The sequence below is a fragment of the Stegodyphus dumicola genome, chromosome X2, assembly GCF_044657685.1.
Source record: "Stegodyphus dumicola isolate Sdum_Otavi_A_Nest chromosome X2, ASM4465768v1".
NCBI classification, from domain to species: domain Eukaryota; kingdom Metazoa; phylum Arthropoda; class Arachnida; order Araneae; family Eresidae; genus Stegodyphus; species Stegodyphus dumicola.
The window spans coordinates 81,535,179-81,679,357 of NC_140781.1; the positions used below are offsets into that span (position 1 = coordinate 81,535,179).

The 144,179-nt window shown below is 33.6% G+C and overlaps 1 protein-coding gene across 5 annotated transcripts; it reads right to left on the minus strand.

Annotated features, from left to right (window-relative positions):
• Window positions 1-4,704: 4,704 nt before the first annotated feature.
• On the minus strand, window positions 4,705-104,520 carry LOC118181659 (hormone receptor 4-like). 5 transcript variants are annotated; one of them, XM_085809592.1, is made up of 8 exons: window positions 104,413-104,520; window positions 104,180-104,285; window positions 27,853-29,107; window positions 20,095-20,243; window positions 12,457-12,518; window positions 11,093-11,566; window positions 8,955-9,324; window positions 4,705-5,251 (listed from the first exon to the last, which is right to left on the minus strand). In XM_085809592.1, the coding sequence occupies exons 3-8, from the start codon at window positions 29,100-29,102 to the stop codon at window positions 5,040-5,042; spliced, it is 2,517 nt and encodes an 838-aa protein (XP_085665718.1). In that variant the 5' UTR covers window positions 29,103-29,107; window positions 104,180-104,285; window positions 104,413-104,520; the 3' UTR covers window positions 4,705-5,039. The 5 variants fall into 5 exon arrangements, with proteins under 5 accessions (XP_085665718.1, XP_035206726.2, XP_035206725.2 ...); XM_035350835.2 differs by lacking the exons at window positions 104,180-104,285; window positions 104,413-104,520 and adding exons at window positions 33,361-33,418; window positions 58,093-58,424; XM_035350834.2 differs by lacking the exons at window positions 104,180-104,285; window positions 104,413-104,520 and adding exons at window positions 43,667-43,841; window positions 58,093-58,424.
• Between the last annotated feature and the right edge of the window lie 39,659 nt (window positions 104,521-144,179).

Below are 144,179 nucleotides of genomic sequence, written 5' to 3' on the forward strand. Positions count from 1 at the left end.
CCATTTCTATTACTCCTTTTAAAAGTATCATTTATGACAATTTTTTATAACAATGGCTAAAAGAATATTTGTGAAAATAAAAATTTATTACTTTGCTAAAGTCTATGAGCGGCTGTTGACCTTGAACAAAGCGCAGATCTCATAAATTTACGAGTACTAGCGAAAAAACTTAAACAGAATGTTGCGGGTACTTAATTTTTGAAATTCATGTTAAAAATACTTTGTTCCTTTGCGTACCACCGGTTGAGAATTGCTTTTCTAGAGTTTTTAACTGAGTAGTAACACTTCAAATTCTAATTCCGTTTACATTGTGAAACATGGCGCAACAGAAGGTGCAAATTTATTTTTGATATTTTTGTTTTTCAAAATACGAGTATTCAAAATAAGATGCTTTTCAGAAGTGTTCAAAAATAAGATTATTAATCTGTATAAATAAACTTTTATTGAAAAGAAAGGAATATATGAAGAGAAGGCATTTAAGAAAGATTTCGTTTCTTTGGAGTAATACTGAAATCATTTTCATGCAAATTACCTGGTTTCTATCGATGTTTCATTCAAATGTAGAAAAAGCATACGATGATTCTTCGGGCATGCCTTACGACATGAATGTTAGAAATGACAGACTTATCAATTCAGTTAGCTCAGACATTGCTGTATAAGAACTTATTTTTAGTCCAAAAGGGACATTAGTCTTGAAACATGATTTTGAATTATTTCACTTTTCATTCGAGTTTGTTGCCATTTGGCAAAATGTTATTGAGTAACAAAGTTCTTTAAAAAGCAACAGATGCAGTTCTCAAAAATATTATTTTTACTTTTTAATCTGATTAAATTAAATAAAAATGCATTTAATTCATGATATATCTAATTAAAAACATTAAATATTTTTATAGAAATAGTATCAATTTTCGTTACATATTTTTTCACTTTTCAAACATACAGAAGGTATATAACTATTTCATGTTAGTCTAAATGTGTGTTCCTCTAGCGTCCTATAAGATGTTTTACAATTCCACCTGGCACATTTCTATTAATAATCCTTACGGATAAGCATATTAAACATTAAGAACTCTTTTGGGCAACCGTTAAAATGTGAATCATTTAAGAATTGTTTTAGTTAATTTAAGTAAGCAAGACAAATAAAAGTACTCCGAAAAATACACATTTTTTTTTTTTTTTCTTCAATTTCTGCTTTTTTTTTTATCTGCGTTTCATTGCAAAATAAACAGCTAAAGATGCAGGTGAATTCCTTTGTGGAGACTTTCTAAGTTAGCAGGTATTCATATTGTAGTGGGAAAAACTATTAAAACCTCGTGTAGTAACAGAAATTAGAACATCATTCTAAATACCACTGTCCAACGATCTTATCCACTCAGCCAATTGGTTGGCCTGTATATACAGGAAATGTTCTAAGCTCGTGAACGACCGAGTAGCCACATTTGGAAAGTAATGGATCTTAACTGCAATTGAAAACAGTTTTATACCAGCAAAATCATCTTGTGCAGTGAAATGAAATGCCCTGTCTTTGTTAAGAATTAAAATTGAGTTTCTCTAAAATGCTGCAACTGACTGCTGAAATGAGATGCCCTGTCTTTGTTAAGAATTAAAATTGAGTTTCTCTAAAATGCTGCAACTGACTGCTGTTACTTTGATAGGGATAAAATCTCATTACGGGTACTGATGATTTGATTTGTGAGTCAGATATCTATTCAATTTTTTGCACTGAATTTTCATGCATTTCCTGAAAATTTTTTATTTAAATGAATAAGACAAAGCACGTGAGGAGAAATTTTGATTCGCGCAGTTGGACTATAGGAGGATCACCCATTTAGATCATGGGGTAGATTTAATTATTGTTGCTTGCGTACGGGTTCGTAATAGACTGAATGCACACAGAACCGATGATAGCTTGTTAAAATTTATTTTACCAAAAGGAAACACTTTACATTTCTGGAACTTTGCACAAAAATACTCGTTCACAGAATACAATCAGTAGTTACACTTCAAACTGCTAAGAACGCTAAATATAACGCAATGCAAAGCACATCCCAAGAGCAAAGCTCACACGGAGATGTCTCAATATTGCGAATTCATCTCTGAATTAAAAAACTGAGAATTGATACTCTCTCCGGTCTTATATAGTTTTCCCCAGCCGCCGAGAATTTTCTAGTACCTTGCATTTCTCGAAATTACTGGAAGACATTATACGATTAAAGTTACATATAAGGGCTAGATATGGTTACATTTACACTAGGAATCACAGTTATTCGATTACACTTATACAGGGATCGAACCAAAATGTCGCCAAATGGTCGTGACATTCCTCATGGAGACCGTGCTGAAATGTCTTTCCTCCGAAGCCTGTCTGATATACCTGCATGACATCTTCATCTTCGGGAAGAGTTTTGAAAAGCATTTAGAAAGTATTAGGAAGTTACTTCGGAGATGAAATAAAGCAAGCCTGAACGTTGTGAAATGTAAATTGTTCAGACAGGAAGTGACTTACTTCGGACATGTCATCTCTGCCGAAGGTGTGTGTGTGTAAGGATCCAGATAAAGTGTAGGCAGTTAAAAACTGGAGAAGCCCCGAAAATATGCATCAGCTTAAAAGTTTCCTGGGACTTTGCACCGAATATAGGAGATTTGTGAAGGACTTTTCTTCCATCGAAAGACCAGTTCACAAACAAACAGAAAGCAAGCAAAACAGAAAGAACAAAAGAATGCGAGAATGCATATAACAAACTGAAGGAGGCTTTAACATCTGGAAAATTTTGACATATCCTCAGGTCGACAAACCATTTATACTTAACCTGGATGCGAGCAACGAGTCTATTGGTGCTGTTTTGTTACTTGTCGTAACATACTGGAGCAAGTGTTTATTTAAACCGGATAGGAATTATTGTGCCACTGTTAATTACCTTTGAAAATTTTAATTGCTTTTGAAAGTTTCTCATTAATTTTGGCAACAAAAATTAGTCGCCAAAATCCTCATTACTTTTGTAGTATCTCGCCAATTTAGCCAAATAGCCGTTTACCTCAATGTTAAATAGTAGATTTAGCCCAGTAATCGTATTTTTCCGACAGAACTTTGTCTCTTCTGATTTTTAATGTTACACTACATAAAAGATACCACAATTTTAAACATAACGTCACTAAAACTATTTACATATCTACAAAAATTCGTAATATTATAGTGCGAAGGGGTTATGTTTAAAATGTCTATATATTATAAAAGTTGATGTGAGCTATTAAGAGCTCAGTGTGATTTAAATAAATATCGAAAATACTATGTCTTTACTTGATATCTTAAATACTTTCCTTTATCCAAAAATTATCTATGCGCAAGTGTTTTTAACTATTTACTTTCAAAAGACAGCCATAATTTTAACTATAACACACTGAGATCAGGAAGTCTTCAAGAAATGCTTCCCACAACTGTAATGATTGGAGTGAAGTGGCTTAATGTGTACAAGGGAAATGTAGTAAAAGCATATTTATTAAAGAACTGAAAAATATTAATTCATACAACGGTGAATTTTTTTGAATTAGTTTATGAAAATTTACATAACAGCCTGCTATATTTTAAGCAGAATTCGATATGAGATTTAAATATATATGTATGTACGTGTACATACGTATAAAAGGCGCGGCTTTCACTTATACGCAAAGCCGGCAATACGCATTTTGCCGCCTGGTGCAATCTCTAAGATTTCTAAATTCTACTGCCCTGTGCCTCCTTAAATTCTAAATATTTCGTAGTTATTAAATTCTGCTAAAGTGCTTACCCTGGATTTTATAACAGTTACCATCCCTAAATTTTGTTGCTTGATGCATCTCCAAGTTCTAACACTTTTACTGCCCTAAATTCTGCCGCCGGTTATAGTGGTCAGCCCTGCAGCAGTTATAGTGAAATATACAACAATGTGAAATGTGTATAGCATACGAGATCTAAGTGCGTGTATCATAGTTTGTTTACGGGGAGCAGACCATTTACCTGACCACAACTGGCTCTATGGCTTAATTAGGCTTTTCCAATGTATATCATATATCATAGCGCGAAATGATCTGTAAACTACGTATGCTTCACTGTATTTGTGAGCATGTATTTTGGTGTATCTCAATTAAATGAATATTATCCCAGCCATTTAGTTACATTCGGATTCGAGTGCATTTATAGACAAAGGACGTAAAACAGGGTATCGATAAATACTACATAAGAATGTTTCCTAAACTGTAGCTCAAAAGACAATTTTTGATGGGCCGCGAAACGTATTAAAGTATTTTCTTTTTTTATATAATCATATATGATATTTCATTTATAATTATTAAATAAGTAGTGATTACTAATTAACTGTTAGTAATTATAAGTATTTATTTATTATCCCCTCATTATTACGTTATGTCCTCACAGAACTTTCTTCTTATTCTGTTTTCTCAAAGCAATTATATGCATGTGACTCACAAGAACTGTAGGCATGAGTAAGAAAACGTTTAGGAAATACTGAACTAACATGCAAAAATGAGCAGATATTTTCTCTTCTTTATCAGTTTGTTAATCATATTTTCTCTCCTTCGCCTTCATATTATAAAAATACTGTGTTAACGACAAGCTGTTATCAGTCCTTAACAACCGTGCTGTTTAAAGATTGTCTGTGTGTACACTTTAATTCGACAGCTGTGTATTACAAAAATAGAAAGAAACTATTTCAGACAAAACAAAAATTGCTTTAATAAGTCAATAGCAAGAATGTACCCTTGGAGGATGTAAGATTTTCTACAATGCTTAAAAACGAAAAAAAAATCTTACAAATCTTGTATATCTGTACACAACGTTCTTAAATCGGTCTATTGCACATCATGGTTTCTTTCCTTTATAATTAGTCACCAATACCACTCGTCCGGACGCCTTTCCTTGATAGTCTGACTAGTCGAACATTGCAGTCGCCCAATCTGTAATGGCATCCCCATAATCTAGTCATCATTTAGTTAATTCCAGGAGGTGAATGTTGCAAACAGATAAAAGTGTTTGTTATTCCATGCTATCTAGCACAATTCACATTCAAGAACAAGGGAACAAAAAACATCTTCGAACGCAGCAAAAGCTCACCGGCGGATTGTATTTCAGATAAACAAGCAAGTAGCTCTCTTAGTCTGCTGGCTTGTTGTGGGAACCGATTCTGTACAAAAACCGTCAAAGCTGTCAAGTACCTATCCTGGATCTTTTCAATATCTTGTTGTCCTTGGTAGCTCTCTGAAATAATTAAGCACAATATGTAAAATTAACCACTAATTAACTTATATGCTTTGAAAGAGTACGTTGATACATTAATCAGTTTGAATACATTAATCCTAAATGTTGGATTTAATAAATCGAAATTTAATAAAAATAAATCCAGCATGCAATATAATCATTATGGGAAAAGTAAGAACTCATTTTCATTTTTTTAACTACAGAATTATGAATAAAATAAAATGAAAAGTCTTTTTTGCTTCTTTAGGGATTTCTGAAGGACAAAAACTACATAAGATTATTAAATATTGTGAAACTTTACAAAGTTCAGTATTTAAAAAAAAAAAAAAAGAAAGAAAGAAAGAGAGATAAGTCTTCTATGTAAAATCTTATAATGCTTAACTTAGAAATAAATTTCTTTGATAAATGGAAAATAACCTTAAAGGCATTATTTAAGAAACTCGGAAAATTACGGTAAAAATCAGGTAGCTCTGCATTTTATCTAGCAAGTCTTATTGTTCAAATATTCATAAGGCACCTAGATAAATAAAATTTAGTTCAACAAAAATTAGTTCGGATTTAGAAAGAACAATTCTATAATATATCAGGTCCTAAAAGTCACTAGTACGTTACAAATTCCTTAACTAGAAAATGAGTTGTGGAGCCCTATGCATCTTTGTTTTCGAAAACGCAACCGACAAAGTGTGGACCGAAGCCATCACGTACAGTCGTACTCACTTGTTTTGGTCTCAAGCATTCATTAAACTATAATGCACAAGTACTAGAAGAATAGGAAATTTAAAGTAAACGTCGAAGATTCTAGTTCTGATCGATAATAAATTAGAATGGTGCCCTTTAGGACCAAAGTTCTTAAATAACACTGTTAATTATTTCCTTCATTGATAATTAAACCTAATACATGATGATTCGGTCTGCATAAAAGTCTGTAGTGAAGATATTATCACAATGAGGCAGCAGTTTTAAAGAAAATTTCTCAGAAGCGTAGTAAATGCTCCGCGACTTACACGGAAACAGTAACATGAAGCAAGAATTCACGTTCAAAAATGAAAATTTTAATCAGTTAAGACTCCACGCCCTTTCGATTATAAGTTTAAATATCCATGCACATTCTTTTTACAGCAGCGATTGGTAATATCTCCCCAGCCCTGTCGAACACATTTTCACTTACGTTTATATTTCGCCTCTGTTAACCGGATGCGAGAAAATAAACATTTGGTTAACAGAGGAAAACTGCTGTATTAGGCGACATAAAATTACATATCACTTTTATATATGGAAATTCCGTGGGTTAAAAGGGAACTAAAGCCAAGGCTCTTCATAAAGATACTATATAATTAAATAATTAAATTAATATTTCGAGAAGTAGTTTATTCCCAATTGCGTAAGCAAAAGACTCAATACCTGAATTGTAACAAATCAGTCAAATTCTTTCTTCAGCAGTAGAACCAATCTCTGATCCTCTAGCACATTTTTTTCCATCAGAAAACCACTGCCTGCAAACCCAGCTTAGAGAAGTTCTCAGGAATATTATCATGCTTAAAAGCTAGGCACTTTTTGTACGATTAAATCAAAAGAACAAAGTTTAAGGTGAACAAGTTCACAGACGTGGCGGCTGAGCTGACGGTGTAGATAGCCGACTTGGATTTGGTGCAACCTCTTACCTAGATTCGAACTTTGGCTGAGGTACCTATATTGTTATCTCTTATTAAATTCCAGTAATTATTATTTTCTCATTAAAGTCAAAAATTTAAACCAAACTTTGGTATGTGACTAAAACGACAGGCATATATTTTGTGGCTCTGCCTGTACTTTTTTTTATCTACATCTATCTGTAAGTAAACCTTTTCTACTCTGAAAAACGTAAAAAACTGTAAAATGGGTTAGCCAGTTCAATGTTTACAAATTCAAGAGATATATTACATGATTATGTTATTAACTTTAAATTGCCAAATCACCCAAAGTAACCATAATTGACTGTCAGACAACTTTTCGTCACTTTAACTTTTAATTAAAGGGCAAAATAATTAAGATAAAAAACACGCCGAACAAGTATTAATTTAGAATTCAAACAACAAAATTCAGCATTATATTTGCAAATTTTCACAGGACTAGTTTCGATGCTACCAAAGCGCAAATATCTCGCTATATCTTATTTCGATCTCATCACTATTTCTTATCTCGTTCATTTGCGCTTTGGCAGCTGACGATGATGGTTCCGTTAAAACCATCGAAACTAGTCCTGTGGAAATTTGCAAATATAACGCTGGTTTTTGTTGTTTGAATTCTAAATTAATAAATGGCAAAAGTTGAAAAACTATTTAACAACAAGTCGATATAACGCTTATACAAGCTGTAAACGTTAACAGGAATCGCGAAGTTTCCCGACTTGTAGGTAAACAAAACACACGTTCAAACTGATTCAAAAGCAAAGTATAAAATTTACAATCCTAGCCCTAAACCATGACTCACTCCTGACAAAGCGCTCGCGAAAATATCGGTAGGATAAACATCGGCCGGCAAGCTGAATTTCAACATCAAAAAACCAAAACACTGACAGCTTCCCTATGCTACTAAAGCGTTTTCTGAAAAACTTAGCAACTCGAAGCTTATTTATAATCTAATTGCATTCTGGTGGAGGCTGACGAGAGTAAAATTTGTAGTAAAGCCAAAAAAAAAAAAAAAAAATAGATAACCCGGTTAATTAAAATTAAACCTTACAGCGTGAGAAATGTGAACTGTAAGAGTCGATAAGATTTAACATTTCTTTGGCATTAACAAACACGAAAGATTCAATGTCAGTCTGAAGTCTTAATATTTCGAGAAAAACAACTTATTCAGTTGTAGAGTTGCGCGCCTCCAACTTGCACGCAACCAAGAGGTGACTGTTGAAACTGGAAAAATGACAGAGTCTTGCTAAGGGTTTAAGTCCCTTTTTATTCAACTTAAGAAGTTACAATTGCGTGCTCTTGACGCTCACAAACTACGCCGACCCGGCGGTAAAATAAAAATAAGAACCTGAAAAGAAATAATAACAAGACTCTAACTACGAGGCTCTCTAAAAGTAACTAACTTCACCGCGTTTTACAATACCGCTGCTAATTCAGCAAACTTTGAATATCACGTTGAACGATTAACAATTCTCCGAGGCAAGCACACAGGCCGAAACGCGGGGTTCTTCAATTTCTGGCTAACTACCTCCGCGCTCGTGAAGTAAGAACAGCACACTTCGAACTCGTTTCCTTTCTATTTAACAGAATACTTCCGCTGATAATTTGAATCCTTGCGCGTTCTACTAAAATTTACATACTCTGGCATTGGCAGTTCCAGGAGAAAGTAAGGCTTGACAGGAAAGATAGTTTAAACTTAAAATAAATGTTAGTTAAAATAAATATAAACCCTACACAGTATTTGTTTAAGAGCGAATGCTATTCGGCATTTGTTCAAAACGAATTCAAATCAAAGCTATAATTTCTGGAACGTTGCATCAAATTGAGGCGGTTATTTTCACTTCGGGTAAAATTCAACTTTTATTCGGCATTTATTCAAAATGAACGCCAAACTTCACATCATGCCAACTGAAAATCGACAGTTACAAATTATTATAATATAAAATCGTTAATATATAAACGTTTAGGAACTCGACTGAATGTTATTGCAAAAATTATTTACTAACAAGCATGCAAGATGTGTAAAAACTAATTACCTTGACTCAGCATAGCCACTACTTTTAAGCAAACATATTCCTCCAAGCAAAGCTGTAATTTTCGGAACGTTGCAGTGAGTTGAGTAAGCTGCTCTACAAGTTCTCCAGCTTCCATTCTTAGTTGCTCCAAGGAAATAGCCCCATCCACCAGTGCTCCTAATACAGAATGGAGAGCGCTCAAACCTATTCCAACTTCATGCTGGAGTTCATCCTCAGAACATCGGGATCCGCTTCCGTTAATCGTAACACTGTTGTAGCCGCTTGAACTGGGGCCGTTGTTGTTGTTGTTGTTATTGTTGTTGTTAGAACGAATAGCGACATATGCTGATGTTGTCAAAACCAGTAACTCATGCCACTTGTGCGATAACAGCTAAATTTTAGGATAATTTCAGAGACATAGAAAAGTAAATGTGCATATGAATCATACATAGTTATTTTAAAATAAATTGAACTTTACAAAAAAAGAAAGAAAGAAAAGAAAAAAGGATCAATTATAGTTTATAGCAACATTACAAGCAGATATTAAAGCAATAATCTTACTTTTAGGATGAGTTTTATTTTTAAATATAATTTTCTTCTAAATTTATACCTAATAAAAGCTTAAACAAAACGAAAGTACTAGGCTGAAACTTAAGAAATTTTAATTTTAGAATTAAAACTAATTTTATTTTATTATGCTGCTTATACGGACGTTTGTTCATTGAATCCAGCAAAACACAAAAGGGCTGTCTGTCTAAAGAGAATGATGCCTTCAAGGAAGAGTACCTAGAGGAATATGACTCGTATTTTAGGTATACATCAGAAAAACTACGAAAATACCCGTGTTACGTAAAAACACAGTCACATTTAAATACGATATATAAATATCCTCAAGAACATATCTCTTTAGACTCGCGGGAGTTCTTGTATATTCAACTCCTATGGGACGAAGTTTATAACGAACAAAGCTCGCAGTCCCACAGGCTAAATACTTACAGTAGCTAAATAATTTGAATCCGATGAAGTTTTGTCTAGATTCAAATTTTGATTAATGAAAATGAAATGTATATAAAACAGTTTTTATAAGCCCAGCCGGTCACTGGTGGCCTTCGTTTGTTGTTAGATAGGCTGATCTAATTAGTAATATAGCCGGATGAAAACCGGCTAGGTGGGCTGGGACTTTGTTTCTTGTCATCACAAGTGTTGCATATTTTATACTGGCATCATTTTTTGCATGGAGGGTTAAAAATATTTTCGGAAATCATTGTAATTTAGCACCAACAAATAAATGAAATCTGTTTTCTTCAACAAGTTAATCTAGTCGTAATTCAGTTTAAGATATTTAAATATATTACAAAGAGCACTTTGATTAGCTGTCTGGTCAAATGATCTCCTCAGCTTAAAAAGGCATCGAAAAATTTCCTGAAATCATTAATGAAAAAGTAACGAAAACTTATAAAGTATTTCTCCCACCTTCTTGGCATGCCTTCGTGGTGTGGTGGTCTGCACGCTGGGTGCGTATTCCAGATGTCCGCGGTTCGATTCCTGGCAAAGGCGTTGCTAATTTTTCATCTCTTTTGGCTCCAAGAAAAATCCTAATGTCCCTACAGTGACGCACGAACTAAAAGGGTGTTCGATGATGATTCTCCACACCCAGGATTCTGCTTCCAAAAAAAATTCCTAATGTCTCTACAAACTTGCTGCCCGTTTTCTTCAAAATGCTATCAGTGTGGTAAACATTTCATTCGATCGTTTTCAAGATATTGATAATGCTTTTTGATGAAATGAAATATCCATAAGATTGAAGCTTGATATTAAGATAGTATATTTATAAAATTCAATGCGGTTAAGCACACAAGGACTATCTGCTTAAAGGGACGATGACTTCTTGAACGACTTTTAAAGAAAAATGGTCGTGTATATTGATATTAACCAAAAAAACTCTTAGGGAGGTAGAAATATAAATTTCAAAAATATTCACTCTTTACAAACAGTTAATAAATTAAGTCAATTGTAACACAACTAAAAAAACAATATTCTAAACATAAAACTATATTTTTGCTCGTAATCCAATTTAAACGAAGATAGTCGACGCTAAAATAATTTCTATTTGATACTCACAAATTACACAATCAGAATAAATAGAGTCTATTACTGACCTGAGTGTGTACTGTGACTGGCAATTCAAAATAAAATGGCAGACGTTTCGTCCATTGAACTAATTTGTACACAATCGTATCTCCGATTTGACAAAGTTTGTCACTGAGTTCTGCTTTAGCTTCTTTAAGTTCGTCCAAATTCCTTACAATTGCGATGTCCTCAAAATCGTCGCACTTAATTAGCTGACTAATAAGAGCCATTGCACGATCCGGATTCATTTTCCTGCTTTGAGAGGATATAATCCAAGTTTCTAAATTATGCCTCAGCTGCACGATGTCACAAGGGCTGGTAAGAGCCGCTTTCAATATCTGGCCGTTCGTCCACTCAGGAGTAGGAGTAGGAGTAGGCACAGCGACATGATGATTGCTGTTGTGATTGTGATTGTGATTAGCAGTAGTGGTGTTATGAATCTTTGTTTCCATATGTTTGAAATGGTTGTTCTTTGAACCTTTTTTGTGCTTCTTGTATTTCACCTGTAAAGGGAGACAACTGTCAAGACAGCAGACCATGACAGCTTCGGTAACTTACAAATAAGCAAAGAAAAATATACATGTTTGGTAATTTGTAAACAGGCAAATTTCGTTGCCATATTAGTTTATTTCTAGCTAAAGATGTATGTGATAATCATAATGCTACAAATAAATAACAAATAACATTGCTTAAAATTTTAAACCAGATACAATATGACTGTTTAATCTCTCATTTTGTGAATTCCGAATAAATCTAAACGTATTAAATTCTCCTACTTCTAACCAATTTATACTACCTCTGAAAACTTCTCATTCACTTCCGAATGTTATAAAACAATAAATAACCCTTCGTTTCGATTATTTTAAGTAAACTATGCGCAATATAATAGTAAACAATTAAAGAAATTTAATGTGTACGTTAGCACAGATAAGCAAGAAATTTATTGCTTCAGTTTTTCTCCTATTTCTACTGCAAATGTTCGCCGTAACAATATCGCTGTGATAAAGATGGGCTGAGTTTCAACAATACTGTAGGAAACAATAATATTTCTCTCTTATTTCCGCCAGTATTCTCACTGAGACTCTTCACTGATTTCTAAATTAAATTTAACCTCTAACTTTTTATAAATTATGTTAAATAAGCAAGATTATGTATTTTCAAGTGCAATATATAAGCGAACAGTAACTCATCTCGTCCATGTACATACAGATGAGCTACCAAAAAAATAAATAAATAAACTAAGAGTTTCACCTAAAATGTTTTCTAGTTTTGACATTTATGATGCTTAAAAATTGAAAAATTGAAATAAAACAACGTGCGTACGTACTTACTTGCTGGCTAGATGTATGAGTATATATAGGATCTCCCAGAATGTAAAATAAAAGGTACTTACTTTGTATAGGTTGTACACTGCGCCCGAGTTTCTGCCTCCAGGCATGCGGTCCTCCCGTACAGCTACAAAGAGGAAAACCGCAAAAATCTTATTGCCTTCGCCATCTAAATTAAATGTGTGACTAACTGTCACGAAACATTTAAATAAAAAATATTTTTAATGTAACAATGTAAGTACAGCATTTTAATTAAAGAGAAAATAAATTCCATGTATCGATGTTTCGCAGCCTACAGTATCTCTTTAGTCGTACTACTGAATTTGAGCAGAAAGTATAAAACATTTTATAACATTTTTAATACATATTACTACCAAGGTCTCGAAACCTATCACAGATCTGTTCTTCAGACAGGAAATAAACAATGCCAAAAACATCGTTTTCTCCTGTTGCAGTGCAATGCAAAGATCAGAATGATTACGTAGTTTCATTCTTTAAAAAAAATTGAAAATAAACAAGAAAACTGCTTTCGATGTGGGTGAAATTCCGTATGCAGATACTCCAGAATTAATATGCAAATGATTTAAAAAGCAAGATCAGCAACCATATAGTAGCCTTTTACAAGAAGAGAAGCAGAAAAGAGGCTCTCTCTTCTCTACTAGCAGAGAAGAGAAGATATCAAAATCTTCTCTTCGCATGGCATCGGAAATTATGCCTTAAGCAATCAGTACTTGTAAATAGACATAGAAGCGGTATGCTTCGTGATGACGCCCGACCAAATGCGGCAGTGACAGTAATACAATAATTCAATAATTTGAAATATAAAATTGTGAATCAAACTCCATACTCTCCTAGTTTTACTCAACAATTACCACTTCTCTCGGCACTTGAATAATGTTTTTTTTTTGGGGGGGGTTTCGTTTTTGGCTACGATGCATTAGCTTATCGGGCAATGGGGACATCCTCATTTTCAGCGACATCGACATTTAAAATGGGGTATAAATGACTTTGCCACAGTATTGATTCTGCTGTAAATTATTTTAATTTTACAGCATTTTAATTTATATATTTTTCTTTTTGGTTCCTCTTTTTTCAGTCGTCCTTAAAATAGGCCAATTCATTTGTAACAACGCAATATTTTAGCTTCTTCGGTGCTATTCCCTGTGAAGACCTAAAAATAATTACTGACTTTTACCAGTTTTGGGAATGTTGTTAGCTTCATTAAAAATATCTGTTTGAATTTTAAAAGAAGTAAGACTTCATCTAGTGATAGTTTTAGAGAAAACTTTTATAAATCTTCAATGAAATTACTTTCGGAAAAAATTTATTTCTTAACGTTTTTTAATTTGACAGATCTTTGAAATGAATAACTTAGTATTCCTTAAATGTTTTCTGTGTTTTAAGATGAATAATTTGCGGGGGTGTGTGTGTGTATATATATATATAGACAGGGAGACGGGGGGGAGAAGGAGAGAAAGAAATGTTTCAATACCTAAATATTAAATAGGAAAGTAAAAATCTTAAATTTAAAAAAATCTATCTCAATAGCTTATTTTAATATTAAAAGTTTCTTCAGTTACTAAAAATGATTCACTTTTGAATTGATGGACTGGTATTCTTTCACCTCGTTCTATCGTTGCTTGCAAAACTATCATGCTCTAGCAAAATGGGTGATGCTATATATTTCAGATACGCCTCAATTTTAAGAGAACCTTTCATTGCCTTATGCTAAACACCAAGTCCTCTAGTTAAAGTATTATTTTCAAGCTGATTGCCTTTATTCAGATCGAAACCACTTCTCCTCTTCGAACGGCAAGCGTTCGATTAAGTTTATGTCCAGATAATTTTGGGCCATTAATTATTTGGATAACGTTTAACATAATTTATCACTACGCCCAGAACTGTCTTAAGGGAGACTTCCCAAGACGATAGCCTGGACTGTCTCCGCTGGCCTCCGATATCAATGAGCAGCGTTCAACGGACGGTTAGATTCATATTCTGCGCACCTTTGGACTACTTTTGAAACAAACAACACACAAAATTCACGCGCACAAACACGTTAAAAATTCACAAGCTAGGCCAATTCAGAGATTACAATTTATATTTTATAAATCCATGCAATAAAAAGCAACATTTTCTATTCTAACAACTGACATACTGCTGACGGCAGAACTGGTTCTCGGGTTATGTATGCACTGCTACGTGACTGTTTGCCAATTAGTCACTCTCATTCTCCTGTGTGGGGCTAGCATTAATATAGTAGCTTTTCATATTAATGCTATAAACCATCAAATGAAAATCTGGAAACTAAGTAACAAATTCTAACTTAGTAGCGCTAGAAATTATCGTCAGCTTAGAGGTAGATGGCCGTCTCAGACATCACGTCAAAATACTAATATGTGATGTCATTCAAAGATTCATCTTCTCCCATCCATAAACGTATCATATTTTAATGTTGATACTTGACCCATAAAGCATTATCACTCCGTTATTCGGGCCTCAACGCGCACAAATATGCTCGGGTATTTTCTGAGATGCTTCAATTCTTGTAACCAATACCAAAGGCTCAACTGACTCTCCTATAAATATTGGGCAATAAACCGCATTTTTTGCATTTTCCATAAAGTATTTGTTCTAAATTATAAAGGAACATAACTGGAAGATTGGTTTAATCATTCAATCAAGTTTAAGTATACGAGGGCTTACTGATTAAGTAGAAGGATAAGTTCCTTAGATAAGTATGCTAAAAATAATTATTTTGTATTTAATTTACATTTTAGCATTGCTAATTACATTAACAATGTAAAATAAAATATTTTTCAGATCTATCAAAAGACTTTTAAATATTATTTTTAATTTTTATTAATGTCCTTTCCGTCTTTCCTTTAACTAAATTCAGAACGTGTAGCTAAAACATTCATTATATATCTGCTTTTCCTCTAAGGAACACTACAACTATCTATACTAAGGAAAACATTCAATTTGTAATATATTTTTGCATACACGTCTATAGCAGATGTCTGACGGAAATTGAAAAAATTCTGCACAGTTTGCAGTTTCAGAAAGGAAACAGAACCTAGGAAGAAACACTTGATTTCAGTGATTGTGTTTGGTTTTTAATTTTAAACAAGTTTTTAAAAGAAATCAATAAATCAACCGCGAAGTGAAATAACGAAATGAGGAGGTTTATCTTATTTGAAAGGTATTTTAAAACCACTACATATATATATATGTGACAGAGAGAGAGGGAAAAGGAAAAAACTTATTTTCACTAGCAATAAAATATATTCTTCTAGAAGCCCTTTGGCTACTGATAAATTTAGCTGTGCTTTACCAGCAGAGATGAAACATCAGTGATCTTGAGAAACAGTCCTAAACCAGTCTGTTTTTGAAGGAAAGAACCTTCTTAGGTACTATGTCCTTCACATCGCTGACCCTTAAATGTAGACGCCCTTTAAGAGGAAGGACATCAAAAGCGAGCAAAAGAAAAGTGCCTAAAATAACCGAGAAGGAAAATTACAACATTTTGCTGGACGTTGTCTATTTCTTTTAACTCCCAGCAACGATGAAAATCTTTTCCTCAACGCCCTAATTTTCAAGAAGGTTAAGAGGCCACGCGTAACATTGCTTTCTACGCTGCAGATGATACGAGGGATTGTTTTGTTGATTTACTCAAATTTCGATACGAATGAAATGGAAAAGATCCTGCACCAGTTTAAAAACTAAATTTTCGAGATGGCAATTTCTTTTCAGCCATTCTAGCGTAAAGCTTTTAAGTTTCCACTGAAATTATGACTTTGAACCTGAAGTGCGCTTTCAAAATCCATATAAGATACGCTCGGAATAATCAGCTTTAAAACAATAATCTTCCTTTTCGTCATTCTCTCATTGTAGCCAGTTATAAATATTACATTTAAAATTCTAAGACATAAACTAATTTAATCTTTCGCAAATGTCGTTTCTTCTTATACAACAAAACACCACACTGTTTATTAATAAAGCATTATATTCAATCATTGAAAGATATATTTATACAAAGGATTGTATATGACGGATAAATGATTGAAGATCTAAGTTTGCATTATTAACGACTGCAAATTCACTCTGAAAAGTCAACAAATGCTTAAACATAAATTCCTAGAAAAATCCTCCTTTAAGATAAATCCCTATAAAGAATAACTTGAGTTCCAATCTTAAACGTGAAATTTAAATCAGAAAGCAGTCAGCCCAGGGTAATAAACAAAAATTCTTTCAAGCAGCTAATAGAATTTAAAACGAAAAACTACTTCAAGTCTTTGTATTCCGTTATTTAGTAATTACTAATAATCTTACCTTTAAGGAATCCTGCAAGCTTATTTTAAATGCATAAAACTTAATTTAAACCAAAATTCGTTTAAAAACTAAATAAACTAACAAACCGTGTTAGTTTTAAATTTAATAAGAGCAACTTGCACAAAATAATCTTCTAAGTACACGATAAAAAAATATTTTTCAAAAGTCTTTGCTTGTCTAAAGCATCGTCAGCAAATATATTTTAATTTTGTATTTATGGTTCAAAAATTCGTTTAAAAATGATCCTCGGCTAGTTAAACAAGTTACAAACTATCCCCTTACCTTTAGTGTGGCTCCATGTAGGCTACCTTTGCTTAGGTTTTAACAGAGCCATGTTTAGTAAGTGAGGTGACTGGGCAAGACTGAGATTCTGATAAATATCACGTTTAGAAATTTGCATAATTCGAATGAAATTCAACTGAATAAGTACTTAAAAATACCCCTTCGAATAAATGTTTTTTTCTTTAGTATCTTTACAGTTTCTTTGCACGTAATTAAAACGATATTTGGCCGAAAATATAAAACCGCTACAGTTACTCCACTTCTAAAGACGGCTCTGGCAAGTCTAAAGATATTGCAAATAACACAAAACTAATTTAAACGTTTAGATAAAGTTAACATGCTTGTGTTTTCTCGAATACAACAAGTGATAAACAAGCATATATTGTATAATGATTATTTTAAGGAATTCAAAATGTTCACATCTAAACATAAACTTCCGCATACGCAAAATTTAAAGACAGGTCATAGAAAAATATTTATACAAAAATATTGCCGCTCATTAGTTGCTGTATCGTCAAAATGCTCATCATCAACTGTGCAACAACTCAGTCTAAATTCTTTCGGTTCTTCCTGTCTTCTAAACCACTATGTGACAATACAATTCTTTAATATCTAAAATCGATTGATTATTAAAGATTTCTAATGTAGAGCGTCAGAGTTTATAGCTAAAATAATGGCAGAAGAAGAGCTATAAATATCATATTGTTTAAAATTCTTTATAAAATTTAAATATTATGTAAATGCCATGTCTATAGTCACTGAGAAATAATATAATATAAATGCCTGAGCGCTGTTTTTAAATGCATAATTTGCGATTTAATTATATAGCTTCTAAATGCATTTGCATAAATTAAATAGAAAGTACCTGAAATGATACATTTTGATGCTACAGTAACCCAACGCGAAGTTTAATTTCGTAAGGCTGATTTCTTATAAAATAGAATTCAAAGTTTTCAGTATGGATCGAGAATGAATGGACAAAAATATTCTAAAGCATCTGGACGAACTCCCTCTACATTGTGTATCACATCGAATACGTATGTAATCATGGACTCAAAGTAATAATTTCCCTTCGTCAGCCACACTGCTGGCATTGCATGCATGATTTGGGTAACTCGGCATGGTGCATGTATTTAGTAATTACTAATAATTTTACCTTTAAGGAATCCTGGAAGTTTATTTTAAATGCATAAACCTTAATTTAAACCAAAATTCGTTTAAAAACTAAATAAACTAACAAACCGTGTTAGTTTTAAATCTAATAAGAGCAACTTGCACAAAATAATCTTCTAAGTACACGATAAAGAAAATATTTTTCAAAAGTCTTTGCTTGTCTAAAGCATCGTCAGCAAATATATTTTAATTTTGTATTTATAGTTCAAAAATTCGTTTAAAAATGATCCTCGGCTAGTTAAACTGAATATTCTTTCCGGAGTCTTCAAGCATCAGAAACTTGTTACGATGAGCTTTTTCATAAATACAGTTCCGCCAAAGAAGTGTTCATGTTTTATACTGGTATGTTTAAAATGTTCATTGGAAATACTTGTAAGTTATTTATGTTAATTAACCGGTTATTCTATACTGTCACTTCTCTATTTCCGTTTCCGGTCAAAATGCAAATTTAGTTCGCTTGTATTTTAATGGAGTTTTGAGATTGTGAGTCACAGTGTCTTCTGCTTGATGATTTCTCTCTTCTCGATGTCATCTCTAAATGTTTGGCATGCTGCATATTCTTGTTAGAAGCATCTCTGAGTCAGTTCCACAATCTCTTAATATCTCTTAGCCGAGTTATCAAAAACAAGCAGCACCAGATCAGCATATGTTGGCAGAAGGACGAGTAATGTTAACAGCATAAGGTGTGCATTCGACATGACAAGTGGAAAATCATCAAGAATATCTGTCCATTCATTTCTAACCTATAAAAAATTATTTAACTTCTAAAATAATAATTCTATTTCCAGCTTTAATATGAAAACTATAGTAGTTTTAAAATCTTAAAATAGTCCTTGATTAAAGGTGTTCAGTAAACAGTTGCGCAGCAATACTGATGCCGGAGAAGTTGCCATCATTAACCACACGAGCTTCTACGACCGTTGAGACGTTTTGGTTTCAAATTCGCCAAAATACTGTTGTACAGGCCGGTAGGAAAATTTAGAGAAAATAAAAATAACGCGCGCAGCACTTTGATTGAAATTGTGAAAGTACTGTTTCAGATTGCACTGAGGCACGTGAGGTTTCGATATAAAGATATATGTATTTCGAGATGTACGCATTTCAGGATATACGTATTCAAAAACGTGAAAGGATATCGCCTGGCATCTTTATACGCTAAGCAATAGGGACGTTTCTCAAGAAAGCCCGGACCAGACGGGAAAGTGGATTATGACTCTGACTGCCGTACCGAAGGAGGCATGGATGTAAATTGGCTGTATCTTCATGGGAGGCAACGATGGCCGCCTATTAGGTGCCTTCATAATAAAATGACCACCGCTTATGGTCTTGGTAGTGGCCAAAGCCTAAAATGGCTAGGGCCCGCCATATTAAAATAAACATTTTCTAAGGAAAATTCTACTCAATGATTATTAATAAACATAATTAGCACTCATATCCGTATAAAATTCATTGGGTAGGCCAATAAAAATTATACTGAATATTTTCGTTAAACTGACGCTTCACGGTGAGCTGCCGTGTAGCCCTTTAACAACGTGCATATGTGAATTTGCTGTCAACGCAAGTGGTTAACTGCAGTTCTTTTTATGACTGCTGTTGCATATTCTAGAAGAACTGCCTAGTTTGTCTCTCAACAGTTTTGAGTAATTTATCAAGATTTAAAAATTTAATTTCTAATTTTATTACTTCTGTATCATTCAACTAGAAATGTTTTTTCGAGACCCGTAATTAAAACCGGGGAAGGTCTTACTGCTTTTCTCTTAAAATTTTGTTGCGGGGTTGTATAGTGGGCTTGATACAGTTCATGATACAAGTACGCGAAATTTTATCATTTACTCTTAGCTCCATTAATTTGTTTAGCTAAACATTCATTAATAAAACTAATTTCAAACAAAATAATATAAACAATTCATACTTACCAGCCAGAACCATACCCTGACGTAAACACTTCTGAAATCGACAGTACTGACATCGATTTCGCTGAGCTTTTGTTATTTCACAGTTACCCTCAGATACGCAAGTATATACTCTCTTGTTTTGAACCGTCCGTTTGAAGAAACCTTTGCACCTGAAAGAATCAAAGACGTCACCGGATTTTCAGCATTAATATTTTTTAATCAGTTGTTGAATGGAAACTAAAATAAGAAATGTATGAACTTAGTGAATGTTTAAAACATGAACAATCCTCGTCAATCAGTAGTACATAGTTATATGCATCAATTAGAATGACTTCGGTATAAGAGAAAGAGTTCCATCTGCAATAAGGAAATTAGTTTTAATCAATAACCGACTACAAAAGCTGAATTCGAAATAATCGGAAATCTAAACTACCTGGGCTCGAAAACTTTCAACTTAGCTACACAGGCATGCACAAAAAAAGACTTCAAATTTGACCACAACGCATAACATGGTAACTCAAAAACATAAAAAATTATCCTAGCACCTATTAAATATCAAATTATAATGAATTTCCTCTTGCGCAACACGTCCTTTAAAAGCTAATTAGGGGGAAAAAAAGAAAGAAAGTAAAAACCTCTGCCTCGTCAAAAACCTTAAGTTTTGGTTTATTTAATTACAGCCAAAGCACTCGAGGGCTATCTGCCTAAGGGGACAATACCTTCGGGAAGTGGTTCTAAGGGAAATTGGCTTGTACCCATGTTACACAAGTTAAAACCCACGGAAACTCCCATGCAACCAAACCATTCGCTTGGAATCGCTTAGGTCGAACTACCACTGCTCGGCGAATTTATCGGTCGGTCGCTGTTCGATTCTCTAAAGACCATGACATCGAGGGAATACTCATTTGCGAATGAAGCTGGAACGTCTGTATATTGCATAGTTCCTCTTCCTAATGAGACTGGTTTGCCAGTAACTCAGCGGTAAAGTCGCTGGACACTGGCAATCAGTCTGGGGTTCAAATCCCGACGAACGGGCTGTCTGCATGGGCGTTTTTGTTGTCACACGAGCCACTTTCCTTAGAAAGTCCACCACGAAGTCTATTCCTCGTCTTAGGCAGATAACCCCGAGTTGCTTTGTCATAATCAAATAAACCAAACTCGAAGAAGCTTGCGTAGAGTGTTTACAAAACATTGCTTGAACGTATATACATGACTAAAATTTATGAAATAAATCAAATAAGGCAGCAAGTTCATATACGGGATTCGTCACGAGATAACTCTTTGTAAAAATTAACGAAACAAACTTTTATATGCAAGCTGTAGAACAAAATTCAATCAAAAAGAGCTTTCCGTAGCTGAATTAGTCATAGTAAAGTAAATACATATTTATGTGATTAAAAATAGCTATTTCAAAATAGCTTAAAAATAGCTGTTTGAAAGTTTTCTTTTTTGGTATTCTGGGAGAAGAAGTCTAAAGGCAAGTTATGATTGCTGTGTTAATTAAAGTATGAATTATGAGTGACGTGATAAATTCAGCATCTTCTTTCGAAATACTTGGTTTAAATTACCCATGTTTGAAAACTGGTTAGAGGGAATGAAAGACGAAAGTTTTTTGTCTATGTAATTGTGAACTTAAAGCACGTAAAAAATAAAATAACAAATTAAAACAATTAGTGCAAGAGTTTTAACAGCCCAAACGTGAGAATGCACATAACAGAAATGAGTAAATAAGCTAAAAAAATTATTAAACTAACTGAGAATTAATTAAAAGAAGACATGGAGATCTAAACAACGGAAAATCAGCACTAAGATTTTAAGATTTTCTTCGAAACTAACTTGCATAATAATACAACCAAGAACGGAATTACAGTCCGCACACAGAAGTTGAATTTGTGAGGATGTCAGATATCATGTGAGCTCACATACCTATGACGTTACAAAAAATCACAGTGTAACTGACGTCACATTTTAATTCTGCTGTTGCTAGTATAGTTAAAAATTTTCTGGCAAACTCTGTGCGGTTGCCGTTACCACTCTTAAGAAGAGTGTGACTGTCATTTTCCACAAAACTTGTTCCTTCAGTGTTTACTGTAAGAATGTAAAGTATAATTAGTTTAACGTTTTTTCCAAGTTCGGATTTTTTTAATAATTCCATACAACAGTATATTAACTCTGTAAGACTAAATGAAACCGCTTTTCTTAAAGCTTAAAATCTTACTGAAATGAAGCACTGAGAATGAAAAATGTTTTTTAAAAACATATTCGGACCTAATTGAAAAGATATTTAGCTTTTAATCTTCTCTTAAAAACAATAAATATTGAAAAACGTTAGCCATTGCCCTTCTTTAACCAATCGGGGCAGTAAATATAAAGGTAAAATTAAGAGCATTTAAACAAATTTCCATGCTGAATACATGCAATAAAGCTGCTTAGTAGAGAAATCAGTATTCAGACTTCAACAACAAAAATATCTGTAAAGCTTCACTACGGTGCAATGATAAAAGCATTGAATTTTAAATCGACCGAAAAATTATACACATTTCCTCACAAACGAAAAGCTACTATTTGGAGGCTACCATCGAACTATTGATTCCAAAATAGGAAAAAAGGCCTATATTAAATTAATAAATCTTCTAAATGAATACAGTGTTGCACTTGCTGATCATTAAAAAAGAACCACGTTTTACCTCGTATATTCCCGGTTGTTCAGGATGATTTTTTGAACTGTAATTTAAACTTTTTAACAAATTTCATATAAAAGAAACAACGATTCCTCAGTTTCTTTCAATGAAAAAAACGCATTCAACATAACCTAGTAATCATCTATATGCCTCAGATATATAAATAAATACAAGACACCGCCAAAAAATATCCGCTGCTATTTGGAAGGGAGGAGTATTATGTGATTATGTTGCCAAAACTATAATTCTGAATCAAAACTGGTTGGTTAGTCTTAGTAGCAGTTATGCCAAGATAAAAATAAATGAAATACAGGAGAAATGTCACAAGCGTACTTTCCAGTGTAAATCTGATACTACAGCAGTTTGCTTGCGCCATTAAAATCTGCTTCCATTTTTAAAGCGTTAACTGATTTACCTATTTCCTATGTCAATGTCTTCATAAAAAAATTAAGAGGTAAAAGAAAACATAATAAAACATGAAAGAAAAAGATGAATAAATGATAAAAAGGTACTGGGCCAACCATGATGGAACTTTTATTTAAAACAACCCGGTGTAAAAGCATTACCTGAGTGCAAAAAATGAGACGTAAATTGGTCGTATTTTCCAAAGTATCAGAGAGTGTTATGATGATTGGGATCGCTTGCGTGTATCACGTGATTTCATTAAATTTCTATATAACAGGTGTTTCCTTTTTGATTTATTTTAAGAATAATTTGGCACTTAGATATAACATCATATTTGAAGACCAGAAATACTCGTAACATAGTGAATACTAATTATGTTAACACCAGCATCAACCACATCAATGGAAAAATTTTTTCCTGAATTAAGAAAAAGAAATTAATAACTGATAAATATAATTGACTGACTGATTAATAAATTTATGCAGGTGTTACTCAAACTTGCTGTCTGAAAAACCGGACCAAATTAAACAAGAAATAACGGAAATAAATATTTATATCAATTGATTTTATATAGTTTATAAATACTTTCATATCAGAACTCAACCTTGGCAAATTAAAGACTTTTATTATATATATTTCAGAACATTATATATTCTACAATATTAACTATTATTGTGCAAGCATACCGAACTACTAGTACGTATAATGTTAATTCCCATTCATTAATGCAGACTTTTAAATATCTGATATTGAACAACATGCCTTTTATAATATGACACGGACTTTCGAATTGTTTATCCTAATATGCCCTATTCTTAATCGTATTTAGAACAGAAAGAGACGGAGTATGACAAACACAAATATGACATATGAACATACACGAATTTTGCATGAATATGACGACATGACAGAATATGATAGACATGATTATGACACGACAAATAAATACGTGTACAATATAGATACATATTTATGTATACATACATAATTATGCATTTATTCATGAGTATGTATGTACATAACACATTACATATATGAATGTGACACGACATATCAAAATATGTCAGCCACTATGATAGACGTTGCACTACAAAACACACATTTTTAGGTTACCTATAATCGATAATTACTGTATCGATTTTAAAAAAATCAAACTTTATCGATTGTAACACATGATCAGCTTCTTATATGGATCCTGTAAAAACCTGTGTTTAAAGGCCGCTAGCATAGTTTTGTAACTAGTGATGCTAAATACAAAGTTCCAAAGATTAAGTACAGCTCTCTGTAATTAGTCATTGCATTCTTGCACTGACTGAGAAGTCTAGACACCCTATACCTTTTTTAAAGTATGATTCGGGTATTGCTTCTGGTTACACCACAAATTCTTCGAGTTAGATCGATAGAGATATTATAAATGGAGAACGATTTATACATAGATCAGAGATTCTTAAAGTGTTTTTGCGTTACTGAGAAATTGAAGAGGTCTTGTTAGTATTGACATGAAAAATACAACACTTATTATACTGTTATGATCGTTATGTAGTGCACTATTATGCCGTATTTAAGCATTGTATTATTACTAATTTTTCTTCGATGTAACGTGTATCATATTCCCTTATCTGCGACACAAAATAATTCACGCAATGCATGAATAAATGCTTTTGTTAAGTGGGGGAAGCTTTGCTCAAGAATATGCTGAAGACTTTCTTTGACAAAACGGGAAGACTAGCCTGGAGTGTTTTTTAATTAAAGCTGTTTATGACCTGCCTTTAAAAATACATCGTAACTTTTTTAATCAGCCACGATGTAAAAGAGATTCATAGACCTTTAAATAGCAGTGCTTATAGACTTTTCATTCGCAAGATAGGTCTTTCAAACACTTTCTATCATTAAAATAAGATTCCAATAAAAGTTAACAACTGAATGCTTAAATGATTCAGAAAATTGCTTTTAGTTATAATTTTGAGAGTAAGAGGCGAGTTCAGAGAAGACTTCACATGCTTTGAGTGCATTGTTCTAGTTCCGACGGCTTTACAGAAAACGCTTACTTTTGTCATGTTTACAGAGTTGTCCGGCTCAAATCGGTACATCTGGTCACTTCAGATAAGTTAATTTTATTTTTTCAACAAGTACGATCACCTTAAAGCCCTTAAATAATTTTAAAATCGATTAGAGAGTACAGAGTACAGAGAGCGCATATACGGATGTTAGTTAATTTGTGATATTTTAACTTAATATTCTGGAGCTTAAGGAAGACTGCCAAGGTGGCTTTTGCAAAAGTTCTTGAGATGTTTTCTCTTTTTTTAGGACCATATGAAGAACATAATCTCTAAAACTGATTACAGTACCCTTAAGTAGATATATTTCTGATTCAAAAGCAATAAATTTTCTTAATCATATCAGTTCTTAATCTCAGATATGTTTCATCATCAAAATAAATAAATCAATAAATTCTGCTTGAATGGCTTATATTAAGTTTATCATTGAAAGAATTAAAACATTCACTTAGTAATGCGGATAAGCCAAAGCCTTCAAACACCTTACCTTTAATGCGTTTACGACAATTAATTTTGGCCTTCAAATTAAAAGAGGAGAAAAATAATTAAATAAAGGTTTTTACTGACAAATCTGATGGCATTGATGCACTCTGCTATATTAAATTGCTCACTAACTTCGCATTTTAATGAAACACTTTAGTACGAAAGAAGTAGCGAACACACAAAAAGAAATCTATGAAAATATCTTCAATGACTACTAAATTATAAGATGATTTACTTTTCGGGAAAAGATGCGATCTTAAATCAAGATATATGCGAATATAATATAACAGAGTAAGAAAGCATTAGCATTAGTTTCCTCCCAATTACCTCTAACTAGCAGTTTTAATCGAAACAATTGCATTTAGAAGATAGTCTAACGATAATGCTCATCAGTTAAAAACTGTAATTGGGTGTTATTTAAATCCACAGCTTGATCCTAGTTTACTTTCTCTCATGGCATACCAAGTCCCGAAACTACCCTACTCACGTCGCAGCACATTTTCTTTTCCACCTCAGCTCACAAACATTATGCGATATAACAATTCGAGACGAGGCCATTTTGAGGTTTCCCTTGAACTCAATCAAATGTTTCAAAATCGCTTTGAATGGCCTTCGGCTACTCAGAGATGCCATTGAATGCGTACATAAGCGCTTGTTTACGTGCGAGTATAAAAATAAAAAGCTACAAGCTAGATTCAGAAATTGAATGCCAAAATGATTGATAATGCTAAGGTTTTTCTCATCATAAAGGGTGAAAAATCTGCATCTTCGCCAGTTAAGCTATGCTTAGAAAAACACTTGGAGACTTTTTCTTCGTACTTCAATGAATTTTCTGGAGTATATGTAAAAACATTAATTAATTAATTAAACAAATAACAGCTTTTCTATCTATGCATATAAGATTAGAACAGCTTAACATCATTGAGAATAACATACATGATATTACACTTTAAGATTGTATATTTTATTACAAATTATCTTATAATAGTTTAAACTTATCTAGGAAATAAACTGCTAACTTACGAGGTAAGTGCTGTATTCTAGCCACCAAAATGAAGTTCAGCTAACATAAATAAAAAACATTAGAGTCGATAATTCCTCTTAGTGATGAACTCACTTTATTTTCCAGGTTTTCTCAGGTGCTTCTTATTTCATACCAAACGGAGTGTTCTAGCCACTAAAATTAAGCTTATAAATATGAAAATTAGAATCGATAATTCACCTAAGTTTTAAATGATAAGCTCATGTTATCTTCTAGGTCTTCTCAGATGTTTCTGATTTCACACCAAACGGAGTGTTATTGTTCTAACCGTTAAAATTCAGTTCAGGTACCATAAATATCAAAATTAGACTCGATATTCATATATACTAAACATCGCCGTTTTCTAACAAATCTAAACGAAGTTTAAACCAGTTTCGCGCGATTACAGTTCTGGAAATAATCACTTTTGACTGCTCATTTTCACAATTTGTCAGTCTTGCCATTTGATAAAAGCTGGTATTAAATGTCGCAGCTTTATTATTCAGCTCAAACATTATTATTCTCTGCTTTGATGCAAAAATTAAACTCTAAAATGTAATTTTTCAAAATTCTTAGTTCATGTCTTTAAATTTGAAGTCAAACACATTTAAAATATTTAATTTTGATTGTCTCGTAGCATTTCTGCTTTGTTACCGGAATCAACCATTTTTTTTTTTTTTTTTTTTTTTTTTTTTTTGTTTTGTTTTGTTTGTTTGTTTGTTTCTCTTTACATGCACCTAAAAATCTTGAGAAAATTAAAGGAATCTTGAGGATTAAAGTAAACTCTCCGAATTTTCCTAAATGGAGTCAGACATCAAAAGAAAAAATCTCTTTCTTTCCAAAAATAAGTTATCGAAGTAAAAGAAAGAACCAATAGAAATGTTTCCGAAAAACATTTAAAAAACCTCAGCATAGTATATGGCTAATTTTGATCCCAAATTCAACTGGAGTGAAACTCGATAACATTTATACCATATTCCTGAAAAATTCAATATTGTAAACACGATTATAGATATAAAACAAGTATTTATGATACAATCTCATTTATTCGGAACAAAACAAAACTGTTCTGCTCGAAATGCACTTCAAATAAATTTTGAGCTCCAGCCATGAAATAAGTACTCATTCTTACCCTTCGCAGGTGATGATACCGTAGTGTAGGCCCGTTGCTTTATCTTCACAAATCATGCACACCATAGGCGTTTCATCCTCTTCTTCATTACCGGTCCGAGTAACAGATGATGATGGAGCGGCTGATACTTCACTTTTTCTAATAACTGGCCCACTTACCGTAAGATTTAGAGCTTGTGAATCAGGCACATGCGTTGACGAAGACGGAGAGTTGATGGTTGTAAGGGTTTTAGAAGAATCTCCGTTTGTTAAACCATTGCTGTGCCAAAAGCGAGGGACACTATCATCTCGTCCGCTGAAAGAGGCTCGGCTAGTACTGGCAGCATAACACATTAAGTTATCTCTACTGGCGTTGTTACAAGAAGTATAAGAGGTCACAGCACGTACAAAAGTGGGTTTAGTTTGAGAAGTATTATAATGTGAAGTCGGAAATGCAGGAACCACTGCAGAGGTTACACATGCTGAGGGTGGCAATATGGTAACTTGTTGCGACAAAGGTGAAAGAGAAGAGCATATGTGGTTGCTCCCAGAAATAGGGGACAATTTTGTAGGTGAAGATGCGTTTTGCTTTGTATTCTCCACAACAAGAGGTGGCAAGAAATTTGTGCAATCATAACGATCGTTACTTGGCGTTGACCACACCATAGTCTTTCCTGGACCCGCACCGGGTATGTCTCCCATTAGAAGGGGAGGTTTGTATGCATTATTAACCAATCGTAAAACTGATGCATTAGACTCTTCGAATGATGATCTAGATGTGTTGTTGCCGTCTGATGTATCTCTTCTATTGCGACTTAGATCTAAACCTTCTGGACCATCACTTCTTTCACCTCCACCATCGAAGACACTATTTCTGCGCTCATGTTGCGGGCTTTCCACAATACCATTAACAATGTAATCATTGTCTCTCATTTCTCCTTTGCACTTCGTGTCCTGATCTGGGCGGGGACTAGTATCACGATCATTACGCGATACAGAAACTTCAGGGCACATTACTTCTAACTGCGGCGGAGATCCAGACGCAAGAGATACACCATCTTCTGAAAGGTATGTCTGGCTCGTAGAACCGCCAGATGCTGAACCGGCGTCTCCGTCCCTTGTAGGGTTTTCAGTTGTTATGCTCTCTGGTGATGATGTGTTAACATCAGCACTAATCTCACCGTCACTATTGCAGTGGGTGTCTACTTTACGACGTTTTAACTTAATGTCGTGGAATAAACTCATGGTACGCACCCACGCAGTCAGGAGCATAATTTCTGAAACAGAAAAAATACGTAAATTAATGGCAATCTTAAACAGAAAAAGACAATTAAATCTCACTGAGAAAAATTTCGAAACTTTAGAAATATCAATGGTAATCATATTATAAGTGGTTTAGAAACATTTCATTCATCTTCAATATTCTTTCATCTAAAATATTTACTGATATTTAATATAACATAAATAACATTTAGTGTTTGCTAACGCAATATTTTCTTCCCATAGCTGGCAGTTTTTTAAGTATTTTTAAGGTTAAATCTATAAATATTTGATGGGTAAAAATCGGAAGTATATTATGGACCAAACAGAAGTTCGACTTATTACTGATATGAAAATTTTTACCTTCTTCATGAATTACACAATTGACAGTAGTTCATAATTTCATGAAATGATCTGTTTCAAAATTTAAGGCAAAATAAAATGGCAGAAATTCTCTAAATTTTTAATAACATAAAATTTAATAATGTTACCTCAGAAGTTCAAATCATTGTACTGAATACCCTGTTTCAGCAATTTTACATCATCGTTATATTTTGCAAAACCGCGTTGAAGAATATCTTGCCGTTTTGTGTAGTATTTTTCAATTACCGAATAGTCACTACATCTCTCTAATTATTATATTTCGAGTATGGATGGCATTAAATAGATATTATGGTTGTTTTCTAAAAACAGGATGAAATATATTCAGTTTACAAAACGAAATTTACACTTTTGAGCATTGAATATATGTAGGACAGTAAAACTTAGTTATTAAACTTAGTTTAACAAAAAAAAAAAATTGTAAAACAAGCTCGGATTTAAGAATTAAAAAAATTTCTTATATTTAAAATGTATTAAATTAAATTATTATTAGGTCAATGAGTAAAATCATATTTTTTTATATTATTTTATTATTTTTACTGTTGAAAGGATAGATATTTTTTATTTTAACTTAGCGCTTGTCATACCAGCAGTATGAAACACTAAATTTCTTGCATCTAGCAACAACCTAAATTTCAAAAATAATTTTTGAATTGGGCAATATAGTAAATCTCAGAATGAGCAGGATTTTTACAGTTTGTTATAACGAATATTTTTATTTATGGGCGAAACTTTTCTGTACGGAATGTTCTCCTTTATTAATCAATGCTAATTTAATTTTCATGCATTGTTACTAGAATATCCGATAAACTTAAGAAATCGTTATTTTTTATCAGGGGTAGATGAAATTATTCGAAGTTTAGAAGTCTTTTCTACTTAAAGATAACTGATACTTTAAATGCATCATGCGGCGTCTACCAATTGCCTAATTTGAAAAGGAGTCTTATTAGAATTGACACTGCACACGGTTGAGGAAAAATACCAGATGTGCTCCCTTTCTTAAACAACAAAGGTAGTTTCTTTAGAAAAGAATGCTTAAAAAAACAACGAATTGCACTGGTTTGTGTTTTCTTTGCACGTTGCGCAGTTCCCAGGTTCCGTTTCTTCTAAGTGTTTGAATCACTAAACGATAACGTGGTTTTTGTATAAAGCCACCTATCTCTTTAAATGAAATATTAATTTGAGACTAGAAATCTCTGTTTTCGGTAAATGGATGTAATCAAGGAACTTATTTCGAAGCATACATAATTTTTTGCAATTTAGTTTTAATTTGTTTAAAATTATCGATTTTGGCATATGGTTTCAAGTTTATAAAATACTTTTGTAATGCAGTAAGCCCTCTCGTTGCAACTACCTTCATTTGTTTTCAGTCTTACCATTTTTCGCAAGGTTAGTGCATAAGTTACGCTGTGCTCCAATCCCAAAGTTATGTACTATCCAGGAGGTTTGGAGTGTTGCCGCTCTAACGACTTATAGATTGAATCTATTATCCACATTTCCTGATAACAAGGGGACAAAATATTGTTTTAATACCACTGTTAAAGTTAAAATTTCGATTTAACTTTAATTGAATAAAAAAAATTTATTTCCGCATTTACCATTAAGTCCATGCGTCCTTTACATAATATAATAATCATACTGCAGGGCTTGTTTTTGATATCATGCACATCAGTTATTATGTTACTGATTTTAGAACAGAAAAGGGAAATAACCAAATTAAAAAGGAGATTGAATGGGATGTAACATATTCAAGTCAATGTTTCATCTCACATATATAAATAAGGTGCCCCAAATCAGTAATTATAGAATCACAATATTTTTTTAAACATCGATCAATAACCGTTAAACAAGCAACAAGTTCATTTCATTATGTATTACTATATTTTTAAAAATTCCTTAGAAAGTTGAAGCTATATGGTACAGTGCCATATGGCGCTCGCATAGTGCAATACGACGCTTGTAGTCGCACTTATACGTAGTTCCTTCTAATAAGGAGAGAAGTGCTTGTATACAGATGTTGATCAGCATATCAAAAAAGGAAGTTTTAATACTTTCAAAATTGAGCACCTTCATCATATTTCGCAATGTGTTTTCTAAGCTTTGCCCTTTCACATCGTTGAATATATAGCAGAGCAGCCACTGCAGCGAACTTCATTGTGAATGAGACGCATACCCGTAAGTTCAGATCTGATGTAATCCTCCACGCTGCGAATTAGCTATTAAAATTATTTTATTTTATACATTATGTTTGATGTAATTTTTAATAAACAAAATAAGATGTTCTGTGGAGATTTTTCGGATGAATCACTTTCCGTTGAAACGCAAATTACCTCTAGAGAGGGGAGAAATCTGAGTGTGTGTGTGTTTTTCATAACGACACTTCCTCAGCTATTTTCAAATTGTGTGGGATTAATACACGTATATGTGTAATTTTTCAAATAATTTAGTTTCTGTATTTCTGCAAAAGCCACGGAAAACCTTTTCAGCTAAATCGACGCGACATCATAAAACTTTCAGCTTAATATTTCCGTACTTAAGCTATATGGAAGCTGCAAAATATTTTAGTATCACAATGACTTCACTTATTTCATTTCAAGCACTGCAATACTGATTTCAAGCGCTCATACCCATACAGCGAGACTGAACCGACCAATGAAAAATTTAAAGGCAAGTCAAGAACACGTTATTATTTTTGCATAAGGACAGTTAGTTGCCACAAATGCCGTCCAGGTGTTTGCCAGAATATGTATTTGCAGGATGAATAACTTTCATTCAAGGCACTGACCCGCGAGAAAGCGGCATTTTTAATCCATTCGTTGATAAATGCTTCGAACTTGCGATGATATAGTGCCGCCGATGGAATGAATTTTAAACCCCAAATGTAAGTTTAATAGACATGCTGTGCTACCTTGTTTGAAATTCCTCTATTTTCCATCATTCTTGTATCCCCAAAGTAGTCGCATGGCGTTTATGACTACACTCCCTTATGTAGCAATAGTCTGGATTTGGGTTCCTGACTTACCTTTAAAATTTGCCAAAAAGTTTTTGAATTACCCTCATTAAAGAAAAACTGCACAGAACTATACGCGCTATAATCTGCTGTATGGAAAACAACTTCATCATAACAGACCAAAAAGTTAGTAAAAGAGCGAAAATATACTAGTTCATATTACATGAGAATTTTGTTTTGGTGGAAGCACGTAAATGAGAGTCGACAGGTAAAATTACCATAAAAATATGAAGCAATTAAGGAAATCTGATAAACTGAAAAAAGTGGTACAAGCAAAAAATCTTCAAAAAAATAGATGAAAAAATCAGTAGAAATTTCTGTTCTATCGTGTGTCGTCTCATCGGAGGACGCGTATGCACGAAATACAATCAACAATTAATAGTCATGTTTCTGAGTATATCTCTCTTAAAACTTGGAAAATACAAAAATATTAATTAATAATTGTGAATTAAGAGTAAAAGCTGTGCAGTCCCTCTTATGTGACTTGTTGAATCTGTAAAAAATAAAGCAAGATTGATAAATGTGGATGAAAATTGTAAATAAAAAATTATAAAGTATAGCTTTAAATGCAAAAGTATTTTTTTTAAACAATTGTCAGACTACTACTTCATTTACTCGATTATATTATTCGCTATGCTAAAAGAGAATAGCTTCGATATTTACGAATTTATTGCATATTTATCACTCTTTTTTCTCAGTTTTTAAACATATAACTCTTTATGCATATTCATATCTATAATTTTTATCAAAAACTTTCATCCACATTTGTTCATCCAGTTACGTGTATTCACAGATTCTAATCTTATACTGACAATTATTAATTGATAGTTTTCTCATTGAACATTCAGAAAGTTGAGTTGTACATAAAGAAACAAGTACCTAAAAGGTTGACTGTATGTCACGTGTAGCCCGCTCCTTCCAGACGAGATGACGCCATCTGGAAGACAATTTGTATTATAAATTGATATTTTTAAGCTATTATTTCTTACTGTTTTTTCACGCACTTTTTTGGTTCACCGAATTTTCTCATTTGCTTTATATTACGATGATTATTTCACTGTCAGTCTACAGTTTGTGTTTCCAACGACACAAAAATCTCATGCAATAAGAATTACTGTTTTTCCTTCCTTACAGTTACTCACAGGCATATATGTATGTGTGTGTGTGTGTGAGTGTGTATGTAACATAAAAAAATGTGTAAATCAAAATTCTAACTGGAATTTGCAATAGTTCCTTAACAATTCATCTGAATTTGGCTATTTCCCTTTCTGTATTAAAAATAGTAACTGTTTATAATAAATACTTTTAAAAATTTCGTCATTCCCAAAATAATCACGTCATACGATCTTATATAACGCTGCTGATGACAGTACTTACATAAACCCTATAGCCGATCCCATACATGGAAATAGAAATTAATATTACAAACCGTAGTGATGAAGAATGGTAGGAGATCGCCCCCATAATGATGTGTGAATCAGAATATGCGTGGTAAGATTTGTTTTGTCCAGAAACAGAATATGATAAACACTCATGACGGCTGCATGTGACTGCAACTATGCAATTACGCTTTATGTGTACATATAAATAATTTAGGCGTGTCTTCTCTACATCTAAATTATAGATATATGCCTCACAGGCGGTATAGTGGATAGTGACCCTGACTGCCATAGCGATTGGCCCAGGTTTGAGTCCCGGAGAAGGCACGATTGTAACTTCATAGGAAGTAACGTTGGCCACCTATTAGGTGCTTCCATAATGAAATGGCCATTGTAATGGCGCCCTTGAAGTTCCGCAAGGCTAATGGCTGTTGAATAAAGCACCCGGTCCTTGCACCTAAGGTTTTTAATCGTGATTCGTGACTTAGCAATAACTGTTACCTAGCAGAGAGACTTTGCTGTTATGCAATTCGTGATACTTGTAACACAGTGATAAAGCAGCCTTAATGAAACAATGGAAAAACTGCTTCGAACGGACAGAGTAATTAGCTTCATTAATATGAAGTAAGAGTACCTGAGTACGAATGTTTCACAGCAATAAATGCATATAAGAATATCAATTGTTTTAAAAAAAATATTATTATAAAGCTGCAGTTTTTAAGAGATGAGTATGGGCATGGGAACAAAGATGAATCATATTCGTCCATTGAAATCTCCTACAAATATACGAAGGTTATCAAGCAGAATGTTAGGAGCGTGAAAACAAACGCGAATCTGATGAATGACGTGTAAGCTGAAAACTCAAAAATGCTCCGCAGGGAGTGCTGGTTGCATAGATACTCATGTTTGAAGCAGGTACTCATGTTTAATGTTAGAAAGGGAAGAAGAGAGTATTGGGTGTGTCTCAGCAGATGCATTTTAATAACTTGCTATGTTACGGCCCATTGTCACTTCACCTTGTGTGTCTTTAAGAACTTAAACAACGTACATTTTTTTTTTTTTTCTTCTAATTTTACCCGAAACTTCTGCAGCAAGAGTAGCTCATTTTGAGAACGTTACGTAATGCTTTCAAGCGAGACAAGTGGGGATTACGGTCTTGTACAAGAATCAAGCTGGGTTTGCCGGTAAATTCTTATTTATCACTATGGGTTGTGTTTCTGAAATGAAATTTCTACAGCAAGGGTAACTAACTCAGTTTAGTGAGCGTAATTAACACATTGCAGAACAGCAAGCAACTAGTCATCAGAAATTTCACAAACTGTCTGTCGTCGATAATGGTGATTTGGCACATGTAATAACATTCGTTTTGAATAAATTTTACTTCATAACAGTTAATATTGATATTTCTGATGGTTCGGCTAGCGGTGCAGTAGAAAACTTAATCCACGCTGAACAAACCGCTGATTTTATGATCAAATGAGAGACATTTCTGAATTGCCAATGTTTAAAGGCACATACTTGAGATCTGACGAATTCTGTTAAAAAAATCTAACATTTTATTGCTTCACGAACATTTTACTTATATCTAAAATCTAACATTTTATCTATTTCCGCAGGTCACATTATATACTGTAGTTACCGATTCAGCATACATGAGGGCACGACTGTATTACAGTAAGCTTATGGCGATATTATGCAAAAAGAATCAATCAATCTATTCCCTCAACTGAACCAGCGAGAAGTTACGTTGCAGTTACTTCGTCAGCAGACCCCACAAGTGCGCATGAGCGGAAGTAAAAAGGATCGCGTGGTCTGGAAGATCCCTCACAGCCGGCAGACAACAGTATGACGTCACGGAAAAGTTCAGTAACCCCCAACTCTACCGCTCTTTTTCTTTCTCTCGCTGTTTCTGTGATTCGGGAAAAGCTCAAATCTTCAGGGATCAGGTGGCGATTGAATGCCGAGAATACTGTTTAAGAGAGTTTCTTCCTGTTTGATCAAATCTTCAGATCTGAATACCGGATCGATGGATAGAACAATCGATTCCGCTTTGCCTTATTAATAATGAAAGCTAGAAAAATAACAGCGTCGAGGTGGATGCAAAAGCGAGGAGGATGAAAATAATATCAGGTGATACTATAACGGATAACGATCAATGAGGAGAAATGCAGTTCTCAAACGTGTATATATATATATATATATATATGAACAACTACTTTCTTTCTTACAAAGCTTTATAATTATTCTTCAATATTTTTACAGTTTCCGTAAAAACTAAAAAGTAGAACCTCTAGACCTTTGCCGAAGAAAGCTAAGATCTAATTCTACTTTTCAATATGCACATTTGTTAAGACCTATCCGTGAAAGGAGGCAAGGAAGGGGAAAACAGCAACCGCAAAGCGAGGAAAAAATTAGAAATTTTTCACCTGAAGGAAGAAATTTAAAGACGAATGAAAGAAAACCCGTAGGTGTCAGAAAGTGAATTGATTTCGGCTCCAAATTAATGTTTTGCTTGGTTTCATATTTAAAAATTGATCAAATCTAATGTAAAATCTATGTAAATTAGACTTATAACTTAAATTAGTAAAAACTCCTTTTAACTTGAGTATTTCCTCTCGCTATTCTAAAAAATAGTAATTGCTTATAACTTTCTCAGGACTGCATTATTTCGAGATTAATTCGTATCATATGACTTTTACATAACACTCTGACAAAAGTAACTTACATAAGCCTTCAGCAAATAATAATTTAACTCCCTCCTCTTCCACCCTTACCTGTCTTGAATTATATTCTCTGAAAACATCACAAATCATGGTGAAGTGGTTGGTGCTGCCCCCCCCCCATCTTTGGTACCTAGCCAGCAAGCCTGGTTGAACTCTAACCCTTGAGTGTGCCAGGAGCTCCCGAACTGCGCTCTCACGTATTGCCAGCGGTCATATTATGAGCCTCTCTTTCAAGGACGGCATGAAAATATTTGCCACATGCACCAAATGCTGAGAATATTAGGCGTCTGCCGAACACATTTTAAGCTGCTTGGGACTCTCTAGGGAGGATATTTACTCTAATCCCCTTCTTGTGCTCGACTTTCTTAGGGTCAACGGTTTATTGGACCTTGTCTGACTTCGTCAGAAACCGGAGGAAAAGCAACAACAACAACTCAGGTCTTGCTAACTGTTTCAAGAAGAGCCGTCTTGGAAAACTTGTTCATGTTTACGCTATACAATGGGGTAAACCAGGAAAAATCCTTGCAGACTCACCCTTTGCCTGAATTTCTCGGCTACAAACTGGCCGACATTTCAATGACGGTAACGGTAGATAACGACCTAACTTCCGCTAATTATTATAATATCAAACATAATTTCGAATTAGTCTATTCGTATTCATTTTTTCTTTTTTTATCGATGTCTCAGTTCAAACTCTGAAACAATCAACAATTTCAAGCATTCAAATTATTATAATAATTAGGAAAATTTCAGTTAAGGCGCGTCGGTGCATAATATATATATTTAAGAATGCGTCGTGGAATAACTAGTGCGAATTACTCCAAGATGGTAGTTAAATTTATTTCAAACTACCTTTGTTACCAGTATCACAAATAGAACAATACAAAGACCAAATGTAAGACTGCCCCCCCATAACAAATTCAAGTGTTATTTTGAATACGTTTTTCAATAAAATATTTATGTTCTTAAATTTTAAGACGTAAATTGTAATATAAATTCATAAGAACACTTTGGGCATTCATGCGATAAGTTTTTCATTCGCACGCAGTTATAGATAGGAATATACTTCTTTCCAACTACATATTATAAACAGATAAATGTTATGAATATATATATATATATATGAGGTATCCTTCTCTCTTACGATAATAACAAAATTTATTAATTTCACCCAGGATTTTTTTCCTTTAGCTGTTATTTACATGAAAGAAAGGCACACTTTGTAACGTCGAAGGTTTATCATTAATTGCTTTCATTGAATAATGAAAGCAGACTCTAATAATACTTCAAAAAATACGGAAATGAGGTAGGCACGGAATTATGGTACTATGTACGGAAATGAGGTAGGTACTGTACGTAATTATGCAGCCACCTTGGCGCAATCTCGCAATTTTTTACAGATGAAAAGGTAAAAAATACTTATAGAGTGCAAATTGGCGACTTTTGCGACTTTGTTTTTTTTTTAAATAGTCCTACAAAACGCATTTTCCGAGACATCCTTTTCTAATTTCTGTATATTGTTCTTCTTCCCATGTACTCAGCGATCATTTTCTCCTTAAAAAATCAGAGACTTATTGCGCACCGTACCTACCAGACTCATCTCATCATTGCTCCTTTTAGCAATTTCGCATCGTCACAGAATGACTTTGGGATTCCATTGTTGGCAAATTTCCCAATGTTTTTAATTTGACTTGAAGGCTAAAAATGCTACAATGTTTCTTTAGAAACCTTTGAAATAGAACAAAAAGAAAGCATATGAAAATGGCAACGCTGTTTAACTGAAGGATTGTTAGGAGCCTAATTTCCTGAAGAATGTTTGTACGGGTGTCGCCGATAACATCGCGGCAAAAACATCGCGGTCGAAAACGTCGCAGAGAAAACAACGCAAGGCGAAAACGTCGTGCTACAAAACATCGTGGGAGAAAAGATCGCTAAGAGAAAACATCGCAGTTCTAAAACATCGTGGTACAAAACATCGTCGTCGAATATAAAGCGGTTCAAAAACTTCGCAGTTTGAAAACAACGTCATCAAAAATATCGTGGTAAAAAATAAAGTATCTACAAATCATCGCGTGACTATAACATCGCAGACATGCTTTTTTCAGACTTTAATAACTATAAATAGATATTCCCAAAATGATTTGTGAGCGCAAGATAGAAAGAAAGATAATTTGTTTTTCATATTTTATATTAACTAATAAATTTTTGCTGAGAAAATAAGAAGGAAACTTAAGTATAGAAAATTAATGCAACTTATAACACTTAATAGAATTTTAAACCGACATAGTTAACTAACAAAGACCATTAATAAATCATTTTTCATAAAGTTTTTACTGGTCATTTTACATAAAAAGTATAATCTATAAGTTGCATTTAATTTTCTATGCTTAAGTTTCCTTCTTACTTTTTCAGCAAAAATTTATTAGTTAATAAAAAAATGTGAAAGTAAAAATTATCCTTCTTTACATCTTGCGCTCACAAATCATCATGGTAATATCTATTTACAGTTATTAAAGCCTGAATAAAGCATGTCTGCGATGTTATCGTCATGCGATGATTTGTAGATACTTTATTTTTTACCACGATATTTTCGACGACGATGTTTTCAAACTGCGAAGTTTTTGAACCGCTTTATTTTCGACGACGATGTTTTGTACCACGATGTTTTAGAACTGCGATGTTTTCTCCCACGATGTTTTGCAGCATGACGTTTTCGTTCGCGATGTTTTTGCCGCGATGTTTTCGGCTGTAACCGTTTGTACGCATGGTTGTCAGAGTTCGGCCCATTATGGAAATTTGGCGACTCCTACTAAGGTGGTTGCGATAATGGTTAAGTATCAGAAAGGATTCCAACGTAAGAATTAAAATTGGCTAAAATGAACAATATAAATCGCCAATTTATATAATTATAAATACAAAATTCTCAGTTATTGCAATAACAAATTATCCTTGATATCGAAACGAATTTATACTGTGATTTACTTTTTAATATTTTAGAAGTTTCCACAGGCATATGAATTAAATCAAATTCTTTGGTTCTTGTCTTTGGGTTCGAACTATGAACCTTAATTTCCCAATATTTATATCGAATATAATAAAATTAAGAAATCTGATTTTGGCAATTATGTTCCATATAAATATAAATGCATAATATTGTTTGTATTCAGTATAGCAACACTTATATTTCATTTTAACTCTATTTAAAACACATTTCTTAATAATATTTATTCTATATTCATATTTATGCTATGGCTGTTAGGTATATGTTTGTGAAAGTGTTTAGACGCCTTAATGTAGTTTAGTCTTTAATTTACTTTCTGAACTATAAATACTGCACAAATTTACTGCAAGTTAACATTTTCTCATCAACTTTCCGGAGAATTCGGAAGCATTTATTTTATAGCAAAGCCTCTGGGACTACCTAAAGGTTGTTATGTCTTCATGGAGGCCTTTTTCAGGCAAATTGATTCGTACTCATCTTACTCATAGGAAAAAGCATGGAAACCCGTTCGCTAGGATTTGATCCCCAATCTAATAACTAATATTCAGCGGCTTTACAATTTTGCCGCTGGTAGGCCCTTCCGGGGAAACATCACTTTTCATGTTCACGGACCAGCTAATTTTGCTAAAGTGAAACACTATTAAAAATTAGTTTACCTATAAAGCTGTAACCCATTTTTATGACCAAAACTTTTATTAGCTAATGGAATAGCTATAAAAAGAATTCCCTCCACGAATTTTCATGAAATTAACTATGAAAGAAAATACAGCCAGTTCTAAAAGTTTAAAGAAACACATCTCAGTTTAATATGTTTATTAACCAAAAGTATTAATCTTGAGATTTATATCGGACGTCAAACTTGACTGCTTTCGTTTATTTTTTACGGAAAAGCACTCGAGGGCTATTCTGCCTAAGGGATAAAATGCCTTCGTTAATGACTTTCTAAGAGAAACTGGCTCGTGCACACGTCACACACGCTGGAAACGACGAAAACGTCCATACAACCAGCCCATTCGCTGGGATTCGAATTCTGGACAGAACTACCACTATTCAGCGACTTTACCGCTCGGCCGCCGGCGGGCACAAACTCGATTAAGTGAGAAATAAAAATGTGCCTTTATTTTTCTCCTAAGATAAGGCCTTTTTTTTATTTCCCTTAATAATTCATGTTGCTGTGGGTTCAAAATTTATGCCGTATTAGTTTTCTCTAAAAATGACACTGTATAAACTTTCCTTTAAAATGCATTGCAAAAATTCCGCACTAAAGATGAAAATCATTATTCGATATGGAATTTTGGAAGTGTTATTTCAATAGAATTTGAATTTTAAACATCGCAATGAAAAGAGACGATTCTCGCCGAAGTTTGCCCTTCATGTAGCTTCAGTTATATCCTAGTACTTGCATAATTCTTCAGCTAGAGTTTGTTTCAACTTGACAGAATCGTTTTAGTAGGAAAACTCAAAATATTTGAAATTGGTCTTCCCCGATCCCTCAGTGAAAGTGTCTTGGAGGCAACGGAGTTCAACGCCCTCCTTCACGTGACGAGAGGATTAAGGTTCTCTTAAATGTGTGCCGGACGGACTGATGGCCAACGCGGAACGATCCAGAAACTAGGCCAACAGAGCAATGCCCTCCGGTTGTTGTTGGCAGCAAAGAGAAAGTTCAGGTGAATGACCACAGACTATTAAGCTTGGCCCAGAAGAATCGTGTATAGTCACGACCCTGCTCGCCGCAATTCATTATTTATTTATTTATTTATTATTTTCTCCTCGTTAGCTGAAAAAGGGGGTTGCCATTCGATTCTACTCCAGAGACTTGCTTTTACTCTATAATCGGTTTTTATTTATTTATTTAACTTTATTTTTTACCACCGTTGCTACGCATTAATATCTGCAGAAGAGCAAAGATTAATTTATTATGCTACACCGAACGTTTCCTGGATAGCAACACGTATACAAGATGTTACTAAGCGACTGGAAGACTTAAAGGTGCCTTGAACTGATCGTAGGCCCATAATTCCAGTTAAACAAATGAATCAGTTTACTAGTATTTAGACTGATATTAGTATATAATGAATAAATACAAAGTAAAAGGTAGTTCAAAACCTAATCCAGTTGCACACTCACAGCAGCAACAAATGGCGATAACAATGTAAAATAAATTAAATTTGAATATTTAAATCCATCCCATATTGAATTCGGAACAAACCATACGTAATAATAAAAACAAAAGTACAGCGACTTATTTCATGAAAGGAGCAAAAACTGTTAAAACTAAAAAGGAAAACAATAATAGAGAGAAGAAAAAGTAATTTACATTTTCCGTCGTTTCGTCATCACAGAGTTGATGATATAAATACATCAACTTGTTTCTGAACTGATAAAGTATAAATTAAGAGTTTAATACTTAAATTAATCTCAGAAAATTAATCACAGTAATTCATGCCTTTCGTGCCTTGTACATGGTTTCTTTCCTCTTATGATTTGAGGATGGGATGTTTTAATTTATTTTGCGCTATGTACCTAAAAGGTTCACAAGTCCTCTAAGACAAGAATTACGATTAGTAAGTTGTTCCTCGCTGTAACTTAAGATACTTAGAAATTAAAAATCGATTCATAATACGTAGAACGGACCCTAAAATAAATGTCAATAAATCAAACCACTTTTATGCGAAAAAAATATTGGTAACTCATTATAGATATTCTATAAACTATAATAATTGGTAACTTATTATAGGTTATAGAAAACCGAATTTCACTAAATTCAAAATTTTGAAACTATTTCTACAAATGGTAATTAGGAGCCGATATTTTCAAATTAAGAGTTTTCCGGCGACCAGGAATTTGTGTTAGAAAGCGTAAAGCTATTTTAAGCAACATCTATATTCGGTCTCCACAAATTTTAAGGAATCATATTAGTTAGTTGAATATGGCCAAAGCACACTAGAGTTAATTTTGATCGCATTAGAATACACACTTTTTTATTTGACTAATTTGTTTACAGAAATTAATTTACTTCACGCTATTTCTGTTTTCCTGCTGGGCTAATGTAAAATTTTAATTTCGCATATTTTACCGATAGTATATGTAATCCAATTTCTAACGGTACCTTGTTTAATTAATTTCTTAAAACCATCCATATTACAAGAAATTATTTAAGAGCAATTTAGCTTGCAGTCTTTGAGGCAGCCTATATGAATTCTCGGCATGTTCAGTCGTCATGACCAAAACAGTTTTGAGGAACAGCGACACACAGTTGAAGATTTTTGCAATAAGTAGAAAAAAAGTTAGTAACAATTTTTCAACTTGAGCCGCCCAATCGGTATAGTGGTCAGGGGGCGATGGTGGCCCACCTATTAGGTGCCTCCATAATAAAGAGACCACCACATCTAGCCTTGTATAGATTAATAGGCTGGGTTACATTTGTAATTGTTCACAATCTGCCATTGGGAAAAATTTTTTTTTTTTCAACTTGAAATCATTTAGTTTTTGATCATCTCGGTTGGAAGAAATTCCTTCGGATCATTTTCGCCTATCAGAGATCGCTAACATAAATTAAATGCAAATTGAATAATAAGGAATCAAAGACCGTCTTTCTCATACGCCAGTGTTCAATTTAATGTCAAATGCTGTTAGTTTCTCATGCCCTCTGAGAATATTTCCTAAGCACAATCAAAGGACAATAAATTTATTTTTATCTCACGCAGACTAGAGGGTGCTAATAATAAAAAAATGTGGATTACGTGTTTAAATAGAAGGTGCTAAATTCATCTTTACCATTTCCGGTGCATGTGAAAATATCCCCGTGTGTAGCCCCACACTTCAACAATATCATGCAAATGAAAAATTCAAGCATTTGCATTTTAGCAGGAGGAATCCACTCTTTACCGCATACTTTAATAAAAATTACCACACCATATTGCCTGCTTTTACACGAACAGTGACTAATATGTCTTTTCCGATAGAAAGGTTAAAAATAAATAATGCTCAAATATTTAATTCTTCTAGCAATAACACTTCTAAACATAATTGCAAACAGGTAAAGACTCAAAAATCAAACATTCGAAGTGTGATTTCATTACTTTCAGATTCCGTAGCAAACCACAAAAACGCCCATGCAGATAGTCCGTTCGCTTGGATTCGATCAGAGGATGAACTATCAGTGTTTAGAGACTTTACCGCTCGGCCGTTTGCTAAATACGGAAGGCTGCATAATGAAATGTGTTAGGACTGCTGAAAATCAAAGTAGAGTGCTAACTGGAAAAGAAATGAACATAAAAAAGGGAATAGGTTAGAAAAGACTATTGGTAACTTAAAAATAAAATTTAAATGAAGAAATATATTTAGGATATATATTTAGCCAAACATTTTAGACTTCGTCAGTTAGAAATACATTTAGGATATATATTTAGCTGAACATTTTAGACTTCGTCAGTTAATGTTCTAAGTAAGAAATAAGAGAGTTCTAAAAAAAAAAAACGCTTTTTTTTTTTTTTTTTTTTTCATTTAAAGGATTTAAATATATAAACAAGTAAGTAACGGAGAACACCAGTTAAGTATGAAACAATGCCATGAGACATAGCACTAATAAATGGCTCGCGTGGGGTCAAAAGGAATTTGAAAATAACATCAGAATATCCAACTACAGCGCTCTGTTTATGCAATGACATTGAGTTGAAGTGCCTAATCACGCTTTTGCATTTACAAAATTGATACAGAATTAAAGCCTGTGAATATTTCACTCTCACATGTAAAATAAATTTCTTGCTATGCAATAATCTCTGTTCTCTACTGCTCGCCTGTCCTGCAATTCACATTTCTACGAGAAAACTGTTCACACAAGATGTTTAACAATTGTTCTAAAAATGAACAAACCAGATTAAGATAATAACTAATAATTAAAAACATCTAAAACTTTTACTGATTATATTTTACTTTTACTGATGTTGAGACTTTTACTATATGTAATCAATATAATAAGCAAATGTTATGAAATAATAATTAATTATGAAAACTCAATCTCATTCACGATATTCTCATGATGCTGAGGATGTACAGCATAGTAGTTAATTATTAACTAAATTACTAGCAGTAATATTGTTTTAATACTTCTCGATTAAAACACTACCTCTGATTGAGCTCAATCTCATTAATCCTATTCATTTTACAAATAGCTGAGTTATGTAAAATACCAAACAGCTACATTTTCATAAAATAAATATATATTCTATGCGAAGTACATAAATATATGGCGTTAAAAACATATTTTATTAATTACAAACGATGGTGAATTGTTCATAAATATTTTCAGTTGAATATATTAATTACATCATAAAATGCCTTATAGATTATCGATTAAATATGTTATTACTAAATAAAGAGAAATTACTAAAAAATTGATTCTTTTCTTTAAAGCGTCAGTCTGTTAAGCAACTACAATCATAATATGAAAGTTAAAACCGCGTTAAACTGTAGTACTGTGGAAAGTGGCTAATTTTCCACTGACACGTGGAGGATAAATTAAAGATCTTATGATTTATGCAAGGGCACCACTTAACAGCTAATGTGGTTGATCAATATTCTGGTAAAGCAATGTAATGACCAAAAAAATGGAGGCTTTGTTATAGATGTTTCTAATATCAATAATTTAAAATTGTAAATATATTTACACTTCACAATGTTAATTAATCTCCCTCATATTCATTCAATTACACATGATACTTCAGAGTTATTTCGGAAACTTATTTATATAGGTTGGTCAGATAATAACTTGATCAACCAGCCGCGAGCTCGAGACTACAGACAGCAAGGAATCCGGTACAGCTTCTGTATGATAAATCGAAGTGTTTATTCTTATGCGATTGTATCCCTTCGGTCTTTTATTCAGATTCGCTCTCAGTCCGTACGGGCGGGCTTCTGCACGAATGGAGCTTTCTCCGCAGGTGGAAATTTTTCTTAGGGTGTATGACTGTGGTGTTTCTAAGGGTTTCTTCGTGTGAATATTCTCGAGGAATTTTAGCTAGTCACTACTTTGAAAATTTTGCGCTATTCTGAGAATAACGACTTAAAACATTGCATCTTTTTAAGCTTTCTAATGTGAACTTTTCATGTTTCATTTTATTGAATTATAATTTTGATGATGATTAATAATAATGATTTTTTTTTAGATCTCGCTTACATTCATTCAATTGTATCTATAGTTGCTAATGGTATAACTTAAATGATTTTTATTAAAGTTATTCAGAGGAAAATATTCAATATAAAACTAGTTCCTTTGTTATAATTTTCATATAAGTGTTTCACCATACATTCCTTCACTCTAGACTACTCAGTGCAGTGCATTAGTGAACGTACCACAAGGATGGACTAAAGGACCCACTTTCGCTCGATGTTAGGTTACTGAGCCAAGTCTTGTTGCTACTTCGAGGGCATTCGCGATAAGATTGCTTAACTGGAGCTTGTTTTGTGTCAGTATTACGTACGATCACCATTTGCCGCTATCGCAGTCTTTTACCTTTTGAACACTTTTCGCTTAGTTTCAGTAGACGTCTGCAAATATCTTATTATGGCAGCAATGCGAATATTTCCCTGACGAATTTGTCTGCCTCTAGGTTGACACTAACTGTTTAACTCATCACAGAGATACTTTGTTGGGTTTAGATCACAACATTAGACCTGTTAGTCGAGTTCCTTCAATCTTACTGTCACAAACTACTCAGTTATAGCTTCCGTTTTCTGGACGTTTATATTCAGTATGCCAGGAATGGTCATATTGAAAATAAGAGCCAGTTCCAGATTGTTTCTTAACTATGGGTTTAACAGAATACTGCATAATAGATTTCGCCATTCAGAATCCAAGACACAAAAACAACGGACCAAAACGAAACCAGAAAAAGTGGCCGATGTCATAATAGCCCTTGATCAACTTTCACAGTGGAAGCACTGAACCTTCGTAGGCAGCGCTTACCTGGCATCTTCCAAATCGAAATACGTGCATCATAATGCCGCAGCACATAATGTGTTTCGTCACCCCACCTAATAATCTTCTGCTGTTCTTCAATGTTACTGTGTTTTGCACTCCTTTAATCAGCGGCGGGGGTTCCCTTTAGCGATCATTCAACACAAGTTGCTGCTCAGCTTAGCCATGTAATCTAAATGCAAACACCTCTCTACGATTGGTACGTCATTTCTAAATGCCATTCGAACGTCTGTAACCACAGCTTCCACCTAAGCTTCCCGATTTAAATTCACCCTATATCCGACGTACCGAAGATGCGAAACTCTCGGTTTGTACTCTCCTGGTCATTATTTGGATTTTATAACCCAGTACTCAAGTTTCCAGTACACTGTTACATCATTCACTTCCATCTTCAGATGAAAGCAGTAAGGCAAGCAATGTTAATTCTACTTTCGTATTTCTCTTGACTTCAACTCCAGTGAAATGAGGTGGATGAGAAAAGCATGGCTTTGTTATAGCGTTACATCCCTAAATAGATAAAACGTGCATAACTTGTTAATTCTATGCTTAGTTGTGATAGAAGTTTTAGATATTTTGGGTTTTATGAGGCCACATTACAAGTTCCAAAAGTAAATCGTTTCAATTATTTTCAATAACTTTGGCAGACATAAAATGTAAGAATATTAATGAATGTGTATATTAAAACCCGGCATTAAAGATTAAAATACAAATCTTTTGTATAAGGTACTCTTGTACAACATCGAAGTTCCATACGTAAAAGCCCCTTTTTCTGCCACCTCGATTTAGAAATTGTAATTCTCGAAACTGTGACCTAAATATTACGGACTCGTTTTTCAAAGGGATATTTTAGAACATGAGAGTGGGAATGAAGGATGTACTCTGTTCTACAGTATTATTTATACATAACAAGGTGTTTTCCAAAGGGACAGACTGGAAAGCATCATGAAGGTTAGCGACGGGTTCAACAAACCTCACAGACGGAACAAAAGCCTATGCAGGCTAAATGGGAAATAATTCTTTTGTTCGTGACAGTTGAGAGGTTATTGCCTTTCGAAAAGGATTCACTCTCAAAGTGGCTTTACATTGGCAGTAGGTCGGACTTTCGCGACAAGCCAACTTCTACCGTTTGTTATGGCCACTAGGTCAGTAGATACGTGTCAGTGAAATGTTTAGAAACACGCCTCATACTCCTGATGAGTCTCGCTAAACCGGTTCCTGCACTTGGTTCATTTTTCCCACTGAAAGCGGCCGCGAACTCTCGGTTTCATCTGGCTGCGAGCGAAAAAGTGAAATTTTCCTAAATCAGATAGCAGTAATATTTGCATCTCCATTATTCAAATAAAGCACTATTCGGGTTCAATATTTCGGATTTCTGTTACAGCTCTTAAAACTACACATTTATTTAGATCAGAACTTAGGAAGGGAGAAACATTAAGTATTCTTTTAGAATTTCAAACTCCTTTCTATCCTTCCTGCAAAAGCATTTCACAATGTTTTATTCGTTTCGGCAGAAAGGGGAAAAAGTTGCTTTTAAAAGCTAAAAAGTTCATAATTATTCCGAATTTAAAAAAGTTGTATTCAGATATCAGAGTAAGAAAGCTTTTGGCTAACAAGTGCTTAATGTTGCGCAAACTGGAAATTATTTCTGTTTTTTCAAGAAAAATTTGAAAAATTAAACGTTTTCGTCACAAAATACAGCTTATTAGTTATTTTTCTTTGTTTGGGAGTTCATACTGCTTTTTAACAATGCGAAATTGTATCTCGTCCAGATACAGAGAAGAGAGGGGACGCAAAACAGACGGAAAAGAACAGCATCAACTAGGTCTCCAAAACTTCTTAATTTTATTTCGGTTAAACTCCTAGAATTTTAAATTGGTAAATTTTCATATTATTTAGCATTTTTCAAATCTTTGTCACTCATTTCACGACCAAAATGCATTTTATATTCTAAATATGCTAATTGAACAAAAATGGAACTTTTATGCAATTTAACAGTTTATCTTATTTTAAATCCTCAAGAGTTCTGAAAATACTGAGATGGCTTTTAAAATTTTAAAAATCTGAGTTTACCGACCATGAATCTTAAAATCAGAATTATTATATATGAAACATATATGTTGAAGTGATAATATTTTTCCATGTTTTATTTGAAATAAGTTTTCATATTTGCTAATTTTAACTAATGTTTTCATTTCAATGAAAAAGTTAATAGCAGATTGACAGCTAAATTACAACCTCAGTTTCTTATAACTTAGAATTCTTTTGACGGCTGTCGGAATTTCATGTTGAGTGCTGGTATAAGTAACAGTATCGGAGTTTAAAATCTTTATATTGCACTTTTAAAGCTGCACTTTTTTACAACATATTTTTATGAATTATATTATGTGAATGGCTTTCGATTATCCTTTAGGCTGCGATACATATTGCTGTTGTAATTTTTTCCCCATTGCTGATTTTACTATGGAATGCAACGTACAGTCGTAGAGAAAACGGAAAATTATATATAAAAAAAATCTATTCAACTCAGATTTTTTTAATTATTATTATTATTTTTATTGTCGATGATTTAGTTTAAATTTTTTTCCAAGTTTAAAGTAATTTTGCATTTTTTTCCTAATCGAATTATTGGACGAATTATAATTATTCTAATGATTTATTACATTCACTTAAAGTGATTTCACGTCTTGTACATTAATTTCCTTACGTTAAGCAAGATTTCCCTGTACTGTGTATTTATCACGAAGCCATAAGCTGTTTAACATGTCTAGTACTTAGTGAAACTTAAGCTTCGAAAATCGGACTTAAGCTAATTAACACTTTTTTATGGGAATAATGAAATTTACATAGATTAATGGAATGGTACATCTTTTTGCCTCTCAGCCAAAGGACAATATGTCGACAAACCCTATGAAACGTACCAACTTTATCCTGCATACTGATAGGATAGTGTTTAATATAATATTGATAATAATAATAATAATAATTCAAGGTTATTATGTCGCAAGGTTAAATGCATTTTCATTCGACAAAGTTTTAAAATTACTTATTTGAAATATGACACAAAAAATATATAAGCCATAATCTTTAGAAGAATAAAATCACATCTCAGAAGACTGAAGGGTTTGGAATTATACCTTATTTTGATTAGGAGGATAAATCTTTAAATGCGCCGAGTCACATTTTCCTTCAACTGAAAAATCACCTTTAGAAAGTAGTGCAATCAGCCAAGTTAGAAAAAGAGTTTATGCTTCTGGATGTTCCCCAGAAAACTAAAATAAATTCGAACATTTCTCACATTATTCTAAAGCAGGAATCCTACCAACGACAATTTCCTTCAAAATCCAATGACCTGTTAAAGAAGTAATATTTGAAATTCCCATTTTTTTGCTTATTTAAAAACAAATCTTTTGACTTTATTCTTTTACAACAGTGATATGTGCTCCCATTTCTTTACATATAGTTTTAAGTAGTTTTACATACTATATTAAACAAAAGCATAAGTTTAAACCATGCTACTCAAAATAATTGGAAAAAAAATCTAAAAATGAAAAGTGAAGTTTCTTTAGAAATCGAGAATCATTACCGAAAAAGGGAAGATTGGAGTTAATAACTAATTATCAAGAGTACTTTAATAATAATAATAATACTCACTCTCAGATTGATTTAATGTAAAATATTACATGAAATTATCATCTAGAGCGAAAGATATATTTATGTGTAAGTGATAATTTATATGCATGAATACAGTGTAAGATATATATAGATGTTGATGCATTCAGATAATAGCGGTAGTCGAGCCCCGTTTAACATTTGTTTTATTGTTGACCTCATATTTTTAATGCAGCCACAGATAACTTGGTGCAAAAAGCGGGCGTTTTCTTGAATAGCTACAACACTACTTTTACTCTTTTGGGAATATCAGGTGACGTAACATAAACGGAATCCACGTCTACCGTGTCCGGTTGGTTTAACCTTATATAATATCAGTCTACATTTCATGTATTCTTCACTTACTATAGGTTTGGTTTCTTTTGGGCCGCCCTGTATTTGAATAAAGAAAGAGCAGCAGCAGGCGCCTGCAAGCCATAGAAGTGAGAGAATAAATGCGACGTGTCTAAGACGAAACACAGGTTCAGAAAAAATAAGTTTTGATTCAGCTTACTTTTGATTGGCAGTTCGAATTTCGGTTCGCAAAATTTGACATTATTACTCGCTGAAGCGTTGTATAATAAACGTTATATTAGAATTAAGTGAGAAGAATTAATTTTGAAATGATGTAGTTTACAGGGATTTAATGCAAGCAGTTACTACTTTAGAATGGAAAGGCGAAATAATCAAATTAAAAAGAACGTTTAAGAAGCTACTAGAAGTCAAAATTAGTATTTTAGCTTAGCTATCTTTTTATCTTACATAGATACACCCATGAACAATATATATATATATAAGTAATTATGAGTAAATTAAAAAGCCTATAAGCTGCACTAAAGCTTCAAAGTAATAAACCTATAATTAGAAAACTAAGTTTTTAAAGCAATTAGAGATCTAGAAAATACTAATTAAAACACTGACTTGGAAAAAATCTTTTAATAATTCATGGTTTGAATTGAATTTCTGTTCCTTAAATATGGTACATAAAACGTTTTCTAATTATAAATTATTGGTTTTTATATATATATATATATGCAGTATTTGCCGATTTTAATATTCCTCTTTTTATTTTCGTTGGCAAACGTTATTGCTAACACAAATAAATTGGCGCAATAAGCCCCTCTTCTAAAATTTTTAGATTTCGAAGAGCAAAGCAACCGCAAATATAGTTAGCAAAAGAAGCAGAAAGCGAATGAGACGTGCTTAAGACTAAAATTGAGTTAAAAAACATTTGACTTATAGTTCACAAAATTTCCGATTGGCTATTTAAAGTTTCGCGCCGATATGCCCTTAGCAACCTATCCACTCAACCAATCGAGGTGAAATTTCAGATATTGTTAGTTGAAGGCATGTATTCAAGATTACGATGATTTTAAACAATATACCTCTAACGATTACTTACGAAGAAAAAGTTTCGAAATTTTCAAATGGCAACACCCACATTTTTTTTTCTGTGCAAATTGATCATCGCATTAAAAAAGCGTAAATGGCGTTGGAACTACACACGTAATGACAAAAAATGCCGGTATAAAACATTTGCAAAGAAGAGATAATCATCATTCCTTATCGGATATAGCAGGTGGCCGCTGCGGATATTATGGACGGATGAGGCGCATTTCTCTTAATTGCGAAAGTAACTCCAAGAACTACGTTCATTGGGCTGATGAAAGTACTAGCAATGTGGCACCAGCGTATTTACACGAAGAGACTGCGTGGTGCGGCATTGCGAGCACATTCATTCTCAGTCCGTACTTCTTCGAAGAGGCACTTCCACGGGTACTGAAACTTTCTCCATAACAAGTGCTCTGTATACAGCAATGTTGTGGAATTACGTAATTACAGAACTGCAACAGAGAATTGTCGTTAATGTCATTGTATGGATGCAAGATTGAGTTCCTACACGCGTAGCCACATGTATTCGGCAAGTGCTGCAACAGTACCTCCCGTAAGAGAATCAGAGTCGAGGGAGTAAGAGACTGCATGAGTCATTTCCGGTAACTTGGCAATTTTGTGGCACCGCGATCCCGGACATCACTCCAATGGATTTCTGGTTCTGGGGTTATATGAAGTCTTAGATGCACGCATCATATCCACGAAATTAGCCAGAAATCAAAGATGTTAAAAAACGCTAAATTATATAGATTACTACTGAGATGTTAGCTCATCGTTGCTGTTAAAGATCTCCCGCATGCAATGCTTTATCGTCCGAGAGAGTAAGCACGTTGGAAACTTGTAATTCCAATAAAAGTTTTCTTTTTCCCTCTTTCTTCTCCTGTGTTGTCATTGGTCATTTACAATGTTTTTCTTTGTAAATTCCAACAGCAAATTTCATCATACGTGTATCCTTCCAACGCCATTTATCGTTTTTCAATGCGCTGATCAATTTGTGCAGAAAAAAGTGGATGTTCCCATTCGAAAACATCGAAATATTTTCACTCTAACGGCAAATGTGAGAGCTCTGTTGTTTTAAATCATCATAACCTCGATCGAATACCTTCAATTAACAATATCTGAAATTTCATTTCGATTGGTTAAGCGGATAGGCCGCTAGGAGCTCATATATCGGGGAAGTCCACCCTGTATACAAGATTTTGTCAGATTTAGTTTTCCTCAGGAAGTCCTCCATGAAGACAATCTCTCAAAGGTAGATAACTTTTATGTTCTTTGCTTTAATCATTTAAACAATCAACCATTAAAATTCAAAATTTTATCAAGAAAAAGAAATAAATATTTTACTTACTTTACACGGCATTTTTACTTTACTTTTGTTCACTGGAATTAAGAACAAAATTTGAAAATCACAAAAAATGAAATACCAGCTTTATTTTTAAATTAATATGCTCCCATAATTAAAAGGGATTCCATCAATAAGCAACACTTTAAGAAAGATATTAGATTTCGTTCTTTCAAATTCAGTCATCATATTAGAGTTCCTTAGATGCTGATTAGACATACAGCAGGTAGGAGGGAGAGGATAATACAATTCAAAGAGATACCTGTCGGGTGCCTGGGCATAAGAGATTAAATCATTCTGTGAAAAGAAAACTGATAAATATCTAATAAAAAATGACATAACCAGCGCAGTGAACAGAGTCCAATGGAAGAAAAGTCCCTCCTCCTCCGAATGGAAGAGAAGGCTTTTCCCTTTTCTTTTCCTTCACCCTATAGATGAGTATTTCAGAATTTGAGGATTTTTAAGAAAGTGGCGTGATATGTGAAGCAGCGTGTGATCCAAATGAAGGCTTAGAACGTTTTTACGTTTTTTACACTAAATGCTACGCATTCCACATGCTTAACGCACGCTAGTGCTCGGAGGAACAAATCAAAGCCCAAAACCTACACACGTGACTCTGCATTCAGATTTTTGAACACGAACATTTCGCGCGATATTACGCATACGAATAAAAATAAAACTCATGTTAAACGGAAAAGGAAGAATAATTAAGATGCGACACATCTTTAATTCATGTGACTATAGAAGAGTATTCGAGGACAGAAGATACTTATTCCTCACAAAGGAACTCTGAAAATAAATTTCCCGTCTTAACTGCTAATCAATAAATGTTACCATTCGCTTACCTGACAGAGCAACCAGGAAGCACTCGAAGAGTGTAATGACCTTAGATTTCTGCGCTCTTCTCTCTTTATTATTTGGAAAGTAAAAACGTTTGTTGATGCCTATTTCAAGGCTAAGCGATATACATATGCCCAGGCGGCAGAATGCCAAAAACGAGATTGTTTTACTAGCTGTTCGGGTTCAAAGTGTTGAGGGAAATCTCAAAAGAAAGCGGCGAATGAACTTAGCAAATGTGAATGCTCGCTTCGGAAGCAACGAATGCTTTATCGCGACTTTTTATACAGTATCTAAGCGTTTGGAACTGCAGTGATAATTTTCGCGTTTTTTTAAACGGGAATTAAATCTGTCCCCTATTTAGCTTTTAAAAATACAATAATACGGTAGGATAGGTTCGTAGAAAATACACTGTTGTGTTATACGAGACTAACAACCAGTAGAAAATAGGAAGATGCATTCCGAAAACATTTAAAAACAAAATATTTGTTTAGTGGTTCTCTCGTTTAAATTTAGATTTTTTGCAACGTCAGGCGTTTTTTCTCCTTTCAACAAACGATTCAAAATTTATATTTTCATCTCGAAAAAAATTTATTTTAGAAATTATGTTCTTATTTTCGGATATAGTTTGGGACTGAAATATAATTTCGCAATAATTACTCCTGGAAACAACAAAGCTAATTAGTAACGCATACCCAAAATTTCTTTTAATTTTTTTTTCAAAATCACAATTACATAATTTATACATCTGCGTAAACGACAGGCATGACACAATTTCAAAAGAATTTCAATGCGAGAGAATAAGAGTTTTCCCGGGATTAATTGTATTTTGTCTGTATAAATATTGGTTTACATTGTGTGTTACAAAAGATGGCATGTTACGTAACTTAATTTTGTATATGTTTAGAATAAAAATTACGTTATCGAAATATGCACATACATTACGCATATTAATTAACCTGCTACCTGCTAGAATGAACCAGTGTTGCCGTGCTGTAACGAGGATTTCTACAATTTTCTTATCGTGTAAGAGCAAGACTGTGTTATAAGGAGGGATAACTGTAATTAAAATACTGTCTATGGATAAAAATGAATTTTGATATATGTTTGCCGTGCTTCTAAATGAAATATATCGGTAATATGATTTACATGGCTGGTATGTATAATTTGCTGGTATTTAAATTATATTCCATAGAATTGACAATTTTTTTCTGTCTAAAAAACTTTTCTTTACTTGTTTATCCGTTTTCCAACTGGAGGAGGGAGAATTATTTCAGTAAATTAACAGCATAAAAACGTAATAAAAATTTGAATGACAGCATTGTTTTAAAATATTAATTGAACTTCATTATTAATATTAACTCAAATAACACGTCAAAGAACAGAAGTAAAAGATACTGTAGCAAGAAAATCAGCTAACGAGTCTTTTTTATTATTATTATTTCCAATGGCGGGCAGTAGCCATCAGCTGAAGTAGAAGGTTCTGTTCAACCTTCGAAACTAGTCCTGCATATTTACGCAACTCAGCTGATTGTAGAGTATCATTAGCATTTCTTCCTCAATGTTAAAAAAAAAATCTGGAATTAAATCATTTGAATTTTTTATTTTTATCCCTGCAGATATTGAATGACGAATGATACACAGATACACATATAGGTCACAATTTCTCGGAGCTTTCAAGTGCAGGGGGAAAATGAGGTCAGTTATATTAAATTCACACACACACACACACAAATATATATATATATATATACGATGAAACCATCCAAGACATTATATATTCTCCGAATTCACATTGAAGGAGATTTATTTGCTCTAAGTTAATTTCGAGCACATTTCTTCATAATTTCGGCTAAGTTCGAATAATTCATTATTACAATTTGCACAATTTCCCACTTCACTCAAGTTCTCGTAAATAAAGAAAAAACAAATCCCAGGTACATTCATCTAGTAAGGCAATACAAACCGCGCAGGTGGGTATGCCGTTATTACATATGTCCCGATGCGTACTATCACATTGTCATTCCTATTTTAGTTTTAGCTAATTAGTAGAAAGTATAACCACTGATTATGAAAAACAGGGTTCAGGAAGGGACTACGAACAAGAAGTAACGTCTCTTGAATCATACTGGCAGTATTATCGCTTAAATCTTATATCTAAGGAAAACGAACGCAATTAAGTTAAAAAAAGGCGGAACATTTCTTTTTCTGAGATGTTTTCTTTCACATTTATTATGCTTTACCGATAAGTCAAAGGATTCGAACAATTAATAGAGAAATTTCGTAAAAATTCTTTAAAAAAATTTTATTTATATTTTACAAAACACTTAGGCCTCTTGGTTAAACCTGTTTATTTCCTTCTTATATCATATATATTCTAGTCTCCATGAAGCGCTACATATGATAGTTAAACATATAAAACGATAAAAATTTGTGAAGGGTCTCACAATGACGAACCAATCAATGATCAATGAAGAACAATGACGAACAATGACGAACCAATCAATGATCAATTTCAGACTCAGAACCAGTGTAGAAAATTAAGATTCAGTTTGGTTAATTGAATATGGGAAAGCACACTATGGATCTCACCTAGAGCGAGAGTTAGGTTATTTGATTACGGCAAAGCACACGAGAGCTATCTCCTTAAGGGGGGATGCCTTCGTGGAGAACTTTCTCAGGGAAACTAGCTGTTATTCACGTTACACATGGGAAAAACCAGAAAACTACACATGCAGCAAGCCTATTCGTCTAGATTCAAACCCGAGTCGAACTACCAGCATTCGGCCGTCTTAAATACTCATGGGACCTTTAAAGGAAGGGATGCGTCTTTGAAACTTCTTTTAAAGGGAACTCTTTTCCGTGAAACTCTTTTTAAACTCTCTTTGAAACCTTTAATTCCCTCCGTGAAATTCTCTCGCATTACTATCCGACATGTGCGTGGGGAAGGGGGGAACCAACCATGCAGCCAGACCGTTTGAGTGGGATCGAACTCGGGTCGGACTCCCAGTATTCAGCTGTCTTAACCGCTCATCCATTGGTGGGGAGAGTTAGATTTGGAATCCGTGTACTTCGCAGATTATTTAACTGCGGAACTAAATTTATTCTTGGAAGGATTAATCTTTTAATCGCATAGAAATAATAATAAAATTCGGTATGTTGAGGTGCAACTGTTTGTTCTGTTCAGAACTACTAAGCAGTTATTCTGCACTATAGAACCGAGTTATTAATAAATTTAAATATTTTAGCTTAAAAACTATATGAAATTCAATGGTCACTAGTGAACGGACACTTTCAGTAATGGACACAATCAGACCCATTCAGTTCGTTAAACACAAGATACTCATTTATTTTCATCTTGTTATTGATTTACCTTTTGTGAATTACAATACTTAATAGAACTATTGTAACTTAAAATTCATTTGCTTAAAATTTAAATAACAATAGCTGTGCACATCTGTTCCCATTGCAGAAGATACTGTATATGAACAATTTTGACCTCATTTGTTTATTTACTTTTGTAAACACATTGTAGGACTAGAGAAACCGAAAATTTTGGATATGTAGACTTATATAACTGAATGCATAAAGCATATGTACATTCAATATTTTAAACAAAATTCACAGTATTACAATTTTCCTAAGTTTTAACTAAGACCGCTAAAAACGGTTGCTCGGTTTTTCAGTTAACATTTTTATTCAAAAAGAAGAATTATTCACAAGATACGATAGCAATAAAAATTCAAGTATGCTCTCTGAATGTATTAATGTTTTAATAAAATTTGATTAAATGTATTGGATTCTGCCAGATGCTGTTACGGAACACAATTACGTCTATTAAAAAAATTGCCATGCCTTGAATACTTTCTAAAATGTTCAGCTAAAAAAATAAATAAATGATTTAGTTTATTACTTAGAAGCTTTCGTTAAATTTAAACATTGAACTTCACACTCAAAACTACTTTTACAGTATAGAATCACTCCCTTTGAATTTAAATAAAAATAATAAAACATATTTGGAAAAAATAATACCAAAACATAATGTTTAGAAAAGTAAACAAGAAATCAAAACCAACAACAGTATACAGCTGCTATTAAATATTTTATCCACATGAAACAGGAAGTAGATAAGAACGGCAATTAGAATTTTCCACTCGTTCACTTCATTTCCGATAAAAATACGGAAAAATAGAAGAAAACATTTAAACGATAAATTATTTAAAAATATAAAACTATAAATTTAGTATCAAATATCCAACTACGGTACTTTAAGAGACAAATATTTCTAAAAATATTTAAATTTCTCTTACCTACGTCATGCAGGAAAGAGTACCACATGTACTGACGAGGAGCAGGAAATATTAGTCCAGCACCAGTTTCCGAAAGTTCTGTTTTTGAAGCATCGTACCATGTAGTCGATCAGTTAAAATCTGCAGCACGCAGATGCAATAACAGCGCGCCGTATTTCTCCAATTTGAACGTGAGGAAGCGAGAATCAGCTGTTTAATTCCAGCTATACACAGCGCATGCGCTACCTAGGTCATTGACCCCGAAAAACGTTTGGTCTCGTTCAGCGTTTGCTGTGAAGGCTACTTCATGCACATTTTCCTCTCAAAAACTCTTTCGCTTTCTTTGTCCACAGGTAATTTCCCCCTCCAATTCCATTCCTGACATCGTTTCATACCCTGCGAGCTGGAAAACTGTTCCTCGCCGGTTCACCTAATTTGCAACACACGAATAACGGCACAGAGAAAGAAACCGGTTTCGCGATTCCTCCCGCATTTGTTATTTGACAGTTAATCCTACTGGCCTAGTGAGATTCTAAATAAAAAATAAAAAATATATATCTGTTAAGGTTGAAAGGGTTATCGGAGATCTCTGGTGAAGATCGAAAAGGAAAGACGGAAGTGCAGCCGAGGCCGAATGACCGCCTCGAGAAAAAACTTTCTACGTTTCAATTATGAAAGGCTCACTAGTTCCGGCGAAATAAATTGATAATATTAAACTGGGAATCGCCTAACATGCGCGAAATGTTCTCAATCAGATCACTTCTTACTCATAGTACGAAAAGCGTGCAACATGAAATACGGGTAAAGGCATTATCCAGTCAAACATGAATTCTATACAGAACATGAGTAAGCCAAATGATAGGCTCGCTTAATAATAATGATTAGGTTATCTGAATGTGGCTATCTGCCATACATGGTACACGACAGCTATCTGCCTAAGAGGAGGAACACCTCCGTGGAGGATTTTATAAAGGAAACTAGCTCGTATTCATGTTACATATAAGAAAACCCACGAAAACCAACCATGTAATGCCTGGTGTTGAAGCCGGAGGAACTCTTAAATATTCAACGGGCTTAACCACTCGGCCGCTGGCGGGCCTCGCTTAACAATGGGAAAAAATTTTTTTGTTTCATTTGTTTGTTCAGTTGAGTATAGCAAAGTATAGTATAGTAACTACCTGTCGAAAGGGAAGATTATCTTCGTGGAAGACTTTCTAAAGGTTTGGTTTATCTAATCACGGCAAAGCAGGCGATGGCTATCAGCCTAAGGCAAGGGATGCTTTCCTGGAGGACATTCTACGGGAAACTGAATCTACTCCCTTTACATGTGGGGAAAATCACGAAAAGACCTATGCAGCCAGCCCGTTCACCAGGATTCGAACCCAGATTGAATTACTAGTGTTCAGCGTCTTTACCGCTCGGCCACTTGGAGGAAGATACGATATTTTAAAGGAAACTGACTAGAATATATTACGCAGTGAAAACTGTGAAAACTATGAAAACACCCATCTACTCAGCCCGTTCACTGTCATACGAAGGCTGGTTGTACTATAATTAGTATTCAATTGGTGTATCTACTTCGCCGCTCGTAGGTTTTTGGATTTGCTAAATATATTAAATGAATTTTTATTAAATATTTCTACTGATAAGTGTGTACAAAAAACGCTTGAACTGAAAATGAAAACTTACAACAGATTCCGTCTATGGAGCAGAGTTTAATATTTTGTAATTTATCGAAGCTATATAAGTTGCAATTTCCCTTAGTCTTCTTTAGTTAGATTACATGATTTCTAAAGCATTATTCGAAATTGATCTACTTTAATAAATAACACATTAAAGTAAAGCAAAGCATTAGTAGAAACTAATCCACATTAATAAGGATGCTTTCATGAAGGACTTTCTAAGGGAAACTAGCCCTATTACGCTATACAGGAGGGAAATTGCAAAAACTTCTTGAGGTCAGTTCGTTAAGCACCGATAACTAAAGCATTAAGTGTTCAGTGATTGCTCCGTACACCTAATGGGCTTTGATTGATTCAATAAACTTCACTAAAAATTACGTTTTAGGCTTCTAATTAGTACCATAACATTTATCGCACATTTATATTATTATTAACGCATTACCTTATTTTAACCATCCTCTCATCTATGCTCTGATACAGACATAAAAAAAAAAAAAAAAAAAAAAAAAAAAAAAATCATCATTAACTTTTTCGAGGAAACACAAACCCAAAATGTTTTAGAAGACATTAGATTCGCTAGATTACTATACGCTGCATTACTGCTTTAATTAGGGATCATAATAGCTGATCAGGACTTGTTCGGGAAGATTATTATGCTCAAAAACTCATTCTTTTTCCTTTCGTTGAAGAAGCGCGTGAGGCGATGGAGCTTATGCTCTTCACTTAGCAAACGTGGCACACGTCTGGCATAAACACGAGATATTTTCAGTTGCTTCTGAACATTAACTTGACATGTCGCAACTCTAATATTTAGTTCACATTTCACAGAGGTAAACAACTGCCTTCTTTGCTTTAACTAGGTTTACAGATGTTTATGGACCTTCGCTTTATGAACACAACGTCTGCTTTCTAAACTTGAATACGTCCAGTGTGTCCGCTCCTTAAGCATACGTTAGTTTGATCATCTCAAAAGATTCTTGGATACTTCCGCGTAAGTTGACACGAAAGTGATCCTCTGTCTGGTAATCAGCGGCATATCCGTCACATTCGCCATTGTAATGCACATTGCATTTCGACTTTCATAGCGAGGAAATAAAAGACGTTGGTACAATTTACATGAAAAAATAACCACAGTTGCCTTTACTATCTCAGAAAATCCTCTCAAGGGGTTGATATGGTAAAAAAAGAGGGGCGAGAGATCCTTGGACCACCCCCGAGGTGTTATCCTCAAAACTGGGGTGGAAAGTTTAACAATTAGATAGGTTCAGCAATACCTCAATAACCTGCGGTACTACGGAGATGCTGGCCTAGCTTCTACCTGTACCTGTCTTTACGAAAGACAATCACAAAATCTCTTCCACAGTATCAGCGCAGATTTGCCAGCCCACGAACTTTCGGAACAGCCCTCGTACCTCTCAGCAGTTTTTCCTTTTCGCATAAAAATATTTAGTTATTTTTATTTATTTATTTATTCATTGTAAGTTGATAAGTTGAACCTTGAAAATGACGTCTAAATGTTTTCCTCTTTCCAACTTTTCGAAATAACTACCGAAGTTACACCTATTTTAATCAGTAACACTTTCAAAATCATAAACGAAATTTTCTAGTTTTGTAGCGTAGGCAAGAATCCCATATATAGGAATTCGAATGAAAAATAAATTTCCTTTTTATCACAAAACATCTTTTCGAAGCCCTCTACTCTAAACCCATTACACAAAATACTGCCGCTTCAGAAAGATCAATTAAAACGTTTATATTATCGAAAAAATCTTTAAATGTTTGTTACAACTAGGCAATTTTTAGCAAGGAAAAAATTTTACTAATTAAGCAGCTAAACAGATATTTAACTTTGAGAAACTAAATTTTAGTTCAAATATTTGAAGTGTGGCAGAAGCAACAAGACACAACTGAAGCAAGGACATTCGTGTAGAATCAGTTGACGACCTCTTTCCTAGAAGTAGATCTTTAAAAGTTATACAGTTGGTTCCATGAATAGAGTGCCCAGTCTAATTTAGTATTCGTTTATTTATCAGAAAATGAAATATTACTAATGACGCGCAGTCATTTCCGTGAATAGAGCTTCCCGTCAAATCGCGCAGCCGTTTACTTCAATAAAAATGAAATATTACAAAAGGCACACAAGTTGATTGTCTACTAGATATAACTACAGTAACAAATGCCCAGATTTGGAGAGTCGACGACCACTTGTATAGTAAGAGATTACTATTACACCATTGTCTTCAAAAGATGACACCAAGAATTATTCATTATAGAAATAATGAATTGTCATGTTTCCTCCTCTTCGAATATTACTAAATCCACTGAGGGTCAGAGCTGAGGAATATTCTGAAGAATCTGTTGTCAACCTTAATCGTAGACGTAGATCTTTAAAAAATATATACTTTAGAATTATGATTAGAATTTTGTTCGTGATACACAGGAATAAATGCTAGTAGAAGTGCACTTTGTAAAAAGAAGACTACCAACGTACAATAAATAAATATTTTTATGTGAAAAGGAAAAACTTCTGAGAGGTACGAGGATTGTTCCAAAAGTTTGTGAACTGGCAAATCTACGTTGATTCTCTGAAGATATTTTGTAATTGTCTCACGTAAAGACGACTGTGGTGTATCTTGTTCATGTAAATACGGCCAACGCCTTTTGTTTCCTCATTATGAAGATCCAAATGCAATGTGCATTACAATGGCATCTGAGAAGGATATGCCTTTGGTGAATTTCGTGTCAACTTACGCGGAAGTGTCCAAGAACCTCTTGAGATGATCAAACTATTATATGGTGAAGGAAAAGGACACACCGGACATTCAAGTTTAGAAAGCAAACGATGTGTTCAAGTTCAGCCGAAAAGAGGAGGCCATTCAACATCTGTGAACATAGTGAAAGCAGAGAAAGTCTTAAAGGAAGACAGATGTGTATCTGTGTGAATTGTGAACTAAATGTTAAGGTTGCGACATATCAAGTTAAGTTCAGAAGTACCCGAAGATCTCTCGTGTTTATGCAAGATGAGTGCCACGTTTGCTAAGTGAAATACATAAGCTCAATCGCCTTACGCATTGCTTCAACGAAAGGAAAAAGATTAAGTTCTTGAGCATAATAATCTTCTCTAACAAGTCCTGATAAGTTATTATGATTCTGAATTAACACAGTAATCCAGCGTACGGAAATCTAGTGAATAAGTGTCTTCTAAAGTATTTCAGGTTAGTGGTTCCTCGAAGTTGCTGATTTTTTTTATGTATGTATAACAGTACTGCAGCACTAATTTTCAAAGAAATAAGCTTCAAACTGATATATATATATTGGTAATGCTTCGCAAGTTCGTTTGAAAAGAAGAATTCGACAGGGAGGAAGGGGGGATCCAAAAGGCTTTCACTTTCAGGCTAACGCTAGCTACATATGGCAAGACAGATTCTGAAAACTTCGCAAAATTTAGCGGGCCGTCTCTACACCATCCTCCATACAACTCAGATCTCTCCCTGGAATTAAAAGAATGGAAGTTTATTAGGTTTATTAGGTTCTAAAACCAGAAACCTCGGGTGAAATTCACGAATATACATTTTTTTTACCTGTTTGTGAACTGTCAAAAGACTCATAAAATGCCAATGCTTTGATTTGCTTGAAGAAGTTCAACTGATTGTTCATCGATGGCTATGTAGTCAGAAAAGAGAATTTAACTGAAACAAGTTCTGTTAAAACTTGTTTCAGTTAAATTCAGCGTATGAAATTTTTCAAGAGTCTTGGTTCTTGGGTTCAATATAAATAAGCTATGTAATTTTACTGTGTACATGTCACAGTTAAACTTGTACGGATGAAAATGTAGTAAATCAAAATTCTAACTTTAATTTGCAATAGTAATTTAACTCTCCATTTTAATTTGATTATTTCCCTTTTCCATCCTAAAAATAGTAACTTTTTATAATAAAACGTTCTAAATTGCGTCATTCAAAATTAATTCATGTGGTATGATTCCTGTATATCGCTAATGGCGCAGATACTTACATAACGCTTCAGGCAGTAATAATTGCAGTTTTAGGAAGCAAAACTTAAAACTGACTTTGAACCAACTAAAATACAGCTAATCCAAACTAAATCATTATGAACCAAGCATTCGTCTTGGGGAAGTCAGATTCTCTCTCTCGCTTCTCTGCTGCCCACTCACTTGACATCTGCTGCTGTTTCCCACATCGAAATTATTATTATAAAGATGTAGAAAAGGCAAAAGTGTGATCAAGAACAAATGCACAGATTCCGTCTAGCACGCTATGTAATGCATGTTATGAATATGCTTCTCAAGAATAAAAAAATCTTAAATTGGCCGCTACGACTAACATGTTTTACGCTAAGCTCCGTTAGTCCGTAATCATGATCTCTGCTGCGTTCTTTTTGTAATAAGTCGGATTACAAAAATACAGAAAGAACTGGGTAATCACTAACCCTTTAAAAACCAGCTTGAGAAAGTTCTTCGATGCAAGTTAGTGTCATGAAAGATACTGACGATTCTTAAGAATAAAACAGCAGTATTGTTTTGGGTGCATACTTTGCTAACTCATTTAATAAAGCGCTTTTAGTAGATAATGCACTGACCTTTATAATACTGATGAAGTCAAGGCACGTTAGTAGATAGAAAATGGGGGTTCTGCGACAGGTGGGTCAGTGGGTCAGGGGGCGTGGTCAATGACATCACAGAGGGCGGGGCCAAAGGCAACGTCATCACACTAGGAGGCGTGGTTTCGAGTGGAGTTGAGGTGTTCGTAGACTACTGATTGAGTTGTAGACCTCCTGCTTTTCATTTAAAGTTAGTTTTTTTAATTTGGCAACGGAGTCATGGCGTCCTCTAGGGACGAAAAAAGAAAATAATCTATTTAGGAATTGCTCATGGCGTCCTCTATGGACGAAAAAAGAAAATAATCTATTTTAGAAATTTCTATTTTTTTAAAAAAAAATACTCTATTATTCAAAATATAGAATTGAACTCTGAAACAAAATATCTCACCAGCTGAGTAGTTTGAAGATTTTAACCACTAAGCTGACGGGATACATTCAGATTTAGGTAAAAAAGCCTATATAAGAAAATGGAACTTGAATCGACTCATCAATTTATTCTGATACTTTTATCCTTTCTAGTTTTTCATGAAACTTTAACTTATTTCTCAGGTTTTCTGTTTCATAATAACATATTCATTTACTGTCATATTTTTTTAATACTTAACGTTTCTAATTTATTTGTAATATTTTATTTAATTTCCACATACTATTTTTTTCATACCTTTCATAAATTTCAGAATACCTGATTTTTAACTTATACGTTATATTTCACAAACGTTCCCGCACGTGCTGTTTATTTGTTACATTACTTAATTTTAGATGCAATTTCACACTTTTTTTAACGTTATAATGTTCAATATATTCTGAATTTTAACTTCATTTACTTTTTTTAAACCATTCTAGTATTCTATACACACTTTAACTTAGTGGTATGAAATTGTATTTAAAAAGAAACGTTTATTTTTCATGATCTTAGTTCTTTTACTAAATTTTCTACAGAATTTCTAATTTCTTTCACGTGTTTAACAATATCTTCCTTACATTACCGAATATTTTTTTTAAAAAAAACTTAAGTCTATAACAGTTAATTGCTTTTCTTACGTTCATGATTTCCCTTCTGTGTTTATATTTCTTAATTCTAGCTTAACTTATTTATTATAATGTTTTTATTTCTGTCTCATCACTCGTAATTCCAACATTTTATCCCTTTTTATTCATTTTAACGATATGGATTGTTTTCATTTACTCCATAATCAAATATTTCCTTACAATTTTTATAATACTTGTTTTATTCCTCGATCATAATAGATCATCTACAGGTTTTACTCAGAAATTTCCATTCACAACTTTACAGTTTAATACCATTTATATCTAAATGTATTTCTTTCTCATATAGTTTTATGGTCTTCAAAGTTTCTAACATCATATTTAGTTTTAAATCCCGATTACCTTTAAGTGTGTTGATAATTTTCATTTCTAATTTTACAACCACGTTCAGTGTTTCATCCACACATACCAAAATATTTCTTACATTTTCTGATATTTAGTCTATGTCATATTTCAGTACTTCAAATGAATTTACACTGCTCACACTATTATTTTTTCATGTTTTAGAGACACTAACTATACTAATTTTACTATTTTTCCTGCACTAATTGCATCTATGTCAGCACTCATGATAAACTAGCAATTGTTTTGCATCACATGCATAAAGAAATTCTTAAAACCAACTTTTTCAATATCGTACTCAAATTACTGTTTTCCAGATAGGAATTACCAGTATTCTTTGGTTATACTCTGTTACAGCATTTTAAATTTTAACATCTTACTTTTAATTCTAACATACATCTTTTAAACAGTTTTTTCTTTTAATGATAGCCTTACCTTATTTGTTCAAATTAATTCTTTCATTCACCTTCTTTACTACCTTTCAGTACCTTCATAATTCACTATGCAAACGCAATGTCTTTCACTGACATTCTGTTTAATAATACCACAAGTTTCCTTAATTGACAAAAAGCGAATTATTTCTCATTTCAAAATAGAACTACTATATTTTTGCACAAACATTACCTTTATCCATTCAAGCCACCCCTTAACCTGTAACTGATGTAGCGATAGGAAAGGAGATTCTTATCATATGCTCTTTCGACATTTGAGGTTTCTAGAACTTCTTTGACAAGTATATCAATACCATCAGAAAATATACTTAACACTTTTACCCAGTTTAAAGGCAACATACTGTTATAAGAATGGTTTTAGTTAAATTTATAACACAAATAAACGCATTTTGTGCTAAATAGGCATAAACATTTAGATTCAGAGTATTTCTTTTTAATACGATGTAAGACTTGAATTTCATTCATGATACGGATTGTCTCTTGATTTTCTTTTTGTTTACCTTACACTAATAGAAAATTTTTATTTTACAAGTTCAGCTTTTAATGAAATAGAAATAAAAGCTACGATACACCTGCTGATTTTAAGAAAAGGAACTTTGATATATTTCTGAAAATGTAAATGCTTTTAGAGTTTTCTTTCAATAACGTTGATTTTCATTACTTTACTAACTTCAATAATTCTCTTATTAGCTAATATGAATGAAAGAAGATTGTCAAAAATGTGACATAGTATAATTCTTACGAACATATGTACCTTTACCAGCATACAGATATTACTGATTGAAATGAAAAAAGATACAGATATTTTACTCCAATCTACATTAAATTAAAAAAAAATATTGAAACTTTCATACATTCCAAAGAATAAACGAAAACTCAATACATATTGTCATGTTTGTATATATGAGATAAAAGTTTTATGAATGGTATTTAAAGTAATGCTTAGAACTTCATAAAAGCGAACATTCACTGTGTTAATACATATATCATCAGTTATTTACATTAATCAATGTAATATTAATCATTACATGTACTATATGCATATATATTTAAAGTTTATTAAATTCGCCAAAGCTCTTTTATTTCTGCATTTTCACACTCACGACACATTTTAAATGTAACTATTGATTACCATTTCAAACACCGATATCATAACTCAGTGTAAAACTACATCATAACTCATTTTTTCCCTACTAACTACAATTTTATATATTCAAGAAGTACATCTAAGACATGATCATTTTCTATGTTCTAGCAAATCGATTCAGTTGCGAACATACTATTAAGACTTGCGATTTTAGAAGACTTGCATGTATTAACGATGTCAACGTTTCTTCGTTTTTGTAAGATTCGTATCAAACCATGTCGCATTCGAATGTGGTGTAAGAGATCACTTTTTCTTTTAAACACTTGTAAACAATGGATGCAATTTATAAGAAGAGAAGTATCATGCTGTTTCAAAACATCATCATCATCAGCATATTTCTGTTTCTTTTGACACCAGCAAAATTAAAAAAAAAAAAAAAAAGGTTCGTGAGATTTTCTTCAAATTCTGTTTTACTTGAAAAAAATGTCCGAACATTCAATACGATGTAAAGATTCATATTGTTTTAAATTCTTATGCTCACTAAATATTTTTTATCACGATTTACTCTTAAAAGTAACTTTATAAGTTTTCATATCCTTTTTACATGAAAAGAACTTGTGATTATTCACTACAAAATTCTAAGACGAGAAGCTTCGCGACTTTTCAAACTACAAATTTAAATTTCTTAGGACATACACTACATCTGATGTTTCTTTCATGAGATTTCAAATATCTCTTCAGATTACTCGTATTCAAGAAACCTTACAAATATATCACATAAGTTCAGCGAATAATCGCTTCATAAACTCTTAAATTTTCAACACGAGTGAATCACTTGAAGCATATACTGCACTGTAAACATACAATACTTAAAAAAATTGTTATAAAAAATAAAAATACATTCATTTCACCAAGAAGCTTTTCTATTTAAATACATTTATTTATTTCCAAAGAACAAGTTTCTGTATTATACATAAAATATACTTAGAATTTTCTTTCATTAGTTAATATCAAATTAACAACAATATCCATTTACTGATATTTGATATACATGTTTGCTTTAAAATTAAAACTAAAATTTCAATATATTTCTATTAAAAAAAACATAATGAAAAAAAAAATACTCATAACATCAACCAAAGACAGAAATTTAAATAGAATAGCTGTACTTATATTAGTGCATTTTTATAATCTTCATAACATTTCGATTCAAAAAAGCTATTACAAAATAAATGAAACATTTTTTTCTGCCTTAAAGAATCTCTTATATTTTTAAAATTAATACATAAAAATATATCTTCACCAATATATTTAATTCTGTCCTCAACACTTATTATAATGCAATCATGTCTTGTTTGTGAAGGATGATTTACAATGCAACCTTCGCATTTATATAGCTTTTTTATCACTGAATTTAATTCAGTTTTGATAGAGTTTATGAGTTCTTTAAAAAGTTCATCATCATCACTTACCATATCCGAACAATTGTTTTTACATTTGATTTGCAACGGTAAAATAATTTCAAAAATACTTTTATATAAAGTATTAGATACATCAGGAATAATTTCTTTCAATGTTTTTAAAATATCACAGTTTACTTTTAGGTATGTAGGTTTTAGTTTAAAAGAATTTTCATCTTGTTTAAAAACTTGTTCAAAAATACACTCACCTTCTTTGTTGAAAACTACCAACTCATTATTGCAAATGATGCTGGCACTCATATAGACAAGATTAAATTCATATATTTTTGAGGAAAATTCTTGCCATGTTGCAGGAGTTATAACAACACCGCGTGTAGTAGGGTATAATATTTTATTTTGTTCCACACATTCACGTAGATGAATTTTCATTCTGTTTTCAAACTGATTTATGGACACAAAATATCCCCAACCAAGAGTCCACTGTGCAATCAACTTCGAACTTTCTTTTTTCTGTTCTCGATTATTCGGCATGAAGATATTTTCAGGAACAGACTTCATATAGTGGGCAAACCAGTCATCCTCTGGAAGTTCATCCTCATTATCTTCCAAGCGTCGTTTTTTAATTTTCGAAATTTTTATGTTTCGGAATGTGATACTAATTCTAGGATCTTTAACGTCAGGTTGAGAGGGTATTCCGTGCATCCAAAATTGATTCGTTGGGTGTCTCATTACAAGGAGAGTTCCATGAGTTAAGTCCACGCTTCGAGATGTGAAATTTCGCCTGGTAAATACCATTTGAAGTTTTGCACCTAAACTGATGATAGGTATATCACTTTCAGGTTCGAGACAAGTTTCATTGTCTTTATGCGTTGAAATTTTCGCCACTCCGTCAGGATAATAGTTCAATAAAGCAAAATTATATTTTTTGCCAGTTATCGTTTCAACATAATCTTTTACATTTAGAAGAGTTTGAGTCCATGGTTCTGCACAAATGCTCGTTCCAGAGAATTCGTAACTAAGTCCTTCATCACCAAAACCGAGTACTTTTCTTCGTGGAACATACTGAGTCCCATTAATTTCAAAACTAATATTTTTAAAATCATAATTTGATAGTTCATCTAGCAAAATATCAGCTTCATTTCGTGAATAAAATTCTTCGTATAATTCCACATTTAACTCTGTATCACATATATTCCTCATATTCGCTTTTGAATCTAACGACAATTCTGAATGATATAGAAATACGTAGCATTCTTAAATAGCAAAAATTATCTAAAACATACATTAACGAAATGATTTCATCAACACTTATCGTAATACATTCTTGTCATGTCTTGTTTGTGAAGCCAGTCTTTCCGGAGTCATATGTGTAAAAATAATCATGATAGGATAGTGGGAAAGAGTTATAGTGTCGTAATGTTGTTATTCTGAACCTCGATATTACATATATGCATAAGGAGAATCTTAAAAGCATCATCCACTTATCATGATAGAGTAATGGAAAATTTCTAAAACTCTGATAATCCTACGCGAAAGAATGTATTATCTTAAGGTTGTTGTTGCTATTCCAAGTTTGACAGTACATACAGAAGTGAAGGAAGATCCTTGATAAGCGCTGTAGACTTCACGTTATCATGATAACGTGTAGCACTCATCAAGGGTCTTCCTTCACTTCTGTATGTATTGTCAAACTTGGAATAGCAACAACAACCTTAAGATAATACATTCTTTCGCGTATGATTATCAGAGTTTTAGAAATTTTCCATTACTCTATCATGATAAGTGGATGATGCTTTTAAGATTCTCCTTATGCATATATGTAATATCGAGGTTCAGAATAACAACATTACGACACTATAACTCTTTCCCACTATCCTATCATGATTATTTTTACACATATGACTCCGGAAAGACTGGCTTCACAAACAAGACATGACAAGAATGTATTACGATAAGTGTTGATGAAATCATTTCGTTAATGTATGTTTTAGATAATTTTTGCTATTTAAGAATGCTACGTATTTCTATATCATTCAGAATTGTCGTTAGATTCAAAAGCGAATATGAGGAATATATGTGATACAGAGTTAAATGTGGAATTATACGAAGAATTTTATTCACGAAATGAAGCTGATATTTTGCTAGATGAACTATCAAATTATGATTTTAAAAATATTAGTTTTGAAATTAATGGGACTCAGTATGTTCCACGAAGAAAAGTACTCGGTTTTGGTGATGAAGGACTTAGTTACGAATTCTCTGGAACGAGCATTTGTGCAGAACCATGGACTCAAACTCTTCTAAATGTAAAAGATTATGTTGAAACGATAACTGGCAAAAAATATAATTTTGCTTTATTGAACTATTATCCTGACGGAGTGGCGAAAATTTCAACGCATTAAGACAATGAAACTTGTCTCGAACCTGAAAGTGATATACCTATCATCAGTTTAGGTGCAAAACGTCAAATGGTATTTACCAGGCGAAATTTCACATCTCGAAGCGTGGACTTAACTCATGGAACTCTCCTTGTAATGAGACACCCAACGAATCAATTTTGGATGCACGGAATACCCTCTCAACCTGACGTTAAAGATCCTAGAATTAGTATCACATTCCGAAACATAAAAATTTCGAAAATTAAAAAACGACGCTTGGAAGATAATGAGGATGAACTTCCAGAGGATGACTGGTTTGCCCACTATATGAAGTCTGTTCCTGAAAATATCTTCATGCCGAATAATCGAGAACAGAAAAAAGAAAGTTCGAAGTTGATTGCACAGTGGACTCTTGGTTGGGGATATTTTGTGTCCATAAATCAGTTTGAAAACAGAATGAAAATTCATCTACGTGAATGTGTGGAACAAAATAAAATATTATACCCTACTACACGCGGTGTTGTTATAACTCCTGCAACATGGCAAGAATTTTCCTCAAAAATATATGAATTTAATCTTGTCTATATGAGTGCCAGCATCATTTGCAATAATGAGTTGGTAGTTTTCAACAAAGAAGGTGAGTGTATTTTTGAACAAGTTTTTAAACAAGATGAAAATTCTTTTAAACTAAAACCTACATACCTAAAAGTAAACTGTGATATTTTAAAAACATTGAAAGAAATTATTCCTGATGTATCTAATACTTTATATAAAAGTATTTTTGAAATTATTTTACCGTTGCAAATCAAATGTAAAAACAATTGTTCGGATATGGTAAGTGATGATGATGAACTTTTTAAAGAACTCATAAACTCTATCAAAACTGAATTAAATTCAGTGATAAAAAAGCTATATAAATGCGAAGGTTGCATTGTAAATCATCCTTCACAAACAAGACATGATTGCATTATAATAAGTGTTGAGGACAGAATTAAATATATTGGTGAAGATATATTTTTATGTATTAATTTTAAAAATATAAGAGATTCTTTAAGGCAGAAAAAAATGTTTCATTTATTTTGTAATAGCTTTTTTGAATCGAAATGTTATGAAGATTATAAAAATGCACTAATATAAGTACAGCTATTCTATTTAAATTTCTGTCTTTGGTTGATGTTATGAGTATTTTTTTTTCATTATGTTTTTTTTAATAGAAATATATTGAAATTTTAGTTTTAATTTTAAAGCAAACATGTATATCAAATATCAGTAAATGGATATTGTTGTTAATTTGATATTAACTAATGAAAGAAAATTCTAAGTATATTTTATGTATAATACAGAAACTTGTTCTTTGGAAATAAATAAATGTATTTAAATAGAAAAGCTTCTTGGTGAAATGAATGTATTTTTATTTTTTATAACAATTTTTTTAAGTATTGTATGTTTACAGTGCAGTATATGCTTCAAGTGATTCACTCGTGTTGAAAATTTAAGAGTTTATGAAGCGATTATTCGCTGAACTTATGTGATATATTTGTAAGGTTTCTTGAATACGAGTAATCTGAAGAGATATTTGAAATCTCATGAAAGAAACATCAGATGTAGTGTATGTCCTAAGAAATTTAAATTTGTAGTTTGAAAAGTCGCGAAGCTTCTCGTCTTAGAATTTTGTAGTGAATAATCACAAGTTCTTTTCATGTAAAAAGGATATGAAAACTTATAAAGTTACTTTTAAGAGTAAATCGTGATAAAAAATATTTAGTGAGCATAAGAATTTAAAACAATATGAATCTTTACATCGTATTGAATGTTCGGACATTTTTTTCAAGTAAAACAGAATTTGAAGAAAATCTCACGAACCTTTTTTTTTTTTTTTTTTAATTTTGCTGGTGTCAAAAGAAACAGAAATATGCTGATGATGATGATGTTTTGAAACAGCATGACACTTCTCTTCTTATAAATTGCATCCATTGTTTACAAGTGTTTAAAAGAAAAAGTGATCTCTTACACCACATTCGAATGCGACATGGTTTGATACGAATCTTACAAAAACGAAGAAACGTTGACATCGTTAATACATGCAAGTCTTCTAAAATCGCAAGTCTTAATAGTATGTTCGCAACTGAATCGATTTGCTAGAACATAGAAAATGATCATGTCTTAGATGTACTTCTTGAATATATAAAATTGTAGTTAGTAGGGAAAAAATGAGTTATGATGTAGTTTTACACTGAGTTATGATATCGGTGTTTGAAATGGTAATCAATAGTTACATTTAAAATGTGTCGTGAGTGTGAAAATGCAGAAATAAAAGAGCTTTGGCGAATTTAATAAACTTTAAATATATATGCATATAGTACATGTAATGATTAATATTACATTGATTAATGTAAATAACTGATGATATATGTATTAACACAGTGAATGTTCGCTTTTATGAAGTTCTAAGCATTACTTTAAATACCATTCATAAAACTTTTATCTCATATATACAAACATGACAATATGTATTGAGTTTTCGTTTATTCTTTGGAATGTATGAAAGTTTCAATATTTTTTTTTAATTTAATGTAGATTGGAGTAAAATATCTGTATCTTTTTTCATTTCAATCAGTAATATCTGCATGCTGGTAAAGGTACATATGTTCGTAAGAATTATACTATGTCACATTTTTGACAATCTTCTTTCATTCATATTAGCTAATAAGAGAATTATTGAAGTTAGTAAAGTAATGAAAATCAACGTTATTGTAAGAAAACTCTAAAAGCATTTACATTTTCAGAAATATATCAAAGTTCCTTTTCTTAAAATCAGCAGGTGTATCGTAGCTTTTATTTCTATTTCATTAAAAGCTGAACTTGTAAAATAAAAATTTTCTATTAGTGTAAGGTAAACAAAAAGAAAATCAAGAGACAATCCGTATCATGAATGAAATTCAAGTCTTACATCGTATTAAAAAGAAATACTCTGAATCTAAATGTTTATGCCTATTTAGCACAAAATGCGTTTATTTGTGTTATAAATTTAACTAAAACCATTCTTATAACAGTATGTTGCCTTTAAACTGGGTAAAAGTGTTAAGTGTATTTTCTGATGGTATTGATATACTTGTCAAAGAAGTTCTAGAAACCTCAAATGTCGAAAGAGCATATGATAAGAATCTCCTTTCCTATCGCTACATCAGTTACAGGTTAAGGGGTGGCTTGAATGGATAAAGGTAATGTTTGTGCAAAAATATAGTAGTTCTATTTTGAAATGAGAAATAATTCGCTTTTTGTCAATTAAGGAAACTTGTGGTATTATTAAACAGAATGTCAGTGAAAGACATTGCGTTTGCATAGTGAATTATGAAGGTACTGAAAGGTAGTAAAGAAGGTGAATGAAAGAATTAATTTGAACAAATAAGGTAAGGCTATCATTAAAAGAAAAAACTGTTTAAAAGATGTATGTTAGAATTAAAAGTAAGATGTTAAAATTTAAAATGCTGTAACAGAGTATAACCAAAGAATACTGGTAATTCCTATCTGGAAAACAGTAATTTGAGTACGATATTGAAAAAGTTGGTTTTAAGAATTTCTTTATGCATGTGATGCAAAACAATTGCTAGTTTATCATGAGTGCTGACATAGATGCAATTAGTGCAGGAAAAATAGTAAAATTAGTATAGTTAGTGTCTCTAAAACATGAAAAAATAATAGTGTGAGCAGTGTAAATTCATTTGAAGTACTGAAATATGACATAGACTAAATATCAGAAAATGTAAGAAATATTTTGGTATGTGTGGATGAAACACTGAACGTGGTTGTAAAATTAGAAATGAAAATTATCAACACACTTAAAGGTAATCGGGATTTAAAACTAAATATGATGTTAGAAACTTTGAAGACCATAAAACTATATGAGAAAGAAATACATTTAGATATAAATGGTATTAAACTGTAAAGTTGTGAATGGAAATTTCTGAGTAAAACCTGTAGATGATCTATTATGATCGAGGAATAAAACAAGTATTATAAAAATTGTAAGGAAATATTTGATTATGGAGTAAATGAAAACAATCCATATCGTTAAAATGAATAAAAAGGGATAAAATGTTGGAATTACGAGTGATGAGACAGAAATAAAAACATTATAATAAATAAGTTAAGCTAGAATTAAGAAATATAAACACAGAAGGGAAATCATGAACGTAAGAAAAGCAATTAACTGTTATAGACTTAAGTTTTTTTTAAAAAAAATATTCGGTAATGTAAGGAAGATATTGTTAAACACGTGAAAGAAATTAGAAATTCTGTAGAAAATTTAGTAAAAGAACTAAGATCATGAAAAATAAACGTTTCTTTTTAAATACAATTTCATACCACTAAGTTAAAGTGTGTATAGAATACTAGAATGGTTTAAAAAAAGTAAATGAAGTTAAAATTCAGAATATATTGAACATTATAACGTTAAAAAAAGTGTGAAATTGCATCTAAAATTAAGTAATGTAACAAATAAACAGCACGTGCGGGAACGTTTGTGAAATATAACGTATAAGTTAAAAATCAGGTATTCTGAAATTTATGAAAGGTATGAAAAAAATAGTATGTGGAAATTAAATAAAATATTACAAATAAATTAGAAACGTTAAGTATTAAAAAAATATGACAGTAAATGAATATGTTATTATGAAACAGAAAACCTGAGAAATAAGTTAAAGTTTCATGAAAAACTAGAAAGGATAAAAGTATCAGAATAAATTGATGAGTCGATTCAAGTTCCATTTTCTTATATAGGCTTTTTTACCTAAATCTGAATGTATCCCGTCAGCTTAGTGGTTAAAATCTTCAAACTACTCAGCTGGTGAGATATTTTGTTTCAGAGTTCAATTCTATATTTTGAATAATAGAGTATTTTTTTTTAAAAAAATAGAAATTTCTAAAATAGATTATTTTCTTTTTTCGTCCATAGAGGACGCCATGAGCAATTCCTAAATAGATTATTTTCTTTTTTCGTCCCTAGAGGACGCCATGACTCCGTTGCCAAATTAAAAAAACTAACTTTAAATGAAAAGCAGGAGGTCTACAACTCAATCAGTAGTCTACGAACACCTCAACTCCACTCGAAACCACGCCTCCTAGTGTGATGACGTTGCCTTTGGCCCCGCCCTCTGTGATGTCATTGACCACGCCCCCTGACCCACTGACCCACCTGTCGCAGAACCCCCATTTTCTATCTACTCACGTTAATTTAATTACAACATTTACCTCAAAGCTTCGTGATACACATTAAGCAAAATTTAATTTATTCCCAATCATTATTATTATTTAGCTCTTATTTTAACTAGTTTTTGTTTTCAAATATGTAAAAATTGCTGGTATCTAACGCTGTGAATGATTGATTTCATTTTTTTATTAACTATAAGACGGTTATGATGATGAGATAATCCAAGATTAAAGACGTACTACCTTTTAGTTTCCCTGGGACACATTAGAAGAAGACGAGATATTTTGGGCCACACAAATTATTTCTAACACCAGTGGCAGCTAATAACCTCCAAAATAAGCGAATCGCACAATAATAATGTACCTTTATTTTGTGGAGCCCCGTAACACCAAAAATCAGAGAAAAATAGGAAAAAATATTTAGTTTTAACTTTTCTACTCTTTAGACCAATTAAGACGAAGGACATTGTTCATTCCATTTGTGAATAAGAAAAACTTATTTGTATTTCACCGATGCTAGATTTTTCTTCAGATTTCTGCAGGAGGAACTTAGATGGCATTTCAACTACTAATGACATTATAACTAATGAATTATGAATGAGATTACTTTGTTGGAGTAGTTGCAAAATAAAATTTAAACAGGATTTTAAATATATTTTGTTATCCTCTTTAAAAAAATAATCCATTCAATACACCAGAGATTTCGTATAAAGCTCGCACAAAATTCAAGTCTTAATACCTCTGGGGCTGAAAAAGTTGTCAGCATTAATTATTCGCAAATTTGCTCGTATGCAACGGAAATACGAGTCTCTGCGTTCTCGTACAGAACCCTCCACGAAACTTTTTCCTGCTCCATGACCTTAGCAAAGATACTTTCTGCCCATAATTATCGTTGGAATGAATTAATTAACGAATCACTAATGTGGGATAGAAATCACAAGCAGTATCTGTGAGCTGCACTTTAAACATGCTTTACTGATCCAACAACAAGGTAATGAAAGTAAGCAGATGATGGCAATGTATTAAAAAACATCTGCAATGAAACTTTTTTACCATAGGGTGGTTTTTTTACCATAGCAAGTAAAGTTTACTATGTCCAGTTTGATTTATCTTTGGTCATCTTCTATTTAATATAATATCGCCTTACAAGTATATGAATCATTCGCTTGCTTTGCGTTGGTTTATTTTGTGCAACCTTGTATTAATCAGCGTTTTACCCACTTGTGTGCATTTAACGTCGATCACAGGATCTCGAAATTTACTCAAGGAAATGCTTCATAAAATTTGCCATTAGATTTCAAAATTTGCTCGTTGAAGGCCATTATGAACTTCAATGCTACTCGGGGCTTCCATAAGCAACGTGGAAACCAACCAATTTCCCTTAGAAAGTCTTTCAGTGGTGGAATGTCTCCCCTTAGGCAGATTATCCCTGTGTGCTTTGCCTTAATAAATTAACTAACCAATTTTCCCTTCAGATATGATTTTTAATCCTATGTATAATTACTCCCGGAATTAAAAATAGCTCTCATAAAAGAATTTTTAGAGAACTGAACTCACTAGAGTTTCACAACCTTTTTTAAAGTACTTTTTATTCAACGCGTTCTTTTTGTAAGCCATCTATATTATCAAAAAATGTAGTTCTGAGTCTAACTTTTGTTTTTCAAAGCTAGATTGAAAAAGAAAAGAACTCAAAACCAAAATTTTAACCCTCTTTATAAAATCAATGCAACAGAGATGGGGTTATACAAAATGGGTATAACAAAATTATTCATTCAACGAGCATTTATTCAATGAATTTCTATAAATTTTGAGTCTGAAATTGAAACAATTTTTCTCTACTTAGGTGCATATTTACCAGTATTATACTAAAATCTCCCGCTCAGTTATTCGCAATGTATTGCTCTTTTTTGTCAATATAGATGGAATGCTATGTTGGTAAAGAAATAAACAGACAGAAAAAAAACTAAGCAAAATAAAAACTGCCAAAAAATATCCCGGTTGTTCTGAGTAAGGAAAATTTGGTACTTGCGTGTTTTCCCGTCGACCGTCAAACTGTTACCAAGCAGCGAGATTTACAGCCAGTTATGGATAAGCCGTGACGTCACAACTTACTTTTAATATCTTCTGTTTCATTTGATGAAACCCCGATGAATTCTCGATAAGCCAATTTTTTATGAACTTTTTTTATGAACAATTACATAAATAACTGCTATTGCTGTATTTTTTCCTTGCTTTTGAAAAAGAATCAGTTTGAGAGCTGTAGAATCACATTTGTAACTAAACACCGGCTTCTTTATAGCTGGGCGAAACAATTAACACCTGTTGAAAGAGGAAAAACAGGTGGATATGCCAGACAAAACAGATTGAAACAATCACCTTCAGAAGTTTATACTCACAGGGGTCTAAACAGAGCTTCCGTGTCTTTCGTCGATTCCTAAGTAATAGGAATCGACGAAAGCCTGTTTTACGAAGTTCAAAAACGAAATGGGTCGAATACTTCTGCAGCAGTGATTATTTGGTGGGTTATTCGAAGCGACGAATGTATTATTGTAAGCCCTGCAGATGGAAATGCGGGTCAGATTTCCGCATGAACGACTGGCACAACTTTGGCGGGATCTCCACAAACTGTTATGATTCAATTGTAGCCAACGTTAATGGTAACGAAATAATTCGTAAGTACCAAAAATTCATTACATTAAGGAGTTTCATTTTCTGCTTACACAAAAAACTATATTTACATGTCGCCAAAGTTGTTAACGCTAGCTGCCGTATTTTTGAGCCAGGTTTGAATCCTGGAGAAGGCTTGGATGTTGTAAGCGAGTCGGATCTGTGAGGCTTGGGGCCCTGAAAATAGAGTCAATCTGAAAGTTCTCTCAAGATGTTTGTTTGTAAGGGAGGAAATGTGGGAGTTCCTAGGATCCGGAATATTCTTCGTCAAAACTGAGACGGAACTCCTCTTCCTTGCTAGTTTAAAATCGGAAACCTTCTATACCGGGCAACGATATCGGTGATGAGACGGCTAAATGACCGATGAGTACTGTCCATTCCTGATGAATGTTTTAAGTGTTCAGCCATTTGAAACAACAACGATAACGTACGTATATGCGTTTGCCGCACACTATAATGCTAAACAAAGTGTTGTCTTTTCTGTGCTTTTCCAACAATTATAATAATTTAAGAAAATTAATTTTAAGTTACTGCTTTTGAATGTATCAGTAATCCTAATTGTTCAGTACCTTAAAATGGTTTAAAATCTAGTGAGGAGTTTATGTATTAAAAACAGCTTGAAATTAGTTGTTAAAGCCGTTATCGGATCTGCCTTTTTGGGTAATAAGTTATGATGGCCTCGTCACGCTTTTACACCAAAGAAAGTTAAAAAAAACTGTCAAAATACGCCATGTCTAAGATTTTCTTTTTTAAAAGACTAATGTAAGCATTAGTGCAAAGGTTAAAGATTTCGTGTTGATAAATTTCATTTCCTTACTGCTGTAAATTAAATTTAGTGAAAAAGATGTAAGTTCTTCCGTAAGAAAACGTCGCTCTTCTTTTAAAAAAAAAAAAAAAAAACTGAAAGCTTTCAGATTTTACTTTACGCCCCAAAGGGCGTTTTCTTCATTTACTCACACACGTGCACACACTTTTGGAGAGCATTTGGGCTAAAATATTTAAAAACAGCAATTTCCGATACACAGACTCGCGCGCTGGAGATAAAAATGTTTTATTCCGTACAGTGTTGCCACTGCTCGCTTTGAAATCACTGAGTTTTGATCATAATCAAAAATCCAAATGCTATTAAAAGTTTTACAAAACACGAAATAAACAATAAAATAAATTCCATATTCCAAATTCGGGCTTCCAAGTGCTCATGTTCGCGTGCAGGACTACGTTATTGAAAATTCGATGGCTCTAGGTTCCGTTGTTTTTTCACAGTGCAAAAAATATACATACATTCACGCAGATTCTTCATTATTTAATTTCTTTAAGTATAATATCGATGATAATGTTTGGTGGCAACAGTTTGAAAAGTGAAACGCCGTTTTATAGTGGACGAAGCAAAATGCCAAAACGAAATTAATAGCCCTTCTGGGCAAATTGTCCCTTTGGGCTAAAAATGTTGATAAATGTCAAAACTTGAATAAGTAGCTTTTTCATTCATAAACTAAAACTAAATACTTAACCGGTAAATAAAAGTCTGTCCGCATTCCTCACCCTGAAACTATGAAATTCCCCCCCCCCTGCCGGTCTCTAGGGGCTGCTTTCTTCTAATAGATGCTGACTGGTAAAACTTGAGTAACCTATTCGTGAGCCTAACCCTTTCGGCGTCACCATCCTTAATTTATTGCTAATATACAAGTTCCAGAACACCAAAACATTTGAAAAGCATTTTCTGCTTGACTTATTTTGGAGTTTCTATATAATGAACACCTTTATCAAAAAATCCTTGATCATCAACAATACCTGTTTGTTGAACAGTATATAACATGGTCTTGATGCCCTTATGATTCTAGGAAGTCTAAATAAAGATTACTGCTTTATCGTCGTTTCAAAGATTTAATCACACATCCAGTGTGTCAGGAAAAAAAGAGCAAATTGTCTTCCTTACTGCTATACTGTTAAAAAAAGTAAATAAGAATGAAAAATTAGCCATATCAGATCTACAACTTCAAATCTGAATTTGCATGTTTAACATACTTATACCACTAGTTTCAATACATTTTATTTGACATAAAATGCTTCTGAGTTGCACGTTGGATCGCAGTTTGACACTATTTCCACAGACGTGAAAAAAGCAAGTTCTCTGATAATACAGAAAAAAAACCTTTTCACATAACTGTGCCGTGCAGTTTTCACGAGAGTGGGCCACCTACAATAAGACTCACTATCTGCATCCCTTGTCATCATCCCTTATCAGAGCCTCTTGAACTCGGCATTCGGCCTGTGAAAATTTGAGGAGAAATCAAGGCCACTAGAATTACGTCTTCACGGACCCTTCTCGATTTAGGTCAAAAATGATTCTTGATGAGTTTGAACACAGAGATAACTCTGTTCAATTATTTTTGAGACTTGATACCGAGAGAAAAATAACACAAAATGAGAACATTATGGATGGGTCAGTTCGCTGCTATGAGCAGAACTAACAACGAACGCCCTCAATGACATTTAGCATTTCGCTTCAGTAATCTCAATGAAATTGTACAGCCTTCATTCGCTCATTTATTACTGCAACGTGTACTAATGCGAAATTTAGGTTCGATGATGCCCGACTGCATGGAGTTATGAAACTCGCAGCATTCCTCCACGTACCAACCAGGAGCTTCGAGATGCGCCTCTACAAGAGCATATACGAGGGCTATCCAGAAAGTAGATTACGTTTTGGAATAAAAAAATAAACAAAGTAAAGGAAACAAATTGTTATTATATACAGATGAAAGCCACACTCAAATACTACTTTTCTACATAGTCACCATACAAATTAAGGCATTTATCGTAGCGATGTACGAGCTTGGAAATTCCTTCGTCGAAAAATTCGGCTGCCTGCGCCTTCAACCACTTCGTTACCTCTTCTTGCAGCTGTGCGTCGTCATCAAAACGCTGCATAGCCAGCCACTTCTTCATTGCTGGGAATAGGTGGAAGTCGCTCGGTGCCAGGTCGGGACTGTACGGCGGATGAGGAAACAACTCCCACTTAAAAGATTCAAGAACTTTACGAGTGACATTTGCCGTGTGGGGCCGGGCGTTGTCGTGAATCAACAAGATCTTAGAGCTCAACATTCCTCTGCGCTAGTTTTGAATTGCTCTTCTGAGTTTTTGGAGAGTTTGGCAATACCTTTGAGAGTTTATTGTAGTGCCTCTTTCCAGGAAGTCCACCAAAATTACACCTTTTCTGTCCCAAAAAACAGTCGCCATCATCTTCCTTGCCGACATTGTTTGCATGCATTTCTTGGGTTTTTGGGGAGAACTTGTGTGCCCCCACTGCATTGATTGCAATTTCGTTTCACAGTTCACATGTTTCACCCATGTTTCGTCACCAGTAACGATGCGATCGAGTAAAGAGTCACCATCCTTATGGTAAGCGTCCAAAAAGTTCAACGCTGCAGCCATTCGCTGATTTTTGTGGTCCTCTGTCAAGATTTTTGGAATCCATCTTGCACAAAACTTGTGGTAACCAAGCTTTTCGCTGATGATTTCGTGCAACAAACTTCGCGAAATTTGTGGAAAACTCAAAGAAAGTTCCGTTATTGTGAAATTTCGATTTTCACGGACTTTAGCATCGACTTTTTCGAGAAGTTCGGCGGTCACTATGCTGGGTCTCCCACTTCGATCTTCGTCGTGAACATTGGTTCGGCCATTTTGAAATCTTATGACCCACTGACGCACTCCACCTTCAGTGATAATGTTGTCCCCATACACTTCACGAAGCTGCCGATAGATTTCTATCGGTTTACAGTTTTTTGCAGTCAGAAACCTTATTACTGAGCGCACCTCGCAGCTCGCGGGATTTTCAATTAACGCAGACATTTCAAACCGTCACAGTATCTGAACGGAGCACAGCACGAACCTCTCACTAGCACGGCTAGATGCAGACTGAGCTGCGCAACGCTCTGACCCCAAGATGGCCGCGCTAGCCCCGCCCCTAGCGGACACAGACGGAAACGTAATCTACTTCCTGGATGGCCCTCGTATTTACGAAAGAAGCTATCAACAATGCTATTGAAAACATGCTCAAGCTCATACCCGCTATTAGATAAGTATTCCTATAGAACATCCTTAATGCTAATCTTGGCTGCCAAAATGTCACAGTCATAATTCACATATAGTTTTCATTTGCTTGCTACATTTTTAGTATGTGGTCTAATCTGTCTATATAAACATATTTTGAAAACCTCGCTAAAATCGATTAAGCAGGTTGGTTTTTATTTAGAATGATTTTTTTCACTTTTTTTTTACCAGTAGAATGCTTCGAAATAAATAAAAGTGCGTGTTGGATAGTGATGATTTTTACTGAGTTTTGCACCTCAAGTTAAAACGTAGAAATAGGATAACTTCCAGCTCATGAAATATCTGCCGTGTGCCGTGTATTAAGATTCCCGCATTTAACACTTGTAAAGGCATTAGGTATTTTTTGGAAGTAGGTACGATGAAAAATTAGCAACGCCTTCGCCGGGAATCGAACCCCGGACCTCTGGAATGCGCGTCGGCGTGCAGACTACTACACCATGAAGGCATGTCAAGAAGGTGGGAGAAATACCTTATACACTTTAGAATAAAGAGTTCTCAACAGAATCATAAAATCGAAGTTTACTGCATTTTGTACTTCAAAATTTCAAGCAAGTTGCAGCACTGGACAGATTTAAAAACAGTAGTTTAGCAGTGCTAATACCTGCACATTAAGGAAATAAATTATAGGAAACTATGACGGCCTTCAGCTCTGTTGAAGGCCTTCAGTTCCGTTAAAGAAGATTTATTTCAGCCTCTCAGGCTTTTCCGTCTAGATACTTTGACCTTGCAGTAGATGAACGAATCACATGTTCCAGGTAGAGAAAAAAAAAAAAAAAAACTTAGAAAAGGGGCAGCATTCAAACACAACAAATTAAATAATTATGTTAAAATCTTAACATAAGAACAATAGCAGTTATAACGTGTAAACACGCTAATAGAAAGTAAAGCACAAGCTATATTGGAATAAATTACAAAGAAATTGTACATGTCTGAATACTGAGGTAAAAACCGTTATCACAAAGCAATTACAAAAATTTTAAATCTTAATAACCGAAGCGATGCGAAAATAAAAATAAAAGTAATCAGTATACAGTCAAATTATACAGATTTCTTTTAAGAAGCAACGCGTATACAGTTCCATTGGCGGTGTTTTGAAATTTTAATTAATTCAGAACAATGTCCAAAATTAATAATTATTAGCGAGTGAACTGACGAGTCTGCTCCTACGCTGCTCCAAAATAATTGGAATAAAAATCAAAGCCTAATTAATAAATGTAAGTAAAAATGTATGCCTATTTTTAGACTAGGCTGAAATCTGCCTAAGTGGGTCCTGTGTCTAACGCGAACGGACAAGGCATCGCCAAATTTGTCGAAAATGCTCTTGAAAATCCAGTAATTAAAATCGCCCCTCAGTCTGAAGCAGTTTTGAAAGGAAATTTGATTGTTGACTACAAAATTAAATAAGTTTCAGTAATAGTACTGAAATCAGCAAACTGAGTCGCTTAAAGGAGCAGCGGAATGAAAAGGAAAAGAAAAACATATCATTTTTAGGTCCTTGACCTAGCTATTTATCTCCATTTTCGAGCCCTAACATGTGCTCTTACAGAAGAACGCATTTTGGAAGAGCAGTTGGTATTGTAAACATTTTTCAGCCGATAACAGCAAATAAAAATAAGCTAGTTTAATTTTGTAATAATTTCGGAAGAACCGCGTGATCGCAAAATGACGTTTCTCTTCTCAGGTGCGGAAGTGACTGTGTCGGTCGTTCACCCTCAGGCTGCGCGACCTACTTGGCACACTGCCCGAAAAAGCACCTACGGCATGCACGCTTTGTACCGCGCTTTCTATAAAGGCCAACGCTTTCTAAAAAACGGGCAATTCCAGATAGTAGAAAGGGATGGTCGATTTATTTTAGTTCCGTTGGATGAGTAGCGTGCTACGTCGCTGAAACTTAGCTTCATTCATAGGAATTTGACTATTTTTACTGCACTTCGGTTTCTTTTGATAGATATTTAAGATTAAAAAGAAACAGTGAAGACATCATTGTTGCCTCATGGAGAATGAACGGGCAACAAGCAACAATATTCATTCGGTCAAATCAAAATACTCGCTTTAAAAAAATAATAATAAATGCAGCGGAAAAAGAAATGCGTGAAATATTTAAGTAATACGGTAACTTAAGAAATTTGATTCCTAGAGAATTTCTATCCCATGCTTTATTCTAAAATTTAAAACAGTCGCAAATGTATCCTAATTGTGACCATAAATCTAAAATGATATTAAAGAAGATTTATATTTTAAAAAAATCTGTCGCATAGTTATTTATTGGTACTTTTACAGCTTCGTAAGAAACTTAAAGAATGCAAGACTTTCACGTGCGGATAAGAAATAATTACTTTCATGTGTGAGCATCGCATCTAATGGTATGACAGCTTTCGAAAGCATGTGTAAGACGTGTTTCCCAAGCAAATTTCTGTTATGAGTGCGGCTAGAAAATATCGTACTTTTACAGAGCTTTTTTTTCCTTCTTTTTTAAAGGAAGAAATAAAAGATATGCTATAAATAAATATAATACATTGCGAAATACTTGATAGAGTGTTATTTGTAAATAAGCGCATGGTTTCAAAAGTTTATACATAAAAAAGCAGCACATCGAAGAGATATCATGATAAAATTTAAAGAGATATAGGCAGGGCCGATTTAGAGAACCCCCAGCAGTTGGTTGGGGTCCCGAGCCTGAGAGGGGACCCTGCCATGCATAAATATTAGGCTGAACTTCTCACTGAAAAAATACTTTTATACTTTAAATTTTTGAAATATTGTACGCACTGAAATTCCTGTTCAGCAATTCAAAAACAACACCACAAAAATAGCAGCTGTGATTCTCTTGTTAGAATGATTAGAATTTTACATTCGAACTGATGCTGTCTGTGCGTTTGCCTCCAGACCGAAGGATTTGAATTCCTTCTTCAGGCGCAATGGTCCGACAGCGGTGTGTCCATAAACGACTTTCATTGCCGCCACCGAAATAAAAGATCCCCAAAACTAAAACGGATGTTATTACTTCAGGTATCAGAATCAAAATGTCGAACAAGTCATCCATACGCATTGGACAACAGTAAATGTTTGATTTCTTCAGTTTGCTTACGGATGTGACGTTTCCTATTTACCTACTTTTTGACTGCATTAACATTTTCTCTTTTCCCTATTTATAATGATTCACGTTCGGTAAAGAAAGCTAAATATAAACAGCACAATTTCTCAAAATTAATCTGAACTGAGTTTTCATTTTATTTGAGAGCAGGTATTTATTGTTTTGAGTTCGTAGTAAGAGGTATTCATTTTGTTTAAGAGACGATTATAAATATTTCGTCGACTTTCATAATATTCTCCAGTTATTGAACGTCAAATGATATAAATAAAGATGTATGAAAATAAACCCCCCAAAGTTAAGATCTTATGCCAAGCGGGGAAATATTTCTACAAATATTTACAATATTTTGTATTTTTAGAACTTTAAAATGCTAAGCTAACGTTTAAAGTGTTATAGATTGTAATCTAAAATTTTCAGATTGTAAGTTTATAATTATCGTTTTTATGTCTATCGTCACCATTTCCCGCGTGGAAGACCAAGAATTTGATTAGCTTCAAAGCATAATTCTTGTGTAAACTTTATTTGCTTTCTATATTAATTAATGATAATTAATGCTAATATTACATACAATTAGATCTGAATTTTATTTGTAAATATTCTAGTGATAATATTGTTTATTTAATGTTTACACTTTTCATTGCACTTTATTTTACTTATGTTAAATTTTTTTTTCACCGGAACCATAGTATCAAAGCTACTTTTTAGCATAAGCACTAAGAATATTCTTTTTACCTTGTTTTCTAATTTTTGCAGCTCAATGCGCAAAAGTTTTCGACCACAAAGGTCTTTTTTAGTTTGTTCTCCTTTTCTTTAATTATAATATCCTGTGCAGATATATAGACATATCCCAATGGATTTGAATGCTATCATTTGCTTCTTCTGTTCATTTTGCCTTATGAAAACTTTTACACTAATTATACTACTAAAAATTCATGTATCTTTTGTTGCTCTTTGAGGATTGACAATTTTCAAAAAGGTCCATAAAAAAGCGTTTCTAATTTGTAGTTATATACCACATAAAGAAAAAGTCCAAAATTTCCATGGCATATAAACAGCAGTATAGTAATACATTTAGAAACAGAATTAAAATTATATAAATTTGTAAAATTTTTCACACACATTAAAAATCAAAAGATATAAATAAAGCCAGGGCAAACAAAAAAAAAAAAGTGGGAAAATGTCATGTATGATTAAAATGCAAATCAAAAACAGTTGTGAAGAAAATTATGCATTCATGAATATTTCTTTCCTTTAATAAACAAATCCATAGACATACTAGAAGCAGAACGTTTATAAATAAAAAGTTTTTAATGCTTGATCTTTGGACCAATTTTGCATTCATGCGTGAATTTTCTTTAATTAAATAACGCTATGCGAGTAGGAAGCAATTTATAAAATAAATTCTTTTGTTAGAATGCATTTTGAATCAATTTGGAACAGCACTCCAATTGATAATATTTGATTTCTCATTAATAATGTTTAATTTTATTAAAAAAACGATTTTGCTACTACTAAAAAGAAAAAAAAAGTGTACAATTGCAAAAATCATCGTGTACATTTCTAGGAGACAGCCGTTTAACGGTTCGAACGAAACAATCTCTATGTGTCACGACTTAATTTTCAAGGACGTTTTGAGACCTTGACTGCTAGCGGTCGCTTCGAGAAGAGAAAGCAAAATATGCTTTGCAGTAAAATCCGGAAGTGATTTACTTCCTCGGAGTATACACATTTGATAAGCATTTACTTGGAAGCAGTGGGGAACTCTCGGGGCTTTAATTTGAAAGCCTTTGTATTTTTCTTTGGTTTGTTTACTTATTTTAATAAAAATACATGTCATAATCCAAATTTGGTTTTCTTGCTCATGCTAACGAAGCAGTTCAGCATAAAAGCATAAAATTATAATCTTATATGCTATTAAAGAGCTCCAAGAAAGTGGACTTAGTTAATAATTCACTGATACCAGATGTAGAAATATAAAGAGCAGTTTTCTTGTGAATGAACTCATTTCAGTAGAAAAAAAATCAGTTACGCCTAACCGTTTTTAATGTTATAATTAGACACTGCTCTCATGTCGTTGGCAGAAAGATTTGAGCAATTAAATCATTGTTTTGATTTGTTTAGTGTTGTTTATGTCATTAAGAACGTGCATCAAAATAAGGAATATCTGAACCGCAGTTGTAAGAAGCTTGTATACGCTCTAAGTGAACCGAAATAAAACTCAAAGGATATAAATGCCCTAGATATTTTGCTAATTATTACCAAACTGCCAACAGTTGATTAATGGTATTTCGTTACACTTGCGAAAAGAATTTGGAAGACGCTTTTCAAAATGTGTCAATGGCACCAAGAATTTATTTACGCATGACAATGTCAGTAAACTCAGCCCAGCACAGCTTTCGAGAGTTAAAGATAATAAAAAATTATCTATGACTTTATATTCATGAAGAACGATTAAAGGTCTTTGTATAATAACAGTATCCGGGCAGATTGCGCGTTCGCTGGACATTTACAAGTTAATCAAAATGTTTATTGTTAAAAAAACATGAAATGTAAACATTTAAAGAAATGTAGAAAAAAGTAATCTAAAAAGAAAAAAAAAGTCAGAAAAAAATATATACTGTGTGATTTTAAGTGACAAAACTATGAAGTTAAAAGACAAATTACATGAAATACTTATTCGTGAAGTTTATACGAACCATTTACACACAAAAGTACTAATTCAGTATCTGAAAATATTAGAAAATATCAAAAATATTAAATTTAATTATTTTTCATTTTGAAGCTGTGGATGGCAACGATTTGTAAAATATTTTTAAATAATCCTAAGGTCTAAAACATTTATTTTGGAAAACAGATAAGATGTTATTTTTATATATTTAAAACTGTGAATTTTAGGATTCCGATAATACAAGCTATAGGATGTTATAAGCCTTATTATCTAATTTTATGATTTGCATTCTGTGAACAGCTTTGATTTTAGTTTTAAATATTATAAAATGAATGAGTTTTAAGGCCTACTTTGGTTGTTACTCTTAGCGTTATCGGTAACATCAGCATCTTGGTTAATATTGTAAGGATCCTAAGTTTTACTAACGTTTATTTTATTTTAAATCTTTACTATCACTACTTATTTTCTACTTCCGGCCAGAATTAAAAGCTTTAACTTATTTATGCAAATTTGTCTTGCTAACGCCAAGTACTTAAGTTGTGGCTTTTTGCCAAGCAAGAGAGAGGAAGGAGTTACTAGAAGCAGGCCGCTTGCCATAGTAGTTTTTACTCGGTTGCTGGTTGCCTTCAAGGCCAGAGGTTTAATCCTCTTGATAATTTTAAACGTATCGTAGTGTTAGCAGTTCTCTGTACTACATACGGCTTTTTGTTAATTTACGGCCAATCTTGGAGTTAGGCACTTGTTTGATTAATCCAAAGTTAGTTTAGTTAGAGTTTAGTTCATATTTTTATATTCTTACGTTCAGACCACAAGTGGTTGGTCTCTGTATTCCGAAGTCCGGATATCATTGTAAAGAGAGAAAAATAAAGGGTTTCGTATACCCTTCCTGTGTGTATTGTCTACTTCCCAAATTTATTGAACATAGCTTTAGTAAGCTCCCTGTTCCGAGTCAGGACAGCTAATGTTCCCAAAGCAAGTAAGGAGGAACACAGAACCTGATAATATGATTGAGAAAGGCACAGAGAAAAAAATATGTGTGGCAGAGCTGAAGCTGTTGGTATTCCAAAGGTAATGACTGTAAAACCTTCTGACTTAGTAAAAAGAAACACTCGAAAAGGTAAATTCAATAATACATTTTATTTTAAATGCTTTCGTTCTTCTGCCCCCCCTCCCTTGCTGAACTGCTGAAAAAGGACTGCAACTTCGACACCTGTCGAGATTACAAAAAATATTGCAAACATAAGAAAAATATATTTAAAAATGTGCCGAGTATTAGGGTTTTTAAGTCCAAAAAAATTATTTAATTTAATTAGTTCTGTGAACATATATATATATATAATTTAACAAACAAGCAAGGTAGTTAGTACACAGCTCCTGGTAACTTTTAGGCGAGCTTACTACAATTTATAATTTAACAAAGTTATAGAGAATATAAAGGAAATTATTCCATAGAAAATATAACGGAAAAATTCACTAATTTCAAAGTTTTTTTTCTTTACATATATATCCTACAGCTATAGCGCAGGACGGGTATAAAAATTTTGTTTTTAATCTTTAGCCTCTTATTATGTTTATTTACATATGCACACGTAGGAAAATGAAAATAAATTGACATTTCGTTTTTAAACCATTAAAGACTCACTCAGCTGATCAATGTGAGAAAGATCCCTAAGCAGTCAAAGAAGTTTGGTTCTCTCCGTGTGCTCTCGATGATAGTTAATATCAGTAGTAACATAAAAGTTATTCGAGACCTGTCTCTGGGGGCTGAAAGCAGGGGTTGAACTTTGTACAGGACTACAGGTACGTAAGTTGGTCATTTCAATTTAAAGTACTATTCGATTCGTTAAAGAATCGAAGGCTTACTAATATTACATAAGTTCTAATAAACTTTCGAACAAAAATGATTAATAATAATAATAATATATGCAACAGTCTGACCATATCATAGAAAGGGATTTCTTTAACGGGTTTCCATCTCTCAGCTTGCGGGTGCCCCGAAATTTCTTAAAGCGGCCCTGGATATGTGCGTGCGGATATGAAGATTTTTCCACGTGTTTCATGCGGTAACCGCCGGCGATCATCATGTGTCACGACGTTCAGTAGTTTGTTTCTTCAAGCTGATTTAGCTGCTGGAATAACTGTGACTTGTAATAAATGCATTTGCACCGCTTTTGCAAAATTTTAAAAACTTATTCATGTACTGTAGATTTAAAAGTTCAAGATTTACCTTCAGTATTGATTTCATTGAACTATATATTAAAAGCCGTCACGAAGATATACGGTTTGTTCTGCAGATAAGCCAGGTCAACCAGAAATTTTAGCTAACATATTATTTTTAAACTTCTTGCACCTTTTGTAGACAGACTTGCTACTGAGAAAAGATATTCTGAATCTAAGTTTAACTACGGTAAAGAATGACGTCAGGCAGAATTGTAAAGCTCAGTATGTTTTCTCCATTACAGATATGAACGTTTTACTCACTGAGTCGCGTGACACATTGTGGTTGCCTAAGTGACTACACGCAATGTTAAGAAAATCTGTTTATGCATGAACGTACCCCTTCAGGTTTCATTGCATTATCTTTTTCTGTATTTATACATATAAAAGTATATAGAGATTTCAGATTAAGATTATGTGCGAAATTAATTAAATGATTAAGAGATAAAAATTAAACCAAAAAGGGTTTAGCAGTCTAACAGGAAGTACATACATCAAAACTGAAGCAAAAACAAAACAATTCAACAAAAGAACATAAAAAAAGTAATATAAAAATTGTTGAAAATTCCTTGATTGTCAAGAAGCAGACGAAGAGTTTTCAATAAAGCCACGTTTCCGAATTATAACTGGATGATTATAATTCTTGAAATAGTTCAAAATGAGGTCCTAAATGAAAAATAAATTAAATTTCTTAATTAAAGTCGGTTAAAATTGCAATAAAGTAATTTTTTTTATTTTAATTTTAATTATTAAAGATATAATCTGTTCCAGCGTGACCCTAAAACGCAAAAGATACTGTAAAAACAAACAATATAAAATAGTATAACTATCTATTTTTAAACTTTATATTGTTTATTTTTGCAGTATTTTTAGTTTCAGAGTCACGTCGGAGAAGATTATATTTTGACGATCAATTAAAATTTTTTAAAAAAAATTTAAAGTTATTTTACTTTATAGCGCTTTTAACAGATTTTAATTTATTTTTTTATTTAGACCTTTCTTTGGAATTACCTTAAAAATGTATAATCGTCCAGATATAAAACAGAGTCATTCAAATATCAACCAGCTCATAGTCAGACTGAATTGAACTAAATAATACTGCAAGGTATGCAGGCATAAACATGTCAAGACTTCTTACTGATCGATAGCGTTGCCTGTAAGTGTTCTAGAAACTGAACTAGAGTTCAGTTCCTAGAATTTTAGAAGGTAGTACATTTGGTAGGTGCTTTACTACAGATGGTACTTTTTGTGGAAAGAAGGTATACTGAAATTTAGAAGGCAAATACTCTAATTTAGGATGTGTCCTAGTCTTTTAGATTAAAATACAAGTATGAAAATGACAACGAATTTGTCAATCTAGCACTTGCAAAGCACAAACGAGAAAAACATTGACCAGAAGATTCATTTATGCACAAAAGATGAAGCGAAAACCGAAGAACAGAAACATAACAGATCGTTTCAGAAGATGTCCCGAAGAACTGACACTGATTCCCAACGATACATAGGAAAGCATTTAGATAAAATTTTAGATTTCCGCTAATGTCTCAAACTTAGAATCAATAAAATGACCAATGTAAAGAAATCACTATAAGGCTCTTGGATATCATTCATTGCAAGATAACATAGAAGACATCACTATTATAGAAAAATATTGTGAATTTTTTTTTTTTTTTTTGGTGATTGTCAGAGAAATAGAATTCTTGCATTCGATAACGGAGCTTTCAAGTTATGTCCATTACAGTTTGATCAGCTTCACAGTATGAATGTACATAACAGAATTTCAATTGATGTAAGAAACATAATGCCAGTTTATGTGCGTTTTTCCCACATTAAAAATGAAAAATCATAAGACAAAAGTTTTTCTTTCTCCAGTAAGAATCACTATGGTCCCCAAAATAGTTTGGCACCGATTTTGAATTATCTGCAATTAGGGTTGCTAAAATAGTTTTTTTTTTTTTTTTTTTTTTTTTTTTTTTTTTGTTAAATTGAAGGGCTACAACTTCTGTTATAACCAGTGCTTGTGGAAAAAGGTGCAGAACTCTAGAAAACCACTGTAAAAGTGATCCAGAAATTAAATCTCCCATTCTAATATGCTCTGCCACTAGGTCACATCAGTTCGAAAACATTTAGACGAAACGTTAAGTATAATGGAAAGATCTCCTCAGAAAGAAGAAAGAGTAATTTTCAATAGTTATATGCTAGGAAATGACGTTATTGATGACATATTGAAACTGTTGTCATGAAAGCCATAAGCCATCGAATGTTTTTGGAAGCTGGAATGGTGAAATATATAGAAGCTTTAAGGTACGTCACCCCAAGACTAGAGATAAAAAAATAAAACAGGCATTCCCAGATTTTAAAAACAGGATAACTTTCATTGGAAAATGTTTAGATGGATTAAATTACGTTGTAAAATTTTAAAAACTGAAAAATAGTAAGTTACGCTAAAGCAAATTTTAGAAACTAAGCATCAACGTTAATATTAAGCTATATCATGAAATATTAGAGAATAACAAACTTCAATGTAATAAAAACTAGGACCTTTTGTTGCATTTTTGAAGTAAGTGTTGCATTATTTTAATTTATTAAACTGACAGTGTAGTTAGCATTTTATTTTAAGTTTTTATTTACTCATATTTTCCCAAATTTCTTTCAAAATACTAAAGAAACGGCAGTGAATTCTCTTGGCACTGAGCAGAATGGTACTGAATTAAGTCTAAGTCTCTAGAATATATTGATGGACACAAACAGTGAAATAACGTTTATTTAATATGTTTTATACTAATTTCTGAGCACCAAATTCTGATATGCATTTATCACATTTGTTATTAATTATATTACTCGTAATATTCAAGGTAATGCTTTCTCAGATAAAATGGGAATTTGTAATCATTTCGAGGGGGTTGAGCAAAAGTTGCAAAATATTCAGCAAATTTTATAAATGTCATTTTAAAGCTACGTTTTGGAACTTATTGAGTTCAGTGTTGCTTAGAGTTTTCTAACGGAGGTTAATAACGTGTACTTTCACACATTATTTAATAATTATAATAACAACATAGTATATAGAAGTGGCTTTCACTATTTTTATTTTAATCTTAAAATAGACATATTTAAATAACAGAGTATCAATGTGAATGACTATTAAAATAAATTATGCATTTACAATTCCTAAAGTGAATTATATTTCATTTGAAAATCATCTGTTTTTGTGGTTAGTACACAAAAGTTACATTTAATTGTGCAGTATTTAGTTGTTTCTATTTTTGTAGCTAAGCAGTCAGATTTTTATTCAATATAATGTACATTGGGAAGTGCATCTACCTGAAGTATTTTTGAAAATGATTATTTATAGCGAACTTAACGTTGATTCCTAATAAGGAAATAATATCAATACTCAATATTTTAATTTTGAAAAGATGAAATTTATGACAAAATATTAGTAATTGTTAAGATTTTTAAATGCGATACAAGCTGCCTAGTGGCATATCTTGAAAATGTGTAAAATGAGGTTAAAAGCTTCCACTAAAATAATGCAAAATAAAACAAAAATCATAATATTTATGCAATGTTGTTTTCGTATAAATCATATCCCAACAAGATAAACCACAATAAAAATGTGCTAGTATGTTCTTTAAAGCCCCATCTACATGAGAAGATATATCTCCGAAGAAGTATCTCTGCACATTTGCGGCGCCTACGCCAATCTACACAGGAAAACGTATCTTCGATGCGTTAGATACGTGGCTACGGCGCCTATACCGGGAGGTGTGAAAACTGTGCATGACGGAATACATTGTCGTCAAAGACATGTATGGCGCCAGTCAATGAAATTACGTATGGAAATCACGTGCCCGTAAAGCAATGGGGGATACTTTCAGTGTTTAGCTTTACTGAAGAATATATGGTGCAAATCATTTAGAGCTTTTGTCGTTATTTTAACACAGTGAATTTATGATGCGATATTTCTTTTGGATTATAATTTCCAATTGATTTCAATATAAATACAATATCCCCCCTTAATAGAAGTATTTTACTATTGTAAGCTACAGAGCGATATATTTTTTCTTCAGTTTTTAGCATTAACTAAATCTGCTAGAATATTTTTACAGAGATTACTACATTTTTTATGCTCGGAGAAGTCTAACAAGCAAGAAAAGCTTAATTTTTACATCTATTTGTATTTGAGTATATTTCCCATTTTCTGTTGCTAATGGATTTTTAATTTTGGGCTCAGGTTTAAGTAGTTGGATCGCTTAATGCGTTTACCGAAGTGATTAAATTTCCCATGAGCCAGATGACTGTGAGTTCGAATGTAATTGATCTATTTTTCTGATTTTTTCCACTAAACATAACTCTATTGTTGTTTCTGTAATTAACAGAGTTCTGTTGATATAAAAATTATTAAAGTTTTTTGGTATAACATGTAATTATTTTACATTATTTTATTATTATATATAAAATATTATTACTTTCGCTCTTTTATTATTATGCACAAAATTTTATGTTAATTAATTAATTACATTTTATGTTATATATGAAAGAATCTATTTAATTTCTTCTTTTATGTAAATAAATGAGAATATTATGCATCTATATATCTATTTACCCGCTTCATTAATTTTATTTCTTTTTAAATTGTCATTTAAAATTTTTTTAAATTTTTTATTTAATTTTTTTAAGTTGTCATTTAGTTTTCGTATTTTGCCTTTTTTTCTTTTTTATTGCCATACTTAGTCACTGTTACTTTCTGTCTACTATTAAGCCTTCTTTTTAATTATTGCTTTATTATTACTACTATTATTATTACAACTTATTTAAAAAATTAAGTCCCGAAAAATCAAGGCATTGAAATTTTTGCAAATTATTATGTTGTGAGAGCGATGGAGGTCTCCTATTGAACACAAATGCGAAAAGTAAAAAAAAAAAAAAAAAAAAAAAAAAAAGTAGTCATGTTATCTGCTTTGACTGTTCTGATTGGCTTAATAGCTCAGAGCAACTTGGATAAAAAATCTCCCTGTGTGGACGAAATGCGGTTAGGCGACATGTTTGTGACGGAGACTTGTTCGGAGATATGTCTCCTCGTGTAGACGAGGCTTGATTTATAAAAGGGGGCGTAAAAACACAGATTGAGTTATAACTGAAATAACTGGATACCGGAATTGGGCTGAGGCTAAAATGGGAACAAAACTGTAAAGGCTGTTTGAGGAACGGGGCTCATTGGGCACCAAGCCCTCCGAGGCAGTTTTTTATACAAGCGCGTCCAAAGCTTTATCTCTATTCTTTGTCCTATTTTTAATCCATACTGGATAATAGAAATATGTCTGAGCTTTTACCAAAGGCAGTGTCATGAAAATTCGGAGCTCTATAGGCATATCGGCAAAACCCCATATCAGAGATAATGCATAATATCAAAATTCAGCGGAAACAATATGTAATACAATTTTAAATTAAAGCTTACGGGCCTTAAACGGGCATTACATAACATTACATAACAAAATAATTTCGAAGGTTTGCGAAAATTTAAAAAAAAAAAAAAAAAAAAAAACAGAGAAATTTTCTCATCATCCATGCGGTACTATGATCTTCGGTTTCAAAAACTCCACAGGCTTGCTCAATTAATTTGTTTCATTAATATCTATGTGTATATTCAATGATTTCAATTTTTATTGAAACAATAATGCAACTTTGTGAAGTTTTAAAAAACATATTTTGTCATAACTTTTTAAAAAATCAAATTTCATATATAATTCAAGGCACTTATCGCGAATAAAGTAACACTGCATAAAATTCTACCTGAACGTGAAGGCGTAGTAGTTCTTTTAGTTGTCATTACGTTAATAAAAAACTTAGAACTGAACTGCGTGCGTCTGTGTGTATGCAAACACTTACAACATCACTGAAAATTTCACTTCCGCGTTCTCTTCCTATCAGTACGCAAAAATAATACTCTCCATCCCCCCCCCCAAGTTTTGATAACCTTCTCTTCACTTCCTGTATCCTTTTTCACATGAAATGAATGACAGTCGCCGTTCCCCGGCCCCCTGTTCATGACGATGTAACTGAATAAAAGTTGCAAACTCTACTAACAGGTTAGATGATTGTCCTCGTTGCACAACCGATTCATAAAGAACAAGGAAAAGCAGTCCAATCCTTCTTGGAGCCTCTTCTGTCCCAGCTGATGAAGAATTCTGGGGGGAGATGAAAAAGGCAGATGGCGGCAGATGGCGGGGCCTACATTTCATTCCCCCTTTTTATTCAAGGACGGGGGTTCACGTGTCAGTAGGGAAACCGCTCTTCAGGTCGAAGACCCCCAAGAGATGCCACACTGTCTTTTCAGTATCTCATCTCCGCCGTTTAGCGGTCATACCGTGGTATGCCAGGTGCTATCTCGATATATCAACCCACTAGTAAAAATAGGTCAAATACGGCATGCCAGATTCTGAAGCCTGTTCAATTCTTTCTTGAGTTCTTTTGAATTGGCGACTATCGAAATTCTACATGAGATGGACTTCTTCCAGTTACTTTGGCAAATTTATCCAAATACCTAGCTGGAATTAATGTACAAATGATGAAAATAATTTTCATATGAATGTGCGTGTTCAGAAAACTGTTAAGCCAAAGAAACAACTGCAGACTATTGAGCCGAAGGATGCCAATGAAATAACTGCAGTATGTTAAGCAAAGCAATAAATGTAGACTATTAATTGATCCAAGCAGAACTACTGAGGAAAAAAAAAAAAATAAATACGGGCAGTGTAAATTAACATTCAACTGTACTAAAAGTTTTTAAAAGAACTTATCATATAGTTACAGATAGGTATAAAAAATCTCACATAAAATAAATGATAAATAAAAATTAGCTTAAGTACCCTTTTAAACCATATTAATTTCTATTGATAAAATTCAGTTGCCAACCTAAAATAACTCGATAAACTTGCACAAATGTATTAAGAATAGCCAGAAAAACTGGTACAGATGAGTGTACACATAACACGTCATAACGCACATTATTGACTATATCTGTCAATGCAAAGGCATGAAACGATGAACACAAGCTACATCTATTTCAACCATCTGTTCGGAGTTGAAGGTAAGTTTTAATTTTCTGTGACTACAAGGATCATGGCAAAACTTTAAATTTACAACAATAACCGGCAGTAAAAAGACTGGATGAACATGACTAGAATGAGCTGCCAAAGAATCATTTGACGTGAAGGGGTTGAGCACAGCCTAAAATAACTTGGCAAAACACAGCTGCGGTCTCAATATATATCAACTTAAGGACTGTGGAACATTCTCGTCATGGCAGGCTTGAGGGTCCTATACCCAATTAAAGCATCGCTTATGCAGGCTTAAATTTTCTTAAGAAATCTAAGCCTAACATGACCAGTTAGGATGTAATGTGATCGGCCCAGTTAGGATACTGGACTCTTGACAACAGATAACGGAAAGCTTGTTCTGCGTCTAGCAACACACATATCAATGAATGACAACAAAATGACGACCGGCCTGTTAACTCTGGAGCAGTCTGTGGGATATTTTCATCTTTATTCAGTTACCAGTGCTTACAAGGAAACTCATAAGCCAGAAGGCAAATGACTTTGAAGCACATGGACTTGAATAAAACTTATGCTAAAACAAGTCGCCTATCAGCCACAAACAGCAATGAAAGACCAAAATAAATGATGTTTTCAGCTAAAAGATATTTTGCAGGCCATGTGGTAGAAGCAGGTAGAGGTCTTAACCCATTTACGCGCTCTGTGTTCGTGAGTGGTTAGACGAAACATTTTCATACAGTTAGATCGGAAGACGTGAGCCAGTGAAATGGCCACATCGCTCTCCGGACCTGATACCAGAGGACTGCTTCATTTAAAATAACTGAATGATACAGTCTATCCGTTACATTTAAAAAACGTACGATTAAAGTGATAATCAATAATGTTTTTAGAGTTCGCTCTGTGTGACTTTGTATCACATAAGCAATATTTAAAATACTGTAATCTGAGAATTCAAAAATAAAGTAATTATGCTAGAATGACTTTTATGATAATATATATTAATGAATTTTAAGAAACGAAATTCCATTAGCGAAATTTCACTGAATTCAGCGTGCCTCTTTAAATCAATGGAAAACGGAAAGAGGATTATTATATATGTTTATGATTTCTGAATACAAGAAGTGCTGTATAAGTGTCCCGCTGAATAATTCCAGCTCAAATATTCTTGTAGATAAGATAGCTGAAATTCTTTTCTTGGAAGCCAAATTATCTCTTTACCTTACGATAAAAATCTTGTGTGTTATTTTGCGCATGATCCGGGCAAGAAGTTCTGAAAGAATGGAAAAAAAATTGTTTTCTATTTTCCACAATAAAGTTTTAACTGCATTGTGATTATTGCATTAGTAATACCTATTGCATTTAGATCTAAAACTTAAAGTAACGATTTTATTTATCATTACAGGAGGATTATTTAAAGGCAATATTATCATTACAATAAGAATGTTGCAGAGAAATATGCCAGTGAGTGTTTAGTATAAATAAGAGGCATTTAAAAAAAAATCGATGATCCTTTTATTTCCCTACCCTTCGCAGCTAATGCAAACTTTTTGTATGAATATATAAACTGCAGAGCTCATTTACAAGCACTATTTTCGAATTTTTGTAAAGATGTGAATTTAAAATCATTATTAACTAAAGGATGATGTTTCTCTTTTGATAAGGCATAACAAACTAGCTTTAAAAAACTGTTAAATTTAATGTGGATTAAAAATTCAACTTCCAACTAGCTCATCAGCAGGCGAGCGTGTTTCACTGCGACATAGAAGTCATCGATTTCTAATATCTTTTTAAATTGTCGAGGACCGAATGCACTCCCACAGAATCGTTTAACTCAGTAACAGTTAATGACTCATTTTGTCTTTCTTGATGCATTTAAATATGTGAAGTGAGCGCTACTTTCATTTTTAACTATGAGGAATCGATGAAGATTATCCATCAGGTTAATGAAAAAAGAAAAGAAACTTAAGCAAAAGGGAAAAGGGATGTTTCGGTGTCAGCTTTTTCTCCTCAGCTACTCATCATTTCCTACAGCTTCAGGGGGTAATGCGGTTAGTCTTTTATTTAGTTGTTAAGTATTTAGTTTTAGTTTATAAATATACAAAACTGGTTTCATTCAAGGCTTGGTATTTATCACTATTTTCTATACTTTTTGTTCTTTAACTTCAAAAATACGTTAAAAATAATCAATCAAAAAAATGTATATATTTATTTTTCGAGTTTAGGAAAGGAGAGGGGAAGGATCTTCTAGCAATGGTGAAAGGGATACACGGGGCAAAAACGTTTGAGAAACACTGTACTTGCATAATGACAAATCATGGTTTTAAGCACTTGTTTACTATGGAGCTGTTTTGGCACTTGTGCTGAACGCGTGAACACCAGTTCTGTATCAGAGTACTGAAGTACCGTCCGTGTATTAATGTACGTAGGCAAATCCAAACCTTACAAAACTCTTATTAAAAGAACTGAAGAACTTTATTTCTACTCTTTCAGAGAAATTTTCTCTTTCAGCTTTCTTGGCCAGCATAGCGAAATGGGCACTTTGTTCTAACGATCTTCAAAGCAACATCGTCTCCGCATGAGACATGGAGAACTAAAAAATAAACAAACAAATGCTCATAGTCAGAGTTACTATTCCTTACTTTCGAAAGATCACTGACATGGGGGACTGTGCGTCAATGGCTTTATCACCGTTGCGTCACAAAACAGAATATTTGACGCGAAATGAGACGGGGAAAATATCTTTGCCAAGATTCAGCTTTTTACGATAAATCGGCTTTAGCTGGCAAAAACGCGATGAATGGCCTTCGCCAGTATATGCTTATCAGATTTGGATCGAAATCTACCATAATATCTCGTTTGCTCTAAGGATAGGCCGCTAATATCGAATTACTTGCTCAGAAATTTTCATGACGGATGTATATGTTAAAAGTCTGGGATCTGTAACTAAGGCCTTTTCATTTATAAGTTAGCTTAATACCTCTGAGTTGTCGATTAGATTAGGCTATTTGAATATGGCAAAGCCACGAAGACTGGCTGCCTGAGAGGAGGGATGCCTTCGTAGAGGACTAGCTGAGAGAAAGTGAGTCGTAGTTTCGTTAAACAGGGAAAATCCACGAAAATCAACTATGTAGCCACCAAACCAATCAACCATACCGCTTGCCTGGGATTGAATCCAAACCGGGTCGAACTATCCGTATTCAGCGGTTTTAACCACCCGGCCACTGGTGTGGTTCTGAGTTGTCAGTAGTCAGCCTCCTCCCAGTAGTCAGCCTCTTTTAACATCTACAGAATGTTTTCACCAGTTTCTCCTATGCTCTACTCGAATAATGCGCCGTTGCACATTTTAAACATTTTGTATCTAGTCTGGAGGTAAGATTACGTTATTTGAATATGGCAACGCACAAAAAAATCTGTCCGCTTACAGGGATGAATGCCTTACTTTCTAAAGAAAACTGGTTCGTATTCACGATACACATGGGAAAAACCAACTAGGCCGCCAGCCCGTTCACCGGGAAACGAACTCCCAGGATTCAGCTGTCTTAACCATTAGGCCATTGGCTGGAGTCAAACTGGACTAAAATAAATAAACAAGGTTAGATAAGCTGTAAATTGTAAAAATAATAATAAACGCCAAACTAAAGCTGAGTTTTGGCAATTTTTATAGTACCTGAAATACAAACAAAAATTCCCCATTCGGAAGTAATCATTGCAGTTTCCCATTATCTTTAACACTTTATGGGATCTGAAATTATTTCAAATCGAAATGTCAAGCACAGACACAGCTTCAGCTTATATATATACAGAGAGAGAGAGAGAGAAAGACAGCTAGAACAGTTATGCAACTGCAAGATTTAACTTTTTATGAAATTTCCGCCCAGCAAAAGACTATTTATCAAAATGTTCATTATGATATTAAATAAAATACAAAACATTCAATACATTTAACATTAATCGCTAAAACGAGCATCTCTGATTTTACAGTTTTTCCCGAAATTTGGTCAAAATACTAGGAATTTCCATCGTTAATAATCGATGAACAAGCAGTGAAATCTTTCTCTTACTTTTCCGCGAATTTTCACACAGATGTCTGGAACTGTACCGCTGGTATTAGAAATGTTTTTAAAAAATTCTCTATTTAACTTTGATACTTATGTAACTATAAATACATAGCTAAGATCAATAGTTAAAGAAATACTTCCATGTGCCTACATTTCTCAAGCGCCCGTCTGTACACGAACAAGGAGTTTAAAATTATTGCATGACTAAATATCTTTTGAACGGCTGATCCCAAAGCTTAGGCTCCAGTTTAAAAATGAATTAAATAAGGTAGAATTCTTCAAATTGCAAGAATTTTGATCACGCTGTATCACTGTATACAAAATTCAAAATTTTATAGGAGCCCAGTACTCAAAGCATGTCAATAAGAAAAGTGTTTTCCTTAAACAAATAAATCAAATAAAAATGAAATTTCATCTACATATAATCACAATTACCTGGGACGTTATTAAAAAGTCGAAGGACAGTATATAATATTCTTAAAGGCAAATATGTATATCAAGTGTTGGAATCAAACTTTTAAAAATAACTTTTACGTTAGGGAAAAAAATCTAAAAAATGATCTCAGATATGATGGAACCTCAACATCCCACTCACAGAAAAGCTAAAACCCAAAATTGTTCTCTAACGAAATTCAGTTTTATAGAAACCATTAAACTCACACATCTTAGGAATTTTTTCCTTTCTCTGAAAGCAGTTATAGCTCATATAAGTTTGAAAAGCATTTCTCAAATTCACTTTCGCTTATTTACGTATCAGTTTTCTTCTAAAGTCCTTTAATAGGAAAATGACAAACGTCGTCTAGCTAGAATATTCTTCATAGAGGAACCGTATAAAAAGTTTAATTTTGTTTATTTTCACTATACGTTTCACTTCACCAAAATCATCATAGTCAGAAAAGCCTGGCTTGTTTCATTTATTTCTCAAATTAAAATCATGGGTTCCCAACAAAACATTCAATAGCGCAATATTTTTTGAAACAATTTGCATACTTTAGTATGCATATAATATATAAAACATCATAAAGTTATATATATATAACACATCATAAAATTAGCAAATCAATGCCAGTAGCATTCAAATAATTAGATGATGAGGGGAATGGCATTCAAAATATTTAGGAATAATTAGGAAAATAGTTTGCGATATATCGTAACTCAACCACAATTATTTAGGACCACTACTAGGTACAGGAGTCAGTTCACATTGTTTATGTATAAACATGTACATGAATTTTATAAATGAAATAGTTCTAACTTCAATATTTTTTATGAAATTTGATCTAAGGGAATCTCCTTACGTTTTCATTTAACTTCATGCTTTAGACATTCGCATGAAGGTGCTACAGGCAATTTTAAAAATAGCTGGACTAAAAATTAATCTAAATGATTCCGCAATATAGAATCCTGCTTAAACAGGTGGAATAAGTTTCAGATACTCTTAAAAGCCAGTCATTTGAGTTTCAGAAGGACTTAAAGCATAACCTTTTAAATTTTATAAACAAAAAGAAAAATAAGAACTATGAAATGGGTATTATTCACATTGCACAATATTTAAAATCATCTCTAGAAATTAGCAGTTACAAATTTTACATATTTTATTTTCCCCCTTTTATAAATTCCATAAAATCCACCCATTTACTTTCAGATGGAATTTACAGCTTCTGGTAAAACATTTGAGGAGTGAATTCTTTTCACTTCAGTTAAACACACACTGCTACTACATATGATAGTATAAAATTCTGTAAAATAATAATTCTTTAAGTTTGCTCACATTTCAAGAGCGAAAACGAGTTTATAGTGACTCGTTAAAAAATTCTCCGCTAAATGCAACTTTATCACTAATCAGCAACTTCGGAGAATTATGTTTATGACTGATTTTAGTGAGCTCCGAAACTCTTTCCCACTGTGTCAGAGACTCGTTTCCACATCTAAGAATTGCAATTAAAGGATGTACAGTGCAATAAAAACTTGAGGAGAAGAAATAAAAGTTACGTACGTCACAGCGGCGAGGTGTTCATGGTCCCCGGAGTGAATCACAAGAGTGATAATCCCATCCGAAGAGAATCTTGGAAGACGATCACAGAAATTGAATAATCCAATGTCTATGGAAAGATAAAAAAATAGTAGCAGTGTGGTTAGCGTGGTGGGTCACTGATATATCAGTGATTCCATTCGTTGTAAGAGTGAATGAAAGCGGCAGAAAGATTTTCACCCAAAGGGGCCAACGACCTTGCTATGGAGTCGACGCGCAGCTTGGCGAGGCGGAAGAAAAGTAGTGCGCCCGGGATCGCAGGAGAAGAGATGCTGCCTCCCTAACGCGGCTGAGCCGAGTGGGAAGCGATCAGGGTTCGACACACTTGTGGTGCCTATATGGGTCACTCTCGGTCATGGCCAGAATGAGAGATTTCACTAGCAGCGGGGTTCGCAGTACTCCTGGCCCACTTGGGACAACCGGTTTTGCCGGGCTTTGACCTACTTTCGAATCGCTTGCCCACCGTTATCTTTCTATTTTAGATTTGAATGGTTGCACCCTGTGTCGCTGCCCTCTCACTGCAACGCCTCCATGTCGCGACCTTTCACGATTCTTATGTCAAAGGGCTCACGACGTTCCGTTACGTAGTCACCCACGTTAACTGTTATCCTTCACTTTGTTATTGCGTCTATTTTCGGCAAACAGTTTCTTTTCTCTGTCGGTGTGTCCATTCACCACATTTAACAGCTCACTGCAACTCCCTGTTACTATTATTGTGCCGCACGCACCAACGAAGGAACATATAAAAAAATGCTCGACAGTTTACCTGTGATTCAAGTAATCTGAAGAAATGGAGGACAAGTTATTACGAGGGCTGATAAAACTTTACAAACATTAATCTTTCTCTCAGAGCTTAAATTGCGCCGGAGCCCAGTGGAACCCGTCACCGGTACTTCTGAGTTTTTGAGATATATCATAATTTTAGCCGGCACTTCTTTTGTGTAAGTTAAAAAAAAATTAATTTAATACTAAACATGCCTTAAAAATCGATTCTAACTTCTGTAGGCCTATCTTTTCCTCGAACAGAGGTTGAGACTTTTAAAGAAAAAAGCTCTGCAATGAATGTATGAGGGCGAATTAATTTTTCGTTCTTTGAAAGGGCTAAAAGGCATCACCCTGGTCGTGAACGTACCACGTTAGTGACTGCAGAGCTCTTTTTTAACGATATAACCAAACGCGGAGGACCACTACTGTCACTTGTACAGATGAATCGTACGTTTATTCTCACGTTGTTATCGTATCTTATTCAGGGAAAGTTGCTACTTGACAACTAAAATTATATCGACAGGGCATCGCGATCAGAACGTCTTCGACTCGTCCCTCTTTATTTTCAAGGCTACACTTTTCCGTTAACTGACTGTCGTACCGAAGGGTTCGAATCCCAGAGATGGCATGGATGTTTTTAAATGTATAGTATCTGTGCGGCATGGGGCACTCTAAATACGTGGGAGCCGAAAGTCCTGTCGAGAGGTTGTTGGTAGGGGAGAGGGGTGGGAGGCCCTCGGACCCGTCCCCCAAGGTGCTTTCCATCAAAATTCCGGGCGGAACTGAGCAAAGTTGTATTGTCACCTGTATGGTGTTCAAGGCTCTTGTCAACGACAGACGCAGTCTTGCGCTCCTTGATACGATGAATGTCGCGGACTTGTTCTGATGTTACTGCTAGACAAGTGAGATAATCCGCAATAGTAAAATTCCTAAATTGACAAGTTTAAAAAATACTTTGACTTCTTCGAAGATTTTCAATACATCTGGCAGTTTGACGACTCTATGTGTGCGAGGAGGAACCATTTCGAAAGAATAATGAACTGAATGAATTAGTACATTAAAAATTTGGAAATGCATAAGGGATAAGATGGTAAAATTATTAATAAATTTCGAGCGGTAAAATAGTTGAATAATATATGCATTCTATTACTAAAAAATCAAATATCTGAGTACATATCAATCGCTTTAAAATGCGTAACTGTATTAAAATGATTTTAATAAATTTTTAACCAAAATTATTTTAAATCTATATCCGAAGTGCAGCACATCTAACATCGAATTATGATGTTCAAAATTTTAGATTTAATAAGTATCAAACTCACCGAGATATAAAACTTAATTAATTAAATTTACACATTCTGTGATAAAAAATAGGTTCCAGTATTTTTTACATTTATATTGCTCTTTACTCGGCTATAAAAAGCAAACAAAACTTAGCGCCACTTAAAAAAAGAAATAAAAGCAATAGCTACCTGACGTACCGTGTGGCAAAATATTTTGACAGCTCTCTCTGATAGTAGTTCTAATGACAAACTGCCAACAATAATTTTATCATTAATTATTCTGTTAAAACCTTTTTCAACTTCGCCAAGAATTCTTTTAAAAATAAATAAATAAATAAAGCATCTGAATACAAATTTGTAGTCCTTATTCTGGAAATGAGAATGTGTGAAATACCAAATGTCCAGTCGTTACCATTTCATCGCTTTAAATGTTCTTTTATCGAGATAATTTTATTTTTAGAAGCTAATATTACTTCAGTCCTTTCCTTCAAACTTAATTTAAAACCAATCTAATTCACTACCTGAGTTAAATGCCTTTTTCTTGCATTCTATTTCATAAACACTCATACTACGATTTCCATAAGTTAAAAAACATATGGTAAATATTTAATTATTACTCATTTTAGAATTGGATTTGCGTTCTTCGGAAAAAAATCACGTAATTCAGTCTAAAAACATCTTCAGGCATAGCTGATTAACAGTATGAAGGGGTATCTTGCGTTTATTCACTTCACTTAATAAACACCTTGAGAATTTTCGACTTTTAGTGTTTCTTTCACAAATATTTCTATGTCATTACACATTATTACACATACCTGGCATTTTTATTCGATTTAGAGGCGATATACTATTATAAAAAAAATTCTTCCCCTAGGTTATTTTGCAAATAATAGCATTCAGCGCTAATTGTGTTTATATAATCATTCGTATTCAAAATAGTCTTTTAATCTAGGATTGCGATTAATAATACTAATTTCCTATTGATTTACTTATTACATTACGGAAAATATTTCTCTTTGAACGGAATACACATCTAAAAACGACGATAAATCTTTCAAGGAAAAGAGCTCTAATATTTTGCAAAAATAAATTTTATAAGTTTCCTTCACGTATTTCTTTCTTAACGTCAGTTTTCATTAGTAATGCACTTCCATCAGAACGCAAGTTTCTCAAAATCACACTATACTTGTACACAACATAACTGTTCCCAACATGTATGCCTTTACCAATAAATGCGTGTTTACGGAAAGAACTAAAGAAAGAAACAGTAAGAGGTATTAATTTAGAAGACAATCAACAAAAATCAGCGTTATATTTGCCAATTTTCACAGTAATTATCTTAATCAGGAAGCGGTATTTTACTCCAAACCACATCTCATTTTTGAATATTTTAACTTCTGAATACTGAATTTCTGAAATATATAACTTCTGAAAGTATATTCTAAATACAGAAGTTTATTCTTCAACTCCTTATCATGTCAACTTAATATCCTTTAATAATTTCGCCTTTAGCGAGGCATAGCATCTTTTCAGGTCAAATTTCTCCAGAAATGATGCTGCATTTTCTTCATAATTACAGATGTAAGTTTCTTACTAATGCGAACACTTCTTATGCATTTTTTGGGATTGTAATTTAATTAATTTAGCTCAATACTTATTCTTTTCAGAAGGAAAATGCCAGGGATTAGGTGATGCATTCAAATTGTTCTATATTACGTGTTGTGTTGTAAGGTCTAGTCCTCTTTGCTAACATACACTGCAACTAGATCCACGTGAAAGTGTATATTGCGACTTCTCGCTAGACTAAAAGATGAATAGAACAGGGAAAGTGTGTAAAAGAGCCTTTTATTGAACACAGTTACTTACAGAAGGTACAAACAGCAAGGACTTACGTGCTTACACTGTCACCATCCCCATGTGGTGAGGAACTTAATGATAATGTAACAAACTAAATTTAAAGGTAACTAGTAGCGCAAAACTACGCAATTTAACTTAACCTGGCAGGTTGACTCAGAAACCCACACCAGCGAGATACTAATTCCGGCGCAAGAATGCGAAGCCGATATTTAAAATTCAAACAGCTGGTAGCATTAGCAACGAGCGCACTCAGTAACGAAAACACGCTCTGCTTTTCGCTAATTCGATTTAAATAGACTTTCGTTCACTCATTTACATATTGGTGAGGAAATGCGAGGGAAATCAGAAAGGAAAGTATTGGATTGGATTATTTAATTATGGCAAAGCACACTAGGGCTATCTGCCTAAAGGGAGGGATGCCTTCGTGGAGGACTTTCTAAGGGAAACTGTCTCGTGTACACGTTACACATGGGAAAACCACGAAAACGTCCATGCAGCCAGCCCATTCACGGGATTCGAACCTCAGACCGAACTACCAGTGTTCAGCGTCTTTACCGCTCGGCCGCTGGCGGGCGGAAATCAGAAAGGACAGAAAAGGCTAAAAAATTAAAGTAACTATTGGTAAAAATAATATACCTTACATTTTCCCCCCCAGAACTTAACTATTGTCACTAAAAGGTCTTTAATGACCACAATAAAGATAATTAAATTGTTAACTCTAACCTTGAGTCTATCAGGTTCAATGTTCCTTCTAACCTTCTTCGGGAACATACAAGGACCTGACTAGGAACAGAAAGCTTAGTAAAGCTATGTTCACTAATTGTAGTAAGTAGACAGGATACAGACGAAGGGTATACAAAACCCTTTATTTTTCTCTATATACAATAACTTCCGTACTTCGGAATACACTGACCCTCCACTCGGGGTCTAACGTAAAAAAAGTATAAAAATAAAACTAAACTCTAATTTAACTTTAGAATAATGCACGTGGAAGATTGGCCTTATAATAACAGGAAGCGTATGTAGCACAGAGACTGTGAACACTACAATACGTTTAATTTAACAAGAGGATTAAAACCTCTGGCCTAGAAGGCGAACAGCAACTGCGTAACTTCTAAGGTAAGCGGCCTGCTTCGAACTCACTGCTTCCTCTCTCTCTTGCTTGGCAAAAAGCCACAACTTAAGTACTTGGCGTTCGCCAGACAAACTTTGCATAAAATCCTTAACGCTTATAATTCTGGCCGGAAGTAGAAAATAAGAAGTGATAGTAAAGATTTAAAATGAAATAAACGTTAGTAAAACTTAAGATCCTTACATACTTCCCGCCAGAGTTAATTAGTTTGAAACTGAGGTCTAAAACGACCTTGTTCAAAACTTTTAGCTCTAGAATCTAACGCGAGGCCAACCTTTTACAAAACACAACTTCCCTAGAAACTAGAAATTTAAAAGAAAGAAATTTGTTACAATAGCAGCTCCCAGGATATACAACAATCTTTTTTTTCATCTGTACTGCATCTAAACAGGAGCTTTATTCAATTCTGGTTCCTTCCAGATCTCTGGAAGGAAAACTAGTTTAATGAAATGTTACACAATGACATTGCAAATAACATATAGAATATACTTCTCTTAACATTCTTATTTCATTCATGACTATTTTAATTATCTCTCCCCTTGCTCTTTCCTCTGGAAGCTTCCGTTTTTCACCAGTACGGCCACCCTTGAACACCTTCCTTTTCTCCTCTGCTTGTGGTCTTGGCCGTTTGAAGGCAGCTGGTCTTTGCGGAACCGGGAAACTTCTGTCGTGATCCTGCTTGGACCTCGTTGTTGGCCGTTCAAATTTTTCTTGTACTTTTTCCTCCGCCGCTGATGGCCCTTCCGCAGTTTTGCTGCGGAGAGTTCTGTCGGATGAGTCGATCTTCCGTTTTAAAGCCGGGTTATAGTTGCCGTCATTTCTCCTGGTCCTCTTCACATACGTCGTCCTTCTCCCTTCTTCATTCTGGGGGTGTTCATGAACTCTGTTTTCTGGACGGTGGAACGGCTTCTTTTTCTTTTTACCTTCAATTTTTCCGCGGGGCAATTTTCTTTTCACTTGCTTCTGTCTCTCATTGGCTTGCCCTTGTACTTGTCGTTTTCCCACCTCTGGAACTTGTACCTGCGGTGTCTGCCGTGCCGGATCCTGCAAAAGATCTGAAAAGATTCGCATTTTATTACGATCGAAGTAGGGCTTAATTTGATCAATATTTGCGGAACAGGTTTCACCATTTCTGGCCTTTAACACTACAACAGCGTGAGTTATTTTTTCTATAACATATGGTCCTTCAAATCGTGGAAAAAATTTGGCAGTTTTATCTTCTGGTGCTGAAGAAAGTGAATGCTTAATTTTTAAAACTTCATCCCCTACTTTATAAGTTACTCCCCGTCGTTTCAAGTCATAATACAATTTTTGTTTTCTCTGTGCTACTTCAGTATTCTTCTTAGCCTCCTTAATTAGTTTTTCTATATCACCCATTTTAAATTCTGGGGCTCTTTGTTGCACATAAAATAATTTATCTAACGGTGTTATAATCTTTCTGCCTAGAAATAACTCAGCAGGAGTTTTGCCCGTTGTATCATGTTTTGCGGTCCTAAGGGCGAAAGCAAATTCATTGACATAGTTATTACAGCTTTTATGAAAATTTTTAACATAACTACGGATAATTTTCACTATATTTCTGTTGACCCGTTCCGCTATATTTGATTGCGGCCGATACGGGACCATTTTTAAATGACGTATGCCCAGTTTTTGGCACATGTCTTCAAATATATTACTTACAAATTGAGGACCATTATCCGATATAACTTTTAGGGGCGCCCCGTATTTTAAAATATATTTATTTAAAATAGAATCGGTAACTAATTTCGCGGAGGCTCGTTTTAAGGGAACAATTTCGGTCCATTTACTAAAATGATCAACCATAACAAGGAGATAGCGACTTTTGTTTAAGTGACTTTTTGGGAAAGGGCCCAATAAATCGATGCCAATTATTTCATTTGGAAATTCGGATTTAATACTATTTAGAAACCCGGCCGGGCGGAAATTAATATAATTAACGGCTTGACATGTTGGGCAGGACTGGACATACGCCCTTGTTAACTTTTGCAGTTCAGGAAAGTAGACTGCCTCGCGTACGCGTTGGATAGTTTTTCGAATATCAGCATGCGAAGCTAAAGGGCTGTCATGGAGCTCATGCAGGATATTTAATCTAAGACTAGCTGGGATAACAGGTCGAAATTCGTTGTTGGAATTCGTAGTTTTTGTGTAGAATAATAGACCATCTATTAGTTCGTAATGGGCCGCCCTATTTCTTATCGCCACAATATCTTGGTGGCTAAAATTTTCAGGATCCTTCAAATACTCATAAATACTTCCAAACTCAGGATCCTTACCCAGTTCGGTTATTACAGTTTCTCGGGAATTTATTGTACATGCTGTGGGCATTGCTACCTTTACAGTATTACCTTGTTCATCTATTTTAATTCTTGATAGGGCATCTGCTACGATATTTTCCTTTCCGGGGGTATGCTTGATTACCAGATTATATTCTTGTAGCTTGAGTGCCCATCTTATTAACCTTGGGGATAAGTTTTTCCCTGAGTACAATCTAGTTACCGCCGCATGATCAGAGTACACTGTTATTGGCGCCTTTCCAAAATAGACTCGGAACTTTTGCACTGCTAACAGAACTGCAAGTGCCTCTCTCTCGGTCGCGGAATAGTTTCTTTGTGTTTGATTTAAAGTTCGGCTAAAAAATGCCACGGGCTGCTGATTTTGCGAAAGTACCGCTCCTACCGCATAATCCGAAGCATCCGCTGAAATTTCTAAATTCTCATCCTTTTCAGGAAATTTCAACACAGGGGCTTGCGTTAATGCTTGTTTTAATTTTTCGAAAGCACTATTGGCTTCGGCCGTCCACGAGAATCTTGCCTTTTTCCTTTTTAATTTTTAACAATGGCTCAGCGATAGCTGCAAAATCTTTTATAAAGGACCTATAATATGAACAAAGTCCTAGAAAAGAAGAGAGCTTCTTTGCCGTGTTTGGAGTCGGATACTTTTGTACAGCGATTATTTTTGATTCATCTGTCTCGATCCCTTTTTGCGATATTTTGTAACCTAAATATTTTAATTCAGGGGCTGCAAATTTGCACTTTTCGACATTAACTTTTAGACCGGCCTCATTTAATAAAGAAAACACCTGTCTTAAATCCTGTATATGTTGGTCGAGATTATCACTAGTAATAATGATATCGTCTAAATAGATAAATGTGGACTTTCCAAGAACAGGTCTTAACACAATGTCCATGCATCGCTGAAATGTTGCCGGGGCCCCAGAAAGGCCAAACGGCATACGCAAAAATGCATAAGTGCCAGACTTGGTTATAAAAGCAGTCTTAGGCACGTCCTCAGGCCTGACCCCTATTTGAAAATAACCATTCGTTAAGTCTAAAGTCGTCATAAATTTGGTTGATTTTATGTTCCTTAAAATTTCTTCTATGATCGGTAACGGATATACCGGATATTTCGTTATGGAATTTAATTTACGGTAATCAATAGCGAATCTCCACCTTTTTGGATGCTCCAAAGGATAATCATTATTTTTCTTACATAAAACCACCGGGCTAGCATAACTACTTGAGATGGGCGTTATGATCTTTTTACGTAGCATATCGGTAATATGCCATTCTATAATTTTTTCCTTATTCTTATCATACCGGTATGGTTTTTGACGAACTGGCAATGCATCTCCGGTGTCAATACTATGGTTAGTAACCTGAGTAAATCCTGGAATATCACTAAATAACGAAGCAAATTCACTTACCACTTGTCGGATTCTATCTTGCTCTTCATTAGGCAGGTGGTCAAGATTTAACCTTGGCGGTTCAACCTTTTCTACACGCACTGGTTTCATTGTCAGCTTAAGGGACGCTTCATTAAAATCCAGTGTAGCTTGTGCGCCTGAAAGAAAGTCTATTCCTAAGATCAAATGTGCTTGCAAATTCTTTACTATAAAAAACATCACCTTTACTTGTTCGTCCTTGATACGGATATACAAAGGTACTTTACCTACGCACTTACATTGTTCTCCTTGCGCCGCTAATACTGTCGTATTATCCGCATTATATATGCGGTATTTGCGAAAATACTTTCTAAAAAAGACTTCTGCCACACAGGAACACTGCGCGCCGGTATCCAGGAGTGCGGTGGCCGGGATATTATTCACCAAGACTTCAATCTTCGGAAGAGTCAAATTTTTCACCATTACTGTATTTAACTTGTAGGAAGAGGGGTTTTCGTGGCCTTCGGATTTCCGCACCCTCTCGTCAGCAGAAATCCGTTTTAGTTTAAATTATTTTTCCTTTCCGTGCTTTCCTTCTTTCTCCACTGGCCTTGAGACTTTTTTCCTGGGTTGCTATTGAACTGTCGACGTTCGCCGGCTGTTTTTGAATGCTCGGGTTTCCTTGCCCACTGATTCGCTTTTTCTCCGTAGCCGTATGCTTGAGTTTGCTGTAGTCTTGGCGTACCAAATTGGTTTCGCTGTTGATATTGGCGTCTTCTTTCGACGTCCGCCGTTCTTCTACTTTCAAACTGGATTGCTAGCTCAAATAACTTTTCCAGTGTAGTCGGATTTCTTAATTCAATAAAGTCTTGCACTTGGGGTAGTAACCTCGGCAAAATCACTTGAATTATTTCAGGATCCGGACGGTTTCCATACAAGAGCTTAAAAACGTGAATTTTTCTTAAAATAAAGCTCGAGAGGTTTTCGATTCTTTGTTGATATATACTAAAAAGTTCCGTTTCTAATTTCGCACGATCCCTTACAACAGGGAAGGCTTTTAGTAGGGCAGTCTTGAAATTTTCGTAAGTATAGGTGGGACTTCCTGCTTGACCCAAGAGACTTCTGCCGATACATTTGAACCAGTTAAGCGCTTGGCCCCTCAAAGCGCTGGTAGCTAAGGTAACTTTTTGAAACTCGTGCACGGGGTAGAGCATGAAGTGGTCATCCAATTTTTCCAAAAAAACTGGTTACCGGCGAGTTTCCATTAAATGTTGCTTCTGGTTTCATCGAAGCGCGCATGGTCTGGACGATGTACCCAAATCCTTCCAGGGAGGCAGCTGGCATTTCTGGATTCTGAGCCGTTTCTGCAGGCAGCACAGGTTCTTCTTGAAACTCGGCCATGGTTATTCTTCTTCGTCGGGCGCCACTATCAGGTTCAATGTTTCTTCTATCCTTCTTCGGGAACAAACAAGGACCTGACTAGGAACAGAGAGCTTACTAAAGCTATGTTCACTAATTGTAGTAAGTAGACAGGATACAGACGAAGGGTATACAAAACCCTTTATTTTTCTCTATATACAATAACTTCCGTACTTCGGAATACACTGACCCTCCACTCGGGGTCTAACGTAAAAAAAGTATAAAAATAAAACTAAACTCTAATTTAACTTTAGAATAATGCACGTGGAAGATTGGCCTTATAATAACAGGAAGCGTATGTAGCACAGAGACTGTGAACACTACAATACGTTTAATTTAACAAGAGGATTAAAACCTCTGGCCTGGAAGGCGAACAGCAACTGCGTAACTTCTAAGGTAAGCGGCCTGCTTCGAACTCACTGCTTCCTCTCTCTCTTGCTTGGCAAAAAGCCACAACTTAAGTACTTGGCGTTCGCCAGACAAACTTTGCATAAAATCCTTAACGCTTATAATTCTGGCCGGAAGTAGAAAATAAGAAGTGATAGTAAAGATTTAAAATAAAATAAACGTTAGTAAAACTTAAGATCCTTACAAGTCAACCTTCACAAATTTTAAGTCTTACGGTTGCTTAACTACTTTTCACAGATGAAATATCGTAGCAGTTTCATTACATACGCCTTCTTCTACTAACAAGTCTAATACATTTAATGTATTAACTTAGCTTTTAAAGGTTTTGCGCAAACAGATTTACTTTCATTTAACATCACATTGGGGAACTATTATTCACCACATTCTTTCAAAATTTTAAATCTTCCCTCTGCTCTCCAGCGAGGTGTACTGAAATGAGAGCTTGTGCTCATGTAAAACGTGTTCAAAGCTACCGTCTGATCGAACAGCCTACTTGTTAGAATTTCGACATACGAGACCTCAGAGATACACCCTACATTCAATGTTCAGCCCTGAGGTGCTAATTCAAGTGAAAAATTAACTTAGTATTGGCTGGAGAGCCTAACTAATTCTCATGCATTCTCAGCTAGTTTTTATTTTTAACTTAAATTCTACCATTAGTTTGACTTTAACTCTTCCATACATGCACACTTATTTTCCTTTTACAAACACGCACAAAAATACTTTTATTTTTAACACATATTTCACAAAAATGTTTGGCTATACTCTTATATGCGCCCTAAGATCACCAAATGTGGCGATATGTGTTCTGTGCTGGTTGTTAGCGCGATTCCGTGCTGTGGGATGGTTTGGTGAACGATGCGTTTGTATGGCAACCCTTTTGACGTTGAAACTTAACTCTTTTGCTGCAGTGGTTTAATTGCTTGTTGGTTCGTGTCGTGAGTGTTTTGAATGTTGCAATGAGAGACGTGGTGGCAAGCTTTCAGTCGCGTAGTTTAGATTGTGTGCAAAGTAAATTTAGTATTAAAAGGTACGATGTTGGAGTTGTTAAGGAATCTTTTGTTCACGAGTGCGTTTATGCGGATAGAAGCGCATTTTTGGAATTTCTGTGGGAGTCAGGACTTTTAAAACGGAGGTTCGCGTGTCCGAAATGCAGAGCTGACATGAGAACTCGGACGAAGAATGGTATTTCTGATAGACTTGTGTGGGTTTGCAGTCAAATGGTTGCTTGTAAAGTATGTGGCTGTCAGCGGAGTTTAAGATTTGGATCGTGGTTTTCGTGTAGTAAGTTAACTTTGGAGGAAGTTTTTTATCGTTACTTTCGAAATTTTGAATCACAGAAAGACATGTGATATAGCAAAATCATGGCACCTTTGTTCACAGACGTTATGTGACTGGCGAAATTTTATTCACGTATGTATTATGGTAAGTGCATTTTATTTTATTGTTTTTATTTTGTAGAATGTTATGTTCATTGTGTTTTTTACTATGAATTTCTGTTGTTATTTGAATTGTTTGTAATTTATTTAAGCTATTTTAGCTTATTTTGTTGATTTGTGAGCAATGCCTAGATTGTGCAATTCGTAGATGTTTTTTTAAGTTTAAACATAATGCTGTGTACATGGTATTCATTGAAATTTATTGTTGTTATGTTAATTTATTAAGGCGAGGTGTGCGTAGTTCGTAGATTCCTTCGCTGCCTTGATTGTGCAATTCGTAGATGTTTTTTTAAGTTAAAACATCGCTGTGTACATGGATTCTTGTCAAATATTTTGGTTAGAAACTACGTTTTTGCTATGTAAATTTTTTGTTTTTGTTTCGGATTTTTAGCTTAAATTGTGTGTTCAAAACGTGGGTTTTACATGTGCGAAAACAGCGTTTTTGGAGACATTTTAGGCTTAAAGTTTGAAATGTAGACCAAAAAATTAGATAGTAATATGGCACCGTAAAGTTTCTCGCCAAAAATATTTAGCGAGAAATTCGTCACCAAGCGAGGGCGTATATAAGAGTAGTTCCAAATTTTTCAAGTTACTTTACTTGAATTTAATGAAACACAATTTCAAACCATTTATATTCAACAAAATTCTTTAGTTTAAGGAGTAAGGAAGTTGCTTCACTTTGCTGAAAACAACCCAAAGTTTGTAAACTTAGTTTCTAAGACTAAAAGTGAACATCTCGTTTTATTTTTAAACTTAAAATATTCTGATAGAAATAATTAAATTAAAAAGCGTCTTGGTTAAAACAATTCAAAAATAAAATTGTCCTCGCTTGAGGAAATGACTAAAAGAAAATTTTCTAGCAAACTTCGTACTTAGGATTAAATAATACTGAATATTTAAACAGAGTAATTTTCACTTAATTTCAATTTTTTACAGTCAGACATCCTCTTTTGGATGAACTCATTCCAGGAGGGGAACCTAGCAATCTGTTGGACCCTCAGCCGTCGGCGCGGTCTGCTGTTGCCTTCCATATCCATCGGTGTTTTCCACTTGTAAGCTATTCCTTTTACCCTTGCAAATTTTTCCATCCTTGAGCAAGCTGTTGGACGCTTCTGGAATCTGGCCGTCGAAGTTCCTTTCTCTGTGCGGAGAATGCTGGCTGGTCCATCCGAGAAGTCCGCTGATTCTTAATCAAGTGTCTTCCTCTGGGGAAGATTCTCAAACGCCTGCTTCCGGCTTAAAATTTGTTCAGCCGCTGGGTCGCTTACATCTTTCCTCGGCACTTGAAATCCGGATCGCTGATTCCTTGGCTGGTGTTGTTCTTTTCCCTTAGCCAGCTCACCGGATTTCGTAGGTAGTCTCCTTCTGCTTTTGTTTCTCGCCAACTTAATGTTCTTTTGTGCTGGCCCCAGCTTTTTTCTTCCTATTTTCTTTTGGCTCCAAATGTATGCATCTTTTAGCTTCTGTTTCGTTCACTCTGGTCTCCTTTCTTTTCTGGATCTACAATATTTGAAGTCGAAGGCCCATTTCTTGTCCTTAGCGCTGATGCTTCCTTTCTGCCAGAAAGTGATTCCTGCAAAATATCTTTAAAGACTGACATATCAGCGCGGTCGTAATATTTTTTTACTTGCTGAACATTTGCAGAAATATTCGCTTCGTTATCTCCTTTTAAGTCTGTTCTTTATCTCCTTTTAATCACTGTTCCATAAATTCTCTGCATAACGAAGGGCCTTTAAAATTTTGGACAGAATTTAACGGCTTTCTCATGTAGGGCGCAAGACAACGAATGTTTTATTTTCAAAAGTTTGTCTCTGATTTAAAAGTCGGAATCTTTTCTTTTTCTATCGTAGTAGAGTTTTTGCTTTGCTCTTGCGATACCTGAATTTGCCACCTCTTCATTAATTAGTTTCTGAATATCTGTTAGTTTAAATTATGCTTCCCGTTTTTGCAGGAAAAGTAATTTATCCAAGGGGGGTAATTATCTTCCTCCCCAAAAATTATTCTGGCTTGCATCAGTTTGAGTGTTGCTTCCTGGAAATTGATTTGTTTCCCTGTCGTCTTGAAGAAGTCACTACTTAAAATCACTACAACGGTAAATTTTTAACAACGAAAAAATTTTCTCTTGAGTCTCGTCTTTAACCTGAACATTTAAAGTGGCTTCACCTATACAAGTGCAATGTTTGCCTTGTGCGGAAATAAACTTTCGTATTTTCTACACTAAACAATTGATATCTTTAAAAATTTTTACGAAAACGTTCTCAGAAAGAAAATTTGCTTGAGGTCCTGTATCTATTAGTGCTCCTGCTATCACATTATTTTAGAAAACTCTAAATGACTAGCAAGGCCAAATTTTTATTACCACTGTATTTAGAAGGATTTCTAAACGAGCAAAGTAACTGCACCTTCATTCTATCACCACCCTTGATTAGTTTAACTTCTATTTCTCCGCCCCTTGCTTTTTATCTTGCGGCTTACTTTGACGATCGCCAAGCCAAATTTTTTATTACCACTGTATTTAGAAGAATTTCTATACGAGCAAGGTAACTGCACTTTCCTTCTATCAGCACCCCTGATTAGTTTAACTGGTAGTTCTCCGGTCCTTGGTTTTATCTTGTGTCTTACTTTGACAATCGCCAAATTACTTTGATGATTGTTTTCCTTTTATTTTGAAAGTTTTCCCCGCCATTGAATGTTTGCTTTTTTTCCCTCTATTGGCCTACGAAACTGTCCGTTCGATTTAATTGTAAGCTACTGTAAGTGTGCTTTCGGTCGCCCTCCGGCTTTCAGATTTAACCGCCAGCTCAAATAACTATTCCAAAATTCTGCGGTTTCTCAGTTCAATAAAGTCCTGTATTTGGGATTTGGGGCACTAGTTGGGGCAAAATAATCTGAATTACTTTTTTCTCAAAATAAATTCGATCAACTCCTAAACCTTCCTTTGATACTTGTTGAATAATTCAGCTTCTAACTTCGGTTTATCTCTGACCACTGGGAAAGCTTTTACGAGAGCAGTTTTATAGCTTTTAAATGAGTACGTCTCACTGCCTGTTTCCCCCAATAAAAATTATCTGTTCCAAAAAATTAGTGACCGATGTTCTTCCATCGAATGTCACTGCGCGTTTCATGGAGGTCCTCACTGTATCCACTAAGAAACCAAACCCTTCCATGGGATTTACTGGAGCGGTAGGGTCCGCAAAATTAGTGGCCCCCCGCGAAAAGGTGGCTGATTCAGGACCATTGGTCTGGATTTATTCGGGGACCAAATGTAATACCCAATCTTCTTTGCTGGCATACACTGTAACTAGATTCACTGGAAACTCTCTGTTGCGACTTACCGCAAAAACTGAAGATGAATACAATGGGAAAAAGTTGCAAAAGACCTTTTTATTTAACACAGTTATTTCCAACGGTGCGGACTTAGGTGCTTACATTGTCACCAACCACTTGTGGTGAGGAGCTTAAAGATAATGTAACAAACTAAATTTGGAGACAATTCATAGTGTAAGACTACGTAATTTAATTTAGCCTAGTAGGTTGACTCAGAAACCTACACGGCGTGATACTAACTTCGGCGGCAAAAATGTGAAGCTGAGATTCAAAATTCAAATAGCTGGTAGCAATAGCAACGCGCGCACCCAATAGCGAAATCACGCTCTGACAAACCGTTTTGCTACTTCAGTTTAAATACAGTTTCGTTCACTCTCACTCGTTTATATACTGGCGAGGAAACGCGAGGGAAGTCAGAAAGGACAGAAATGGCTAACAAATTAAAATAGCTATTAGTAAAAATAATATACCTCACAGCGTTACTGCAGAATACCTATCCTAGATCTCTTTTTTTTTTCTTAATGTAATACTAAGCTATGCGAAATAATCATGTTTCCTTGTAGAATGTTAGAATAATTACTCTTTTATCGAAACGAGGTTAGAAACTTTACCGTATTTTAAACTATTTAGCATAATTTCTCGGTAGCCGTTGTAAGTATACTACAAAAATCAACCATATGTGCCTAGATATGAGTCATAACAAATACCTGACTGTTTCAAAATAGTCAGAAAGCAAGAAACAGGAACGTTTTATCTAGCCTTATCAGTATACTCATATAAAGCATGAATAATAATTAATTTTGCAGTCATTGAAATGTCTTCCATCATCAATTTAGATACATTTAACACTGATTCAAGTAACTTTATTAACTTTCAACTAGGAATTGTATAATTAAATATGTGCCTCCTATTATTAGAATAATATAAATGAGAGATGTTGAAAAAATATAAAAAATATAAGAAAAAATGTGCAACACCCACATGCTTTCTAAGAAATTCTTATTCGCTGAAAATATAAAAAATTTTCTTTTTTTTTAAATGTAAACCTTGTAATTTATGGTATTGAGAATTAATTTTCTGTATGCACTGTAAGGTAAAAGGATATTCTGAGATTACTTATTAAGTCTTAGAAAATAAGAGTAAGTTAATTAATTAGTATTTTTAGAAATTTTCTTCTTTTCTAAATCAGCTCGTTTATACTACAAAGAAAATTCTATGAAGTTCCCATGTTTTTCTATAAAGCCATATGCATTACCCATAAAAAGTGAAATTCGGATTGTTTCACATCTTCAAAAATTCAACGCCAGACATATTACAAAGAAAAAAAAAAAAAAGAAGCGGCACACTCGGCGCGTATTCGAGAGGTCCCGCCGAGTGTGCTAACGGTTACCCCAAGAAGGCATGCTGGAAGGAAAGAGAAAATACCCTCTTTTAAAGGGCGACTGGGGATTAAGGGCCCTTTAAAAGGCGACTGGGGATTAGGAATCATCATTCACCACGTTTTAGTTCGGGCGTCACTGTAGAGATATTGGGTATTTTTGAAGTAGGTTTGGTTTGGTTTACTTAATTATGACAAAACACACTAAGGCTATCTGCCTAAGGGGAGGGATGTCTTCGTGGAGGACTTTCTAAGGGAAATTGACTCATTTTTTTTTAAGTAGGAGATATGAAAAACGAGCAATGCCCTCGCCGGGACTCGAAACTGGACTTCTCGAATACGCGCCGAGTTTGCTAACCGTTACACTACGAAGGCATGCTGGAAGGAAGGAGAAAATTGTAACTTTAGTTTTTGGTTTCAAAACGTCTCCTCTGAAGAGCACTCTATTTGTGCCTGTAAAATCTTACTATCATAAAATTCTCCAACATAAATATGGATATATGTTCGACAGAAAAAGCCTGAAGTCTAGTTCTTTTACTTTGTAAATAATTTAACTAAATTCAGATAACTTAAATCAAACAATGCATTTGAATTTTCTTTAAAATTCAATAAATTTATAAATTTTTATGTTTTATAAAAACTGAAATATAGTAAAGCAATAAGAGAAAAGTTGTTGTTTAAGAATTTCAAAAGAAGGGGATTTTCACTAACAAGAGAAAGTAAACTTTGTCCATGATTTTAATCGCTTGACACGAGACATTTTTAAATACTGAAGATTGTTAGAATATGTCAGCTAATATGGATATATTAGCTAATGGAAATAACAGGATTAGGCATTAGCTTCCAGAAATTGTTCCCAAATAATTTAACCATCATTAAATGAGTGCGTTCAAAAGGCATGTATTTTCTCATATCACCGACAAAAGTTGGTAATGTCTGGTGTCCATAATCGTTTCATTTTACAGAACCTGGCTTTCAACTCTCTTGAGGAACAAAAGCTGCACTCATTGAATAAAGAAATCATTTGAGATGTAATTTTTCCTACCCCCCCCCTCGTATAGAATCAAAAATTGCTCGCTAGTAGAGCATCTAGACAGAAGATCTTTAGAGTCAGATGAAGAATGATGAAGCATACAACTAAAGGAAACAAAAAATAATAGAAAAGCGATTAGATGTGTCAGTTAGATGAAATATCTTTTTCCCTTTCTCTTTAAAATTTGAAAGCAAATTTATTTGCTGTGGCTTCTTTAATTTAAAAACTTTTATTCCTTTTCAGAATACTTCACTTTACTGCCTGAAATTCAGTTGCGTACCCAAGATGTACACCTAACATAATCTGAGAGCTATTAGTATGAATATTTATGCATGATAAATCGTTTAGTTATTATCATATAATTATAGTTGACAGGGCCGGCAGAAGCAAATCTGCAAGGCCGCCCTCATCGAAGGCAAGCGCTAACAGACGCTTCTCTGACGGTAATCAACCGTATGAAATGTTATTAATCATCATGTATTTATTCACAAACATTCGAGAATAATTAAAATATAAGAATATAAGGTTTCCCCCGCCTTCTTAGCACGCCTTCGTGGTGTAGTGGTCAGCACGCTCGACGCGTATTTGAGAGGTATGTGGTTCGAGTCCCGGCGAGGGCATTGCTCATTTTTCATCTCTCTTCCTTCGAAATAACCTAATGTCTCTACAAGAGTACCTATTGAAACAATTTGCGTTTAATAGAAATATATAATGTAAAATATCTTTAGAATGAAATTAAAACTTATTACTCATATGCATAGAAAAAAGTTGGCAGTTAAAAAATTTGAATATTATGTATCGACTGCCTCTCAATGAATTGGCGAATTTAGACCTGCTTATTTTGCAAAATCGAGCCACCGTCGTAGCACCTTGTCATTGTGACGTAAATTGTAACTGCAACTCTATTACAAATGTATCTGTATTAAGATTTTCAACTATTCTGAAGAATTTTGTTAGACTTAATGTGTCATGAGTTGTAATAAAATTGTGGAACTAAATAATTATTGCTGCTTAGTAAAGAAAGGAGGTTTATATAGAGAAAGTAGGTTATCAGTCTATTTTCAACAACGTAGTGACCCAGACGTAATATTAAAATATAAATGTCAGTGAATTTTTTTATATTGACTTTATTCATTTAAGGTTTGATTATCATGGAAAATCTCATTAAAAGAAGAACACCTGTTATGGCAGTGTTCACGAAGCGTTACAATTCATTAATAGCGCCTTTAAATGAAACAGGTATAAAACATGAGGAAATTGAAATTAAAATTTTTTCTTTAGAGTTAAATGCTACAGATTTGGCTGAACTGGAGGATAAAATTTTTACTGCTTTTAATACTTTTTCAAATCTGGAAATCTTAATGTGAATATGAGAAAACTGAAGAATACCAAGAAAATTTAAATGTAGCACCTTGTCGAGTATGAATGCGAGTTGCATTCATACTAAAGCATGTATTGATAGACATTCAAATTTTTGTGAACTTTTGGCGTTGAAAACAGGTGAAAAAAATTTAAATTTTCCCAAATAGAATTGGTTAAATTTAACGGGAAAGTGAAAGATTGGCTAGTTTTAGGGTTCATTGCAGTAAATTTCACGATGATGAGTGAATTGGCTATGAAGATAAATTTCAGTACCTTATCCAATGCATAACAGTTGCCAGTAAAAACCAAAAAAAAATTGTTTATAGCTATCCACTAACTGCTGATAATCATACAAAAGCCATTGATAGCTTACAAAAAATGGTTTGGCCTCGAAGAGCTACTTGTTGAGTATTATGTTTGTAAACTCCTATCATTGGTAGTAAAAAAGGCTGACCTCGAAAGCGAAGATAAACATCGTGTAACTATGGAGTTACATACGAAAGATTGGAGTCACATACGAAGTCTATCAGAGTCGACTGGCGTAATGACTGAGTTATTCCAGTTGGTGGAATCATGCATTCCCGAAATCCGTAAAGGGTTTGGTTACGTAATCCAGTGATCAAGAAAGAAGAAAAAGCCTAAACTACCCCCAGTTATTTTTGTTTCTTTGCGCGGTAGCTGAAAACGAAGAACCAATTTCTTTATCCAAAGTTGGTTTCAAATCAAATGAAATTTGAAATAAAAATCAAAAGTACACAAAAGACGAAATTTTTGTAGGGACGATTTTTGTAATATTGGTAACTAAAGCTATGAAACCTGCTTGTTTATTCTTTGGTAAAACACATTATTCTCAACACTGTTTTAAAGACAAGAAAAGTGCTTTTTGATTAAAAACAGGATAGTTGAAGGAAAAACAAAGCCTGTTTAGTATGTTTGAGAATCGGGCGTCGGTCGAAAAATTTCAAGGCTGATGTACGATGCATAATTTGTGAAAAAAACATTGGACTATATTATGTCCTGAACTGTCTAACGTTAATAAGAAGATTAATTCAGATACCCCTCATGTTGATGAAAATGTAACCGTTGTACAACCAAAGCCAAATAGAAGTTCTACAAACTCTGCTTGTGTCTCTTGAAGCAAATGGGAGGTGAAGAACTATAATAACTTTATTTGACAAGGGATCACAAACGGTCGTACAATCTTAAATCTACCATGAACCAAATGGGGGCGATTGCTCAACGATTTGAAAATTTATTACATGTTGTGTTGAGCGGTATTAGCTGTAGAAAGCAATATAAATGAAGTAATTTAAAGAAGAATTACGCTTGTGAAATCCAAATTCTGCTCCAACAAGTTATTTGTGGGTACATTCCCAGTGTTTAAGAAAGACCTGGGATGGTTAAATTAGTTAAATTACAGAATAAAAGCATCAGTCATACTGATGTAGGAAGAGACCCGCTACCTGCAAAACGTTTTATCGGAGGTGACTGTGTTGGAAAACTTTACACTGGGAACGTTTTCCACATGTCATCTTATCTTCATGCGGTACAAACACTACTCAGCCGAATTGTTGTGGGCAAGATAAGCAGTTGCATTTCATCTCAAAGTATTACATCTTTGATAACTAGTATGCTAATCCACAACAATAATTTAGAGAATTTGTGGAAATTAGTTGCTTTAGGCATAACTGATACTAGTGAAAGCAAGTGTATTGCCAAACTGGAAATCGCTGTATCGGATCACTTTCGTAGGATTTCAATAAAAATGATAACGGTAGGTATGAAGTCAGCTTGCAATGGATCAATGATCGAGACAATTTAGCAGTTAGTAGAGACACTACTGAAAATAACTTGCTCTTAGTCTCAAAGAACTTCAGATTAGAAGAAAGATTTGTAGACTGTAATGCGATACTCCAAGACTGGTTACAATGGGATTGGTCGAAGAAGTGCCAGATAATGAAACAGAGGTTTACGCTGCCTTCCACATCGACCAGTTTTCAAAGAAAATTCCTCGACACCAGTTAGACCAGTATTCGACACATCGTATAACGATAAAACATTTTCTTCCCCCTTTGACCGGCAAGCCGTATATATACGGTCTAGACTATTTTTTGCGATATCTATAAGAACGTATATATGCGGTCTAGAATATTTTTGTGGTATCTGTAAGAACGTATATATATATATATATATATATATATGAATCTTGAAATTCTTCCAAGAAATTAAGATAATGTATTAAAAGTACATTAATCCAGGCATAAAGTAAGAAGGGGCATTTTGGCATTAAAATCAAGACACTATCTCTTTCTCATCGCAGTTTTCGGAAATTTGAGATTTCTTAGTGAAACCCCGTGCCGGTCAGAGGGTTAGATGACTGTTTAGCAAAAGGACCAAATTTTCTAGAGTTGCTCCTAGCAATATTACTTAAATTTAGAAAGAAGAGGATAGGCATTATTTCAGATATAGAAAAATCGTTCTAGCAGATTTCCATGAATCAAGATGACAGGGAATTTCTAAGGTTTCTTTGGTAGATGGATGCTGAACAGTCAGCGATAAAAGACTTTTGCCACTGTCGCGTGGTTTTCGAACTAAATTGCAGTTTTGTTTCTTCCGGGGATTGTGATTGACTCAAATTTGAAGTATTATCACCCACCTCTCAAAATTATCGCTGAGAAGATTAAAGCTTCCTTTTATTTATACTTGTGTGACTTCTGTAGATTCTGAAGACGATGTAATTGTTTTCATACAGTAGGCAATTGAAATCATGGTAAATGCACGTTTCGATTTAAGAGAAAAACAGAAACGAAAGGGATTTATACTGAGCCTTTAAAAATAATAGGAATACTGTAGGATAAAAAGCAAGATTTTCTAAATTGTGACGTTTGAAATGTAGGATTAGGAGAGCTCCTAGTGCTCAGATGGAATTTGCTATATGCTGTACATAAGGCATTCGATCCATTAGGAATATAACCTTTCTTATAAAATTATACTTAAGAAAGACCAAGGGGGGGAAATTGAGTTGGTATGCTAAACCCCCGGATGATATTAAAGGTAAAGTTTTAAAATGGGTGAACAATATACCTATATTGTCCTCTGTGAAGATTCCTAGACATCTAAAATTAGATGATATTCTGTCGTACTACCTGCACGCTTTCACTAAGGCCTTGAAGAAATCATACGTGCCGTAGTCTGTCTGAAGAGTAAAAATGATCAGCAAGTAAAAGTGCAGCTTCTTCAAGCCAAGTCTAGAGCAGCTCCGTTGAAAAAATGAACAATTCTCAGACTAAGTTTCTATCCTGTTTCATCGGAGCTAGATTTACTTTATTTGTAAAAAAAGGGGGACTTGATATTTCGAAAGAATGGACTGTTTCTACAACAGCCCTCTGTTGGATTAAGGCTAATAAATCTGGGGAGCATTCGTGAACGACAGGGTTAAAGAAATGCGAAAACTGACAAAAAATGAAGATTGATATCATGCTGCACGAGCCAAAATTCCGGTAGACTTACCCTCTAGAGGGTGTTAATTCAAATGTGGGAGGCTCTATGTTGGTTGGTATTGGCTGAAGATAAATGGCCTACCTCAAATTTATTTGAAAATGAAAAGAAATTAACAGCCGAAAAGAAAAGGGTTATAAGTTCAATATTAAATTGTGATATGAATGTAGAACTGGTTATTTTTCGACATGCACGGAAATTTTAAGAATGGTAGCATGGATGCTTAAATTCTTCAGAAACGCACAAAACAGTAAGAAAGTAAAAGAAACTCGATAACTGAAGGTATAATGAACTTTTTGCAACAAAACCTCTTGTAACATTAATGCAAGAAGAATTTGACCTAAAAACCGTTAAGAATTAAAATCAATAAATGCTTTTACGGATGGAAAAATATCATAAAATTCAAAACCAAACTAACTGAAAGAAGAGATCACGAACATTTTATCTATTCTATGCTGCTTCCAAGCAATCATAAGCTTTTTCAATATATCATTAACAATATGCAGTTAAAGATGAAACACGCTGGCTTATAAGTTTTGATGTCTAAGCTAAGAGAAATTAGAGAGATTTCAGTATCTGGCTTAGGTCAAATCGATAAAATTAACCTTAAGGTTAAGACCTCGATAAGATGAAACTAACCTTAGCAAAAGGTTAAGACGCCAACAAAATTTGAGGAATATTTTGAGAAAGAGGTTTAGAAGTGACTATCTTGGTCGACTTATTCAACGTCGACAAAAAGTCTAATCGTTTCAATACAAAAGTTAGAGATATGTCCTAATTGAAACTAAAGGGAAACGGAGGATACTCTGGCCGATGACTAAGGTGTTTAACGTATACTCGGGTAAAGATGGAAACACCGGTGTAGTTCGAGTTAAACCAGCTTAGGGAGGGAGATAAATTACGATCGATTCAGGAAATTTTTCCCTTGGAGATAGCTTCATCAGTTGAAGAGGATTCGAACAAAGAAGATAAATTTTCTTGCCTGATGAATTTCTTCCTTCCTCACCAGTGAACTAAAAATCTTTCTCGTGGCAAGAAGTGGAAGAACTTTTAAGTTACATCCTAGAGTTTTGGATTGAACTTTTAAACCAAATTATTATTTTCAACTTAGAATTTTATTTCATATTTTGACTACTAATTGTATATTATTAATTAAAATGTGAGAGAATTGTGACATAAGTTGTAATTGTAACTATATTGCAAGTATATCTGCATCTAGGCAACTGTTCTAAAGATACCTTTTAGACTGTATGTGTCATGACTTATAATAAAATTGTGTAACTAAAGAAATACTGTTGTTTAGTGAAAAGAAGAAGGTTTATAAAAAGAAAGTAGATTATGAATCCAACCTTCCTCAACAGTTATATAATCAAGCATTAAAAGAGTCATTAAAAAATGGATGGACAATCCTCGAAACATCTATGAACGAAAAAATTCGTGTTCTGAACATGTAGATAAACTTGTTTTAGTTAAGAAATCTTTCATAAACGATAGATTTCTGAGATTTTCAAAACCCTATAATTATTCTTAAAACTTGTGCTACAGCAGTGCTCTATGTTAATTTAAAATCTTGAGAACTTTCACTTTTAAATTCTTTCCTCGTGTTCTGTACCGTTGTTTCTGTCAATACTGCATTAATAAGGCTCTCCTACATAACGTTGTTTCTAACTTGGGTATATAAAATAAATTCGACCAAACCACTAATAAAAGAAACTAAAAAAAAAATCTCAAATGTTTCAGATTTTAAATTACGTCCAAAGGGGCGTTTTTTAACGTTTTGTGTGTTACATTTATTTATTAAATATCATGTTCTTTGCGCTTAAAGCATAAAATTTAGTTCAATAGAAAATGTCGCAAAATAATTTTAAAATGAGCATATCTTTAGAATTTCCGATACACAGTTCGACACGCTGGAGATAAAAAGGTTTTTCTTTTCCCCGTAGTTTTGCCATTGCTCGCTTTTAAATCGTTGAGTTTGTTACTCAAAAATTCGTTAAAGTTTTACAAAATATGACATCGATAATAAAAGAAATTCCAAATTTCAAATTTGGGATTTCAGATGCCTATATTCGCAGTAGGATTACGTCATTCAAAACTGGATGGCTCTAGATACCGTTGTTTTATCACAATGCGAGAAATAGACATACATTTATTTAGATTTTTCATTATTTAATTTCTTCAAATATAATGCAAGACTCTATCATTTGGTGGCAACAGTTTGAAAAGTGAACCGACATTTATAGGAGTCCGACGCAAAATGCTAAAACGAAAGTAATAGTCCTTCGGGGACTCAAATCCCTTTGGACTAATAATTAAAATATATTCGGGCAGATATTATTAAACGATGCGCTATGATGCGCTATGATAATCAGGATGAGCTAAAGCGCAGCTGATGAAAATATTCTTATATTAAGAAATTTATTTGCTTGAAAAGTTTACTCTACTCTCTGTTTGAACCGTTTGCAAACAACTGATGAGATGTATCGAGGCTAAGAGCGTTAAATGAAAATAACAATGCCATTTGACTGCGGGCCACGGATGCATGAATTAATGTACCCATAATACGTTTTAACTATTTTTGCAACGATGTCTGTCTGTCTGAGTATCTGCCTATGTGCATGTGTGTGACGATTTTTTCGTCCGCGATAGCTCTTATATCAAAATTCTTAATTTTTTATTTTCCATATTTAAGCTTTCTGCATTCATATAAAAAATTGATTAGATATTGCGTAAAACTAAACAACAGGAAGTAGTATTTAAAGCCCATAACAATTTATAATGCAGTCCAAAGTGGTACTTTACCTGAAGCTCATAACAGTTTTGCAGCAATTGACATGGCATATTTTTACATATATAATCCATAATATATTGTTGGAGTTGAATGAACATTGTTTACTGATATTTAAATACCGCGAGGATATTCGTGAAGATCGCAATGAATTTAGATTTGTTGGTACTATAGAAATAAAACAGAGGAAAATTATAGTATTCATTTCAAAATATTTATTTTAAATGGAATATAAATGTTTAATTAATTAAAAACAATTAAATTATATTATTAAACTGCTCAATAAACTACAATTTTTAATAAAAAATAAAGGGGCGAGCATTTGATTACGCTGGTATAAATTAGAAATACCAGTTTTTCCACATGGCCAATTATACCTAATAATACAAAATTCAAAATTTCGTATTACAGATCTTTCTCTTTATTGGAATACCAAATTAAATTCTCTTTACAAACGATCAACGGGAAGTGGTACTTCACTTAAAGGTTGTTGCTATTTAAAACATGTAGGCTTAAAATTGGCTGGAGGTCATGTACTGGTCACATCAGATTTTCTTTAATTGTGTTTTGGCCTTTGACGCCTTCTGCTATGTCTTGATCTGTTTAGTCAAGGAAAGTACTATAGTAAATTTGCAAATATTTCAGAAATATGTGAATTCTAAAAAACATGAAATAAATAAATCTAATGTTCTATAAATTACAATAGATTTTCGTTCTTATAAATACTATCCTGGCGTGTAATAATTTTCTGATTATCTTAATTAAAGCTTAGTTCAAGTGCATGCCTTTATAATCTCAAAATACGGTTAATCCAGAAATGACGTCGTAAAAATATAATTAATTCATAATATGCAAAGCATGGTCTTCAGAAATTTTAAATGTAGTATATATTGTAATAAAAATAGTTTTAAATATAGAAAAACCGGCAGTACACATACCTTACCACTTCGAATTTAAAACCAGCAAGAATTTTAAATTGGAAAATTAATACTTATGTGTTTAAAATAGGCATTGATAAATATCTGCTATAAAATCATTTTGATTTTTAAGACCCAGGTTATTTAAGACCTAGTTGCTGGGGGAATACGCAGAATTAATTTGTTAAAATATTCGTTTTAAATTTAAGCCTCACTTTAATTTTACAGCTAAAAAATTTGAATAAGAAGTGTGGCTTAAATTAATTCGTTAATGTTAAGTTGAATGCATGATTACCATTTAGAATTTAATTAAGATAATTACAAAACTTACCGTATTTTGAAGGCTGGCCCAAAAGCCCTTGCGATGCCAGCCAAAAGCTTAGGGGCGGTAAAGTGCGCAAACACTGGAGAGCAGAAACTCTACGTATAACTTTCAGTATTTCCGTTGTATTCTTTTTTTTAGAGTCATGTTGCTGAATGTGTACTGTAGCTCTGCTCAAAGCATTAATGGCATTTATGCCAAGCTCGGTTCATTCGCCTAGTCTACAAAGGCATCTATAAATTTTAGTGCCTCACAATGGTTATCCCTGTACTCTTCAACACCAGGGATTCCAGAATAACTTGATGTTGCTACATCTGTGTCAACAGGCCACTCTTGTTTTACAGTAGCAAACAGCCATAAATTAACATTACACTTAATTCATCCCAAGCTTAGCGGTGAGATCACTGCCCCAGAACTGTAAGTTTTTTCCAAAGTCAAATGTATACCATTATTTTTTACTAGGAATATTTAGAGAAATTTACGTATGATGATACGAAGATAGACAGCAACAAGAGATAATATATATATGCATAACTGACAACCTCAGGTGATTAATCACCGATAAATTCCCACGTAGAACTCCGAAATCCATTTAAGATGTCGAATAAATATTTTGAAACACAAATAGAATCTTTGATTTTTCTGATTTAGTAGTTTATCGACTTATAGCTTATTTAATAAAACGCAAATACGAATCGGTATAATCTGTCAAAGACATTTAAAACTATTCTGGGAAAAATTTATCTCACAGTTTATTGTTTACGCATGCAGCCAAGGTTTCCGAGGAAAAATGTTGGGCACGATTGTGCGTCAGTTCTATTTTCCCCACCATTCCTGTTAAGATAGATTTCGATTAAGTGTAGTTTTACTGTTATTCTTAACCTATGTTTAATAACTACCTAAATATGACAAGTAATTAAGAAATTTATTCAAATTATTTCTGAAGGTATTTACTTATGAGTACTGAATGCAATAATATTCATAAACAGTTAATTATAACTTATGCTATGCTATTAAATGTACTGTTTCCTATGCTATGCTGTTCCTGTTATGCTATGCTGTTAAATGTACTATTAAATGTACTGTATCAGTAACATCGATCATAAATCAATCAGCAAAACATTCTGTTCTAATCTTAATCTACGGCTGAAAACGGCCTTGTTTGAAACTTTCTGTGGCCCACATACTTTTCTCGAAGTTGATAGCGAAGTCGTTATGAACAAAAATACTGATCTGATGGCGTTGCAAGATTTGCAACAGAGGGCTTATTTTTTTATACCTTCAAGGATTCTCCAACTTCTGACTTCTGAAATGTGTTAAATGAATTAATATTCACCCAGTTCATTCAGGAAGCCTCTAACGATACCTGTACCTATCGCTCTGTGATGGATTTAATTCTCTTCCCGGATTTCCCTAAACTATCATTTTATTTTTCTGTACTGTGTCCAGTTTAAGAATTTTTCATTCATATCTTTAACCAAATATTCATTTTTTAATTTTTTCAGCAGTAAGTTGAGCAATTATTAATCCAATTTTAATATCCAGTTTAACATTGAAGTAGCTATCAGATAGCCGGTGAAAAAGCAGATTCAAAAATATCAATCTAAGACAAACTTACAACGCATTTTTGGAAATAACAAAAGACATTTTGAATAAAGCAGTATAACATGAAGCGCAAAATTTATATGTTAAAATTAAAGATTTTAAAATTTATTTCCTATGTGATTATTTCGCACGATATTCTTAACACAGTAAATCCTATCAGTAAATAACTTCAAGATAAAATTATGAATATTAAACGTGCTTTAGAACCCACTGAAAGAAAGTAAATACTTTTATTAGAATGCAGACCAGGTTCTAATCACAGCAATATGCGTAAAATTGTCAAAAGTCTTATTGAAGAAGTAAATGTGGAATTTGAATTTAAAACTACAGTTAAAATCTGACTAAGGCAAAAGACACACCAGTTTCAGTATAATCATCAAAACGAATCATTGCAAAATCTTGAAAATAAATTTAGAATCGATGCATTTATACGCTTTTAGATATTGTATGGACATTCTTAAGCGAACGGTTTGAGCTTCAAAAATAGTGTAGTGGTAATTTCAGTTTTCTACAAAATTTATTAGAAATTGATAAAAAAAAAAAGGTCTACGGAAAAACTGTAAGAACCTGAAGCAAAAATCCAAGTTTCAAACTCGAAACTATTTATGTCATTATGCGTTTAATTAAATATAGCGATTTATGTTTTCGAACTTGACCGTTTCATTAAGAATATTATTGACTTTGTTTGTTTGGTGCTGCAAACGGCAAAACATAATTTTCCAAACTAAAATTAATTAAGACTTAGTTACGTACGAATATGTCATAAGAAAGTTCTGTGAAATATACAGTTAATAGCAGTCGAAAATAATGAATGTGATGATTGCGACGTAAAAGAAATTATTTATTCTTCCGTTCATCTAAAATGTAGAAAATTAGAATTACGATGTAAAAAAATTAATTTATGGTTTAATTAAATATTTAGATTAAAATACAAACTAATTGTTTGAAGTACGGTTTTGTTGTTGCCTTTATTCTTCTAAATTCTCTTTTATCACTGATAGAAAATGAAAATAAAACAGGTGAACCTGAGGGGCGCGTTTTTCTAATTCGCAGGTGAGGTGCCAAACACCCAAGCTCCGGCCTCAGTAGTTGTCCACCGCTGGTTAGGTTAAACTGCTACACCAAGAATGTCAAACTCGCGGCCCGCGGGCCGCATGCGGCCCACAACAAATATTTTTTCGGCCCGGCCAATATATCGGCAAATAATAATATATAATAATAAAATAACTTATCGACGAAGAAAAAAATGAAATGTTTACTGATAAGTAATTAACGATAATTTATTCAGTGTTGTTAGATTACTCAGAGCGAGCTGACACACACACTACTTAAATTACAAATGCGTGTGAATAGCTTGCGTTCAGCTACCTTCGGCTTTTGGGGGACACGTGCACTCAGAACTTGTACGCATCCCCCGATAGCCGAATGTGGCCGAACTCATGGTCTCAGTTTTCCAATCATAGTTTTGTACGATATATTGGTGCATGCATGTGCATGCACTTTGCTTTATTATTAATTATTACTTAATTCATATTGTTACGGATTTCATAGTTATTTATTTATTTAGTTTTTTTTATTTAGAATTGTAATTAGATTTGCTTCATGTTGCCTTAGCAACGCAGACAATTTTTGAAAAGACAGCTGCGTTGGAAGGTTAAAAATAGAACAGCGCGTGCATTTAATACCTAATAAATAAATATCTCGTAATTGCTGTTGCCATCCATAAAAATCCAGATATTTATAGATGTTTCCAGTATATTCGAGAAATTAATTATAAAGCTTATAAAAGCCGAGAACAAACAACTCATCTCAGTAGTAGCTGTAGTTCTAGCGAACTGTTTGTTTACTTAATGCTGTGATTGATTTGTAGCGATTTCGCTGTGAGATAGAATTAGTTTCTCTGTTTTGAATTGATTTTTGCTAAACGTTTGACATTTTGTGATATTGTTAGAATATTTCTGAAGAAATATTTCAGCATTTTGATTTATCTCTTGTGGAAAGAATAAATTTTTGTTAACTTTTTAACGTTAACCGTGTTTATTCCAGCCCTTTGTATTCAGTATGTCTATATCAAAACCAAGTGGTAGTAAAATTAAATGAAAAATCGCTGACGAACATAGAATATTCCAAGTAAAATGGGAATTAGAATATTTTTGCTGTGAAATAAAAGATAAAATAATCTGCTTGATATGTAATAATACTATTAATGTACCAAAGTTATATAATATTAAACGTCATTACGAACAACACAAATCGAAATATAACAATTACGAAGGATTAATGAGAGAAGAAAAGTTGAAAGAGCTCAAGTTAGGAGTGAAAAAGCAATAATCCATGTTTAGTAAAGTATTGCAAGAAAGTAAAGCGGCGGTACATGCAAGCTACGTCTTGTCCGAGTTGATAGCTAAACATTCGAAGCCTTTTACTGACGGTGATTTCATCAAGGAATGCCTAATGAAAGCTGGAGAAATTGTTTGTCCTGGAAATGTGAAGGCTTTTCAATCAATTTCATTGTCTCGAAATACAGTTGCGGAAAGAGTTACTGATTTAGCCGCGAATTTAAGTGATCAGATCAAAACAAAATCATCTAGTTTCGAAAGTTTCTCCATTGCCTGTGACGAGAGCACGGGCATTAGTGGCAAAGCTCAATTAGCAGTGTTTCTTCGTTCTTGTGACAAGAATTTTAACATTTTTGAGGAATTACTAGAACTAATACCGATGCCTGGTACTACCACAGGAGAAGATATATTTACTTGTGTTTTTGGACTTCTGCAGAAATACAATCTACCTTTGGCAAAATTAAATTCTGTAGCTACAGATGGCGCTCCATCAATGACCGAGAAAAACATGGGCTTCGTAGCATTACTAAGAAAAAAACTTAGTGAAATTCACGGTTCAAACATTCATCATATGCATTGTATTATACATCAAGAAGTTCTATGCACGAAAGTAATAAATACGGAGAATGTTTTGTCATATATTAAAAAAAGGTTTAAATCAGCGTCAATTCACTGCTTTCTTAAGTGAGTTAGATAGTGAATATTCGGGTTTGTCCTACTATACTACTAGTACTACTAGTTTGTACTACTAGGTACGTTGGTTATCTTGCTCCAAGATTCTCAAACAATTCTGGGATTTGAAAGAAGAAATATGTCAGTTTTTAAAAACGAAAAATCAAGACGTAAGTTTGTTTTACGATCCAATATGGATACAAGATTTATCTTTCTTGGTTGATATAACCAAACACTAACCGATTTAAATTTATCGTTACAAGGAAAAGATCATATCATTACGAACATGTTTGACATAATTAAAGCATTCAAATGTCAACTAGTTCTTTGGGAAAAACAACTTAAAAATGAAGATTTGACGCACTTCCCGACGTGCAACATGAACAAATCAAGTTTAGATGATACTTGTTCGTATCAAAAATACGCAGAAAAAATTGCAAATTTAACAACTGAATTTGAAACGAGGTTTAATGATTTTAGTTCCCTCGAAAACATTTTTTTTTTCTTCAATTTTCTCATTGAGTATTGACTCAGTACCCAGCCATATGCAAATGGAGGTGATCTAGATTCAATGCAACTCAAATTTGAAAGCAAAATTCATTGAAGTGGGCGTGCCTGAATTTTACAAATATTTACCAGCCAGGTTTGAAAATACTCGAAAATTCGCATATGAAATTATTTCCATGTTTGGTAGCACTTATCGGTGCGAGCAGTTATTTTCAGTCATGAAAGGTAATAAGTCTCCTATTAGAAACCGTATTAATGATGCTCACCTTGGGTCAGCGTTGAAAGTTATCACTGCAAACAAAATTTCTCCCGAAATAGGAAAGATAATAGCAGAGAAGAGATGTTAAGTATCAGGACGTAAACATTAAATTTTTCTTGTTCTTTTCTATATAAATATATATATATATATATATATATGTTTATTATTGTATTATTCGAAATAAATCTACGTTTCTATGAATATTGATTTTTTTTTTTTTTTTTTTTTTTTTTTTTTTTTTTTTTTTTTCCGGCCCGCCTAAAGTTAAACCTTGTTTGTTTGGCCCAAGTATACCTATGAGTTTGACATCCCTGTGCTACACGTTAATGGTTTCGATTCAAATTCCCTTCACCGTGGACTCTCCTCTGCGGACTTGTACATATTTCCTTAAATCTTTAGCTATGTACCGTATATTTTATTTCCTACTAAATTAGTGCCTTTGATTTATTGAATTTTTTTTATCACACGGGTATCATACATATATGTATTCACAATTAATGTACCAACAACTCTCCACCCAGACACAGCTCTATCTTTCTTGATCTCTTATACCGAATTTATAGATATTATGAAATGAAAAATATGTGCTATAGAATCCAGTTTGCAGGAAAGTAATAAAGTTAATTCAGATTGAAAGAACTTTATTGTTTATTACGTCGACACTAAGCTGTGTCAAATAAACTGACAGTTATCCTGAACAAGAAGATGGCTGCCAAAAATGAGCACAGGAAATCAGACATTTGCCTGCACAACACCGACAATGAATGCAGTATCAAATATCGCCATTAGTTTTTATTTCTTTTTCGCCCTAAAATACCGAGATGATAAAAATGTGTATTTTAAACTGGTGCTCTTTAAAGTGCTTTAAAGTTCAAAGTTATGAATCATGATGTCTTTAATGAATTTCTAAAGTATTTCAGCTAATTTGGTACCTCGTCTAGGAATTCACCTGAACCTTGTTCCGGCTGTGTTAGTAAGCATATTAAATATCGCGTGTAAGCTACAATATTTACTAATTAATTTGTCTTTGATGTATTTTTAACTTCGGATACTTTCAAATTAATGATGGGTTTGTCAAGCAAAGCCTTGACAAGGCAATAAAGAGGCAAAAAGATAAATGCGCTGCCCTGTGGGCAAAACATGTTCACTTACTTTTATAGTCTTTTATAGTAACTTTTATAATCAATAAATTTTAACATAGCAATTTTCAGTCATAATTTCATAATTACTACAGCGGTTTGTAGTAGCAGTTTTTTACATCTCGTAAAAAGTACATATAGTGGTACCTTGAGATATGAGTGCTCAACATACGAGTTTTTTGAGATACAAACAGTCACTAGTTCCAAGTTTTGGCCTGAGTTACGAGTAAAATTTGAGATACGAGCAAGCGTCGGTGACACCACAGCAGTTGGCGTGAGCAAGACTCGCAGATTTGAACCACCAATCAGATTTGAGAGTCTTAAAATTATTGATATGTGCGCGTAAACTGACTGTGACGTCACCACAGCTCAATTCTCACCCACCATTTCAATTCACTCCGCGGCAGAAGCATTGTTTTAATTTTGTGTTTTATTCGCACAGACAGTTAGTTAGCTAATTTATTTGTCATATGTCCAAGAAGATGAGTCCAAAGAATAGTGGGAGGGGGAAAAAAGATGATATCTATAGAATTAAAGCGTGAGATAATAGAAAAACATGAGCATGCCGTAAAAGACTTGGCAATGCAGTGCGATCATATGGTTTCTACAATATATACTATTCTGAAGCAGGAAAACTCGATAAATGCTATAACTCCAGCTAAGGGCATTACAATACAATTATTTCAGAGCTTCACAATTCTGTTCATAAAAGGATGGAGAATCGTCTGTTATTGTGGTTGACAGAGAAGCGGTTTACTGAAGACACTGTGACAAAAGCTATTATTTGCGAGAAAGCACGAGTCATTTACACAGATCTACTGCAGCAAAATACAGGTAGTTCAGCACAGGAAGCTTCACAGGAGCAGTTTAAAGCCAGTTGGGGGTGGTTCAAGAAGTTCCGAAAAAGGGCTGTCATTCAGAAATTTGTAAAAACATTTGCTGAATTGGTCGAAGCCGAAGGATACATCCCCCAACAAATGTTCAACTGTGACGAAACAAGGATCTTCTAGAAGAGGATGCCAGGCAAAACTTACGCAATGGTATAAGGAAGAAGATGCCAGGCCACATACATATGGAAGATAGCTGACTCTCGCAACTGTGTGCAAATGCGAATGGCGACTGCAGTCTACTACTGCTTTCAAGGCGTAGAAGATTTTAAAAGAGAAGCATTAAATGTTGAGGGCAAACCCAAAGGCATAGGCACTAGGAAATATTTCGTGAAGTTGATCAAATTGGTCTTTGCTGTTAAATTGGTCCTGCTGTTAAGAAATAACTGGAGGTCAGTGATTGACTCATGTAAGTCTTTCTCGTCATTGACAAAGCTGCTTTCCATCCACCAAATTGACGACATCCTCAAGAAATTCAGCTTTATAAAAATTTGCTACCTTCCACCCAACACTACCCCTCTCCTACAACCCATGGACCAACAGGTGATCTCTAATTTCAAGAAACGCTTTACTAAACACATGCTTCAACATTGCTTTCAGGTTACGAAGAACGCACACCTCATCCTTCGAGAGTTCTGGAAGGACCACTATAACAATGCTATATGCCTCAAAATTATTGATATGGCCTGGCATGTTGTTACAAAAAGGACTTTTAGCTCTGCATGGAAAACGTTGTGGCCTGACGTTGTGACTGAAAGGGACTTTAAAGGATTTAGACCTGAATAGGAAGTGCTGAAGGAGATTGTGTATCTTCCAAAGTCCATGGGCCTGGAAGTGGATGAGGGAGATGAGGTCATCGCACAATCTGAAGAACTGACGACGGAGCAGTTGATAAAACTACAGACGTAGCAACAAATGGAATTTCTGTAGAAGACTGTAGAGGAGCCAGAAGTCGGGGAGGCTGCCTCTTCAAGTGAGATAAAGGATATGTTGGCAGTGCGAAAAGAGTTTCATGCTTTGTTGAAAAGAAACACCCTTTTCACTTCTGAAACATTCTAAAAGGGAGAAAGAAATAAAGTTCTTTGGACAGATTTATATTGAAACATTGAAAATGACGAAAACGGAGCAAAAATGAAAAGAACTACAGAAGAAAAAAATAAAATTAAGCAAAAGTTGGGGGGGGGGGGAATTTAATACGCATATCAAATACGTAAGTATCTATTTTATTTCTTTAAAGTGTCTTTTATTAGATTTTATTAAAAAATAAAATTATTAGGTTTTATATTGCTTATATACAATATTTGTTCATTATAAATACGTTTTTCATATGCCGAATTTTTAACTTTCACAGTCAAAATGAAATAAAAAATCAAATAAAAAAAAAGTAAATTAATTATAAAATTTAGAATGCAAAAAATGTATATTGAAATAGTATGAGTAAAATATAGCTAATATATAAAATGTTTGACTAATTTTCATACTTCTACTCTTAGAATTTAATTTTCCTGGCTCTGCACAGAACAAAAAATTTTGAACAATTTTTTCAAATCCTAGCAATCTAAGTAAATGGTTACTTAATGCTTGCTTTATAGTAGAAACTGTAATAGTTTTTCTTGACCAAGTGAAGATCTCAAATAACACTTTATTTTAAGTTATATTTTGAAGTTGCCCAATTTCCCAGGTCATTTCATGACTTTCAAAAGCAGCTAACTGTACGCTCGCTCTTGTGATAGTTTAAAAATGCACTTTGATAAAAATGGCAAGTCATTTCTGAAATGCGATCAATATTTTTGTCTGGAAAGAAGTGAAACTGGACTGTTTCCCATTTTGCATTTTCATAATATGTTTTAAAATATTCAGCATGTTTTCCGTAAATAGTCAAAGGTTAATGTGCTTAAAGTATTGAATTTTTGAACAGTTTTCAGTTATGTTTTTCAAGAGCTAAACTGTTGTTGAAACGAAAAGAAATATTACCAATGCAAAGAAATTAGACTGAATTTCTCTCATTATATTAAGTGGATATTTGTCTCATCTTCCATAAAAAGCATGTGAATTTATACCACTTTAAATAGCATTTTCTTATATAAATCGCACAAATAAAATAATTCAGTTTCTGCATTTTAATTGTATTCCAATTTTTATTTTGTGTATATATTTCTTTCCATCTGACCCTATTATTTCATACATGAATAATTCTCCATATTTATGTACAAAATATCTGTCTTTCTTTGTTAAATAGAGGCGGTCTTCGAATTTCGCACATAATTGGTTCCTGAAAACGCGTGCGAATGCTGAATGTTCGAAAGCAGAATTATGTAACAGGAAAAAACAATATTAAAAATTGTATTTTAAGATATTTATTATCATTAAGTTAACGAGGCTTGTTTAAGCATTTTCAGATGTTTTCTTAATAAACTTGTCAAGAGTTCGTTGGTTACCACCCTTTTTTTTTTTTTTTTCTTTTCTTAATAAAGAGTTCTATAGCATGTTGTGGTCTTCAATCGCCCTATATACTTGAGAAATACTTTCTCCCTTGAGATCAATTTCCTTCATCACAGTCAAACATTTTTCAAGATGCATGAGGGCTCCATTCTTATTTTTGAGTACTAGAGTCTCTACGATTTTATTAGTTTCTTATTCCTTACTTTCATCGTATATTTCATTTAACGCTTGCTGCTCAATTAAGTATTCATTTGTCAGAGATAATGAGTGAGATTCAAACAACTCATTAACGTCTTCATTGTTAACGCTCAGGTTTAGTTCATTCCTTAGATTAACTATTGCATCTTCGATAGTTTCTTCAGAATTATAAAACCACTCATCATTTGTGAGCATAACTGTCTCCAGAAACCTTTCATTGCTGACCCTTTTATTTCAGCCCATGAGTCTCCAATATTGTTTATTGTGTTCTATATATTATAGTCAAAAACCTCTGAATGTTAGAACCTCTTCTTTTAAAAACCTCTTAATGTAACCATCTTCCTTGTCAGTTGTCTTGATGTCCTGATTCATTATTGTCCTCATGTAGTACCGCTTAAATGTGGCTGTCACTGTATGATTCATGGGCTGTATAAGGTATATCGTTTAGGGAAGAAAAAATACAACATTCGTTTCCGGGTTTAGAGATTTTGTATGCCCTGGAGCATTGCATAAGATTAATAATATATTAAATTGTAAGTTTTTATCTTTATATTGTTGCTTAACTGCCAGGGTGAAATGAAAAGAGAAGCAGTCATTAAATATTAATGCAGTAAACAACACTTTTTTATTTGATTTTCAAATGACTGGAAGCAATTCTTTAGCTTTCCGTTTCAATGTTCTAGGATTTTCTGCTTTATAAACTAGCATTCGCTTCAGTTTCAAATCACAGTTTTTGCAATATCGACAAAATTCTTTAAAAAAGTGAATTTTTAAAAAATGTGTGGAATAGCAAATTGTGCAAAAGTCGAGAGCCACCTGTACATTTATATGCGCGTGAAAACCTCGACGCAAAATGGCTTATGTATATGGTTAACCCTATCTCCTCTCGTTATTTTCTGTTTCCGCTAATCGAAGTTTGACGTAGATCGAACGCCGAATATATCAGCTGCCTTATATGATGAAAACCAATCATCAGTTTAGCAATCTGTCTTGATTGGATTCGTTTTTAATCTAGTTAAGGTGTAAGGGAGTGAATCCAAAAATTCGTGAAACTTTAAAAAAACTAGAAAATTGTGAACACTCGAACATATGTGTTTAATTATACCCATTGCGGTGCAGCACACTTTACAAGAAAACAAAACAAAAAAAAAAAAAAAAAAAAAAACTTTTTGCCACTTACGTGTTAAAGGAGATAAAGACAAAATTAACCGAAAAGAGAGATTAGTTGCTAACTTTGACATAAATTAGCCTATATTACAACCGTGTAATATAGGCTAAGTTTTAAAAATGCTATTACACGCAGTTTTAAGAATGGAGTATTTTTTCCGGAGTTTATAGTTAGATCATAGGTATATGGGATATAACAAACAATGAAGGTTATTATTACTTTCTCACAAAAGTATAATTAATTACTGAGTAATCATCAATGTTCCAGCTTGCATGAAATGAAGTTTTATTCGAGATAATGGAGGAGCGCCTTTTTTTTTTTTTTTTTTTTTTTTTTTTTTTTTTTTTTCCGTTATTAGAAGCTCATTTGCATCTTTTTACCTTTGATAGTTTCAATAAAGATATTCACTGAATTTTACATCAATAAACTGTGCACTAAATACTATACCTCAAATTAAATTTCCTATAGTTTACCCAACGATGCTCTCCAATTCAGAAGTTTTATTAAAACTGAGCCCAAAGGGCGTTAGCCCAGAAGGGCTATTAATTTCGTTTTGGCATTTTTCGTTGAAAACTTTAAATGTCGGTTCACTTCTCAAATTGTTGCCACCAAATATCATCGCCCTGTGTTATATTTAAAGAAATTAAATAATGAATAATCTGCTTAAACGTATATATGTTTCGCGCATTGTGATAAAACAACGGTACTTAGAGACATTAAATTTTTAATAACGTAATCTTCCACCAAATATGAGCATCTGCAAGCCCTAATTTGGACTTTGAATTTGTTTTATTATCCATTTCATATTTTGTAACACTTCAACGAATTTTTGATTAACAAACTCGACAATTTCAAAGCGAGCAATGGCAAAACTGTACGGGAAAAAAAAAATATCTCCAGCGCGTGAGACTGTGTATCGGAAATTCTAAAGATGTGCTCATTTTAAAATTATTTTGCAATATTGATGTTGAATTGAATTTTATGGTTTAAGTGCAAAGAACATTTAATAAATAAGAGTAACATACAAAAGGTTACAAAAAACGCTCCTTGGGCGTAATGTAAAATCTGAAAGCTTTCAGATTTTTTTATTTTTCTTCTTATTTTTTTTATTTATTTTTATAATTTATTATTTTTTGTATTTTGTACATGGACTGATTGAGTGATCTCAGTTACTTCTTCACCGAAATTTATTGAAGGAACTGGGTTCTAAGTGAGAAATAACGTATTTTTTATTTTTATCTATTGCAAAATGACCTTTCGCGCATTTTTTATCCCTTTTGAACTTCTCAAGCTGATCAACTAAGGAATTTAAAGACAGTTAAATTCAAAATAAGTCTTGTAATAGTATGACCTAGATTTAAGAATCGATAATGAAAGTGAATTTATTTCTGATAATATATGTAAGAGCTAAATATGGGTATCTCCACCAGAAGAAATATACACGATGATTACTTTAGGTCCCATAACTGCATGATAATGAAAGAGAAAATACCTTATTTCCATATTTTGAGAGTTTACAAAAATCCTAGTTTTAACTGAATTCGACGGATAAATCGTTAATTTTTACTATTTATCCTTCGAACTGAATTCGACGGATCAATTTTAAAATTTATATATGTAAACTGTGCATCCAAATTTAGAGTTAATTAGAATATATGTACTTCCGCATGATGAACTAATTTCAATTTGAAAGTCATTTTCATTTCTTTCAACCTCTAATTTCCCTATATTCTTTAACTGTAGTACCTATTGCTAACATATTACTGCTCACCTGTGATAAAATTATTGACTGCGAAGAGAAAGGCCTCTTCGGGCATCTTGGGCTGACCTTCTTCACTGAAGTTCCGGGATTGAACGAATAATTTTGCTGTGGAAAGCGAAAATCCCCTACGAAAGAAGGCTATGGAGCATTTTCCCCTTTTTTGTCCCCTTCGCCAAATGACGTCATTGAGGGTTCTGACCTACTAAGAATCGAGGAAGTGCCTAAATTCCAGAGTATTATAAAGGATAGTAATTTTCTGTTAGATGAGGGAGAAGACTTCTTTGTTTTTAATCTCCAGATTTTTAGCTTTAACAAATACACTTATAATACAAATAGACTATAAATTGTTGACATAACAATGAATACTAATACTTCC

Coding starts and splice junctions, on each gene's coding strand:
- LOC118181659 (XM_035350833.2), bottom strand. CDS start 58,120: ATGTGGTACTCTTTCCTGCATGACGTAG. Junction 9,325..11,092: donor CAGTCACAGTACACACTCAG/GTCAGTAATAGA, acceptor CCTAAAATTTAG/CTGTTATCGCACAAGTGGCA. Junction 5,252..8,954: donor AGTGGCTATGCTGAGTCAAG/GTAATTAGTTTT, acceptor TAATTATTTCAG/AGAGCTACCAAGGACAACAA.